The 144179-nt window shown below is 40.1% G+C and overlaps 1 protein-coding gene and 1 non-coding gene across 2 annotated transcripts; one reads left to right on the top strand and one right to left on the bottom strand.

The window, feature by feature from the left end:
• Positions 1-53367: 53367 nt before the first annotated feature.
• Positions 53368-114370, bottom strand: clvs2 (clavesin 2). The gene is made up of 5 exons (XM_069888292.1): positions 113943-114370; positions 102501-102675; positions 63692-63802; positions 61483-61703; positions 53368-53669 (listed from the first exon to the last, which is right to left on the bottom strand). Exons 1-5 carry the CDS (start codon positions 114329-114331, stop codon positions 53585-53587), a joined length of 981 nt encoding a protein of 326 aa, XP_069744393.1. The 5' UTR covers positions 114332-114370; the 3' UTR covers positions 53368-53584.
• A 17691-nt stretch (positions 114371-132061) lies between these two features.
• LOC138737805 (U6 spliceosomal RNA) lies at positions 132062-132168 on the top strand. The gene has a single exon (XR_011341247.1). It is a non-coding gene; the product is annotated as a U6 spliceosomal RNA (small nuclear RNA).
• Positions 132169-144179: the final 12011 nt, after the last annotated feature.

The following is a 144179-nucleotide window of genomic DNA, read 5'->3' as shown; positions in this document are numbered from 1 at the left end:
ACAGATCCCTTTGGAACTCGACTAGTCACTGACTTCCAGGCAGAATAATTTTCGTCCACTACAGCTCTGCTTTCTACAGGCAAGCCAATTCTGAATCTACACAGCCAAGGTTCCATGAATCCCATGCTTCATGACATTTTGAATGAGTCTCTCATGGAGGACCTTGTCAAATGTCTCACTAAAGTACATTTAGACCACATCTACTACCTTGCCTTCATCAATTTATTTTGTTACTTGCTCAAAAAACTAATTAGGCTCATGAGGCATGACCTTATCTTTACAAAGCCATGCTGACTATCCCTGAGAATACTGTACTTCATTAAACCCTCATAAAGCCTATGCTTAAGAATCTTCTCTAATAGTTTGTACATCACTGACATAAGACTCAGTGGTCTATAATTCCATTACCTTTTTTAAACAAGGGGACAATATTTGCCATTCTCCAATCTTCTGGCACCTCCCCCCGGCCAAGGACTCAGTTTATTGCCAACACCTCCACCATTTCTTCCCTTAGTGACCTGAGTATATCTTGTCTGATCCCAGGGATTTATCAATACTAAGGTTTTAAGGAAGATCCAGTACTTCCTCTTTCTTAATCTCAACATGGTCCAGCACATAAGCTTCTTCTATTCTGACCTCAGAAGATCCTTTTCTCTGGTGAATATTGTACTCATTTATACCTCCCCACCTTCTCAGTCTTCAGGCACATGTTGCCTCTTTTATCCTTAAGCGGCCCACCTTTGTTCTCGTCATCCTTCTGTTCTTTACATCACAACCAGTGTAATACAAATATGAATTTGGAATAATTTCTTGTGCAATGTTTTAAAAATATTTGTATTGATTTCAATAAAGAACTTATATAAACAAAAAGGGTACAATTCAATAAGATAGTATCACCAGTTGCATAAACTAAATACAATATTCTGTATATTACTAACATAAATAAATTGTAAATCATATCCATAATTCATGTTCTAAATAGTATATACAGGTACACGATCCTTTATCCGGACACCTAAAATCCAGCAAGTGGGGATTGGTGGTTGGGGGAGGCGGCTGAGGGACCACAGTCGGGCCGGGCGGCCGAGGGATGGGCGGTCGGGGAGGCAGCCGAGGGATGGGCGGTTGGGGGAGGCGGGCAAGTGATGGGCAGTCAGGGGAGGTGGCCGAGGGACGGGCGGTCGGGGGAGGCGGCCGAGGGACGGGCGGTCAGGGGAGGCGGCCGAGGGACGGGCGGTCAGGGGAGGCGGCCGAGGGACGGGCGGTCAGGGGAGGCGGCCGAGGGACGGGCGGTCAGGGGAGGCGGCCGAGGGACGGGCGGTCAGGGGAGGCGGCTGAGGGACGGGCGGTCGGGGGAGGCGGCCGGGGGACTGGCAGCTGGGGGAGGCGGCTGAGGGACTGTCAGTTGGAGGACGCGTCCAAGCGGCCGAGGGACGGGTGGTCAGGGGAGGCAGGCGAGTGATGGGTGGTCAGGGGAGGTGGCCAAGGGACGGACGGTCAGGGGAGGTGGCAGAGGGACCAGCGGTCGGAGGAAGCGTCCGGGCGACCAAGGGACTGGCGGTTGGGGCAGGCGGCCGGGCGACTGGCGGTCAGGGGAGGTGGCCGAGGGACTGCGGTCGGGGGAGGAAGCCAAGGGACCGATGGTCAGGGGAGGCGTCCGGGAGGCTGAGGGACCGGCAGCCAGGGGAGACACCTGAGGGACCGCAGTCAGAGGAGACAGCCATTGGGGGAGACTGCCGGGTGACTGGAAGGGGTTGGGGATGGATACGGCAGCACAATTCAGGTGGGATTTCTGAAATCAGAAAAATTCAAAATTCAGAACACACTGACCCCCAAGGGTTCCAGATAAAGGATCGTGTACCTGTACTTTTTTTTTGAAACTCTAATAATAAAAAAAGGAAAGAATAAACTAGTAGAGAAAACTCAAACCCTTTACCTAACCATGTTTCCATATGCTATATATGACTAATATAAAAAGAAAAACGAAGGTTTAAAAAAAAATAAAGGAATGTGGAAAAGATGCAAGTCAAACAATTTAATTATATTGGAGTAAAATTAGAAAGTAAGATAGTGAGTCATAATTGAACCCCATAACTTTTGGAATCTTGTATATTGTATCTTGTGCAACTTTCAACATGCTGGAAATTACCATTTGTGTTTATTTTTATCTGAAATGAAGTGCCACTGAATCTATTTCCTATTGCATTTGCACACCTGTCTATTTCCTGATCTGTATTTGTGTCGAGGAAAAATTTTCACAGTGGCTGAATGAATGATTGTACCTCCTCCAGTGCTGGGTCTCCTCTGTTGTATCTTTGGCTTGGCTTCGCGGACGAAGATTTATGGAGGGGGTAAAAAAGTCCACGTCAGCTGCAGGCTCGTTTGTGGCTGACCAGTCCGATGCGGGACAGGCAGACACGATTGCAGCGGTTGCAAGGGAAAATTGGTTGGTTGGGGTTGGGTGTTGGGTTTTTCCTCCTTTGCCTTTTGTCAGTGAGGTGGGCTCTGCGGTCTTCTTCAAAGGAGGCTGCTGCCCGCCAAACTGTGAGGCGCCAAGATGCACGGTTTGAGGCGTTATCAGCCCACTGGCGGTGGTCAATGTGGCAGGCACCAAGAGATTTCTTTAGGCAGTCCTTGTACCTTTTCTTTGGTGCACCTCTGTCACGGTGGCCAGTGGAGAGCTCGCCATATAATACGATCTTGGGAAGGCGATGGTCCTCCATTCTGGAGACGTGACCCATCCAGCGCAGCTGGATCTTCAGCAGCGTGGACTCGATGCTGTCAACCTCTGCCATCTCGAGTACCTCGACGTTAGGGGTGTGAGCGCTCCAATGGATGTTGAGGATGGAGCGGAGACAACGCTGGTGGAAGCGTTCTAGGAGCCGTAGGTGGTGCCGGTAGAGGACCCATGATTCGGAGCCGAACAGGAGTGTGGGTATGACAACGGCTCTGTATACGCTTATCTTTGTGAGGTTTTTCAGTTGGTTGTTTTTCCAGACTCTTTTGTGTAGTCTTCCAAAGGCGCTATTTGCCTTGGCGAGTCTGTTGTCTATCTCATTGTCGATCCTTGCATCTGATGAAATGGTGCAGCCGAGATAGGTAAACTGGTTGACCGTTTTGAGTTTTGTGTGCCCGATGGAGATGTGGGGGGGCTGGTAGTCATGGTGGGGAGCTGGCTGATGGAGGACCTCAGTTTTCTTCAGGCTGACTTCCAGGCCAAACATTTTGGCAGTTTCCGCAAAGCAGGATGTCAAGCGCTGAAGAGCTGGCTCTGAATGGGCAACTAAAGCGGCATCATCTGCAAAGAGTAGTTCACGGACAAGTTTCTCTTGTGTCTTGGTGTGAGCTTGCAGGCGCCTCAGATTGAAGAGACTGCCATCCGTGCGGTACCGGATGTAAACAGCGTCTTCATTGTTGGGGTCTTTCATGGCTTGGTTCAGCATCATGCTGAAGAAGATTGAAAAGAGGGTTGGTGCGAGAACACAGCCTTGCTTCACGCCATTGTTAATGGAGAAGGGTTCAGAGAGCTCATTGCTGTATCTGACCCGACCTTGTTGGTTTTCGTGCAGTTGGATAATCTGTTGTATCTGTTGTATACATATAACATTATTGGTCAGCTATTGTTTGGCAAGAGAAATATTTGCTCGGTTAAGAACAGGGCCTTGAAAAAAATAGATTGAATTCAATATAAAACTGCTGAAAATCTAAAGCAAAATAGAAAATCTCAGCAGGTCAGACAGCATATACGGAAAAAAGAAACGGTCAATATTTCGTATCTGCAACCCTTCATCAGAAATGGACAAAATTTCAAACAAATTTTCTAAATATGCTGCGGGGGTAGTAGCCATCAAGTTGGCACAGTAACTTATCCAAAACCTTTCACTTTCTAATTTTCTACAATGTCATCCTTGGCTTAAATATTCCAGGAAAAGTTGCATGGTCCTTATTTCAAATGCTCCATGTACCAAGACCTTTCCTGCTCCCTTAGCTGGATACACGAGGAATGTTATCTTACTTCCACTTTACTCTCCATGTATACATTTCAAATAAAAGACATTAATCATTGATTAATCCAAAGGAAATAATTTTCCTTTGATTTCTCAAACAAAGCTTTGTATATTGGTAAAGGCCCTTTGTTCAGTTCTCTCTTAACTACTATGCCCCTGCAGAGAGTAGCAGACAGATGGAAGAAAAATAAAGTTGTGATAGTAGGAGATAACAACTTCCCACATATTGACTGGGACTCCCATTCTGTAAAAGGCTGGATAACTTGGAATTTGTCAAATGTGTTCAGGAAAAAATTCTAAATCAATATATACAGAAACCAACTAGAGAGAGTGTGATACTGGATCTCCTCTTGGGGAATGAGACAGGACAGGTGACAGAATGATGTGTAGGGGAATATTTTGGGTCCAATGATCATACATTGATGTTCTGAGTGTAGACAATGTTAATTCTTTGAATGTCAAAGGAAATTAGTTGGACTCTGCCTTGGTGGAGATTGTAACTTTTAATAGAATAATTTTCAACTGTTATCCCCATCCCTCCCACTAATAGCTTGAAGGTGGCCAGGTACTTATAAAATGACCCTTTGAAATAATCTCCTTAATTCGAATGTAAAACCCCAGTGCACACTGGAACTACTATTAATATCAAGACCTGTTAGCTGCTTGACTGAATTCACAAGTCACAAAATGTTCTAAAGTATTTGCATTTTGAAAATGTCACTGTGAAGAGATTGGATATGGACTAGGATGCCTTGATTAAAAAAAAATTGGATCTGCAAGCTCTTGTGCAATGCCATTGAGGATATTTTTTTATTTTCCTGAAAGAGGAAGAGACCCATAGAAGAGACTCATTCATGGGCATGAAGACCCATGTTTGTCTCACCACATGTTTTAGCAAGGACATTACTATTTGATTTTGGGAAAGCAAAAGCTGAAGATATTTATATATTTTTTTAAAATTGTCATTCATTGATTGAATGAATTAGAAGAACAACATTTAGGAACAAAAGCTATTCAAGAAGACTGTGTTTCTGTTGCTAACACCCAGAAAGTCTTTAGACTGAGTACATATGTGACGTGCGTAGGAGAAACCATCAATTTTATCGTGAATTTGATGTTCCAACAGTAAGAACATCAGAAAAATATCTAATGGCTTGAAACTAAGATGACACCTGCATGCTGCTCACAATTCCAGCTGGGAGACTTGCTTCCCAGTCATTCTAATTTATTTCCCCATTCCCACAGAGACCTGTTTCTCCTCCGTCTCATCTATTATCAGGATAAGCCCAATGAATATTTGAAGAACAACATATATCATATTCCTCAGCGCCTAAAATACAGTAGCATGAATATTTTTTTTCAATTTTATGTAATTCCACACCCTGTTTCCATCTGACTCTTACCTGTTCCTATTTTTATAAGATTTTCCTTAAATTTAAATTTAAGCCATTCCACCACGCTAGTGATTGCATTTCACTCAGCATCCACTGCCCCCCCCCCCATCCTCCCAAATGGCCTCCTCCATTCCACCTGTCTCCTCTCTCCATCTCACTCACCTTCATTTCGGCAAGAATCCTATTGCCTTTTGACCTCTCCTCAGCCATTCCCCGCCCCCCCCCCCCCCGCTTTTTTTTTAATGCTTGCTATCTTGCCTTCCCACAAAAGGCCCTGGACCAAAATATTGACTAATCATTTCTCTCGTGACCTGCTAAACCCCTCCAGTTTCTGTCCCAAGGTTATTTAAATCACATTGATGAAGACAAAGGGATTTGAATGTTACTTTACCCCCTCAGTCCTAATATTCTAGTTGGATGACGGAGGAGACGAAGAGAGGTGAAGGTAACTGGAAAGCCATGAAAAGTAGGGTGACCTAAGCCATGGCCCATGCAATAAGAAATGCTTTTAAATTCCTGTCAGCATTTATGCAAAGTACCTCTTTACAGCACAGAGCCTATACATTATCACTTACAACCAATTTCTGGTGTGCTAGTGGGAGGTTTTCTTAATCATGGAAATCTAATGTGTGCAGGACATTGGCCCACTGCTGCCTCCCCTTGATCTTGCATCACCTCTCACATTTACAAGTAAGACTTTTCAATTTTGATCACAGTGAGACAAGTTTTAAGGAAAATAACTTTGTGCTTTCCAGCTCATCAAACTGATATGAAAGCACAGGGGCGACCTCGAATTCTAAATCTGGAAAGGTGCATGAGGTCTGGTCTGTCAAGGAGAATAAAACAAAGTGGATGCTGAAATGCTGGATTTAAAAATAATTAGTGGATACAGCGCAGGATATCACAAGCGAAACCTTCCCCACTATCAAGAACATCTATGGGGAACGCTGCTGTAGGAGTGCAGCAGCAATCATCAAGGATCCACACCACCCAGCGCACATTCTCTTCTCACGGCTACCATCAGGAAAGAAGTGAACTGTAGATGTCACAAGAATCGCACCTCCAGTTCAGGAACAGCAGCTACCCCTCAACCATCACACGCCTTCACAGACTCCTCAGCAACAAACTCATTCAGGGATTCATTTAAAGACTCTTATTGATTTTCTTTTTAAATTCTCTCAGTATTGCACAGTCAGTTTGTTTACATTCATTATCTGTTTACAGTTCTTTATCTGTTTAAATGTATACACTGTGTGCAGTTATTTTTTGCACTAGCAATAAGTGGTAATTCTACCACGCCCAGAGAAAAAATGAACCTTAGGGTGGTATCTGATATATGTACTCTGGCAATAAATCTGAAATCTATGGAGGAAAAAAGAATTTTGAGTCAATGATCTTTCATTACAGCAGTTCAGATGGAGAATCATTTATCAGAAGTGTGAACTGTTCTTTTCTCTCCACAGTAACCTCATATTTCAGCTTTTGGTGTTTTTATTCCTGTGAATAGCAGTCTAATTTATATCCTCTTTGTGCAATATAACATTTAATGCTCAAATCAAGTTTATTATCATCTGATTGTACATGCATAACCAGATAAAACAGTATTCTCCAAACCACAAATATACTGCACATAATGATCACATATATACAGAAATATATAATTTAAAATAAATGTATGTCTACATACATACATACGTATTTTGGAATAATATGCTTGGTTAAAGGATACTGTCCAGCAATGTTACAGCCTACATCATGAATTGTAGTAATGGTGTGTTTCCTTCTTGAGCTGCTTATTTCAAGTGCATTGGAGTTTCAACATCTGAGCATCTCATGAATATTCCATAAAATGATGCCTGCTGATCCCTTGATTGCTGACCTTGCCAGAGTTATATAGAGTGAAGGAATCTTCAGTCATCTCATTACTGCTACTGCCCCAAACTTTCTCCACAGGTGTGAATATGATGCATAATTCTGTCCATGTTTGAATGTCTAACAAAAGTTTTTCAATTTTATCTGAGATAGTGTGCAGTGGAATTTCCTTGGAAGGGCAGGAAAATTAGGGTTAGGTGTTGAGACCCTTCTTCCATTGGCTACACTGGTTTTCCAACTGAATTTTAGCTAGAATGTCAGCAAATTCATTGCAACAGTGTTCTCAATATGCATTCTAAATATGGTAACTAGTCACGTTCAATGCTGTTCAATTAACATTGTTTTCCTTCGTTGAAAGGATTTCCCATCTCTAATTTATGGGAATTTCTTCTTGTATAGAGTTAATTAATTGAAGCGATTGTTATTGCAGTAATACCAGCATTTTTGATTCATCTTGTTTATTACATTTTATAATCCCTTTATTGTTTATACATGTGCCTACCATTTTAATATTTTCATCAATATTATTATACTTTTGTGGTGGGATAAAGACCCATGTAGTTTTTAATGCATGTGCAGGAAGGATCCAGAGAACCTTGATAATTAAAGATGTCAAATGCCGCAGAATAGTTCAGAGATTCGGAAATGCATATCTTGAAGATACAGAAGTCAAATATTGCAGAGTCCAGAATATTCATTTGAATAACTGAAAACCAGAAGAACAGGATTAAAAACTTTTGATTTTTCTGTTTACAGGCTCAAAAACTGTTGTTTTCTGCATTTAAGAAATTGAGCATGTGCTGGTTTCAACTAGTGTCCTTTTAATTTGTATAATTGAAATTTTTAAAAAAAGTATTTAAAATTGTAATAATATCTTCATGTACTGTATCTGTAAAAATAGATATTGCATATTGAGGGGTTTCATGGAGAGGTGAGACCCACAGGATGGCGCTATGGAGTCTATTTGTTTCCACATCAGTGTCATTCTGATTTACATGATCAATGACTCCAAAGACGGAGTGAGGAACTATAGGCTTTAATTTACATTAGATTTCAGCTGGCTCAACTCCATGTCCTTGAATGAATGGAAGGGAGTAGGGAGGTTGACCTTCATGGCCAGGTCACAGGGGAGGGGGGTTTACAGGGGGTCGAGTCATCAGTGGGCGGGGCAGCCACTTGTATCAAAGCAGCAATAGTATATACGTATATACATATCACCACATTCACACCCTCTTCAAAAAAAAACAAGACCCAGTCCTTGAGGTTCAGCTGGTCAGGTGGCTTCCTCTGTCTCTGTGACCTGTGCAGCTCTGCCGATGGTGTACTGGTCGGCTCCATTGCCGGTCAGGTGTTTTGAGGTGGGAGGGGCAAAAATGTCACCGTAGGGGGTTGGGTCTAGTTGTCTGTGGAGGGGGAGGGGGCAGTCATGATGGTTGGCTCGGCATGGCGAGGATCCTGGGCATGTGGTGTGGGTGCCTGGGGTGTATCGCTAGCCTGCACTAAGTCCCTGTAGGGACCAATGTGAGTGTGTGAATGTGGCGGCCAAGGGTAGGTGGGTGTCTCCAGCACGCACCAGGTCCTGGACAGGGACATGTGTCCTCATGGTCATCGGGGTACTGGACATAAGCATATTATGGATTTGCGTGCAGGGGCTGCACCTCTTCCTCCAACGAGTCGGTCTTATGGCCTCTCACGTGTTTCCTCAGCAGGACGGGTCTGGAGATGGGAGTCAGGGTGGCAGAGTGGTTCCAATCAGCGACCTCCTGGGGAAGGAAAACATGTGTTCATGTGGGGTCATATTTGTAGCAGTTCATAGAAGAGATCGGATGGCATGGAGTCCCTCTGGCAGGACTTCTTGCCAGTGAGACACTACCAGGCCAGGAGGATTGCCTTCCAAATAGTGGTGTTTTCTCGCTCTACCTGGCTGTTTCCCCTGAGGTTATAACTCATGGTTCTACTAGTGGCTATGCCTCTAGCCAACAAGTACTGCTGCAGCTTGTCGCTCATGAATGAGGACCCCCGAACACTATAAATATAGTCCAGGTACCCAAAGAGGGTGAATATGCTGCGGAGTGCCCTGATAACTGTGGCAGAGGTCATGTTAGGATAAGAGATGGCAAAGGGGATTTTGGAGAACTCATCTATGACATTGTGGAAATTAACGTTCCTATTGGTCGAGGACAGGGTTCCCTTGAAATTGACACTCAGTTGTTCAAAGAGGCGCATGGCCTTGATGAGGTGTGACTTGTTGGGCCTGAAGAATTGCAGTTTACATTCCACGCAGACGCGACAGTGTCTGGTCATGGACCTGAAGTCATCGATAAAGTATTGGAGGTTCCGGGCTTTTATGAAGTGGAACAACCTTGTTACTCTGGGGTGGCAGAGATCATCATGGAGGGACTGGAAGCGGTCAAGATGCAAGCTGGCGCATGTTGTCTGGGATAGGGCATCGAGGAGATAGTTGAGTTTGCCTGGTTGGTACAGGATATCATACTTATAGGTGGGGAGTTCAATTCTCCACCTCAGGATTTTATCATTCTTGCTTTTACCCCGCAGTTCTGTGTAAAATATGAAGGTGAAGGCCCATTGGTCCATCAGCAGGGTAAATCTTTTCCTGGCCAGGTAGTGATTCCGGTGGTGTACTGCTTCAATGATTGCTTGTGTCTCCTTCTTGACTGTGTATCGGGGCCGTGGAGGGTGCAGGGAAAAAATGCTACTGGCCTGCCTGCCGGGTTGAGAGTGGCAGCCGGTGTGAAGTCAGAGGTATCGCTCTCCACCTGGAATGGGATGGGTTCATCTATGGTATGCATTGTGGCTTTAGCAAAGTCTCCTTTGATTTGGTCAAATGCCGCCCGGGCTTCTGCCAATAAAGGGAAGCTTGTGGATCTTTACTAAGGGGTAGGCTTTATTGGCAAGATTGGGCACCCATCAGGCATAGTAAGAAAAAAATCCCAGCCACCATTTCAGCACCTTGAAGTTGTGTGGTATCAGGAGCTCCATAAGGGGACGCATGTGATCGGGATTGGGGGCCTTTTCACCATGTGCCACAATGCATCCAAGGAGGGCCAGACAAGTGGTACTAAACACACACTTCTCCTTGTTATAAGTCAGATTAAGGACTTGGCTGTGCTGAGAAATTTCGCCAGGTTTATGTCATGGTCCTGCTGGTTGTGGCTGCAGATGGTGACATTGTCAAGGTAGGGGAACATTGCTGTCATTTTATGCCTGTCTACCATCCGATCCATCTCCCTTTGGAGCACTGAGAGCCAATTGATGACTCCAAAGGGGACCCTGAGGAAGTGATAAAGTCTCCCATCTGCTTTGAAGGCAGTGTAGTTGCAGTCCCCTGGGCAAAGGGGGAGTTGGTGGTATGCCAAATTCAGGTGAATCATGGAGTACACTTTGTACTGGGCTATTTTATTCACCATATTGGCTATCCGTGTGTAGCATAAATAAAAGCTCACACTTAACTTGAGGGAGAACTAATGCTTTTATTAGCTTACAACACAGGTAGGGTTCATGAACAGGCTTCAGAGGGCTTCAGGGTTAAGGCAGAAAACTAGGGTTATATATGGGCCCCCAGGGGAGGGGACAGGAGGCAGGACCAGTCATCGATACAGGAGACTTCGACTGAACCCCAGTTCACTACATTCACCCCTTCCTTCTGAATTAAGGGTCTGTGGATGAAGAGAGCAAGGATCAGAAGCCGGTAATTGATTTGGAAAGTACCAACCGCTCAGTCCAAGATTCCGTCCTGCTCCAGCTCCCTCAACAGCCCCGAAGGCTAGAGCTGGATGAGGTCCTCACCCAGGATGAGACATATAAGGCAATCGAACAACTGAAAAGTGGCAAAGCAGCAGGTATGGATGGAATCCCCCCAGAGGTCTGGAAGGCTGGCGGCAAAACTCTGCATGTCAAATTGCATGAGTTTTTCAAGCTTTGTTGGGACCAAGGAAAACTGCCTCAGGACTTTCGTGATGCCACCATCATCATCCTGTACAAAAACAAAGGCGAGAAATCAGACTGCTCAAACTACAGGGGAATCACGCTGCTCTCCATTGCAGGCAAAATCTTCGCTAGGATTCTCCTAAATAGAATAATACCTAGTGTCGCCGAGAATATTCTCCCAGAATCACAGTGAGGCTTTCGCGCAAACAGAAGAACTACTGAAATGGTCTTTGCCTTCAGACAGCTCCAAGAAAAGTGCAGAGAACAAAACAAAAGACTCTACATCACCTTTGTTGACCTCACCAAAGCCTTCGACACCGTGAGCAGGAAAGGGCTTTGGCAAATACTAGAGCGCATCGGATACCCCTCAAAGTTCCTCAACATGATTATCCAACTGCACGAAAACCAACAAGGTCGGGTCAGATACAGCAATGAGCTCTCTGAACCCTTCTCCATTAACAATGGCGTGAAGCAAGGCTGTGTTCTCGCACCAACCCTCTTTTCAATCTTCTTCAGCATGATGCTGAACCAAGCCATGAAAGACCTCAACAATGAAGACGCTGTTTACATCCGGTACCGCACGGATGGCAGTCTCTTCAATCTGAGGCGCCTGCAAGCTCACACCAAGACACAAGAGAAACTTGTCCGCGAACTACTTTTTGCAGACGATGCCGCTTTAGTTGCCAATTCAGAGTCAGCTCTTCAGCGCTTGACGTCCTGTTTTGTGGAAACTGCCAAAATGTTTGGCCTGGAAGTCAGCCTGAAGAAAACTGAGGTCCTCCATCAGCCAGCTCCCCACCATGACTACCAGCCCCCCCACATCTCCATCGGGCACACAAAACTCAAAACGGTCAACCAGTTTACCTATCTCGGCTGCACCATTTCATCAGATGCAAGGATCGACAACGAGATAGACAACAGACTCGCCAAGGCAAATAGCGCCTTTGGAAGACTACACAAAAGAGTCTGGAAAAACAACCAACTGAAAAACCTCACAAAGATAAGCGTATACAGAGCCGTTGTCATACCCACACTCCTGTTCGGCTCCGAATCATGGGTCCTCTACCGGCATCACCTACGGCTCCTAGAACGCTTCCACCAGCGTTGTCTCCGCTCCATCCTCAACATTCATTGGAGCGCTTTCATCCCTAACGTCGAAGTACTTGAGATGGCAGAGGTCGACAGCATTGAGTCCATGCTGCTGAAGATCCAGCTGCGCTGGATGGGTCACGTCTCCAGAATGGAGGACCATCGCCTTCCCAAGATCGTGTTATATGGCGAGCTCTCCACTGGCCACCGTGACAGAGGTGCACCAAAGAAAAGGTACAAGGACTGCCTAAAGAAATCTCTTGGTGCCTGCCACATTGACCACCACCAGTGGGCTGATATCGCCTCAAACCGTGCATCTTGGCGCCTCACAGTTTGGCAGGCAGCAACCTCCTTTGAAGAAGACTGCAGAGCCCACCTCACTGACAAAAGGCAAAGGAGGAAAAACCCAACACCCAACCCCAACCAACCAATTTTCCCCTGCAACCGCTGCAACTGTGTCTGCCTGTCCCGCATCGGACTTGTCAGCCACAAACGAGCCTGCAGCTGACGTGGACATTTTACCCCCTCCATAAATCTTCGTCCTCGAAGCCAAGCCAAAGAAAAAAAAAGAAAATTTACAGATTCAGGCAGTCCATGGGTCTCGAGAACCTAGACCGCCTGAATTCTTGAGTCTCCTGGTCCACCTGTGATGGAAGGGTAATGGGCTGGGGCTCCAGTTGGATGATAAAGGGGGCTCACTCTCCTCCTGAACCGTTCCTGATGCCCTGAGCGGTTATGGGTAAAAAATGCTTGGTAGCTCGTGGGGCAACAGATCCTCAGTTCCTGCAGGTGCCAGGTCCCTGATGGAGATCATGTCTTCCCTGCCATCTGGGTACTCCACATAAATGTACATGGGGTTGCATGGAGCAATTTCATCCTTTCCACCAAGGGGTCAGTCTTGCTTCTCCTCACGTGCTTCCTGAGAAAGACCAGACTAGGAATAGTGAGCCAGGCTGGGAGTGTAGTCCCTGATGCTGACCTTCTGTCAAATGCAAACATGATCTCTTGAGGAGTAGGATTGGTCACAGTGCAAAGTAGTGACCAAATTGACTGGAAAGTGATAGGGAGGGCATCCAGCCAGCACGAGTCTGGAAGGCCTTTGCTTCACAGCAAGTTTGATAGTCTTCCAGATCGTGACATTTTCTTTTTCAACCTTCCTGTTCCCCAGGGGTTGTAACTGGTAGTCCTGCTGGATGAGATGCCCCTCACCAGCAGGTACTGATGCAGCTTGTCGCTCATGAAGGCTGAGCTCCAGTCACTATGAATATAGCTAGGGTACCCATACAGGGTGAAAATCTAGGGCTTTCATGACAGATGAGGCAGACATGTCTGAGCACAGGATGGTGAATGGGAAGTGGGAGTGCTCGTCGATGACCGAGAGAAAGTAGGTGTTCCCGTTCATGAGGCGGAAAAGTCCCTCAAAATCAACGCTGAGCCGTTCAAAGGGCCTGCATGATTTTATCAAGTGCACTTTCGTGGGTTGATAAAAGTGCGGCTTGCACTCAGCGCAGACCTGGCATGACCCTGATGCCTTCTATTGAGTAGGGCAAATTGTGGGACTTGACAAAATGAGCCATGTGGGTGACCTCTGGATGGCATGTTCTGCAGTTGACCGGTGTGTGAGAAGGCATAGCATCCCCTGGACAAGACATCTGGAGGATCGTTAAGGGCCCCTGGCCGGTAGGTGATGTCAAAACTGTAAGTGGAGAGTTTGATCCTCCACCTAGCAATTTTGTCATTCTTGATTTGCCGCTCTTGGCATTGCTGAACATGAATACGACAGAGCGCTGATCCATGAGGTGTGTAAATCTTCTACCAGCCAGGTAGAATGGGCTTCTACAATGGCCTGAGCCTTATTTTCCACAGATGGGTTCCAGAGCTCGTGGCCTTGAAGCGTCTGTGAGAAAAAGGCAACTGGCCTGCCCACCTGATTGAGAGTAGTAGTCAGGGCTACGTCCGAAGCATCACTTTCCACTTGGAAAGGTACACTCTCGTCTACCACGTACATGGCGGCTTATGCAATGTAACTTCCGAGGTAATTAAAAGCCATCTGGGTTTTGGCCAAAAGGGGAAAGTGGTGGCCTTTAAGAGGGGATGAACCTTGTCAGCGTATTGAGGAACCCACTAGGCGTAATATGAGAAAAACCCCAGGCATCTCCTCAAAGCCTAACAGGGGGCTTATTCTATCAGGTTCGGGACCAATGATCCCATTCTCTACCACGTAGCCAAGGATAGCCAGTCATGTAGTCCTGAATACACATTTGTCAGAATTGTACGTGAGATTCAGGGCTCTCGCCATGTGGAGAAAACTCTGGAGATTGGCAGAGCTCCCTGTCTGCTGCACTGTACCTCCTGCTTTTGGTGGTGATGGGGATGGGCTTACAGTCGGCAGAGGCGGTGGGGAGGTCGATGTTCAGTGAGGAGAGGCTGCAACTGGGTTCTGGTTTTGAGGGCCTTCCGTTCCGAACCATTACTGGGGGAAAACTCCAAGGCCACACTTTTAAGGTGACACAGGAAAGCCAGACCCAACATTTCTGGAATACACAATTCATCTAAAATGTACATGTGAAATTTACAAAATTCCACCCTCCCCCCTTCAAATGACAGATGAACTATACAATGTTTCTGTACCCGCGCCAAATGGGACTGGGCACTAGGAAGATTTGGCAATTAGAGAGGTACATTTTTAAGTTATATTTTTGTACAGTCTGTGAGTCTATGAAATTTTCCATGGAGCCTGTGTCAATCAGGCACTTGGTCAAATGTCCGTTTACCTTCACTGTCACCATCGAATAGCTAAACTGGAGAGGTCTATTCTGGTAGAGGACCAGTGATGCCAGGTCACCGGAGATGCCATGTTCTTCCCTTGAGAGGCCCCCTCCATCCTGAGTCGACTTGAGCAGGTAAGATGGCGCCGACCTCTTGGTGCGGCAAGATGGATATCCTCCTTCCTCCTCTGATAATGATTATGGCACTAAATTCAAAATCAGGCTGCTGCAAGATGGCTGCCGAGCCTTTTTGTTCCATTTCTGTAGGCGGCGTGCTGCGCAGCAGTTGACCTCGGGTGAGTCTTAGGTAGACGGCTTGGAGCTGGAATTGGATCCAGGAGCGATACAGGCCATGGACTTCCCTGGACCTCCCTTCATGAGGTAGACCCTTGCCCAATGTCCCTTCTTCCTATAGTCGGGCAGCGGGCACAAAGATGTTATCCCTTGCTGCAGAAGAAGCACTCCTGGCATCAGAAAGCAGCAGCTGTTAGAGCAGGGGCTGCCATAGTAGGAGCAGCCAGTCCTTGGAGGTGCTCACCCGAGAAGCGCGAGTTCGCTGGCCTCCAGGTCATCGTTCTCAAGACTGGCCTGTTCCAGCGATTTGTCCAGCTCAATGTGGCTAGCGAAGTCCTTCCTTCTCAACTCAAGAAGTCGCTGCCTTACATACCTCGAGCAGACCTTCCTGCGAGCAGAGTGTCCCAGATCTGTTCATCTTCCCGGACGCAGTCTGAAGTGGCTGCATACTTGCACTTCTTAGCCAGCATCTGGAGATCCAGCAGGTTGTTGTTAATAAACTCTCGGGGCCATTGTCAGTGTAGGGTGAGCCGGTGCCTCGATAGGACCTCGTTCAGGGCCTTCATGTAGTGGGCCTTCAGTGCCTCGATGGCAGCCTCATATGTCGGGCAGTCTTGGATGACTGCCTACACCTTTGTCCCTGCCCTTGAGATGAGCGCCAATCTCCGGAGCTCGTCTGTATGGAAGATGCCCTGGTTGAGTTCAGATAGGCCTGGAAGCAGTCTAGCCAATATGTGAACTCCTCAGTCACATCAGGGGACTGGGGGTCTATTAACAGTATACTGGGCTTGAGTAATGCTTCCATCCTTGTTTGTAAGCTAATAAAATTGTATCATAGATAAAAGCTCACACTCGACTGGAGGGAGAACTAATGATTTTATTAGCTTACAACATAGGTAGGGTTCATGAACAGGCTTCAGAAGGGTTCGGAGTTTAGGTGGGAAACCAAGGTTACAAATGGGCCCCTGGGTGAGGAGCCGGAAGGCAGGATCATTCCTCAGTGCAGCACACTTCTAGTGAATTGCAGTTCACTACACTGGGAGAGGGGAGGTAAGCATCTAGCTGAGTGAAGCCGTTGACTTACTGGCTGTAATCGATCATCATAGGGGGTTTGCTCCTTCCCCTGACCACCACGACTTGGGCTCGCCATGGGCTCGAACTGGGAGCTATGATCCCCTCTGCCAGGAGTTGCTGCACCTTGGACTTTATAAATGCCCGGTCCTCAGCGCTATAGCACCTGCTTTTTGTTGCAATGGGCGTGTAGTCTGGGGTCAGGTTCTCAAATAATGACAGAGGGGATATGTGGAGGGTGGAAAGGTCACAGGCAGGGGCTGGCTGCCGGGGGGAGGGGGCTGTGAGGTGGGGGATATATACAGTTATGGGTGCTTGTATAAATTCAGCCTAACTCATCTATGCTGACCAAGTTGGCGCTCTGGGCTAGTCCCATTTGCTTGCATTTGGCCTTTATCATTCTAATTCCATCTTAATCTGTATATTCATCCAAATGACTTTTGAATATCATAATTGTACTTGCTTCTATAGCCTCCTCTAGAAGCTCATTCCAGAGATGGACCACTCTCAGTGAAAAATGTGTCCCTTAAGTCTCTCCCCACCTCACCCTCTAGCTCTAGAATAAGCTACCCTGGAAAAAGACAGACTATTTACATTACAAGTCACCACTAACAACATCTTATGATCTAGAGAGTAAAGACCCAGCCGATTCAACCTCTCTCTGTAACTCAAGCCATCAAGACCCAGTAACGTCTTAGAATGTTTGTAATTGTTGCTTTTTCTCAACTCTGAGTTTCCACTCCCATGAGAAACTATCAAATGAAGCATTGATCAGAGGTCAGGGTGCAGAATTGCAGCAGACATCTTTCTGGTCAGAAGCCTTGGGGGTAAGGCAGGCAGTAAGGCTTTGGTAAAATTAACTGCTTCTCATTAAATGCTGATGTTAAGAATACTGAATGCTCACAAATAGAACGTATTGTCAGCTTAATATCTGTCATACTTAATATTCTGAGAAGGTTAAGGAATATCTCTGTTATCATTAGTTATACTTAATAGCAAAAAAAAGGAGAGGGGAATTTTTTTTAAAAACCTGAATGGAGTGAAGATCCATGCCAGAAGCACACATTGGGGAATTTAGAGAGGAATCTCTTGGCATGTAAAGGAATGTATGGGTTGCTTGGAAGGGCTTGTATCCTTCCCAATGATCCTTCCTCACTCAGCCTCCAGTTCGGATGTTGAATAGGTTGCCACTTTGCACAAAATGTACACTTGGTGTCAATTTAGAAAGCAACACTTTACTGATACTGAAAGGTTTAAAGCAGTGGTTCTTAAACCTTTTTCTTTCCACTCACATACCACTCTAAGTATTCCCTATGCCATCGGTGCTCTAGGATTAGTAAAGGATTGCTTAAGGTGGTATGTGGGTGGAAAGGGAAGGTTAAGAATCATTGCTCTAGATCCAATTGTTACTGAAATATTTTGCTTGAGAAAAATTGGCATTGGCGTTTGAAACTCCTTTGGAGTTATGAAACTGTACACATAACCAGTCAATTAGGTACGATCAAAACAGTGGTTTTCAAATGTTTTCTTTCCTCTTAAGCAACCCCTTACTAATCTCAGAGCACCGATGGCATAGGGAATACTTAAAGTGGTATGTGAGTGGAAAGAAAAAGGTTGAGAACCACTGTATTTTTTTTGAAAATTTTATTTATAAATTTTCTAGAATACATACAAACAATTTACATTAATAAAAACACTGCTCGAAATAAAATTTGGCGCTGCTTGAAGCGTTTCCAATTATCGGTTAGATTGCTGGTAAACTGCATTGGTGTGAGAGGACTTAACTTATCCATGATGAGAACTGTTGTCTTTTCGTACTTACTCACATATTTCTGACACCATGTAATGTTTGTTCCTTGAAGAAGAACAACCTTCTGTGGATTTAACCTTTTAAAAAAACTTTATTTTTTGAGCTTTGAACCAATAACGCATTCGACCTGTCATAATCTCCATTTTATTCCCATGCCAACCGCACATATTGCCTGCTAGGAAATGTAGTTCCTTATTAAATGCAATAACATTAATTATCTTTTGCCTTCTATGGATGCTTCCTGACCTGTTGAGTTCCTTCAGCATTTTTAGGATTGGTCCAGTTTCTCAGCACCTGCAATATCTCATGTATGACTTTGGGTCACATTGAACATGGGATGCACGCCTCACCATTTTTTTACTAAAGTCACATTAGTGACCTCCATTTTACAGGCCATCTATTTCTGTAATTTAAAACAGTATTTAACAAAAATAAACAACTAAGGTAAGGAAAGCATGTTTGATTTTTCTTTCATAATTGAAAATAAGGCATTTGGAGCATACCATAGATCATTAACATTAATCGGCAAAAGAAATGTAAGTACTGGCTCAACAAATTTTGAGAATAACACCTGATTTTTGTTTTAGTCATTATTCCAAAAGAGTAAATGAACAGAAATTATTTTCATTGGGCAGAATGAAAATAACTAGAAGTGACTGTAAATGACATCAGAACAGAGAAGAGATGGAAATAATATATTTATGGAGTAAGTTATGATCTGCACTCAACTGCTGGTGGAAGCAGATTCAATAATAGTTTTGAAAAGCTAATTGGATAAATACTTGAAAAGGAAAACTTTGGAGAAAAATATGAAATAAACAGAAGAATAAGATTAATTTAAATACTTCTCCGAAATATTGATGTTTCTCTCTGCTCTACCATTTGACAGCCATACTCCATAAATAACTCAGTGTATCTAAATTAGGTGTCTCAAAGGGAAATGCTAATGCTTCTCCGTGCTACTGTGTAAGAATTTAGGACTTCCACACGTAGTCCTCATATACATCCAGTGAAACACTGTGCTTCCTTCAGACATGGTGCTTTGCTAACTGCCCTCTAATAATAGCATTCTCATGGAATCATGGAATCACTAAGTCTAACAATGGGGAGCTTACATCAGCATTAAGATAGGAGCAGGGCGAGGCTATCTGATCATTGAGCCTGATCTGACTTTCAGGAAGGACATGGCTTGTCCAACCATGGACTCAGCTCCACTTGCTACTGTTCCCCATTACCCTTAATTCCCCTATTATTCAGAAATATATCAGAATCAGATTTCTTATTATGAACCTGCGTCACAAATTTGCTGTTTTGTGGCAGCAGTGTGCAATACAAGTGCAAAAAATGCCATAAATTACATTTCTGTAAAAACACTATTTAAAAATAAATAAATTCGTGCAAAAAAAGTGAGTCTGTGTTTCATCGTCCATTCAAAAATCTGATTGTGGAGGGTAAGAAGCTATTTTTGTAGTGTTAATGTTTGTCTTCAAGCTCCTGTACCTCTTTCCTGATGGTAGCAGTAAAAAGAGGTCATGACTGGGTGCTGAAGGTCCTTGATGATGGATGGTGCTTTCCTGAGACATTGCTTCTTATGGATATCTTTAATGAGGTGGACTAATGCCCATGATAACGATGGCTGAGTTCACAACCCTCTGTAGCCTTTTCCTGTTCTGTGCATTGGCACCTCCATACCAGATAATGATGGAACTAGTGAGAATGACCTCCATGGTACACCAGTAGAAATTTTCAAGACTCTTTGGATGACATTGTACCAAATCTCCTCAAACTCCTAATGAAATGTATTTGTTGGTAAGCATGACTCCATCGACAGATCACCCCAGGATAGATCTTCTGAGATGTTGACACCCCAGAATTTGAAGTTTTTTACCCTCTCCGCTGCTGACCTCTTGATGAGGATTGGTTTGTGCTCTCCTGGTTTCTCATTCCTGAAATCCACAATCAGTTCCTTCTTCTTGCTAATGTTGCGGACAAGGTTGTTGTTGTGACACCATTCAACTAGCTGAACTCTCTCACTCTTGTACACTTCCTCATTGCCATCTGTGATCCTACCAACCACCAAGTGTCATCAGCAAATTTGTAGATGGCATTTGAATTGTGTTGGGTTTAGAGAGAGTAAAAAGTAATTCATCTGTGTATTACTCCTGCTCTTGGCTGAATCTGTTGTAGGGCCCACTTTTCCATTCTCTCCAGCAACAGTTTTGAGAAACTTTGGCACTAGTTCTATTTTTTTAAAAAACAAATAATGTTACTTGTAATCGTTTTATAATGAATTATCTTAAATTTTAATTTTGGGACTAGATTAGTTTGGGGGAGACAGGTTTAATAGGGTTTTTTTATAGATTTTTAAATTTTAGATTTTAGTATTTTAGCATATATTTGTGGATATTTTATTATGTACTTATGCTATAATATTCTTAATTTTTGACATTATATATGTTGAATAAAGAAAATATTCAAAAAACAATTTTAACTATTTCTGATTAGTGTATAACATATGATAGGTTTAGTTTGCAGCCATGGGTCAATCTTTGGTCATCTGATTGTTGGAGTCTGTAACCTTTATAAAGTCATTGAGACCCTTCAGCCCTCACGGTCCATGCTGCCTATCATCAACAATAAGTACATTTCCCAACATTTGCCTCATAGCCTCCATGCCTTGGCTATTCAAGTGCTTATCTAGATACTTCTTTTCCTGCTACTTTCTCAAGTAGTACATTCCAGATTCTAATCACCCACATCCTTCCTCACGTCCGATCTAATCCTCTGTTTCTGTCCTTAAACCTGTGTGATCTGGTCCTATACATGATTTTTTTTGTGGACAAAACTTTTTTACTTATGTATCCACCTTATGAATACCCCTTATGATTTTGTACACTTATATCAGGTCCTCTGCTAGCCTTCCTCACTCGAAGGGAAATAAATTCAGTCTTCCCTCCTAACTGAAAAGTTATACCTCAAGCAACATCCTGATGAATCTCCTCTGCACCTTCTGTAGCACAACCATTTCCCCTTTAATAGTGTGACAAATTAATTACGCACACATGACCTTGGTTGTGGATTTACCAAGGTTTCATAACGTTCCACCATAAACTTATGCTCTTCTATGTTCAACCATGAGTAATGCACTCAAGCCTCTCATACACCTTCCTTACCACCTTATCCACCTGTGCTCCCAAATTCATTGCTCAGGGATCTCCAAATCTAATCTGAGATCCTGGAGTCGAATTGGATTTGGAGATCTCTGTGACCACAAAGCAATCCATTATAATCAATTATTAAAATATTCAATATCTTCAGACAATAATGATGAATCAAATCTGTAAATCTGGAAACAAAATAAATCTGAAAGATAAAACTTGTACCTGTTGTCAAAGAGAAAATGCAAGCTTTGGTTAAGAGCAGAAGTAGATGAAGTTTGTAATGTGAAAAGAGAACTGCACACTATATTATCATTCTCTTTTTCCCCCAGTTCTACTTGCTGGCAATAAGAAATTGAACTGCCAAGTGTCTTCAGATAGGAATAAGGTGCTCTGTGGTGGGGAAGTGTTCTGCACACATGAATGATTCTCCAGACTCTGGGATGCTGGAGATTATTTTATCATGTATCTCTTTCCACCATCCCTCAACCTCTTCCTCTCTCAACATTTTTTAAGCTCTTGTATTGCAAAGCCCATTCATTATTACCACATATTTCTGCTCTTAAATCATTTCTCTCTATCCAATCTAGAGATGATAGTGTCCTTGCCTGTGCGGTGTACATGACTGTGTGTGTGCTTGTGTGTTTGTAAGTGTGTGGGTCTGTGAATGTGTGTCTTTCGAGTGTATGGATCTGTGTTTGTGTATTTATACTCTGTATATGCTTGTCTCTGAGTCTGTATATGTGCCTCATGTGTGTGTGTGTGTGTGTGTGTGTGTGTGTGTGTGTGTGTGTGTGTGTGTTTATAATATATATATATGCAACCATGTGTCTGTAAGTGTATATCTGTGTCTGAGCAAGAATGTGTGGATGTGTGTGTGCCAGTGTTTGAGTGTGTGTGTCATTCTTTAAGTGTGTATGTATCTTTGTCTCTGCATTTCTCTGTGTGTGACTGTGCATGTATGTGTGCGTGTGTATGTATCTATACAGTTGTGTATGTTTCTATGTATGCATGTGTCTGCATGTGTGCATTTTCTTATTATTCCTTATTCTTCTTATGCTTTATTTTTCATTTCTGATATGAGTTTTGAGAAAAGGTTTTATACCTGAAATCTCATCAGTTTTAGCACTGCTTATTGAACACAGTCAGACCTTTCTGGCCTTGACTGCTTGTGTTTTAATTCAATGCATGGCTTTGTATTTTCAAGAGCATCTGCAATAAATGTCACATATTAACAGTTCATACATACCTGAATCCCAACATATATAGATCATTTTAATAAAGCAGATCATTCTCGTGATGGCGGTAAAAGAAAAATTCCCAGACCACTGATGGCAACAGCTTCTTTGTATTTCAGTGGTTTCCAAGTTGCTTGCTGTGACCTTCTTTGTTGCATTGCATTCTCACCACCTGTTCTGTTTATTGCCCCATTTTAGCAAATCACGCTGCAGACTTGCCAGATTTAAAGGTCACAAATGAAGCCTCAGCTACTCCTCTATCTTCTCCAGGATTGCCAGTAATATTTGGTCATTTAGATTGCTGACACCTTGGATGATTTGACAGTTGCAGCAGGATGGTCCAAAAACACTGAAACTTCATTATCCAGTGAATTAATTCATGTCCAGCCTGGATTTTCTTTAGTTATTCCATGAAAGATCTTGAATCAAAACTACCCCAAGATTTTACATTCATAGTTTTCCACTTATAAGAATCCAGTTGGTTGTAATCATTTTGGAATTTCTCTGTAGGCTGGGATTATGTGAAGAAATGGCAGTAATTCTGCGAATATGCTGTCGTTGGAGAGCAGTGATGAAAAGTGTGAGTGGGAAAGGAAGCTTGAGAATCACTGCTCTAGACCCAATTGCTACTGAAATATTTTGCTTAAGAAAAATTGTCATTGGCCCATTTCCTTTGGAGTTATGAAACCGTGCACATAACGAGTCAATTAGGTTTTCAAACATTTTCTTTCCACTCATATAGCACCTTTAGCAATCCCTTACTAATCATAGAGCACTTATGGCAGAGGAAATACTTAAAGTGGTATATGAGTGGAAATAAAAAGGTTGAGAACCACTGGTATAGGAGTAGAGATGTTATGGTGAAGTTGTATAAGACATTGGCAAGGCCAAATCTGGAATATATTGTGCATTTTAATGTCACATAACTACAAGAAGGATATTAATAAAGTTGAAAGAGTGCAGAGGAGATTTACATGGGTGTTGCCAGGACTAGAGATTTGAGTAACAGGGAAAGATTAAACAGGTTAGGATGAGGTTTAAAAATTATGAGGGGTATCAATAGAGTAAATGCAATCAAGCTTTTTTCACTGAGGTTAGGTGTGATTAAAAACTAGAGGATATTGGTGAAGGGTGAAATTGGAAAAGTTTAAAGGGAACATGAGGGGGAATCTTCACATAGAGAGTGGAAGGAGTATGGAGTGAGCTGCCTGTTGAATTGGTAAATTCATGCTCAATTTTGACATTTAGGAGAAATTTAGACAAGTGCATGGATAGGAAGGGCATTGAGAGCTATAGACTGGGTGCATGCCAGTGGAACTAGACAGAAAAATAGTTCAACCCAGCCTAAAAGGACCAAAGGGCCAGTGTCTGTGCTGCAGTGTTCTATGGTTCTACATAATGCCACACCATTGATTGCATTTACTTTATTGATACCCCTCATAATTTTTAAACCTCATCCTAACCTGTTTAATCTTTCCCTGTTACTCAAATCTCTAGTCCTGGCAACACCCATGTAAATCTCCTCTGCACTCTTTCAACTTTATTAATATCCTTCTTGTAGTTATGTGACAGAAAATGCACAATATACTCCAGATGGCCTCGCCAATGTCTTATACAACTTCACCATAACATCTCTACTCCTATACCAGTGGTTCTCAACCTTTTTATTTCCACTCATATACCACTTTAAGTATTTCCTCTGCCATAAGTGCTCTATGATTAGTAAGGGATTGCTAAAGGTGCTATATGAGTGGAAAGAAAATGTTTGAAAACCTAATTGACTCGTTATGTGCACGGTTTCATAACTCCAAAGGAAATGGGCCAATGACAATTTTTCTTAAGCAAAATATTTCAGTAGCAATTGGGTCTAGAGCAGTGATTCTCAAGCTTCCTTTCCCACTCACACTTTCCATCACTGCTCTCCAACGACAGCATTCCCTGTAGATGTACTCATTTGTGGGGAGGGTTTTGCCTGTGATGTCCTAGGCTGTGCCCACTACATTTTGAAGGGATTTATGCTCAGGGATATTAGTTTCCCCATACCAGACTGCGACAGAACTGGTCAGCACACTTTCCATCACTCATCTGCATAAATTTGCCTGGGTTTTTGATGTCATACCAAGCCTCCGCAAATTCCTTTCTTCATGATGCCACGTTGGGTCCAGGAAAGATCCTCCAAGATAGTGTCTCCCAAGAACTTAGACTTGCTCACCCTCTCCACCTCTGATTCCCAATGATCACTGGATTATATACCTCTGGTTTTGCTTTCCTGATATCAACAATCAGCTCCTTGGTTTTGGTGACATTGAGTGCAAGGTCATTGTTGCACCATTCAGCCATTTTCATTTTCCCTCCTGTATGCTGATTCATCCCTTTCCTTTATACAACCCACAACCATGGTATCGTCAGAAAATTTGTAGATGGTGTTATTGCTGGACTGAGCTGGAGATGTAAAGTGAATAGAGCAGGGACTAAGAACATAGCCCTGTGGTGCTCCAGTACTGATGGAGATTGTGGAGGAGATGTTCTTACCAATCTTCACTGATTGTGGTCTGGAGATGAGGAAATCCATGATCCTATCACACACTGGGGTTTAACTCCTAGGTCTTGAATTTTGCTGATCAGTTTTGAGGGGATGATGGTGTTAAATGCCAAACTGTAGTCAATAAAGAACATCCTGATGTATGTGTCTTTGGTGTCCAGGTGTTCCAGGGTTATGTGTAGAGCCAGTGAGATGGTATCCACTGTAGACCCTATTACAATGATGGGCAAACTGGAATGGATCCATGTCGCTGCTCAGACAGGAGCTGATGTGCTTCATCATCAGCCTTTCAAAACACTTCATCACTACTGATGTAAGTGCTACTGGTCGATAGTCATTAAGGCAGGTTACTGCACTCTTCTTGCACACCAGTATGATTGATGCCTGTTTGAAACAGCTGGGTATCATGCCCTTCTGGAGTGAGATTGAAGATATCCATGAATACCTTGGTACATAAGTTGGTCAGCACAGATTTTTACTACTCATCCAAGTACTCCATCCAGCCCAGATGCTTTCCTCAGATTCACTCTCCTGAAGGCAGCACACACATCATCCTCAGAAATGGACAGGATGAGGTTATTAGGGGATATGGGGGTGGGGGTGCGGAGGGGTGGTTCTTTGCTCTTACTGTCATTAAATTGGGCATAGAGGACATTGAATGCCATTAGGAGAAAAGCTACTTTACTGGATTTGGTTTTGTAACAGGTTATGGCATTCAGGCCCTGCCACAGCTGTCGGGCATCCTTTGTAGTTTCCATTTTCATCTGGAATCTCCACTTTGCCCGGGAGATAGCTTTCCACAGGTCATACCTGCTCCTACTGTACTGATCTGGATCACCAGACTTAAATGCCTATGATCTGCCTCTCAGCAGGTTACAGATATCGTTTTTCATCCAGGGCTTCTGGTTAAGGAAAACCCTGAATGATTTGGTGGGGATACATTAATCCACAGCTGTTTTGATAAAGTCTGTACAGGCCTGGTGTAATTATTCAGATTCTCAGCAGAGTCCTGTAACTGATCTTCAGTCCCCTGTGACCACCTTCTAGCTATCCTGATCTGGCCAGTCATTAGAAAAAAAAAGAACCACATGCATCTGATTGTAATGAAGGCAGCTGGAAAGCTGAATATTGCAAAGTAGTATGTAACGGGGGTTCTGCAGCCCACAGAAAGTCACTATGGGTTACCAGTGCCATTTTCTTTTGCTTGATGAACATCAATCAAGTCAGGATGATTACAGCTGCAGAACATACTGATCATAATCAGATGGACTAGTTGTTTGACAATGATACATGGGTAACAAGGAACTGAATGCCAGAGCTGTATATTTATTTCCTGCATTCGATTCTTGTGGATTTCAGTTTTAACAATCTACAGAGTTTCTTGTAATAAAATACTGTTCTCCAAACCAGTTTGGTACAGTCTATCTGTTCCATTCAACCCTTTATATGACTTTCACAGGTGCATATCTCCCAGGAAACAAGGAACAATATATCTTTGCTGCTCAGTGTTATGAAAATGGCCTGGCGTGGATTAAGATTGCTTTAGGAATTAGATGTATAATTAAATTATTGTCTATTAGTTAATAGACTAAATTTTCTATGATGCATTCCAGTGAGAGATTTTGGAAAACTGGTAAAGAATTATTGGTATCAGATTAATGAGTAGATAGATAAATTTCATGTGTCCATGGGCAACCTTACTACTGTAGATAAAACCTGAACATATTAAACATGTTAGTAATTTTTTTAATTGAATTTATCTTCCATTTTTGCTCAAAAGCCATTTAATTTACCCTGGTTAATTTGGAAATATTAATCTACCAAATTAATTGTACTGGAGTCTTTGGAATTTGCAGCATTCATTATAAATGTGTACATCCCAATGGGTCTATGCAATGATGGAATTATAGTGCACGATACAGATCAAAGGAGCAGGTGGAGTGGCAAAGTTATGGATGATTATCGACTGGATGCCATGGTTCTGTGAAAAATTAGTCAGGGAAAACCATTATCTAAATGGAGTCTCATGACTTCATTCCATTAATTGAAATGGTTGGAAATTGACTGATATATTCAAGATACACTTTTGAATGATCTATACCTAAGTTCAAATAAAGAAAGTGTTGATATCAAGAGGAAAGGAATAGATATAGACTGAGGTTTTATGTTCAGCAGTGAAGTATTAAATACTCATTTTATTTTGTGTTCTCTTAATAAATATGCAGATCTTTATAGATGGATAGAGGAATAAGCCTTGAAAGTGGGCCTTTTTTTTTATAGAGTTTGTGCATTGATTGCCTCATGTACAAATTGCGAAGACATACATTTTAGTACATTGGTTAACATGGTGGAATCTACATCTTTTAGGTTGACCTAATGCAGACTAGTGGACTATGATATCAATCCTCATGCAATTTTAATTAGATACAACAATGTGGCTTAACAATCAGAACTTATTGTCATGAACATATGTCACAAAATTTATTGTTTTGTGCCAGCATAATTGTGCAAAAATTGCTATAAATTACATTTTTTAAGTAAATAATTTAGTGCAAAACAAAAGAAAGCATAAGGTGGTACCTGTAGTTCATAGTCTGTTCAGAAACCTGATGGCAGAAATGAAGAAGCTGTTTTTTTACCATCGGATGTATGTCTTTGGGTTCCTATAGTCAACTGTAATCCATTCAATTCCATATTTGAAGAATCTAAGGTTTAGCAGCAGGAAGAAATGGTCTCACCACTTCTTTGCACATTTAAAAGGATTTTCAATTACATCATTTATTTGACATTGATATATTTTATTCATTTTTTTAGTGGACAAGGCCAGTATTTATTGTCCATCTCTAATTGTTCAGCAACTCAGATGATTTGATATCAACATTGCCAGACTAAATGAGACATGATAGACGTGAGGTTTAAAGAACTAGTGGTGGGTACATATTTTTCTGGAGGGCGGACCAGAACTTGAATACCTTCAACCCACTCAAAGATGGAAGCAACATGCCACAAAATCAATGTGTATTCTCCAACTCTTAAAGACCTCAGTGCTCGTATGATCTGCTACTTAGTAGGTATCTCTGGCCTCCCATTTGATATTCAAGATTATTTTATTGTCATGTAATAAAACAGAAAATGTGATATTACACAAAATTTCCTTTGTCTTCCATAAGGCAGACAAAGATTTGGTATCAGCAGAAATTGCTCAGCACCCTTAACAACCAGAGAAAGAGAAGCAAAAGAGAGTCTCCTCAGAGTAAAAGAGTGCCCATGGATTCACCTGCAGTGCACCCTCAGCCACACAGCCTTCAGTCCAAACCATCACCAACCTGAGCTTCAGATCCAAACCTCTGACAGGACCCTCTGCACCCTCTCTTATCCTAGTACCCCTACAGGCAGTCTTGAACTTGTCTCCAGAAGTCCGCAACCTGACGTGAGTCTCTTAACCACAGTTGCAAGCAGCCCACTGTTTGCATGGGTTCCTTGCCTCAAATTACAAGCAGCCTGCCGCCTGTGTGTTCTTCATCCTCAGAGCCTGTTGCTGGTCTGCCTCAGAGGTCACCATCCCATGGGTCATCTCCTCTGCTTCTTCTTCTCTCATGGGGAGTGGTCTCCCAATTTTCTGGAGCCTTGTGGCAGTCCTCTGCTTCCCTGGAGTCTGCAACCCCTTGTTGCTGCTGCCGATTGTAGGCGCCACCATCTTGGGTCCAGACCCTGCAGTCACAAGATTTTAAAATAAACCACAGTTGATTTTTTTACAGGGCATTTCAAGCCTGTATAGCACCAAAGAAAGTCGGACTGGCATTTGGTGGACCCCGGGGGAGGTCTCTCCTCGGGTCCGCACCTGCAGCACCACTGCCATTACAGCACCACTAGCAGTGCTGCCCTTTATTTTGACATGCTTCTGATACCTGGAATCCTACATCGAGCAACTCAAAGTACTCAAAAAGCCCATCAATGATGCCTCTATGAAATCCTCTGAATTCACAGGAAGGAATAACGTACTAACATCAGCTCCACCTCCTGGCCAACATCACTAAAACTGATCATGTTTTATGTAAAAACACAATGCTGGAGAACCTCGGCAGTCTTTATTTTTGATATTTTTATCTTGGCTACACAAAATACACTGTTTGACCCGCTGAGGTTCTCCAGCATTGTGTTTTTACTTCAAGATCTAAATCAGGTATTAAATAAAATCACAAAAAGCAACATACCAAAAAATCCTGAGATCTAAGTAATATAAGAAGTAAAGAACTGGGCCTCAATTTGGATGAAGCACAAAAAAGATTTATTATGATAGCCTTAGCTGTAGCAAAAAAATGTATAATGTCAACTTGGAAATCAGAAGAGAGCCTGAGAGTACAGCAATGGTACATAGAAATGAATAAATGTATTCCATTGGAAAAAATAATTTAAAAAATAACATCACAGTATTCGAACAAATTTGGGAACCGTACATGGAACACAACAGAACATTCTTCTCAGAATGAGAAGAAGACGAAATGAACTGACCCAGTGTGTAAAAGTAGATGACACAATTTTCTTGTTTATTTTCATTGTGTGATGACATTGTTTAATGGGTTTATTGTATTGTATATGTTGAACGTTTAGTGGGTAGGGAGGGGGGGTGGGAAGGAGGGAGGGAAGGGAGGGGGGGAAAGGGGAGAAAATGACACTCTGTATATTCAAGAGGGAAATGTTTGTGTGTATTTTGGTTAATATGGTTCATAGTGTGAAAAATTTAAAAAAAAATTTTAAAAACGTGTTGTCTGCAGACTTTTTGCTTGCCCAATAGCAATCTCCCGAAACAGATGATCGGCACAATTATTTTAATAAAGTGAGAATTCCAGGCAGACAAAATTCAAGAAGTAAATCATAAAAATCTGTAGACATCATGGTTGAAATAAAAACACAAAATGCTACACCTGGAGTGTTGAGTGCAGTTCTAGAATTCTAACTTGAGAAAGATACATCGGCTTTGGAGGAGGTTCACTAAGTGGGTTTCAGAGATGAGGAGGTTAGCCTTTGAGGAGAGATTGAGTTTCCCGTGGAATTCAGAAAGATGAGAGAGGGAATATTATAGATTTATAAATTATGAAAGGAATAGATAAATTGAAGGCAGGAAAGTTGTTTTCACTGATAGGTAAATTAAAGGATATAGGCTCAAATTTCAGCGAAGTAAATTGAGAATGGCGATCAGGAGGAATTGCTTTTCCTAGAGAGTAGTGAATATGTGGAATTTTCTGCCCAAAGAAGCAAAACTGAAAGAAAAAATATTATCTTCTCCTGTGCAACCAATTTCCTATTTACTTTATTAATTCAGATTAACTGAAAGAAGGTTCAAAATATGGTGGATTATACTAAATAAAAGTTCTTGCATGGCTTTCTAATTTTTTTTGCCAATGCATGAATTGTGTATTTGTCAACTAAATTATATTAAGGATTCATTTTTATTGAAGAATAAAATAAATGTGTTGGAAGTGCATGCACAAATAAAAACAATTTTCACAATATCTAGGTAGTTATATTTCAATAATATGCGTAATAGATTTCCACTCGTGATTAAAGCAGGATCTGATTTTTCTGTTGCCTGGATACTGCATATATGTTTTCTTTGTAATGTTCATTGTAAAGAGCAAAGCAGTTGATGCCTGGAGCGACTTGAGCAGTCTGCTCCATAATTGCTGCTGTTGGTGAAGGCTCACAGTCCCTATCGACACAGCTGGCTTCATCTGCCCTCGTATATATGTGGATTTTAAAAGGATTATGTACTCAATCATGCTTGACGTGTGGATGTCTGTTGCTCCTGCATGACTAGCCCTGTAGGGACTGTGGGACATCTTTGACTGGTTGTGCTTGTGGTAAATGAAATGAGCATAATGTGCCGCTGCAATGAACATCATCCAATTGTGAGAAAGCTGCTTAATGTCATTTTATAATACAGGCTCAGGTTCAAAAATTAATGCATTGATATATCCTCTCCAACAGCTCATCTTTGCAGCAACTGAAATGATTAAACAATGGTATTTTACATGAACTTTTGCCTGTTTATTTGAAGACAATTCCACAAACAATTGTTTCCCAGTCACATTTCTTCTTTGCTGGTCTAATTTTCGATGTCTTCTGGTAGTTCAGTATCTGCCCAGCCTTTTCATAGGTGATGGGTTTTTTTTTAAAAAATAGAATTACAGCATGGTTACAGGCCATTTCAGCCCACAATCCGTGCTGCCCAATTTACCTACACCCCAGGACTGTTTCGAACAGTGGGAGGAAACTAGAGCCCCTGGGGAAAACCCATGCAGACACGGGGAGAACGTACAAACTCCTTACAGACAGCGTGGAATTTGAACTTCAGTCTCGATTGCTGGCCCTATAAAACCATTGTGCTAACTATTACCCCAAATGTGCCGTCTCTTGTAAAAGCTTGACAATTTGAAATGGTTTAATGCCAAAGATACTGATGATGTTGAATGATAAGAGGAGAATATGAATTTGAATGGGTCTTTCAAACTAGCCATCAGAATGGTAAAATACTCAGCAGTTTTAACTTGGTGAAGTAAGGAATATAGATTGTAGTGAACTGTGGAGCAGATCACTGGAGATGTGTGGGAGCCCATCAGAAGTGCTTTGTGAAAAGGCAAGTGCATGGAAAGTGGGCCTACATCGGGGTTAGACTGAGAGTTATGGTGGAGGACACATCTACCATGCCAGAGACAGGTTTTATGGATGTGATGAGAGGTGAGGATCTGGATGTAATAGCTATCACTAAAGAGGTAATACTGCGAAAACCTGAAGGTCTAAAGATACCCTGGTTCTGATGGAATTCATCCCCCATTACTGAAAGAAATGGCAGAAGTTATAGTAGAGGCTTTGGTGATATTTTACTAAAATTCTCTGGACTCTGGACAGGATCTAGTAGATTGGAAGACAACAAATATCACAACTCTATTTAAATAATGATGTAGCCAAAAGAGTTGGAAAAATGCTTAAACCTATCAACAAAGAAGAAATAGCAAGGCATCTGGAGTGAAATTAATCCATCAGGCAGATGCAACATGGATTCAGGAAAGGCAGGTCCTGTTTGACAAACTTACTGGAGTTCTTTGATGATCTTTGGCTTGGCTTCGCGGACGAAGATTTATGGAGGGGTAAATGTCCACGTCAGCTGCAGGCTCGATGGTGGCTGACAAGTCCTTTGCGGGACAGGCAGACACGGTTGCGGCGGTTGCAGGGGAAAATTGGTTGGTTGGGGTTGGGTGTTGGGTTTTTCCTCCTTTGTCTTTTGTCAGTGAGGTGGGCTCTGCGGTCTTCTTCAAAGGAGGTTGCTGCCCGCCGAACTGTGAGGCGCCAAGATGCACGGTTGGAGGCGATATCAGCCCACTGGCGGTGGTCAATGTGGCAGGCACCAAGAGATTTCTTTAGGCAGTCCTTGTACCTCTTCTTTGGTGCACCTCTGTCACGGTGGCCAGTGGAGAGCTCGCCATAGAGCGTAATAGATAAAGGGGGTGGGGGGGGAAGGGAACACATTGTTTACCTAGATTTCCAGAAGGCATTCAAAAAGTTGCTGCCTAAAAGTCTTGTACATAAGTTAAGGATGCATAGAGTTGGGGGTGATGTATTAGCATGGATAGAAAACTAATAGATAACAGAGTTGGGTTACAGGGGTGTTTTTCTGGCTAGCAATTGGTGGTGGGCGGTGTGCTGTAGGGGTTGGTGCTGGCCTGCAACTATTTGAGATATTCATTGAGGATCTGCAACAGGGAGCAGAGTGTAGTGTATCTAAATTTGTTGATGACACTAAATAAGAGTGGAAAAACAAGTGGATACAAAGAGTCTGCAGAGAGATACAGATAGGTTACTTGAGTGGGCCAGGGTACAATGTTGGTAAATGTGAGGTTGTTCACTTTGGAAGGAAGAATGAAAGATCAGATTATTACTTAAAAGGTAAGCAATTGTAGCATGCTACTGTGCAGGACTTATGAGTGCTTGTGCATGAATCACAAAATTTTGCTTTGCAGGTACAGCAGGCTATCAAGAAAACAAATGGAATGTTGCCCTTCATTGCTAGAGGGATTATATTTAGGAGCAGGGAGGATATACTACAAATGTACAAGGTACAGGTCAGGCTGTGTCTGGTCTCCTTACTTGAGAAAAGGTACTGGCTTTGGAGGTGGTGCATCGGAGGTTCAGCAGGTTGATTAAGAGATGAGGGGATGAGCCTATGAGGAGAGATCAAGTCATCTGGGATTATATTCATTGGAATTTAGAAGAATGAGAAGGGATCTTATTGAAACATAAAATTAAAAGATTTTATAAAAGATAGAGGTAGGTAAGTTGGTTCCATTGGTGAGGGAAACTAGAACTAAGGGACATAACCTTAAGATTCAGGGTAGTAGATTTAGGATGGAGATGAGGAGGAATTGCTATTTCCAGAGGATGGTGAATCTGTGGAATTAGCTGCCCATTGAAGGCGATGTCAGTAAATATATTTAAGACAAGGTTGTATAGACTTTTACATAATAGAGGAATTAAGGGATAAGGGGAAAAGTTGAGTAGGTGGAGATAAGCCTATCATCAGATCAACTGTGATCTCATTGAAAGGCAAAGCAGGCTTGATGGGCCCAACAGTATATTCCTGTTCCTATTTGTTATGTTCTTAACCCATTCAGACCTGTGCTCCTGATTATCTTACTTGCAAATGTAAGATCACTGGAGAAGAAAATGGAATACATGAGGTTGCATCTGAACCAAAAAGAACTGCAGGGTTGCTGTGCTCTGGTGACTGCAGAAACGTGGCTCCAAGATTCCAACCGATACTCAGTGATCCAACTTGATGGCCTTATCTCCTTCTGGCAGACAGAGATGCCGCTGCATCTGGTAAAACTCGAGGAGGGCATCTGTGCATTTACATCAGTGAGAACTGGTATATAAATGTCTCTGTGGTAATTGTAAAGACCTTCTGTTCAGCAGAGATAGAGTACCTGGTGGTGAAATGCAGACATTCTACCTGCCCAGGGAATTCTTGCCCATGCTAATTGCTGTAGTTTATGTTCAGCCTTCAGCTAATGAGGGTTAAGTAATAAAGGAGATTTATGGAGCCATCTGTGAAGCCCAGAGGTCCTACCGTGATGGTGCCATGATTGTAGCTGGTGGCTTCACACTAACCTGAAAACAGTTTACCATGGTTTCAACATGTCAACTGCCACCAGAGAGAACACCTTTGATCATGTGTAACCACCAGAGAGAACACCTTTGATCATGTGTAACCAAGGCTGCCCCTCTCTCCCTCCTTGGATACTCAGATCATATATCCATCCTGTTAAACCCAGCATACTAATGAAGTCAGTTTGCAGGAAGATCAGGATGTGGTTGGAGTGGGGTGAGGGGAAGGGTGCTAAAGCAATGGTACAGGACTCTTTTGAGACCACTGACTGGAGCTCTTTCAAGGAGGTGGTCATGTGAACATCAAAGAGTACACAAGCTCAGTGACTAGGAACATCAGCAACTGCATTGAGGATGTCACCATGATCAAATGCTTCACAATCAGGGATAACCAGATTGGATACAGAGGTCTGGGCACTTCTCAGAACTTGTGGTACTGCCTTCAGGACAGGAGACAAGACAACATGAAAAACAGCCAGGCTGAACTCTCCCTTGCAATCTGGAAGCCAAAGCATGGGAACACACAGAAGATTCATAGACAGCTGTGTGACAATGGTGTCATGAAGTGCATGTGGCAAGGGTCAAAACTGTAACAGACCACAAGAGAACCTTGCAAGTTAAAGATGATGCTGTATCCCTTCTGGACAGACTGGACATTTATGCATGGTTTGATGCCAAAGAAAGTTTTGTGACCCCCTGATGCCTATTATGGCCAAAGTGAAGAGAACCCTATCGAAAGTGAACCCATACAAAGCATCTGGTCCAGAAAACATACCTGTTTCAGTTCTGACCAACTGACGGAGGTCCTTATGGACATCTTCAACACATTTCTGCAGCAATCTATTGTCCCGGCAGGTTTCAAGGCAGCCACTATCATCCCAGTGCCAAAGAAGGTGACAGTGACAGGCCTCAATAATTATTCCCCAGTGGCACTGACCTCCACCATTATGAAATGCTTTGAGGCTTCTGGTGATGGAACACACCAAAGCACGCCTCACTGAGACACTGACTAATTTCAATTTGCATACAGATGGACTGTTCACCTGATAACACTGTTGCCTTATTCTCCACCCTGTTGAAGAATGACACCTCAAACACCAGGCTGCTGATCATTGATTTCAGCTCCACGTTTAATATGATCATTCGCCAGAGATTGGTGGAGAAGCTTAAAACCACTACTCAGCCAGTGGCATCATGGACACTAGTCTTCATTCCATTGAGAACTTCTACAAGAGGCAGTGTCTGAAGAGTGGCCTCAGTCCTCAGACACTCTTCATACTGCTACCATCAGGAAAAAAAGGTACAGGAGCCGGAAGATGAACACCCAGTGACACAGATACCTTTTTAACCCCTCTGCCATTAGATATCTGAATGGACAATAAACCACAGAATCTACTTCAGTTTATCCTATTATCTTGCATTATTTTTCTATTCATTAATTTATTTTAAAATGTGATTTATGACAATATTTCCACTATAACGCTGATGCTGTGGCCTTCTCATTGATAAACAGAGAATGCTATTTTGTCAGGTTGTACTTGTTCAGTCAGATGATAATAAACCTGAACTTGAGACAAGAAACAGGCCAAATAGAAAGGACTTTAAGCCGTTAGTTATTGATTGTACTTGGGCATTGATACTCGTAGATACATCTTGAGACCTTTCAGACATCCTTAATGGATTACTCAGCAAACATCAGATCTAGGGAGAAGCTATGGCCTGTGTCTTGTTAACACCCATAAATGGGATTAAGTAGCAGAGACAAAAAGCAAGAATTCCTCCCTCTCAGCACGAGAGGGACAGAAATCCAGCCATTAGTTTTGCTTCAGGTCTTTGCCACTGGCAGACATTTCACACAAGTTTTCTCCCAACTGAGGAATGTTGGCTTTTAATGAGCACATGGTATTAAATCATGATTCCTGTACTCATCTGATATTATGTTGGGATAACATAATATCAGATAAAATAGGTGATAGTCTTGAATGCACTGTTCCGTTATACCAGATGAATGCCATCTATTTGAGCCCAGATAAAGCAAAGTTAAAAAAACAAATTTCAGTGCTTGAGTCTGGGTTTTAAGGCACTGCTGAAAGAAGGGGCTCAGCCCTGAAACTTCAATTGCATTTTACTTTCCATGGATGTTGCAAGACCTGTTGAGTTTGTCCAGCACTTTTGTGTACTGAAGTAAGCCCATCAGTAGCTCAGGGGTGGCTCTTTAAATGTGGTCCACTAAGAAAACATTAAAATTATCGTTGAAAACTATTCCTTGCCCCTTGGATCTCTTTTGTCTGACTTTACCCCTACCTTAATATTTAAGCACATATCAACATATCACAGAACATTCCATGGTGGCTGGTTGTCGTTTAGGTAAAAAAAAAATGAAACTCTCTCTTGATCTCTGCAAGCACATTTGTCTTGTTTAGGCCCCCTTGCAAGCTGAACCGGATATAGATTTAAAGCCATGGTAGGAAAAAAATGCACAGACACAATAATGGAAACACTTTTTTTTAGTTGCTGGAGAACATCAATGCAATAATGTATTTCAGTTTCTTTGAAGATGCTCATTGAATTTAACGCTTTTGAATGCATAGGAGAAACCCGATAAAGATCTATGGATTAAAACAATTAAACTGAATGTGTTTAGGGGATTTTCGGAATGTATTAGATAACTTGAATTAAGTGATACATGTAAAGAGTAATTTTGTTCATTGACTTTGAAAATATTAGCATTGCTTTCATATTTTTATTGTACCGAATTATATTTCAAAATGTGAATTTTCTGATGCAGCTTTCCTCAAATTAAGTTAACCACACTCCTTTACTTTCCATTTAGAGGAATTAAAATCCTATTTTTTTGATGACACAAATAAAGATCGTCTGCAGCTACTTGCATCCCAGGATCTAGGGTTTATCTTCCAAGGGTGAGATTGAGGGAATTGCCAAAGCCATATATAGAATTCATGATGGTATCATTTCAGGAAATTTGGAATCTCATCTAGTTTGTTATTCAGGTATTATTTGAGCCAATATCACTTTTTGTGCATTCAACATCCTCCATATATGTTGGTTCCACAAACTTTCCCCTTTAGTCAACCTTCCACTTCACTGTGAAACTATGTCTTGCAGTCTTGCCAATCATATCAAACTGCAAGTAATGAAGCTGAGAGACTCCAAGGATTCATGGTTATTCCCACAGTCATTGTATGAGAGCCGCCATTGCATCTGCAGATCAAGCTCAAAACTAATGTCAGTGGCAATGAAGATAAATGTAAAAGTTTGTCCTGACAAAACACATTTATTATAACATATGAAAATGCCATGGCAGAGAGCTTCTTAAGCAAACTACCTGCACACCATTGGTGAATGAGTATCAAATGGTGTAATAAAGCAAGGAATATTCTCAAGTAGACATTACCTAAGGAAATAGATTCAATTTGGAAGATGACATGGCCACTGGAGGATTCAATTATAGGTGGATTGCTTTAAAAATATTGGTCTTGATAAAGGATTGTGGCAATTAGAAGAGTAAGCCAACCAGGACAGCTGAATAAAGAACTGTTCCACTTTGAGCAGTGAGCTACTAAGTATGGATCGATCATGGTTCTTTCTGCACTGCAGCTGTTGCTGTGTAATGTGTAGTTCCCAGTCTGATTGCCACAGCAGGAAGTCTGCTGCACTTGTAAAATGCAAAGGGATACTATTCAGGAGGTAGTCAGCAGGTGAAATCTGGGAGAACATTATGGCTGAGATTCCAGCACAAATATGAATAGAAAAGGGGCAGTGGCATTAGGTTTGAGCTCATACTTTGCAGATACTGTGTTCTCTTTAATGGGCTCTTCTACAATGAGTGCACCATTGTACCAAACACTTTGGCTACCCTCAATTTATTACTTGCAATTTGATTTGTAATTTTTTTCTCATACCATACTGTTGCTTCGTTCCTATTATTTTCTTGCTCTGAGATGCAGACAGATAATTACACAGGGATGTCTTTTTTAAAAAAAAAAGCTTTACCTATCATTTTTAATGGGAAATGTTCTTTTGTTTTTCCAGTAAATATGCTAATTCCTTTGTAAATCAGGAGTACAAAATCTGAATCAGGTAGGATATATAAATTTGCCATAACCACATCAACGTGGCTTACAAGAGATGTGTGGAAGTTTCATCTGGGCAAAATTAGATCCAAACATAAGAGAGGTTTAGTTGGATATTCAGAAAATAGATCCAAGATCTATTGATTGCCTGATGTTTGAACTTCAGAATTGATTTTCAGTGCAACAAAGTTTAAGGACCTCAACTGAGCAGACAAGCTAAGCTATAAATGCCTCACTGACTTTCCTTGCAGTCTCTTTAAATGTGTTTCACTTCATTCATTATCTTCACAGTATCAGAGGAATCGGAAGTGAAAGTCAGATCTAACAGAAAGTGCTGTCAGGAATAGCCTCTGGCATTTTTACTGCTTTGATTCAGATCCCTAGAATTCAGCATTGAAGACAATTTTATAGAAACACATTGAGGGCTCTTGGCAAAGTTCATTGCCGTCAAAAATCTGTGAATGATCAGGGCTAAGAGATCAACTGATTTTCCAAAATGGTTTGATTGCTGAAATCAGGCCAGAAGTGAACAATAGAAAAAAGAGATTTCAAGTGCCATGGGGTATTAGCTCCACAAATGTTCCCATCTTATAATATCTAATGGTTACATTAAGATTTATATGTTGTTTCACTAGAGATCATCTTCAAGGTGCCATCCTCTTTTTGCAAGACAGCTCATAAGATCTTTCTGGCCAGTTATTTTTCTAATTGGAGACACACATACTTTAGGTTCCAATATACCAAGAGGCTTATGAATCTCAGTAACCTGTTGAATAATATTTTAGATTAAATTTGAGATGTTGTAATACCACTTTTTACTTGTGGAACCTCTTGAGTAACACCTAAGTCCAACTCAGCCGAGAGTTGTGTGAAGTGGTAGTAAAAATAAGAAAAGGAACAAATGTAAATATGTAGAATTAAACCACTTTATCATGGGAGATCCAGCATTTAGAAGTGTATCTATAATTTGCTTGCTCTGTGTTTCAGGGCCTCTTTCAAAGTTGCTCCTTCTGCACTCTGCCTGAACAAGAAACCACCTGAAAAAAAAATCAGAATAAAGTAGGGACAGCAAACATGTCATCCCTTTAACAGCATCTGTCGCCCCAACTGCTGGCTGCCTGTTCAGGTCATGGGCCCTTTTTTAATAAGTGTATCATTATCCTATCTTACTAAGTCAATCATTATCCTATGTTCCTGTGATAGCTATTAGAGAATAAAATTGGGTCAGAGAAATTAAGTTTTGCATTATTTTTATCATGTCAAGAGAGATCTTCTCCAGGCAATGCTAAAATTATGCCATGTTCTGCGCAGAACACACTAAAAGGCAGATTGCTTGATTGAGCAGTTCAACTCATATGGCACTCTCAGATTTGAGAATTATGTGGCCGAAGTAGGGGATACTTTTTATAAAAGGAGTAATTATGTCTGTAGATATTTGATTTCCACAGAAATACACACACATATATATTGATCCTTACACGTTGCCCAAATATTGGGTATCATTAATTCTTTTCATCTCCACATCAAGGTCTTAAACTCTTTAGTTCTCCCAACTCTGCCATCTCCCACCTTTAATGAAAAGACAGAAATGCTTGAGGAACTCAGCAGGTCTTGCAGCCTCCATAGGAGGTAAAGATGTTTGAGGTCTGAGCCTTTCCTCAATGTATGAGTAAAAGCCAATATTAAAAGGCCTATATAGCAGAAGCCTATATTAAAAGGCTGGTGAAAAGGGAAGATTGGGAAGGAGAGTACTGAACAACAGACAAAAGGTGTTAATGGGATGAGAGGGAAAAGGTGAGAATTGGTTGAGAGAGGGGAGTAATTTTTTTTTTGCTTCACTTGGAAGGACTGTTTGGGGCTGTGGGCACAAGTGGAGCATATGCTGCAGCTCAGGGGTAGGCGCCAAGAGGGTGATTGCGGGAAGAGTGAATGAGAGAAATCTGTAAGGATCATCTACTGTATCCAGTGCTCCTTTTGTGGTTTCCTCTACATCAGAGAAACTGGATGCAGACTGGGAGATCACTTCATTGAGCACTTCGACTCTGTCTGCCGCAATAGCCAGTGGTAACTCATTTCAATTCTCACCCCATTCCCTTGCTGACATGTCCATCCATGGTATCATGCAAGGCTTGGCTGAGATCACTTTACAAATTGGAGTAACAGCATCTTATATTCATCCAACAAGATGGCATTAATATCGACCTCTGATTTCCATTCCCCCCGACCAATTTTTCCCTGTCTCCTTTTCTCTACCTTGTGCTCTCTCTCTCCCCCCTTTTTTCTCTATCTCCTTTCACCTAGCCAAGAACTGCAGTCCCTCCCACAATCAATTCTCACCACTCCTCTTATCATATCCGATTAACACCTTTTGTCTGTTTGTCTGTACTCATCACCTTCCCATTCTTTCCTTTTCACCAGCCTTTCAATGAAGGCCCCTGCCTGCCTTTTGCTCATGAGTTGAGGAAGGCCTCAGACCCAAAACCTTGGTAATATATCTTTATCTCCAATGGATGCTACAAGACCTGCCAAACTTCTCCAGTATTTGTGTTTTTACTACAATCACAATGTTAGCATCCTTTTGTGTTTTACTCCCACCTAACTGAATCCCTGTTGCATTTCTCTGATCCTCTCCTTTACCAGACCCGAATATTTTTTTCCCCAAGGAGCTGATTGTTATCTCCCATAAAGACTGATCACACATCCCCAGTTTGATTCCTTGCCTCCCCATTCACCATGACATTTCCTCAAAACTTATAGAGACCCAAGTCTACGACACATTGAGAACTCATTACTTACCAGAGGCCCAGGCTTCCAATTTGTATCCTCATAACATTCCCCACCTAATGATGCTTGAAACTGAATTTGCAGGACTTGCAGGATTTCAGAATTTATTCATAGGGGATGGGATGGAGGTACTGTTCTTGTTTTCGCATTTTATGAATATTTATCTTATTTATTATAGAAACATTTTGCTCAGCATTCCAGGTTTAGGGAGCTACATGTCATTGCCATATGTCAGCTGTCATACTGGATCCCTCTACTCAACTCTATTTGTCCTTCTGGAGTTGTTGAGAATTTCTTTACAGTCTTCTGGTTTGAAGCAGCCATTTCCAATCCTTCTCACTTTCTCTCAGCATCAGGCAGTTGAATACTCAGGAAAAACCATACGTTAAGTACTGAGTCAAAACATCCATATTACTATCTCTGATAACTTTAGGAGGGAACACCAACCAAGGAATAATAAGTGAACTTATCATCAAGCAATACTACCTGGTGAGTAATGAGGCTATTTACATATATAGAGATGCATTTATTTTCAAAGAGCCGGACTTACAGAAACAGTCTACATTTTCCAGCCAAAAAATAGTATTACTTCAAAAAGGTTGAAACTTGACAAATTGGACCTCCAATTTGAAGGTCAACATCATTATACAAAGAGATAATACATAACATGGCATTTTAATTAAAGCTGTTACAGAAGATCAGAGTACCATTTTTGCAGATAGATGAAAAAAATTGCATAACAATAAATTACAGTTGCCTTTCCCATAATTTCATGAAAATAATTTATTGTGCAAATTTAAATGTCCCAGATACAGATAAGATAATTATGGGAAGGTACATGCTTGCAGCAAGCTGATCAGTACAGTTTATCTACAGGTAGCAAATACAATATGCTGACAAATTTTTTTCAAGCTTGAGCAAGAGGTGAGATAAAACTAACTACAGTATATTGGAGTGCTGCGGGATTCAGAGATGGGGTTACTCACCAACAGTGCAGAATCTCCTCATGGTTGCAGAGATTCTTTACACACATCACCCATCTAGATATGGCAGTGAGGCTGACTCTGCCAGGGTAGCTGGGGTTGGGAGAACTATTTGATATTATAATTTCCAGCTGCTGTCCACAGCAAATTGGGCATAACAGGGAGCACCCAATGCGAGGTCAGGAGAAGGCCCTGTTGGTAAGTTGCTCGGAAAGAATTAGCTGTTGTCACTGGATCAAAACTTGTACAATACTTAAGTTTGTCCATCAGCCTCCTTTACCATGAAAGCATTCTAGCCCTTTCAGATGGAACCCACTTCTCCCTCTATGATAACATGGTGAAGTGGTGTTCAGATCACCATGTGGAAGTGAAACAGGAGTTGTGGAAATTTTGGTGGGAGAAGTCACACTGGTCACCCTGCCTCATCACCCAACCGGAAATCTTGCTGACTTCTCGGGAGAGCAGTGTTATGACCCCTTTGTACTAGGTCAAACTATCTCATTAGATTCTGCGAGTTGAGGATATTTGAACCAGTAAATGCTTGACTTAAAACTGCTTGACTTAATCAACATTTGAAAGGTAGCATCTCAGTGTGAACAAAAGAAATAGGTATGGCTTTCTGCAAGTGAACTTCGTAAGGTAGTATTAATTGGGGTTATAAATTTAGAATAAACAGTACCTTCTGTTAAATATGAACAATTTGGTTCTAAATAGCTTGGATGAAAATTTGAGCATTTCTGATAAATTATATGCATTATATTAAATAACTAAATAAATAAATAGATAAATAAATATAAACATGGATTCAATTAGGTATTTGCATCACTTTCTATTTCATAAAATGCAAGTAAAATTTACTTCAATCTTGAATAAAATATTCAGCACAGATCTCCAGTAGCAGTTTCTGCTTCCGATTTGAATATTAGTTTCTAATACAGATCACCAAAATGGAGAGAGGATAAAAAATGGTACAGCTTCAATCATTGATAGGTTTTTTTGTATTATTGTCACATCATTTGAAAACACAAGAAATGGATTTTATATAACAAGAAATCATGCATTGGCAGAGGGGAGAAGCAACTGTTTTCCAGTTACCGTAACAACAAGCTCATTTTCATAACTCAGGTTATGAAAGAAAACTATGCTCAAAGAGAGCTGAAGGAAAGTTTAATATTTTGCAGAAGAAGATTTGGAAAATATCTTTCCTTCAATAAGGTTTATTTGAATTTTTTTTAAAAAAAGAACATTGTAACATCTTTTCAGTAAAGAGTGAGCCACATGACTGGTACTTCTTTAAATGAGTTAATGAGCTAAGAAGCAGCATATGTTAATTTCAAGCTTTACTGCTGCCTGGGTCATTTGTATTTTACTTACATTTACTCTAGGGCTTAAAGCAGATTAATTGATCCAATGAAAATTATTTTGATTTATCAATCCTCAGAAGGAAAAAAAATTTCTTAATTTTAAATGTTTATGTAACCAATCACAGTTTTTGATGTTCAGGGTATTATGGATGGCTAATCTACTTAATTCCAGAACTTTTTTAAGTTAGGGAATCTATTATACAGGAAAAGAGGAATAATGCCTTTAATTTAATGAAGAATACTATCCTTTCTGCATTTAATATGGATTCACACTAAGATTTTACTTTAAAATTGTTATCTATTTGACATTTGCACAGTGATGGATGCAATTACAGTATAACACTGATGATCCACAATCTGATTATTTAGGATATCTTCTTTTATCTGAAATCCTCACTTTTCTCATTTATTTTCGGAGCCCAAATGATCTCACAGAAAATAACTCACCCAACGTGAAATTACGTCGACAAATATCCTCATTTCAGGTAATTCCCTCCCCTCTTTCTATTTCTTCTTTAGTTTCCCCTATTGACTTTTTTCTCCAACTCCCTTTCAAATTGTGTGCCACTGTCTCCCAGCCACAAGCAGTCAGAAGAATCCCTTGAACCAGCGTCATCAAGGAGAGTGGGCTCCCTTGCAGGACTGGGACCTCGGTGTTAGCGGCATCCCCTTCCCTCCCTCCCTCCCTCCTCAGCACACCGCTCTCAACGGCGACTTCAAATTCTCCCGTCAGCCTAGTACCGCACTCCTTGGTGTGCATGTGCAGTAAGCCTAGGGGAGGATTTGGAGTTGGGATTTGGGTGTCAGGAGCTCCAGTGATCAGGGAGGCACGAGCCCCCTCACTCACCAGTGAGTGTTCTGCTGGCCCGGGAAGCCTCCCTGGGGATCAGCAGCAGTGGTGAGGATGTGTCAGGGATTGGCAGCAGCGGTTGGAGAGTCTTGGTGATTAGCAGAGGTGGGGACATGTCAGGAATCAGCAGCGATGTTGTGGCTAGCATTTTTTTGGTAAGAATTAAGCATTATTTTAATACTTTAAAAGCCTTCCCTTGTTGTTTAAACATCCATACAAGTGAGTTGCTGTTGCTACTGGGTTGGTTTTTTTTAAATGACTAGTTCTCCGAAAAAAATCATTTATCTGACATAGGCCCGATCCGGACCATTTTGGATTATCGGAGTTGCACTGAAATTATAAATACTCATACTGATGTACAATGGCATTTCTTGCAAGCTTTCAAATGTAAGCTGGTATATTAATTTCCAGTTAGTGTCCAGTTAGTTTCAGCCCTTCAGAAAGCATAAGATCACTGCATAGCAACTGTATCCACAAGTGCCTTTCTCCTATGTACAAATCACATTTAAAAATGATTTAACTCTGGTTACATTTCACTTGCAATTACTCATGATGAAATTACACCAATTGGGAAATTGATCCATGCAAGTTGGTGCACAATTCTCCTTAATTTATCTGACATTTTCAGTCATAAACATCATGATGTCACATGTCATACCATGTTCTCTCCTCTACTAAAGTTTTGGCAGAAGCCTAAGACTTTTGTTGAACATTCAAAAGAAAAGGAAGACATTGTACTGAGATAGTCAATGAGATATAAATTAAGTTGTCTCCATTCTGACACTGATGTCCAACACACAGCATCTGGCAGTCTCAGTTTTCAATGCTTCAGATTGTTTCGCATTAATTGGAGCTTTGATATACTGTGCCTACGCTTTGCCATCTCTACCACAATGATCATTCCACATTTCACAATCCCATTGGACCAGACTCAGCACAGGATCTGAGCAGTGCAGATGGTCACGTGATGGGTTTTCATCCTCAAAAGATTCCTATATTTTCCCTTGTACTCAGGGGAGCCTTTTCTGCAACAGTTCCATATCGGGAGGTAGTTAATTTTAGGTCGGCTGCCTTTCCCAGTGATTAGTGCAGAAAAGATGTGGCTTTGATAACTTTTCATGCCTCATCCATCATGATTCATACAGCCTAATATTGGTGTACTGCATTCCAGGTCTATACTACCACTGTTTTAAACATTGTTCTTTGCTCAAATCTGCTCTTCCTTGGGAGTGACCCAATTCAGTATTAATGTTGATGCTTTTAACACAAAACTGGATCAAATCAAATTTCTAGGGATATAAATCATAATGTAGGGGACAAAAGTCCACAGATTTTGATGAACTATGTCACTTTGACAAGAGGACCTGAAATGTTTATTTTAAAAAATCCTACAGAATGAGGAAGGATATTTTTGTTCACCTAAACCTTTAAAATATTTTAAGCACAATGAATGAATATAGTTCACGACGCACTTCAAGTGGTATGATTTTACTCTTGATATTTCAGTATGCTAATTATTTTTAAATCCAAAAATTATCAAGGATAATATGGATGACCATAGAACACAAGTTCAAAATCGTAGAATGTGCATTTTAGCTGTGCAAAGCATCAAGACCAGGATCCAATTATTGGTTAGAAGTAGCTTTGACCCGCTGAGGTTTACAAGGAGCTTTGGCTATTTAAAATTACACTGAAAACATAACAGCAAATTTGTAAGTATATATAAATCTTAGCCCAAACATTCAAATTCCAAATCATTTCCCACTCCTGTGAACAATGCACTGTGGCTTTGTGCCAACACAATTTGATAGCAGATATTTACGGTGCTGTTAGATATTTGCCCTGACTCATCATTCAAATAAAGATTGCCCCCTAGAAAGTTTATGTCTTGGTCAAAGATTGATGGTAATGAGTACCATTAGCACCCCCCCACCGCGCCAAAAGTCATAATCTCTACCACAAAACGGACAAGGACTGTAATTGCAAGAGAACACCACCACCTCTCAAAGGAGCACACCATCCTTTGTTGGAAGTATTTCTGCATTGTTTCTAGTATAGATCTTGGAGCTCCAGGAAATCTGTGGAAGTATTTCTTATTTGGTTCAAGAAATCAGCTCATTATTGCCCTCTCAAGGGCTATTGAGGATGGAAAATTAGGGCTGATAAGTCATGATACTCATATCCTATAAATTAAAAACAGAATAAATCTTGTTGTATATGGATTATTGGCCCAAAACAACAGCTTAAGGGATCAATGTTCAGTCTATGCAGTGCCACTATGTTGGAAATGCACATATTTTCCTGAGAGATTCTCAGGAGGCAACTGAAGTCTCTGCTTGAAGCTTGCATTTTCAAATTGATGAACTTTTCATCAGTTTCAGGTCCCCAAGTGAAATTAATATAGTTCATCAAAAACAGTGGTCTCATGTCAACTGCAATACATTAGTTACATCCTCTCTTCACTTGCCTGGGACCCTCCTGAAGATCTGAGCCAATGGCAGAGGTAAATGGTTTTTATCCATTCTTCCCCCCAAAACTTCCACTGGCAAGCTGCCTGTACAATCACATGGTGGTTGTTGCATATTATTAGGAGACCCATTGAATACTTTGGCATAATTCTGCTGCCCAATTATAGTGGACACCATGTGATCAAATGGACTATTCAATTTTCTACGTAAATGTGGGGTTTTTTAATGACCTCTGTTTAATATGACTACAGCCACCAAAAAGCCAAAAAAAAAATCTTGTTAAGATTTAGGTTAAATACCATATTTATAGATTTTGATGTCTTAAAGAAACAAGTCAAATAAACAATTATGGATAGTTTTTGATTTATATTATATGTTTAATATGTGATATGTTATTAGTAGACTTTGTATGTAGGATTTATAAATTAAACTCAAAATGTTTTTTTTTAAGTGAGATTTAGGTCAGACAGCATCTGTTGGGAGAAAAACACATTTCTTGTTGGTGACCTTTCCTCAGTTCTTATAAAAATTCTGATGAAATATCTACTTGAATTGTTAATTTTGCTTCTTTCCACAGGCAGTCTCAAAAATTACAATACAGAACAGCCCCTTCAGCTTAGGATCTTGTGCCAGCCTATAGAAACACACTAAAATATCTGAACCTTCGCTACCTCATATCAATAATCCTCTATTTTGCATCCATCTGACTGTCTAAGAGTCTTTTAAATGACCCCATTATACCAGCCTCCTCCACCACCGTAATGCATTCCAGGCACCCATTACTCTCTGTGTGAAAATTTACCCCTGACGTCACCCCTAAATTTCCCTCCCCTCACCTTGTAAAGATGTCTTCTAGTTTTTGCTACTGTCGCGTTGGGCCTTCCAAAATACATCACTTCATACTTGTTTATATTAAATTCTATCTGCCGCTTTTCCACCCAACTCTGCATCCTATCAATATCTTGTTGTAAACTATGATGTCCTTCTACACTAGCGACATCATCTCCAACCTTCCTGTCATCTGCAAACTTAATCACCCATCTCTGTACTTGTACTTTTACAGGTAGTTTATAAAAATTACAAAAAAAGCAGGGGTCGCAGAATAAATCCCACCAGTCGCTGACCTCCAGGCCGAATATATTCCATCTACTACTACCTTCTGCTTTCTGCAGGCAAGCCAATTCTGAATCCACACAGCCAAGTTTCCATGGATCCTTTGCCTCATGACTTTCTGAAGAGTCTACTATGGGGATCCTTACAAGTTTTTCTAGCATTTTCCATTTACAAACACCAAAAGGTGCCAAGGATGAAATGTAGTTTTTCATCTGTCACATAATTCTAGTTATAAAAGCACATGTTCCCGTCCATATGTTTATTTTAGTACAAAAAAGTAGATACAAACAGAAAGTATTTTTTACATGCTTCTATATTATTCTTGGATGCATATCATTAGATTTAATGGTCAAAGAAAATTATTTAGAAAGGGAGTACTTACCCTGTTTTTCTCCTTTTCACTGTTTAACCATGCTTTTGTGACCTTTCTAGAAGCAGCCCACAAAAATATTCTCATAAAGAATATTTCTGTCACATGACAGAATGTATTAGTAATTTAATAAAGTGGATTCAGTCTTCCACAAACTCCAAAAGACTTTAGCCTACTTAACATTTTGGTTGATGGAGTATAAGTTAAAGGTAGTTTACAATTTTTATGCAGCAAAAAGTGTTGTAAGTGATCGTTCAGATTTGAAGTAGGCCCAATTCTCCGACTGTCATTCATGATTTGCCTTCAAGTCACATTGAATTTGTATTAAATTTCAACTAGAGGTAACAGAGAATGTATTTTATTGTATGATTACTTAAAAATCAAGACAAACTAGCCTAATTTAATTTTGTCTCAAATCGTAACATGTATCCTAGATTTGGTTTTATTTCAAACACTATGACTGTATTTTTGTTTGTGCCACACACGGCTCTTCGGCAAAAATGGCAAATGTAAATAAAGCAAAATATACTTTTGAACATAAATGCAGTCTAAGTGCATTGAAAGTTGCTGGCATGGCATCTTTCTAAAATCAATACATGCTATTTGCCCAAATGTTATGTTTCTTAAAGTATTATCTACAATGCTTGTAGAGAGACACCTAAGGATCACAATAAATCCCAAAGTATTATACATGCCAAAGGAGGTGGCTACAAATAAAACAAAACTTGAATAAAGCATTCATAACATTTCCTTTAGCTATTACTTAGAAACAACAAATTAAAAATGTGCACCACTTTGAATGAGATTCATATCATATTTTCTTTGCATCAGATGCTACACATGAATGATTGTGAATCCACACTATGAATCATGGATGAGAAAATGATTCTTCTGAATTTTGCATAAGTATTCGTAAAAGTAGAGATTGGAATGCATAAGAAATGGAGAAACCTTTTGGGTACTCCATAATCTTTAAAATGTTATAATAAAATGCAGCTCATGTCTTGAAACACATACAGCAGCTTTAACACAAATCATTTAGATCAGAATTTTGTTCATGATAATATCCCTATGCTTCCATTTTGTTCTACATGGCTTTTATTCATGATATTTACCAAATAAATTCTTTTGATTACAGCATGAGAAGTCTGCTGAATTCAACAATAATGTGCAATATTTATGTTAATAATGTTGCCTAATGAATTAATTTTTGCAAATGATCAATTATTCAATAACAATCCTACACTTATCCTAGCAAATCCTACCTGTAAATGATAAACTTTGTGATCTTACAGTTATTGTATTCTCGGGAAAGGACAATTCTGCTTCTACTCACTTTGTACTTCACATTCCAGTAGCTCTGGAATATAAATGGTATCAAAACATGGAAGACATAAAAATAATAGTGTAAAAGCAAAATGCCAATGGACATTTTTAAAATTCAAATAACTGGTTCTGTTATGGAAGTATGAAAATGTCTTGGACCCATCCAAAGATCTGGTTTATCAGGAAGAGATAAATTCTTCATTGGAAGACTGAACTTTTTTTTTTCTTCAGCTGAATAATGTAAAAAAATATTTCTAATTAGCACCAAAAAATTAAATCAGGGATTCTCAATCAGAGATATGTTGAGTGCTGTGGGATTGCAATAAGGTTTCATTCAATCTTCCAAAAGCATTGGCTGTCAGGATGTTAATTATTTTACATGCTTCCTGGAGTCACCTTTGTCTATTGTAACTGTAGCAGGAGTGCCTGGAGAGTGTAAATTAGCATGCACTGCTTTGCAGAAGGAGGGTGGACTGTGTTATCTTTGTTGCTTTGTTATTATACACATAACTCGTTGAAGATGGTGCCATATCTTGTTGTTCAAGTAATTAAAGAAAACATAATAATAAATGTTTAATTTTATACCAATGATTTGTTGATGTGTTATTTATGTTTCTCTTTATATATAACATGGATGAGAAGCTTTAGATGCAAAAAGGTTAGGCACCCATTAATTAAATTACATAAAAACATTATAGACTTTAAAAACCATAATATTTTTATATTTTTTTCATTTTAAATTTTAATTTAGACAGACAGCACAGTAACAGATCCTTCTGGCCCACGAGCCCATGCTGCTCAAATATCCTAATTAACTGACAATCCCCCATACGTTTTGAAAGGTGGGAGGAAACCAGAGCACCCGGAGTAAACCTCAAGATATGGGGAGAACGTGCAAACTCCTTACAGACAGTGCTGCATTCGAACCTGGATAGCTGGCCCAGTAATATCATTACGGTAACAACTACGCTAACCATACTGCCCTGTACCTTATTAAAGTTATCTATTGGTTGAAAGTTCTTTTTGGCCTTTAAGCATTTAAATAAGGGTTTAACACACCCACGTTTTTAAATTTCAATGGAACATAATACAGGCAATAGCCAATCAGCCATCAATTTATCCTGCCAAAACATCCTTTGCACTCTAACTGAAGTTGAATGTTCTACCTGATGTGTTTCCTGCAATCGATCTGGTTCTTATTTGGCTTTGTGCATTCTACATTTGATCTCCAATTTGGCTTAATGACAAAGAATAAAGGCTCAAGCACGACTTCAGTCAAACCTCAACTTCAGCTTTCTTTTTAAATTCAGTATCTAATTTCTGAGATAAAACATCTTCCTTTAGTTTGCATTTCAGATTGCCAGGGCTTAGAAAATGTTCTTTTAAATCAAAATGATTAATTTTTTGTCCAAATTCAAGTAGATGCTTCCTTACATGGTCTACGTCATTTTATATTTCAAATCCCCTGCTTCCTCAGTATTTTGCATTTAGGTTTGTTTGAATCCTGTTCTTGATGTGTGTCTTTATTTACTAAATGCAGTAGAAATTTACAATTAATTTCATAATCCCATATTAAACAGCATTTGAAACATTGTCTCTGTGATAGCCCTCTTGCCTAGAATATGGAGATTGTGGGTTCAGGCCCCCTTATCAGAATCCAGGCTGAGAGATCAATACTGCTCAGTCAAGGAGTCTCTGCTCTGAATGAAGCAATCAGATTGATGACCAGCCTGTCCCTTCAGATTCAAATGACACATTCCATAGTACAGAATTATTCTTGGTATCTTAGACATTATCTTTTAACGAATAAGCGTACCAAACCTTTTATCTGGCTGTTCTTTGTAGGCATTTACTGGGTTCAAATTAGGTGTCAAATTGGCAGATAAATATCTTAATTCATTTTTAGATATGAGTATTGCTGGCAATGTTGTCATTTACTTTCATCACTAATTGCCCCTGAACTGAACGGAAGACCATATAGGACACCCAAATGGGGTAATTTTCTTCTCTGAAGGACATTAATAAATCAGAAATGGTTTATGACAATCCAGTATTTCTATGGTTACATTTATACTTACTAAATTTCAGATTTATTTTCATTGACCTTGCATTTTTGAAATGATAATCCAGAACTCCAGCCACCATTTTTGTAACTTAAACTTAACACAGCAAGGATAATTCTCAAAAGAAGTTAAAAAGTTTTGAAATCCTTTGGGATGTATTGAGTTATAAATGTCGTGCATAAATGCAGGTTCCTTCTCTCATTTCTTATATATTTCAATAACAATTGCATAAAGTCCAGTATCCCTGATAAGAGAGTGTGTGCAATGGTAAATACATAGACTTGATTTACATTCACATAAATTCCATTATTTCTTACAATGCACTGCATTCTCTACCCATTTGTCATGTTAAAAAAAAAGTAATGGAAAAAAGTCCTGGAAGAGATCACTTTAAAAGAGTGGCCCTTGACCAATATTGTTATGCTTATTTTATGTGTCCATACCACAGGAGGGAGGTCCTGACCTTATAATAGCGAGAGTACAAATAAGATTGAGAAACTGTATGCAATACCTGTGGTAGAGTAAAAGTCTTGATTATTCAGGTAACAAAATAAGATGATTCAGAGGTGAACTTATTAAATAAATAGGATCCCAACAAAATAAATAAACTGGAACCCACAACAATATTTACACAAAATACAGGACAAATAATACAATATACATTGAGATGAGTAAATAGCGCTTAAATATAGTTTATGTATGCAGAAGGAGATCAATATTAGGAACAGCCTACCCAGAGAAAAATAGAGAAGGTGGTCAATAATTAAAAAAAATACTTTGAGAGAGGTGGAAATACTGAAGAATGTAAGCCAGAGTGTTAGAAATGTGTGTGATTTTTTTGAGCCTCCCCAATGTTTTGCAACTTACTCTCTGTGGTGGAGTCCAAAACAAATCCAAATCGAAAATATATGCGTAATACAGAAGTCAGGTGAAATGTGATTGACAACCACAGATGCATTTAAATGGAAGCTAGATTAAAAATGAAGGAGAAAACTAGCTTGCTATGAGATAAAGGGGATAAGACTTAGATGGAATATAAAGAGTGGCATCAACTTGTTAGATTGAACAGCAATTTTTTTGAGTTTCAAAATTCATTATAATTATCTGTAAAGAAAGGAGAGGACAATATTATTGTTAACAGTGCAAATATTTTCTTAAAACACTGCAAAAGGAAAATCTGAAGTGAAAATATCAGAATAAGGGTCATCAGCTTTATCTCTTCCCCCTGGTCATATTTAACCATATACATTTTTTTTTGGAAAGAAATGTTCATTGTGAATTGTTTTGAAGTGTGTCATTGCAAAAGAAGCACTATACAAATGCAAACATTAATTATAGTATTACCACATTAAACAATCAAACTGACAAGAAATACTGAACCCCAAACTTGGGCCAAAGCTTCTAAAATATAACCTTTCTTAAAGGAAAAGGCTGTTGGTGAGAGTAAAAGATTAACCAGACAGCTTTTGGTACAGGCTGCACAACTGATAAACTTGGCTCAGAAAATATTCCTACTATTATTTTATACTGAATCCTGCTGAATGGATTTTGAATACTTTCCAATGATAAGAAAATGTATTTACATTAAATTTTGGCACTTCCACTTTTTGAATAAAGATGTTATTTACCAACCGTTACCATCCAAACAGGCAGGCAAGGATGCATCTGGAAATATTAGAGCCTATTTCTAGTTTGCAATGTCCATACCAAGAGACACGTTACCACAGTAGTTTACTCGGTGTCCTCTATGTATGTGCAGAACCCCTCTCGAAGTCGTGCTTTACTCTTTCTTAATTATTCTGTTGCCTGGAAAATGCTAATCCAGGGAAAGCAAAGGTTGGGTATTCTCATCATCTTTATCTATGTGTTTCAGAACTCCAGCTTCAACCACTGACTGGGACCTACAAAATCAAAGCAGAGTACAGAGCGATGGCTAAGGTTGCAATTATAATTTTCATTTAAATTTTAAATTTAAATTTAGACATACAGCATGGAAACAGGCCCTTTCGGCCCATGAGCCCCTGCTGCCCAATTACACCCAACTGACCTCAAGCCTGTAGGCTTTGAAGAGAGGGAGGAAACCAGAGCACGTGGAGGAAACCCGCACGGACCTGGGGAGAATGTTCAAACTCCTTACACGCTTTACTTTTATCCATGTTATTCAAGATAGCCTGCCTGAGTTAATGCTTGTCTCAGGGCTGATGCTCCAAGATGCACAATAGTCATTTAGCCAATGTCTGAGAGGACAGCGGGTGTCTGTGCAGCTTCACCCAGGTTGTCAAATATCCAGAGGAGAGTAGGGGAGAGTCAAAAATTTAATGTGGCTAAAACTCAACACCCTAAAGGTAAATCTAGCACATAAAATGAAAGTTTTAAAACTATGCTCTTCTCAAATAGAGAATGTTACAAGTTTCCTTCTCAGATTTAGAAAGTAATTTCACTGTCTTAAGAGTTAAAGATTCCATTATTGTCATGTAATGAAATACAAAACCATAAGAGGAATAGGTTGGGTGTGCTTTCCCAAATTAGGGGAATCAGTAACCAGAGGTCATTGGTTTAAGGTGAGGGGGAGAGATTTAACAAAAGCCCGTGGGATAACTTTTTTGGCACAGAAGTTGATTGGTATATGGAATGTGCTGCTAGAGAAAGTGGTTGATGCAGGTACTATTGCAATATTTAAGTAAGAAAATAAATACGTGGATAGGATGGGTTTAGATGGATATTAGCCAAATGCAGGCAAGCTGGACTAGAATCGGAGGGATATTTTGGTTGGCATGGGCAAATTAGGCTGAAAATATTGTATTATTTTATGACACAAATAAAAATATAAACAGAATAATATGAGCTAGATAATATAGAAAAGTACTGGAGAAGCTCAGCAGGTCACGAAGTATCCATAGAAGGCAAAGGTATATCAGGAATCTTGCTATATTACGCGATCCCATTGATTTCAATGGAGATTCCTGGCCTGAAGGTAAAGCAGCTAAGGGAAAGGTAAGTTTTTGCTAAGTCCTTTAGTTTAATGATTTTGACTATTTCTGTGTTTAAAATATTTTTTTTTAATTTGAAAAGCTTAATCATTTGAATATTTATTTCATTGTTTATGGTTTTATATGACTCAGAATGACTAAAATATTAAAATCAATGGTGCAATGGTAACCAAAGCTGTTCCCAGCTTTGTTTTTGGCCAAATGTAAACCCTGGGCATTTCATTGATGAGGAAATTGTGTGGTGAGGCACAATAGCCATGAACAGTTCACCTCAAGATTTAGATGAAGCCCAAGGATAAGTTTCAAGTGACACCTGATCCTTCACATTCAGGCAATGGGATTTTCCCCTACATCCATTTAGAGTTATACAAGTGACTGGGAACTTGCAGGACCAGTCCCACAGTGTTAAGCCAAAGCCAACATAACACAAACAACAAAGCTGAGAAAAGAGTTCTGGAGGAAATCCTTAACCTTTAACAAAATAAATCGAGCTGTATTTATTCTAAGTTTCCATAATTAATAGACATGAACTTCCAATTAGCAAAGTTTGCACATGTATACAGAATTAGTTCATGCTACATTCCCTTTACACACATTTTAACATGGGTTAAGGATTCACCCATTTGAACTAATAATGCAATCCAATTTGATGGTGTCAATGTCCCATGAGACCAACAACACAGAATTGGTTAATGTTCAAAACTTGTACCATGAATATATTGAATGTCAACTATGGCCTACTCTAGTGATAGAGTGCTAGTGATACTTTTCACCACTAGAGGAAGTCAGAGACTAGTTTGTTGCAGCTTGAGTTGATTCAAGATGGATGCCTCCACACGGTATTGAGTTCTATAGCTAATAAAGTATAGTTGCTTTAAAAGAAAGCAAATTTATTTATTACAATAAAAGAAACATCACAGACTACTACTCTTAATTGTGTTAACTTTTCTGAAATAACTAGTGCAGAATTACTTCAATCAATGACTAAACCAATGGGGTATTGCCAAACAAGGTCTGAGAGGAAAGAGAATGCACTAAATTTGAGGAGGATTTTAACTGGGTTATTTTGTGCTATTACATTCATTATTTAACTTTGGGGAATTAATCAGCGATTGTTATCAATTTTGTTTAAAAGCACAACTCTTCTACTCTTCTACTTTCTACTGGAATGAGAGTAATGATATTATTACATCTCTCTGATTACTTGAATTCTGCCTGGGGTTTATCGATTAATAGTTCAGTCCATCAGATAATGCCCAGCACAGTGGCATAGCTAGTAGGCCTGCTGTCTCACAGCTGCTGTGACCCAGGTTCAGACTTAGCCTCTAGGGCTGTCTGCGTAGAGTTTGCACAATCTCCCTGTGATCAAATGAGTTTTTTTTTTCTAAATCAGGGTGACCAAATTGCAGCTGACGAGCCAAATCAGGCTCTTTGGCATGTAATGTGGGGCTCGCAGAAATATGTTGGCTGAGACAGGAATCATACAGAATGGCATGGCTTGTGATTGAGTGATTTTTAAAAATTATTTATAAATATAAAACTACAAAAATTCAGATAAATTACATTACTATAAATCAACTTATATATAAGAATTTGAAAAAGATAGAGAATTAAGAAGAACCCCCCCTCCAATATCCCTCCCCCCACTAATCCCCTACTAAAAAGAAATAAAGTATAGGACAAGAGATTCACAGCAGGAGTACTCCATGTTATAAAACTTCTTCGAATGTAAATAGACTTTTGGTAGAAAGGGAATGTCTGAGTTTCATTTAAATATTCATACCAGCCCTTTATAAATATGGCACCATATTTTCCAAAATATATAGAATTTATCTCTAAGTTGCAAGTAATTTTTTCAAGTGGTCTGCAACTCCAAACTTCTGCATGCTATCTTTGCATTCCCAAATCTGTATCTGATTTCCAAGTTATAGTAATACATTTTCTAGCTATTGTTAAAGCAGTTGGTACAAATTTCACTGATATATATTCAATTATAATTTAGGTTTAACTCTTTTAATATCCCCCCAATAAAAATAACATTATATCCTGTGGGAATTTAACCCCCATTATTCATTCTAACTAATTACCTATTTCCATCCAAAAAGGTTTAGCCTTAGAAAATTGCTAAGTAAAATGTAAAAATGTACCAACTTCCTGTCCACATCTAACACATAAATCCAAAAAGGTCTGGTTCAATCTATTTAATTTTTAAGGTGTCAAATATAACTGATAGATAAAATTATATTGTACCAACCTATAAAATCACAATTTTTGTACTTTTCATTCTTTACACAACTCAATCCAACTATATTCATCTATTTGCCTATTCAAATCTATCTCCCATCTTTGTCTTGACTTATAAACCCCCACTTTTCTTTTTTGTAACAAATTATACATTACCAAAATAAATGTCTTATAATCTCCATTAAATAGCAATGACTCCACCTCAGACCCTGCTAGTAATAACAAATCATGACCAAAATTCATCACTTGATAATAACAAAATCTAGTATTCTCAGATATCTGAAAATTTTCCTTAATTTTACTGAAAGTCATAAATTTCCCCTCTTTAAAACAATTCTCAACCATCTTAATACCATGATGTTGCCAAATCCTTAAAAATTTGCTCCCCATAGAAAATGGAATATATCTATTTTGAAATAATGGCATATTCCGTGACACCAAACTCCTCCCCCAATTTCTTTATCAACCTTATTCCAAAGCTCAATTCAATGCTTCAAAATAGGAGTTTCTCTATTTGTTATCAATAATCTTCAATTCCATTTATAAATAAAACTTTGAGGATGTGATTCTTCTATTTTACTGAGTTCTATATTCACCCAAGCTGGAATTAAAATTGCAACTTGGCTGCTTTATAATAATTCATAAAATTGGGGAGTTGCAAACCTCCCAAATCATACTTCCCTGTTAATCTCCAAAGAAACCCTCACCATTTTTACCTTTCCATTAAAATATCCTAACATAAGCATTTTAATTCCTTAAAAAATGAGGAATTGCACTTGGAATCGATTGAAAAAATATACTGTATTCTAGGAAAGATATTCATCTTAACACAATTAACTCTGCCTATTAAAGCAGTGGTTCTGAACCTTTTTCTTTCCACTCACATTCCACTTTAAGTATTCTCTATGCCATCGGTGCTCTGTGATTAGTAAGGGATTAATTAAGGTGGTCTGTGAGTGGGAAGGGAAGGTTGAAAATCACTGCTCCGGACCCAATTGTTACTGAAATATTTTGCTTGAGAAAAATGATCATTGGCCAATTTCCTTTGGAGTTATGAAACCGTGCATGTAATGAGTCAATCAGGTACAATTAAAACAGTGGTTTTCAAACATTTTCTTTACAAACTGCTTTAACAATCCCTTACTAATCACAGAGCTCCTATGGCATATGGAATACTTAAAGTCGTATGTGAGTGGAAAGAAAAAGGTTGAGAGCCACTGTATTAAAGTTACAGGTAACATATTCCATTTTTCCAAGTCCTCTTTTATTTTCTTCAATAATGGTGAGTAATTTAATTTAAATAATTTTTTAATCTCTGCATCCACCCACATACCCAAATATTTTATTCCAGTATTTAGCCATCTAAAATCAATAACACTCTTACATTGTATATAATACCCATTTACTAAAGGAGTAATTTTGCTTTTATCCCAATCAATTTTATAACCTGAAATTTCTCCATATTCTATTAATCTTAATTTGAGTTGCAACAAAGAATTTAAAGGATTTGTTAACTAAATCAAAACATCGTCTGCAAATAAATTTATTTTATATTCTGTTTTATTAATTCAGCCAAAGGTTCAATTACTAAAATAAACAAACCGGATGACAATGGACAAATTTGCCTACATGTCCTAGTTAACTGAAACGTTTCTGAAACTTGACCATTAGTCGCCACCTTTGCACCAGGATTCATATATAACATTTTAACCCAATTTATGAATATCGAGGCTAACTCATATTTTCTCAAAACTTTGAAGAGGAAATCCCATTCTAATCTATCAAATGCCTTATCCGCATCTAAAGCTACTGCCACATTCAGACTTTCCCTCTTTTCAGCTAAATGTATTAAACTAATCAATCTTTCCACATTATTTGCAGATTTACTATTTTTAACAAATCCAGTTTGATCCATATGTATTAACTTAGGTAAGTACTTTGCCAATCTATTTGGTAATACTTTAGCAACTATCTTGTAATCAGCATTTAATAACATGATTGTACAATTATGGCATGCGTGGATGTGTTAAGGGAAGTGAAATTAGAAGAGAGTTAGTGTGATCCAGGCCACCCACCCACCGGAGTTCCCAAATTCCAAACTCTCACCTAGACCATGGCTGCCTTTCTGTCTGAGTTCCCAACACCTTCAACACAGATTTACCAGTATAAACAAAATATTTGGAATGTATATATATACTTTTTGATTATTGAAACTAATACAAATTAACAGTTTAAAAACTACATATATGAATAAGTATTATTATGTACAGGCATCCCCAGGTTACAAACAAGATCTGTTCCTAATCTGTCTTTAAGTCGAATTTGTAGATATGTCGGAACTTATGCATCAACAGCACGTGCATCAGATTCACACTTTGGATGCATGGTTACAAAGGTAAATTAGAGAAAAATTCAAGCCAAGTTACACACTCAACAAAGTGTAATGGAAACATGATCGGACATAAAATAGTGGATGGCATTCTCCTTCCTCAAGCTGATGAACCACTGAAGCTGCGTGTAGCCTGTTTGTAAGTACGAGTTGTTCATATGTCCTACGTTCTTAATCCTGGGACTGAATGTACATGTATTTCTTAAAATTTATATACAATATTTGTAACAAAATATGCGTGTAAGAGTAAAAATGTGTATGTAATATTTTTTTCTTATGGCGTTTAAACATCTGTTTGCCCATCCCTGTTCTATGTGCTCTAGTTTCTAACAAGCAAGAATTTGGGATGTGGGTGGAAGGTTAATTGGCTATTATAAATTGCCCCTAATATATAGGAGAGTCGTAAAATCTTGGAGGAAGTTGATCAGAATGGGGGAAAAATAAAATGGGATTTGTGGTATATCAGTGTAAATGGGAGCTTAACGACCTATGCAAGGCCAAAGGGCTTATTTCTGTGTTGCATGATACTATAGATCTAATCTATAGAACTGTTTTAGGTGCCACATGAAAGCCTCAACTTAACTTTCCTTAATTGTACCAAATAACTACTTGAAAATTGAGTCTCTTTTTAAACTCAACTTTGGCTCGAATAAATTGCAGGAAACAGAAATTCAACACAAATGTTTAATATATTCCTCAAAAATTAAAATGCTTGAAAACTTTCTCTCTGATTATGTTCCTGTTGTTCTGCAGCAGCCCGTTTTGAGAGGTGCAGGTAAAATGATCAATTTCTCTGGTCTTAGATTAAAATTTAGTTACACTAATTGGTAAAATGGTAATTTACCAAAGCATTATTTCATTCTAGGAACAATAAAATTGTCCTATGTTGCATTTGACATTTTTTTTTAAATGAACCCTACATTTTAATCTTCATACAAATTAAGTGTTTTCCAATAACAAATATTTTCTTGAAGCTGACTCTCTAATGGATTGGAATAAATCAAGAATTTGGGCACAAAGGTTAAGAAAACTCTCAATTGGTTAAATTTTTGGCAGGTGCAATGGTCACATGAAGAAAGCATAAAGCGTGGGTGATTGGGAGCATTTGGGGAAAGCGAATGGAGAAATTTTTAAACAGGTGAAATTATATAGTATTAGTGTAAATACCACATGGGATCTAGTTAAGATGAATGGAGGAAAGTTTAGGCGAGATGTCCGAGGTAAGATATTTTTTTACTCTGAGAATGGTGCGTGCTTGGAGTGCAATACTAGAGATGGTGGTGGAGGCTGATGCAAAAAGAACAATTAAAAGATTCTCAGAGAGGCACATGGATGTAAGAAAATTAGACGGTTATTGGTGTGAGGTAGGAAAGGGTTAGATTGTTGTGGAGAAGGTCTATATTGGCCAGCACATCCCGGCTGAAGGGTCTGTACTGTGTTGTGATGTTCTAGATCAGTGATTCTCAACCTTTTTCTTTCCACTCACAGACCACTTACAGTAATTCTCAGGTTGAGAATCACTGCTCTAGACCCAACTGTTACCGAAATATTTTGCTTGAGAAAAATTGTCATTGGCCCATTTCCTTTGGAGTTATGAAACCATGCACATAACAAGTCAATTAGGTACAATTAAAACAGTGGTTTTCAACCTTTTTCTTCCCACCCACATCCCACCTTAAGCAATTCCTTACTAATCACAGAGCACCGATGGCATAGGGATTACTTAAAGTGGGATGTGGGTGGGAAGAGAAAGGTTGAGACCCACTGGTCTAGATTTATGTTCTATGTAAATGGTTGCTTCATGATTGTTATAGGTTTGGTGAGTCCAAGAGTCTGTTCTCATGCTGTATGACATGACAATTATAAATAGTACAGATTAAGAGCAGTTTTCTATATCATCCCACTCAGACTCAAAGTCCACAATTTAAAAACGATGTACTTCTCAAGAACAAAAATCCATACAATGCTTTTTTTTAATGTATGTATAGGCAGAGTGGTTCATTTCTTCTTGGCAGATTTTCTACATTGATATAAATTTATCAGAGATGTAAAAAGTAGTGTTGCAAATTTGATAAATAGAAGAGAACATACCTCTTCATAGATTTTGGAGACAGGGTCTTTTCTACATCTTTGAAAGACATGTTATAGGAATCACTAACATATTCATTATCGTCATCATACTCGTGACCCAGAAGAGTTCTTGCCCATGTTCCCATGTCATAAGGTGGCAACATCCCTCCAAATTCTGAAGGCAGGATTTCGGGATGTATGAGCTGATGAAGGCTGTTTAAATTATTTCCATGCATAAATATCTAGAAAGATAATGATGCAATAGCACATACATATTAATATAAGAATAATAAAACTGTTATGTTTTTCAAAAGCATTTTTCAAATTTAAATGTTGAGATGAGATGAGATCAGAGTTTATTGTCAAATGCATAATTTCACCATACATTCTCACTTGGTGCAGCCATGCAGGTCTGCAAGATATACCCACTTAAATTACCACAATATGCCAAGCAGAAAAAAGATTTGACAAATATAAAAGGATAGGTAAATAAATATTAACAGTTGCAGTTAATGGAAAAAAAGAAAGTGAAGTTTCCATAGTACAGACAAATCTTTTGCTGGTCCTGGAGTAGTTTATGCTTAAGGTAATATGGGGTGGTTCAACAACCTGATAGCTGTTCTTGAATCTCGAGGTGCTGGACTTCAAACTTTAGTACCTTCTGTGAGACATGGTTCTTAATGGTGCTAATATTCAGCGGAATCCAAAGTACTCCTTAATCTTTTGGAAATATATTTGGTGCATTTTTTTCCACACATGAAATTCTACTTTACATTCAGTGAGGGGTCAGGACAAAGGCTACAATTTTTGACCAAAGATGTGAGTTGCAAATTAGTAAGCAAAGGGCCAACTGTAAAGAACAAGTAAGCTCTAAAGGACTTTATGACATCTGTAACTTCCTGGTAATCTCTATTATATTTATATATATTTATAACAATTATATTTTGTTACTTGAAAGGCCCATGGAAGATCCTGTTTCTGTCAATTTTCTGTGAACTTTCTATTCTAATTCGCATTAAATCTGGTTAAAGTTATTATTGGTAGGGACAAAGTTCTCTCTGCTTAGACTTAGCATGAAGAATAATCAAACTAAGTGGCATGATCTCATCATGAATTTAAAATGAGAGTGTCACCTAAAAGGGCGAAATAATGAATGTGGAATAATATTCGTCGAGTTTACTTCTGGGATGGAACTGTAAGTATGATCATTCACTTATAATCATAACTCCCCCTTCAAGTGCTTCAATGATTCTAGTAATATAGATTTATGGAAAAAATGTTGTATTTAAAGCAATACGAATGTGGAAATGAGATAGCTCTGAGTAAGCCAAAATTTCATGTAAGGCTACATTTTCAGGAAATCAATTCTTATAAATATTTGATTTTCCAACATTTAAATCAGTCGGAGAGACCTTTGTGTGGGAGTATGTATTGTAACATGTACAATATTTCAGTGGACAAGACTCCCTGTTGAGACAACAGTTGTAAAATCATCTTCAGCAGATGAATGATTTGTCAGATAATAATTATTCTTGGGACAATTTGTTGTTAACTATAGAACACAATGAAATAAACCTGATCTAAATTCATTGCAGTGTCTCTTGCAAGTCAATTAACTGTTCCTGTCTTCTCAGTGGGGTTGTATACTTAAAACAGAATCTTCATTAAGACCATCAGTTTTAAACAAAAACACAGATAGTCCCCAGGTTACGAATGAGATCTGTTTCTAAGTCCGTCTTTAAGTCGAATTTGCAGATAAGTCAGAATTTAAGCATTATCATCTCTTGCAATGGACGTTCATTTTGGAGGCATGGTTACAAGGGTAAATAAGAGAACAATTTAAGCCATATACAAGTTATACACTCAACACAGTGTTAATGGCAATGTGATCAGACTTAAAATGGCAGATGGCCTTCTCCTTCCTCGAGCTGACAAACCGCTGAAGCTGTGCGTAGTCCATTCATAAGTATGAGTTGTCCGTAAGTTGAACATTCTTAACCAGGGGACTTACTGTATTACACTATTGTCATTAAATCTTATTATAGTCCGTAATACATAATAGATTCATTATAAGGATTACAGCAGAGATATGCCCAGTGCAAAATGCTGATACAAAATTAGTCTGTATCTTATCTGTGCAGCTGCTGTTGGAAGAATTTCAGTGCATCTGTGAATTGTACTTAGATATATGACAATAAACTCTAATATCATATCATATTATTTATCTCACCCGTTTCCTGGTCTTCTCTTTCAGAAATGGCCTAATGACAGTATAAAGAGCATGAATATACCAGGGCTGGTTGACAAAATGAATTCCTCCAAAACGAGAAGGAAAGCTGTCCTGTAATGAGAAAAGTACACAGTGAATCTTCCAGCTGTTGTATGACAGAGTATATAGAAATATTTTTTGGGAGATAAATTGTGAAAGGTTTGTTAGAGTAGGTTGCATTACAGATACTTTAAAATAGATCTTATTTGAAATACTGGAGACATAGTGGCTTCTCACACCTTTTTGCAAGAGCTTTGAAGAGTGCTCAAGAAATGTCACTAATGGATTATTGTTTACTAAGGCAACAGATGAAAGAGCAGGCTGGAGCCGCCGTTGTCTGAAAGGAGAATTTGCTGTTGCAAGAGGGTCATGTGGTTTTGTAAGCAGCAAGAGTCAAACAGGCTTTCTCTCAGTCTCGGAGTGTGTGAGAGAGAGACACACACAAACAGAGATCACTTGACAGTGTTGCAGCCAGCAGAGCAGCTGGGACTGGAACAGGACAAGCTGGCAAAAAGCCCAAGTGTGGAAGATGGCCTAGTCACAGCCCTTGTGGTTCATGCAGGAGGAGAGGTCTGGCTGTCTAATGTTTCACTTGGAATAAGTGAAACAAAAAGGAACTCTGTGCTGACCTGAAAGAAAGAGGTTATCATCTGGAGAACCCTGAAGGGGCAAGATTCATCAGCAAGACACTGAGGTGACTGATGGAAGTACATCAGTTGTGGATGTCCTGGAACATCACATCTCTCTCTGAAACCCAACAAAAACCTTCCTGAGTGCTAGCCATTTACCTTTCGAGTAACTAAAGCCTGGTGAACTTTATAAATGTTAAATTCTGTGCACAGTATAAGAATTGCCTGCAACCAGTGAACTCGGAGGAATGAGAAGTGAGATTGGACTGTGAGCCAAATAACTTTTCTGAACTTACACACACATTACACACACGTGCACTTAGAATTAGAAGAGGGTTAAGTTAGGTTAAGTAAGTTAGTGATAAGTTAAAGTTTGATTCTATTTTCATGTTTAAAGATAATTAAAAGCAACTTTTGTTTAAGTAACCATTTATCTTGGTGAATATCTATTGCTGCTGGGTTTATGGGTCCTCTGGGCTTGTAACAGTTGTAAAGGTGTTTAATTCCAATGGATTTCATTATTTTTCATTTCCTTGTTAAAGGAAGCAACATACAGGGTTTGCACAATTGATATAAATGGACTGTTTTAAATTCAGTATAGAGCTCTTTATGCAACAAACATATTTAATTAGTGTTTCCTTGAGGAACAGCAGCCCAAATCCCTTTTAACAAAATATTCAGTGAAGTTTACCTTTGCTCATTAATTACAACACGTGAGATTTTGTAATTGTGATAGCTGTAACAAAAATGATCACATAATCATTTTTTTCTGAATTACTTTTAGCAAATATGAAGCATTTATGTTTAAATCTCAAACTGAAGTGACAATTATCAGAACAAATGGCTGACTGGCGGAAGAAAAAAAATCAGTAACAAAGGACGGAATGTACTGTTGCATGCTGTAATAGACTCATGCATCTTGAGGTCAAGGAAAGGTCACAAATACAGTAAAAAAGAAAGCACAATAACTAGAGCAGTTTTTAGTATGAGCAGTTCAAAGAGGGGAAAAAAGTGAAAGTTAAAGGAAAGGCTTCACTTTATTACTAAACACTGGCATATAACCATCTACAGCACAGAAACAGGCCAGTTTTTCCCTACTAGTCCATGCCAAACATCATCTCCCACCTAGTCCCACTGACCCACATTTGGCCCATAACCCTCCACACCTCTCCCGTCCATATACCTATCCAACCTTTCCTTGAATACTAACATCGATCTCGTTTCTACCATCACTGCCAGAAGTTCATTCCACAACCCCACCACCCTCTGCGTGAAGAAATTCCTCCTCATGTTTCCCTTAAACCTTTCCCCTTTTACTCTCAATCCGTGCCTTCTTGTTTGAATCTCCCCCACTCTCAGTGGAAAAAGCCAATCCACATTGACTCTATCCGTTCCCCTTATAGTTCTGAATACCTCTATCAAATCACTCCTCAACCTTCTACGCTCCAGAGAACAGAGTTCCAGCCTGTCCAATTGTTCCTGAAAAAAATAAGGAACCAAAATGGTACCTGGTTAAAAATGAGCTACCAATTATGATAATTTTATTGTGTAATTTATTTATTATTGCCTATATAGTCAACCCATATGTTTAAAAGTCCATGCCTATAATCATTTCTTGAAAGAAATTAGATCATTTGCAAGACTCTTTCAATGTTGGGAACAGTAATCTTTAGTTGTAACATTGTTGCAATATCAAGATCACATAAACATTATTAAACATTTCATCTTGGGAGAATTTGAACTTGAAGGAGCGTTCCTGTTGCTCATCATCTAGAATCTCAATCCCTATAACTTTTAGGCCATATAGTCACATAACAGTGTGTGCCACAGCAGGCATTAGCAACTACAGGAGAAATCACATAACATCACTTCAAGGAAGCTTCAATTCATGTGTTTAAGAAAGGAATGTGGAAGAAATAAATCAGTGAGTGGAAGAATTTTTGGCTCTGTTTTGTCATTTACATTCAAACATCCAGAATTTTCTCCACATCCATCTCTTGCCAAATTGTACTGTTGCCTTAAATGTGGAAGAAACAGGATTTGAGGGGTCATATAGCATGGAAACGGGTCTTACAGCTCTCCAAAAATACACCCACCATCTGGCACTAATCCCATACTTTTTTTTTACCAAAATAGAATTTATTCACAATAAATTATTTACAAAAGAAAACCGTTCAAAGTCTCTTCCCATCCTTCATTTTGTAACCATACATTTCTATCACTAAACATTGTTATATGCATTCGTATTCACATCATTACCACTCTTGTGGCACCTTGTCGATTCTCCTCTTACTGCAATTTGAGGGGCTCAGCCCCTTAATACCCAGTAATGGAAGGACTCTAGTCTGTGATTCTTCCCCACAGCACCGTCACATTGGCGAGCCAAGCCTCAATGTGTCCCTCAGCATGTAATCCTGCACTATTCTGATTCAAGCACTCTCCTACACATTATGGGCAATTTCCAGTAACGTATTTATCTACCAACCTGCACGTATTTGCACACCTTTGGAATGTGGAATAAACAGTAATACCTGAGGGGAACTCATTTAGTCACCGGGAGAATGTGTAAATCAGTGGTTGTCAAACTTTTTTTTTCCACTTTAAGTAATCCCTACGCTGTGTCCTCTGTGATTAGTAAGGGATTGCTTAGGGTAGTATGTGAGTGGGAAGGGAAGACTGAGAATCACTGCTCTAGACCCATTGTTACTGAAATAATTTGCTAGAGAAAAACTGTCATTGGCCTGTTTCCTTTGGAGTTATGAAACCGTGCACATAACAAGTCAATTAGGTACAATTAAAATAGTGGTTTTCAACCTTTTTCTTTCCACCCATGTACCACCTTAAGCAATCCCTTACTAATTACAGAGCACCGATGGCATAGGGAATACTTAAAGGGGTATGTGAGTGGAAAGAAAAAGGTTGAGAACCACTGCTCTACACACATGCCATCAGAAGTCAGGACTGAATTCAGGTCACTGGAGCTGTGAGTCAGTAGCTTTACTAGCTATGCCACTGTGCCAACCGAAATTTCTGTAAGACTTCTTATTAAGTTGTGTTGATAAAAGAGGAGGAACTTGAAAAAATAAAATGATAAATAAGGAACCAAGTTTATCATAGACTCACATACTTAAGTGAACTTTGGAGCATTCTTTGATAACATTGCTTCCCTGTAGAGCATTATAAAAACAATTCCTTTAGTTATACATTTCTTATTGCCAGTGTTCATAACTTCAATGTCCATGCTGATTCTTTGACTAGCTTAAATGTTTAACTTATCAGGATAAATTAGTTAGACCAGTCATTCTCAACCCATTTTTCTTTTTGGAAATGGCCCTTTTAGGTTTGTGGGCCCACTTCCCTGTGAAGCAGTCAAGTTTAGTTGGTTTCTTCCATTCTTCTCTCTTACCAATTACTGATACATAAAGTCATTAAAAAAATTTTTGATTTCAGTCTGTGGCTCTCTTTAAATGTGCTGTGGCCCCCGTTGAGAATGACTGAGATAGGCTATGGATAATTTAACATCCGGATGAGTTTGTATTTCTGGTCATGACAGGAATAGTATAGAGGCTTTGGAAAGGGATGAATTTATCAAGATGCTGCCTAGATTAAAGGGTTTGAGTTGTGTGATAGCATGGGATCCTATCATCTCTGTATATATTTGTATTTAGTGCTAATGAATGGCTGAGAGCCGTAACCACACCTATTGGTCAGGTCATAAGGTGCTGCACCTAAACAGATCCAGGTCAGTTTGGACTGGTCGACCTCGATGTACTACACTCCAGTCTTTTAGTAATAAAAGCCTTGGTTTGAATCTACAAGTCTTTGAGTCATTCGACGTGCTACAAGTTGTAAGGAGAAGTTTGACCTTCCAGAGAAAAATCTAAATCAATCAAAGGCTGAGGAGAGACCTGATAGAAGTTTATTAAATTATGAGAGTCATAGGCAAGGTAAACAGTCAGAATCTTTTTATCGGGTTAAAACTGTCAAACACCAAAGATCATGCATTTAAGGTGAGGCGAGGAAAAATGAATGAGATATGTGGAGCATTTTTTTTTTACATAGAGAATGCAAAGTGCCTTAAATGGACATGATTAAAGCTTCTAGATAAACATATGCAGAAAATGGAGGCATGAACAAGCAGGAGAGTTTTTATTTATTTTGTAATCATGTTCTGTGCTGTATAACTTCAATTACTCTAAAAGATGGAAGGATCATTTCAAGACTGTATCCATGTAAAAATTCCAACATGGTAAGGGTAAGTTTAGGTGGAGAGGAATCTACAATTGAAGAGATAATTCACAGGCCTTTCGCCTCACACATATTGTGGGAATATGATGGCATTGCCATTTTGCAATGTTGGTACCATCTCTAAGTACATCCCAGAGGTAATGCCCAATTGTAGCAGAACCCCACATTGTTTCATACCACTGATGTCCAAGTCACAGAAAAATAAACAAGCTATCTGAAGCATTGCAGCTTTTAACTATGAGCAACAAATAAAGCATTCACCTTCAGACATGTTGCCTTAGCAACTTCTAAGTTGAAAAACTCTCTGGGATTTACTGTAACAGAATAACAATTATGAACACTGCATGAAAGCAGAACATTCAGTTTTCATTTCAATGCATTTAGGATTGGAAACCAAGAAGGGTAAAATAAAAAGAGAAATAACTGTCGACAAAATTTGGATTTTCAATAATCATGACTCTATAGTACTATTGGATCGAAATCTAAATATGCAGAGTTGTATTTTACAACGGAGTATTTCAGAACTTGCAAACACAGTGCCATATTTTAAAATTGGTAAAACTCAACTAGTTGTCAGTAATGCAGCATAAATTACCTCATCATCATACCCACAAGTGACTTTGAAACAAGTGCTCATTTTTTGTTATAACATAGGAAGCCATTTAATAAGCCAATGCCAAGTCAAAGAGCAATCACATCAATCTCATTTCCTCCAATTATTTCTTCATGACCATCACACATGCCAATCAGTTTCTCCTGATTTTCACCCATCCAAGGTCTAATTTACAATGGCCAATTGAACTAAGAAGTAGAACTTCTTTGGGATATGGGAAGAATCTGGAGCATGAAGGAGAAACCCACAGGATCATAATCCCACACAGGCAGCAACGGCGATCAGGATTGAACTTGGGCTATTCAAAGTGTGAGGTAGCTGCACCTCTGCGAGTCTCCAATTAGTTCTGGGATATTTTGGGACTATTGCCTAGTTATCAGAAACATTGAGGTGATTGTGCTCCTAATGATGCAAAGGTTGCCTGTAAATCAAGGTCAGGTAGACTCATAAACATAAACATTCAGATAATATCTGAGATTATGGAGAGGGGAGAGGCCATCAACAGCCATTAAGATTCTCACTCCTTATTAGATAACCCATGCTCTAAATGCTAGGGAAGGCATCCAAAAAAATTGAGAATATTTGTTCAGAAGTTTTGAAGATTTTATAACTCCAATGAGCCGGCAGCCTCTTTTTTACATTTTCATCTTCATCACTCCCAATCTTCTTTCATTGGGCTAAAATGCTAAGCCACATATCACAATTATCCATCGAGTTACCACCCATTTCCAAACAATTATAAAGTTCTAACCTCTAGAAATATTTATCAGTCAATAATGTAGGTAAAATGAACCCTTTTCCAGTTGGACCTATTTTCCCACTGAACACTCAGCCAACACACCTCCAGTATAGGGCAGCACAGTTGATGTAGCAGTTAGTGCAACACCTTTACAGCACCAGCAATTGGGCCCGGGGTTCGAATCCCGCGCTGTCTGTAAGGAGTTTGTATTGTTATGAGCCCAGATGACCCCAAAACCCGGCAGCAATAGAAATTCACCAAGACAAATGGTTACTTAAACTTTAAAATGGTTGCTTTTAATTATCTTTAAACATGAAAACAGGATCAAACTTTAACTTATTACTACTTAACTTAACCTAACTTAACCCCTTTCTAATTCTCAGCACATGTGTATGTAATGTGTGTGTAAGTTCAGAAAAGTTCTTTAATTCACAGTCCAATCTCACTTCTCACTCCTCCAAATTCACTGGTTGCAGGCAATTCTTATACTGTGCATAGAAATTAACATTTATGAATCTTCACCAGGCTTTGGGGCTTGAATGGTAAATGGTTTCCACTCAGGTAGGTTCTTGTCAGTTTACAGAGAGAGATTTGTTGCTCATTTGACACAAACTTATTCCTTCTGATCAGCCACGTCAGTGTCTTGCCGAAGAAACTTGCTCCATCAGGATTTTCCAGATGATAACCTCTTTCTTTCAGGTCACTACAGAGTTCTATTCTGTTTCCCTTATTTCAAGTAAAATATTATACAGCCAGCCATCTCCTCTTGTATGGACCACAAGCGCTTTGACCAGGCTGAACTAAGCACTCACAACCCGTCTTCATAATGGGTTTTTTCCACAAACTTGCCAGCTTGTCCTGTTCCAGTCCCAGCTGCTGCTGCTGAACTGTAGAACTGAATTCTCTCTCTCTCACTCTCTCTCTCTCACACACACACACACACACACACACACACACACACACACACACACACACACACACACACACACACAGACACATACACACACACACAGAAAACCACATGACCCTCTTAGAAAGCAAAGTTCACTCAGACTGCGGCACCAGACCCAATCTTCTGAGTTCATTCAACTGTTGCTTTCCAAAACAATAATCCATTACTCCACAGCAGGTCCAATTAACACCTACTTGTGAAGTCCTTATAGGCATTCTACAAATTTTTTGCAAAGGCACTCGGAGCCTGGACTGTGTGGCTTGAGCAGCGCTCCAGCATTTTAAATCAGATCTGTTTTGAATTGTTTGTATCTGTGTGTGACTTACACTAAAACCCCTTTAAAACAGTATGTTCTACTCATAGTTATATGGGTTTTCCATGGGGGCTCCTGTTTCCTCCCACTGTTCAAAATGTACTGGGGGTGTAGGTTAATTGGATGTAAATTAGATAGCATGGACTTGTGGGCTGAAATGACCAATTACTGTGTTGTATATCTTATTGTTGTTTTTCTTTTAATATTAAATAAATAAATAGATAGACAGCTCTGTTCAAGTTGGTGCAACCAATCATCCAGCTCCATTTCCCAAAATTTAATTCCAGGTTTTACCCTAATGAATTCTACCAGCAAGTAGGTAGAGGTTAGGTCATAGATGAGTATATCTGAGGCAAACACTACAGTTCTAATGAAATGTTAATTTATGGCCAAATATCCTTTTTAATTCTGTAGTCCTCAAAATTCTGCTAAGATGTTTGCTGCCTTACTTAGTTTGCTCTTAGATCAGATAAGTCTAAAAAATCTTAAGTTGTAAACGAATAATGCACTTACCATTTTTCTATAATTAAATTTTGAATACCTTTATTCCACATAATAAAAAAACACATTAACACTCAAAGGTGAAAGCACACTGGGCATGAGGAATTTCTGAAGCACTGAACTAAAATTAATTGCTGGACAGTGAGGATGGTGGTGATGTTAAAGTGACAAGGTCATCAATTTTACTCATCAAAGCGTCTGTGACCGTGGTTGAGTCAGTATTGCGAGAGAGTAAGCTGTACAATACTCTCGTGTGATGCTGCCATCACCCAGCATCGCAAAAGAGTAGTGCACTGCATATTGAAAGCGCAGGAACAGATCGGAATTCAAAACAAAAAATATAGATTTGAACTTCAAAAAAATCATAAATCGAACCATCATAAGCAGGGGAGCACCTGTACAAAGATTTTGGTACTCAGAATTCCCAATGGAAACCCCTCTTTTTCTCTGATAAGAAGGTTGTGCTTCTTACTGCAGTCTCCAGATGCATCAACTGATGAAAAATGATCTTCCTTCTCTTTAACCGACATCCATGTTTTTATTGGTCAAAGTTAATACTCAGTTGAATGTATTATCACAAATGGTGGCCTTTGTCACCTTAAACAAGCAGCTAGTTAATCAACCCTGCATGAAGAACTTTATTTCAGACATATAATTTCTACCCCAACCTAAATGGTACAAACAAGGTTGATCCATTTCTACAAATAGATGAGTTCTCAAAGATAGAAGTAAATTACAAAACACACCTGGAAAAGATTGTTTTAAAACTTTTTCAGTTTCATGAAATGCAGGTTTTATGGTATTAATACATACTTAATAGGCAAAGAAGAAAAACAATTGCCTGCCTAGTTAGGAGTCCATATTAGCAATCCCATTAGGTAGCCTATCAACATATTGACTGAAAGCAAAGCAACTGCAGCCATCCCAACAGTCATGACTTACAGTATATATATAGTGAGTTTTTGGAGATATTGTGAGTTCATTTGAACTTTGCCAGATTTCATCATGTCCTTAGTCCAAAGTGGACCAAAGAGCTGAATCCAGAGGAGAGATGAGGGCTCCTGCCCGTAATATCAAGGCACCATTTGGCAATTGCAAGATCAGGGCGCCCTGATAAAACTGAAATCATAACCAAGGGGAAACAATCTGCTGGTTGGAATCACACCTCACTGGAAGGAAGATGGTGTGATATATGATAGACAATCATCCTTGAAAAATGGACAACTTTGAAGGAGATTCTCAAGGCAGTTTCCTGGGTTCAACCATGTTAGATGAATTCATCATTGATCCTCCTTCCAACACAAAGTCAGAAGTGGGAATGCTTGCTGATCATTGAACAATGTTCAATTCCATTCTCAAGTCTTCAAAAAATGAAGCAGTCCGTGACTACAGGCAACAAGATCTGGACCAAATCAGGTATGGAATGACAAACAATATTAGTGCCACATAGATGCCCAGTAATGACCAACTCCAAAAACAGATTAAAACTGCCCATCTTTGACATTTAATGTTGAGTTACCCAGTGAAAACATCCTGAGGATCATCGTTAACCAGAACCTCAGCAAGATCAGCTTCAAAATGCAGTGCTTATGAAAGCAGGTGAGAGGGTGGGTAACTCCACACATTCCAAATCCTTATCATTACAAATTTTTAGAAGTATGTTGAAATATTTTACCTTTGCCAGGATTAATGCAGCTTTTGCACCATTCAGGACACAGCAGTCCATTTGATTTGGACTCCACCAACCACTCTTATGTACTCAGTGCACTATCTACAAAAGACACTGCCATTACTTGGCCATGCTACTTGGACATCATCTCCCAGTCCCATGAGCTCTACTACCAAGAAGGACATGGAGAACAAGTGCATGGAGATACCATCACCTGCAGGTTCCCCTCAAATACATAATGAATCCTGACATGGAAATATATGATTGATCTTTTGCTGTCACTGGATCTAAATAAAGGACATGTTTTTGCCAACATCTCTGATGGTGTACCTTTAGCAAAATGACTAAAACAGTTCAATATTTCTTCTGCAAAGCAGTTAGAGATGGACAACAAATCTGTATGTGCCAACAATGCTCACATCCTCAAAGATGTGTTGGAAATAAAAAATGCCATGCTAGGATCACACACACACACACACATGCTAAAGGTTTGTCTTCCAATTCAACTGCTAAAAGCTTCCAATGCAGCCTAGTGAAAGACTACAAAAGTATTGTCACTTATTTTTATATCACAGTAAAATAACATTGGTCTTTATTGGAATGTAATTAAAAGACTCCACAGAATTAGGAGTGAGTGCAGGGACGGATGGCCATCAAATAGGTCATCAAAGAAAGGTGGACAGAACTGAAAGGCTGTTAATTCAAGGAACAGAAGCTAACCTAAGAAAGAACATGATGTAATTTAAGTCATCTCCCACTTTTTTCCATCTGTCTCACACGTACATCCTCCCACCACTCCATGCACATGTCTCTTGAAAGACCTCTACTCGTCCACCCTCCAGTGCAATATAATGACCTGCAACTACAATTTCAAAAATTGAGCTATGAATCAAGACTAAGACATTTATCCACCCTCCTTCCCCTGATAACCTTCACGATCATCTTTCTGATCCCCGCCAGGTCTTTACTGTCTTGTCTGACTTTCCTCTTTCGGAGATGGAATGCTCTTCCTCAGTAGAGCCCTCACTTTTTTCCCTCTTCGCCCACACCTTAATGAGTTTCACAAATGCCACAATGCCAAACTCTTCTTCCATCATCTCCATCTCAGTGCCTATTTCTTCTACCAGCAATCTCCATACCCCACTGAAGATCCCTTTTCCTGCCTTAAGCCTTCTTCCTCCTCTTGGACACTTCATTCTGGCCTGCTGACTGCTCTAGACCTTTATATTTCCAACCACCACTAACACAACAACTGTCTTGACCACCACTCCCCTCATTATTCTAAACTCACCCCCCACTTTTCTGCACCAATCTCAACCTCACTATAAAACCTGCAGACAAGATTGGTGCTGTTATGGTCAGGCACACTGACCTCTACCTTGTTGAGGCCAGGTGACAGCTCTCACACACCTCCTCTTACTTAGCATTTGATCAGGACTCCACCAAGAAACATCAAACCACTGTATCATACACCCTCTGTGACCTCATCACTTCCTGCCCACATCCTCCAATCTCAATGTTTCCTAACCTGTACTGCCCAGTTCTATCTCCTACCCAAGATCCACAGGCCCAATTGTCCCAGTAGACCCATTATTTCCACACGATCCTGCTTCTCCAAACTTGTATAATTTTATCTCAACTACATTTTGCTTCCCCCTCCCCATCAAGTCCCTTTGTTTCTACATCCACAATACTTCACATACCTTCCATCAATCCCTGAACTCGACCACCTCATTTTCATCATGGACATCCAATCAATATACACCTCCATTCCACACAATGAAGATCTCAAAGCTCTTTGTTTCTTTCTCACAATAGACTCAACCAGTCCCCCTCCACCACTACTCTCCCCCACCTGGAAGAATATTCCGAGTCAAATGGGTAGCCATGGGTACATACATGAATCCCAGCTGTGCCTGCCATTTTGGTGGCTATATGGAGCAATCCATGCTACAAGCCTGCACGAGCAAGGCTCCTCAAACTTCCTCTGATACTTTGGGTGAGCTTAGCAACTTTATCCAATTTGCTGCTAAATTGCAACCCAACTCAAATTTATGTGGTTCATCTCCAACAACATTCTCCCCTTTCCCGATCTCTAGACGTATGACATTTTCAACAAATCTACTAACTCCCACAGTTATCTCAACTACTCCTCTTCACACTCTGTAACCTGCAAGGATTATATTCCTTTCTATCCATCACACCTGCTCCCAGGATGAGGTCTTCAACTCCAGAACATCCAAAAGTCTGAAATTCCCTACTTCTTCACAAAACACATCTTTCCCTTTACTGCCATCAACTCACTTACCCACATCTCTATTTCCTGCACATCTGCCCTGGGCCCCTCCACCCTCAGACACAACAAGGACAGGATTCCCCTTGTCCTCACCTACCACTCAAAAACCTCCACATTCTTCATATTACCTTCTGCAATTTCTGCCGCCTACAACATGATCCCACCACAAGACACATCTTCTCCCACTCCCACTTTCTGCAGGGACTGCTCTCCCTGGGACTCCCTCATCCACTCATCCCTTCCCACTAATCATCTCCTTGGTACATACCCGAGTAACTGCACACATACCTCCTCCCTCACTACCATTAGGGCCCCAAAACTGTCCTTCCAAGTGAAGCAACACTTCACTTGTGAATCTGTAGGGGTCATCTACTGCATCTGATGCTCCCATTGTGGCCTCTACATCAGAGAGACTGGATGCAGACAGGGAGATCATTTTGTTGAGCATCTTTGCTGTGTCCATTGTAATAAGGCAGACTTTACAGAGGCCATCTATTTCAATTCCAAACCTAATTCCAACACTAACATGCTTGTCCATGGCCTCACGCACACCTAAACTGAGGCTAACTGCAAATTATCGGAATAACACCTAATATTCTGCTGGGCACTCTGTAACTATATAGTATTAAGATTGACTTCACCAGCTTCTATTGGGTCCCTCCCCTATCTCTTGCTCTCTCTTTCTCTATCCCTCTGTCTCCTTTCCTCCAGGTACCCACCCCTTTCCACTCCATTCAGAGAGCTAGCCCCTCCCCATCACCTCAATTTTTTTTCTCCTGCCCTCCCATCCATAACCACCTATGACCTCATGCCTGTTGGCTTGCGCTCTTCACCCTGCCCCTTCTTCCCTCATCTCCTCTCCTTCCCCCACCTTTCTCCTTTATCCAGGCTCCTCTTTGCTTTTTGCTCATACTTAGACAAAGGGCTCAGGCCCAAAACATTGGTTATATCCCTTTGCTTCCTCTAGACATGACGTGACCTGCTGAGTTTCTCCAATGCTTTTGTGTATTGCATTCCCATCACAGCATCTGCAGACTTTCCTCCTTATCTAAGGTCATACAATATTTCACTATTTGTCCTATTGTTAATCCATTTTATCCTATCAACATCTTTGTTGCCATCCATGTAATAGCCTCCCTTATATTCTTCCAGCCTCACTCCTACCCCCAACTCTGAAAGTACACACTCCAGTGAGGAGATGTCCAGTAATGGAGTTCAGAGGATTTGGAAAGGTCAATCAGATGTGCAATTTTGAGCACACACACACACACACACACACACACACACACACACACACACACACACACACACACACACACACACACACACACACACACACACACACACACACACACTAGTGGCTTCAATTCCCTGGGAGAGGTTTATCTCAAACTGGTGAGACCCCCAATGGAATATAAATCTGTTGATGCTATAAACTCATATTCTGTGGCTTCACAGAATAGATGCCTGCCTTAAATTTGAATTTTTAAAAAAATTCTCAATGTAGATTGCTAATTTAGATAGAGTTTAAGATTTTAATTGATAGTACGTGAGGAAAAGGGTTCCTTTTGAGAAGATAGCAATGATTTATACCAGCCTTTTCTTTGTTCATTGGCTGTTTCACAGAATAACAATTGCCCTGACAAAGCAAAACAGACAAGAAAGATGGTAACTTTTGGGAGTTGGACTTCTATAACAGTGATTGATGAGATTAAAAGTTTCCATCCTGTTATAAATTTGAAACAATCTCAAAGCCAGTCTGATTAGGTGTTAATTCGAAGCCAATAATTTGGATCTAATTAGCTCTGATCTCCAGAGAAGAAGAGTAAAATAATGAGCAATAAAACCATGTAATAGATTTCCATGTAAGCGATAATATTTGCTACACAATTTGGCAAATACAATAGCTTTGCAAAATGTTCTATACAAGCATAACATCCCATTGCATTGCAGAATAATTCACATGGATAGCTCAAATGGGAAATTAAATAGATTGACAATGCTACTGTATTATTGAGAAAGAACCCTGGACTCTTCTAAATTTAAGTGGCACAAATTCTGGCTAAGGAATGCATCTTATCTGTACACCAAACAGAAAAAGGTCAGAATATTTCATTGTCTAACAAAAGAAATTTGTCACATTCTTCCTGCAACTGCACTTCCGGAGAAGAATGAATCGGGCAAGGCTATTGGGCCACTATCATGTTAAACTTCTACAGGAGCTGTATCGAGAATGTCCTGGACAGATGCATCACAGCGTGGTATTGTTGCTGCAGAAAAATTGATCAAAGGTCAATCCTTAGGACCATGAGTGACAGAGAGGATCACTGGAGTCTCCCTCTCCCACCCACATTGACGTGATCTACCGAGATCATTGTTTGAAAAGGGCACACAAAACCATTGAGGACCCCTTCCACTCTGCACATAGCATCTTTCAGCTGTTCCCATCAGGAAAGAGATACAGGAGTATCAGAGCCAGCACCATTTGGCTGAGGAACAGTTTATTTTTCCATGGGCAGTGAGAATGCTGAATGACCAAGGAACGGCTCGCACTAACCATTCAAGACTTTCATATTTAGGAAACAGTATTCATCCATTTATTTACTTATCAATTGACTTATTTCTCTTTCTCTCTATTTATGTATGTTTGTATGTTTATATACATGATCTTGGGAAGGCGATGGTTCTCCATTCTGGAGATGTGACCCACCCAGCGCAGTTGGGTCTTCAGCAGCATGGATTCGATGCTTGCGGACTCTGCCAGCTCGAGTACTTTGATGTTGGTGATGAAGTCATTCCAATGAATGTTGAGGATGGAGCGGAGACAGCGCTGATGGAAGTGTTCTAGGAGCCGTAGGTGATGCCGGTAGAGAACCCATGATTCGGAGTCAAACGTCTCCAGAATGGAGGACCATCGCCTTCCCAAGATCGTGTTCTATGGCGAGTTCTCCACTGGCCACCGAGACAGAGGTGCACCAAAGAAGAGGTACAAGGACTGCTTAAAGAAATCTCTTGGTGCCTGCCACATTGATCACCGCCAGTGGGCTGATCACGCCTCCAACCGTGCATCTTGGCGCCTCACAGTTTGGCGGGCAGCAACCTCCTTTGAAGAAGACTGCAGAGCTAACCTCACTGACAAAAGACAAAGGAGGAAAAACCCAACACCCAACTCCAACCAACCAATTTTTCCTTGCAACCGCTGCAACTGTGCCTGCCTGTCCCGCATCGGACTTGTCAGTCACCAACGAGCCTGCAACAGACGTGGACACACCCCTCCAATAATCTTCGTCTGCGAAGCCAAGCCAAAGAAAGAATGTTTATATATGTACTGTTTACATGTGTGTTATATCTAGTTGTGCATCTGGTGTTTTGCACTAAGGGCTGGAGAGCACGATTTCATCATATTGTATTCGTGCAATCAGATGACAATAAACTTGACTTGACTAAGAGAGCTTTCTCTGGGTGGTCAAATTTCCTTCCACATTCCAATTATGTGGAATAATTGGTGATTGTAAATTGCCCCTAGTATTTATGATGAGTAGCAGAATTTGAGAGGTTTTTAATAAGAACAATAAAATGGATTATGGGTAGGATATATGTTAAAAATGGGTTAGTGTAAAAATTGACGTGGCCAAGTGGTCTGATTCCATGCTGTACATCTCTATGATTTTGCATCCGGGTAAATAAAGAAGCATTGCGTCGGACTGTAATTTTCTGTCTCCAAATCTCAAAGTCCTAGATTTCCAATCATCACTTTTCTTACTGTGTTAATGGTTTACTGTAAAAAATAAATGGTAAATAATCACTTTCTCATGCAATAAGATGACATATAAAATTTTCTCAAAACAAAGACGTACAAATCTTACACATATATATTTATACATAACAATTCTTTATAAATCACTTGTTAATAATGCCATTAACCATTCAGATAAGGTTGGTCAATAGAGTGCATTTCATGTACATTTTACTTAACAACAGTCCTACTCAAACTTGGTGATAAATTAACATATGTATAACACAGTACAGACCCTTTGGCCCATATTGTTGTACCAACCCATATAAACCTATTCAACAAAATAAACCTTCCCTAATGCACAACCATAACCCTCTATTTTTCTTGCATCCATGAAAATGCCCCTAAGGTATCAGCCTCTACCACCACTCCTGGAAATGGATTCTAGGCGCTAATCTCAGTGTAAAAAAACACCGCTGATGTCTCCCATAAATTTTTCTTCTCTCACTTGTCCTCTTGTGTTTGTTATTCTCACCCCAGGAAAAAGGTGCTGGCTGTCCACCCTATCTATGCTTCTCATAATCTTCTTCAGTCCAAAGAGAAAAGCCATAGCTCTGTTAACCTCACCTCATAAGATATGTTCTCCAATCCAGGCAAAGTCCTGGTAAATCTCCTCTACACCCTCTCCATAGTTTCTACATCCTTCCTGTAGTGAGGCAACTAAAACTAGACACAATATTCCAAGTTCAACCAGAAGTTTATAGATCTGTAACATTACTCATGACTCTTGAACTCAATTCCTCGACTAATGATGGCCAGCATACCATAAGCCTTCTTAGCTACCCTGTCAATCTGCATGGCAACCTTGAGAGATCTTATGATTTGGACCTCAAGGTCCCCATGTTCTTCCGCACTTTTAAGGATCCTGCCATTAACCAAGTACTCTGCCTTCAATTTTGACTTCAAAAATGTCTAATTTCATACTTATAATCTGTGCAAATTATAATTTGTCTCTTTTTATTGGAAATATTGAGATCAAGATTCAACTTCCATTCAGATTGCAGTCTGGCTCTACTCACAGAACCTCTGCAATAACATTAAACTAGAAAGTGCCCAACAGGTGCTGTCACTATATTCATCCAAATCTCATTCTATTTTGTACTGAGTGCTTCTGCTATTCCAATTTCAGGAAAAGTGCCATATCACTCAAGTTGCATTTCTATCTCTGCAGACCATTAAAAAAGTTATATTTGTAATTTTCTGTATGATTCTATTTCAACATGAATCTTAGGTTGGGGATTCCTTCCTACTAAAAAAGTAGCAGTTGCAGGCAGTTTGCATTTTTACTGCTATGCACATTGCTGTAAAATGATTCACTTAGTTGCACTTTTGCCTGAGTTGTGCTCTTCCAACATTTGTTCTAATGTCCTGAATACATTATCTGGGATGCTACATCAATGCAATAATGATAGAATTCCACAATGTACGAGATCCCATTTTTCAAGCAAGCTTTAAAATGAGACCTTCTCTACTCTTTCAAATAGATGCACAAGATCCAGTGATAGTAAGCCTGGTGTCCTGACAAAAAAAAGTTATTTCTTAATTAGTAGCATAAAAATAGAGGATCTACCCACAGTTACATTGTAACTCAATCTTCTGGGCTTCCATTGCTTTAGGTGTGATGGGGGGGTGGGGGAGGTGGGGGAAAGGGGAGGAGTGGTATTAGGGAAAATATTGCAGCAGTATTTATGCAGGACAGACCAAAGGGCTCATCTACTGAAGCTATATGGGTGGAGGTGAGGAACAGGAAAGGTATGCCCATACTCATGGGGTTGTATTATAGACTACCTAATAGTCAGTGAGAATTGGAGGAGCAAATTCGTAGAGAGAGAGCAGATACCTGCAGAAAATGAGTGGCCTCAAAATCCTGATAAATTAAAAGGAATTTATACCTGAAAACCCTGAAATCAAAAGAGAAGACCCTGAAATCAGGGGTAAAACTGCAAATGCTGTTCAGATAACGTCTGAAAAAAAATGGATTTAGTTACCCGCTTAATCCATTACTTTTCATCCTGGAATAGTTTTTGAAGAGCATGGATGCTCAGATTTAAAAGATAGTATCTAAATCATTACAAATGAACAAGCAATATTCCTGAGATACAAGAAAGAGGGCTTCTCACAGTTAAAGAATTAATTAATACTAAAATGCATGGAGAAAATGAGGCACTTGAGAAATATAAAATATGCAAGAAAAATCTCAAGAAAGAAATCAGGAAGACTAAAGGAAGACATGAAGTTGCTTTAGCAGACAATGTGAAGGAAATTCCTAAGGGTTTTTAAGAGCCAAAGGATAATAAGGGATAAAATTGGTCGCCTTGAAGATCAGAGTGGTCAACATTGTATGGAGCCAAAAGAGATGGGGGAGATCTTAAATGATGTTTTTTCCCCTCAGTATTTACTTAAGAAATGCACGTAGAATCGTGGGAAATAAGGAAAACAAGCAGTGAGGTCATTGAACCCATACAGATTAAAGAGGAGAAAGTGCTTGCTATCTTAAAGCAAATAAGGGGGGAATCCCCAGGGCCTGACAAGATATTACCTCAGACCTTAACGGAGGCTAGTGTAGAAATTGCAGGGGCTCTGAAAGAAATATTTAAAATGTCCCTAGCCACAAGTGTTGTGCCGGAGGATTGGAGTGTAGCTGATGTTGTTCCATTGTTTTAAAAGGATCCAAAAGTAATCCTGGAAATTATAGGCCAGTGAGCCTAAAGTCAGTAGTTGTTAAATTATTGGAAGGTGTTCTAAGAGATTGGACATACAATTATTTGGATAGCCAGGGACAGATCAGGGATAGTCAACATGGCTTTATGCGTGGTAGATTGTGTTTAACCAATCTTATAGAGTTTTTCGAGGAGGTTACCAGGAAAGTTGATGAAGGAAAGGCTGTGAATGTTATTTATGTAAGGCCTTCGACAAGGTCGTGTATGGGTGGTTAGTCAGGAAGGTTCAAACATTAGGCATTCATGGTGAAGTAGAGAACTGAATTCAACAATGGCTGGATGGAGAAGCCGGAGAGTAGTGGTGGATGATTGCTTATCAGATTGGAGGCTTGTGACTAGTGGTGTGCCTCAGGGGTCAGTCTGAGACTATTGTTGTTTGTCATCAATATCAATGATCTTGATGAAAATGTGGTCAATTGGATTAGTAAATTTGCAGATGGCAGTAAGATTAGAGGTGTTGTGAACAGCGAAGTTTTCAAAGCTTGCAGAGAGATCTGGACCAGATGGTAAAGTGAGTTGAAAAATGGCAGATGGAATTTAAAGCAGACACATGTGAGGTGTTGGATTTTGGAACGACAAACCAAGAAAGGATGTACACGGTAAATGGTTGGGCACTGAGGAGTGAGGTAGAACAGAGTAATCTAGGAATACAGATACATAATTCGCTGAAAGTGGCTTCACTTTTGGATAGGGATGTAAAGAAAGCTTTTGGCATATTGGACTTCATAAATCAAAGTATTGAGTATAGGTGTAGGGATGTTATGTTAAAGTTGTATAAGACATTGGTGAAGCCAATTTTGGAGTATTGTGTGCAGTTTTGGTCACCTAACTAGAGGAAAGATATCAATAAGATTGGAAAAAGTACAGAGAAGATTTACTAGGATGTTGCTTGGACCAGGGACTGAATTACAGGGAAAGATTAAACAGTTTAAGACTTTATTCCCTGGAACATAGAAGAATGGGGGGTGATTTGTTAGAGCTAGGGTGGCCATTTCAAAGGTGGGCATAGCCATAGGTTACCATGTGGTAATATATGGTAACCTATGACCATGTCTTCCTTTGGAATGGCCACCCTAGATAGAGGTGCTTAAAATTATGAGGGGGATAGACAGAGTAGACGTAGATAGGCTTTTTACCATTGAGGGTGGGTGAGATTCAAACAAGGACATGGGTTAAAGTGAAAGGGGAAAAGTTTAGGGGGAACATGAGGGGAACTTTTTCACTCAGAGAGTGGTGGGAGTGTCGAACAAGCTTCCAGCTGAAGTCATAGATGCAGGCTTGATGTTAACACTTAAGGGAAATTTGGATAGGTATATGGATGGGAGATGTATGGAGGGTTATGGGTTGAGTGCAGGTCAGTGGGACTAGGCAAGAACAATTGGTTCAGCACAGAGTAGAGGGGCCAAAGTGGCCTGCTTGTGTGCTGTAATTGATCCACGCATTTTCATTTGAGCCTGCAGGCAGCAGTCCCACTAGATACCAGCAGTAGAATTAAGTCAAAAATCATGCTTATGTACTCAGTCATCCTGGCTCATTTTTTGTCAGCTCATCCATCTGTTGTTTTAAGGTCAGTTTTCTTCCTGAGGCTCATCACTTTTGTTTTCCCAGCTGCTGCAGTCAGTGGTGTCAGTGCAATGTGTAGCAACTAAACAGCTATGACAGAGGATTAACTAGCCATGATAATTGCACCTTAATGATGAGCTAATAGACGAATGAGCGGAACTAGGCTGAAATAGCCAGAAAACATCATAAGTGGTGATCCTTAAAATATGATCATTGTGACTATCTCATTATACAAAATGTCTAATTGTAGAAGCAGGTTACTGGAATAAGATGTAGACATTTTACTGTATTATTACTACTTGGATTTAAATATAATGCAAAGAAATCTAAAATATGAACAATTACATAAACAATTTAAAAGGAAGAGTTTTGGATGCCTAATATTGATTTTAACAATTTCACTCTCTTTTCTTCTCTTCCCTCAGATCTAACTGTACCTTCTGTTCCATTCTGTCTATTCCTGAAAGTTTTTAGAGTAATTGGTCATCTCGACAACTTCAACCTCAATCTACTTGAATACATATTTTTCTTATGTTTTTAGTTCTGGTGAAGAGTTCTTGGGTCAGAAACATGACTACTTTTTTCCCACCCTCCACCTTGAATGCTGTTTGATCTGTTGAGAGCGTTCCAAGCATTTTTTTTTTGTTTTGGATTGAATATTCTCATCTTTAGTTTGTTTCATTACCTGAAACATGTTAAATAATGAACATGAGAGTCTTACAAATAAAACCAATAGATTATCCATTGAATTTGCTCAAGCTTTATCGTTTTAAGTTAAGAAGAGGATGATACCACCTCATGGACAAAAAGAGCAAGATTTGTCCACCCACCCACCTATTAGCCAACTTCCTGCAGAGGAATCGACAATGACATTTTTTAGTGAAATGATGCAAGTTCTGAAATGATTCCAACTGGAACTGAATATCTGTCTTTCATTTACTCAAAAAGTACTGGAATTTAACAAATTAAACATTTTAGGAAAAAAATCTTGTTGGAAGCCAAGATATAATTTCTATACTATACTGCCAACTTCTGGCAAGTTCAATGCTAAATTATTACCAAAGGCACAAAGAAATTGGTTGAATTTTAAAATTGGTGCCAACTAATACCACATGGGTTATATATTCATTTAAGGAAGAAAAATCTTCAGCCAACCCCCAGCAGTTTTGCTGGAACTTGTGCCTGAGCAACCTGCACCAGGAAGAGAATTTCCATTCATTTGAATGGACAGGAACATCTATGAAGAACACATTTATGGAAGAGTGATCATGTTTTTCTGGAATTTTAATTTATGATTTAAAATGATTCACTTCCATTCAAAATGAGGGGGCTTATTACCTAAACAAGTATCAAGGTAAGAGTTAAAACACAATACTGGAAGAAACTCAGCAGGTCAAGCAATGTACTTTAGAGAGCAAAGATAAAGATATATATACTGTATTAACAATAGTTTGGCTGGTGATCTTCATTTAATGTATCATATATGTTGAACATTGAGTGGGTGGGGAGGGGGGGTGAAGGAGGGAGGGAAGGGAGGGGGGAAAGGGGAGAAAATGACTGAGGGAAATGTTTATGTGTATTTTGGTCAATATGGTTCATCGTGTGAAAAATTTTAAAAAAATAAAGATATGATAGCAGAAATGCTAACATGTATATAATTAATGTATCAAATATACATCCCTTTAAGCACATAAATCCAACAGGAAATATAATACAAGCATTGGTAACAAGATGGTTTACAGACAGCATTAATATTGGATCAAGGGAAAAGGAATATAAAGTTTCTAAGAATAGTAAACTTGAGGATTAGGAAGGTTTCGTAATTCATCAAAGGAGGATTCAAAAATCGAAAAGAACAAAAATAGAATATGGGTTATATGGTGAAAAGCACACAAATAAAAACTGTAAAAACTTTTTGACATGTATCAAAATTAATGTAAATGTTATGTTGCAGGCTGAGACAGAATGAATTTGATTGGGAAATAAGAAAATGACAAATAAAACTGAAAATAGATTAGATTCAAGAATCAAGATTCCTTAATTGCCATATAATAGCACAGAACATGTAATAATTCACAAAACTGCCTTCTTCCTGATGTAAGGCAAATGTTGCCATTAGTACTGCCCAGCACCCCTTACAGTATGAGAGAAAGAGAAGCAAATAAGAGTCCCTTCAGAGTCACTGATAGTCTGTGAATTCACCTCCAGCACTCCCACAGCCTTTATAGCTGCACCAACTCCTGTTCCATTCATTAGCTGTCCAAGCTCCAGATCCAAATCTCTAATACAATCAGAAACACTTCAGTGCCCGAGGCCCTTCAGGAGCCTTCTTGCTCTCAACATCCTCTCGAATCCCAGCTCCAATACCTGGTTCCATGAGCCCGTCTCCAGCAGTTTGCAGCCCTTGCAAGTCCTTCAATGGAAATTCGACAGCAGTCTGTGTGGGTCCCTCAGCGGCTGAGCCCCTTGCTGGTCCTCCATTCTGCTTCTCCTTTTCAACAGTGGGTGTTCTCCCAGTTTCTGACTCCCTATGTTTGTTCGGTGCTCCACAGAGTCTGCAACCCCTCGTGGCCACTGCCGAGTACAGGCATCGCCATCTTGGGAGCAGACCTGAAGTTGCAGGATTTTAATTTAAATACAACATCAAGCTACTCTAACAGGCCAGTTAATGCCTGCACAGAGCCATTGGCATTAGGACTGCACGGTTGGATCCTTCAGAGCGGTGCTCTGTCTCCACTCTCCCAACTTCACAACACTGGTATTTTGCCATTAATTTCCAAGATTTAATTATTTGATTGCCAAGATGGTAGAAAAGATAATGATTAAATAATGGATATAGCAGGCACCTATCTTTCATTGAAAGGTAGCAAATTCTTTTTAGACACACATGATAAAGGCCATTCCAGCCCATGAGCCCATGCCACTTAATTACATCCAACTGACCTACAACCCCTGTACTTTTGGAAAGATGGGAGGAAATTGGAGCACCAAGAGAAAACCCAAGCATTCAAGGGGAGGATGTACAAACTCATTACAGACAGCGCCAGATTTAAACCTGGGTAACTGGTGCTGTAACAACATGGCACTAATCATGTCACCCCAAAAGTAAACTTTCAATTGTATTAAAGGAAGGAGGAAGGCCAGGCAGCCTGACATTGGGGTTAGTGTAAAAAAATGTTGGGTCTATTATTAAGAAAGAGGTAACAAGAAAAATCACATTTAACAACTCTGTTTGGATTATTCTTCGTTATTTAACAAAAAAGAATAGATATGAATAAAGTGATGCATATGCTGTATTTGGACTTCCAAAAAAAGCCACAAGATTTTTAAATTTAAATTGATTTAAATTTAGACATGCAGCACGTTAACAGGCTGTTTTGGCCCATACGCCTGGACTGCCCAATTGCACACAATTGACCTACGCCTCCAATGCGTTTTTTGAATGATGGGAGGAAACCGGAGCACCTCCAGGAAACCCATGCAAACACAGGGAGAACGTACAAACTCCTTAGACAGCACGGGATTTGATCTCTAGTCCCAGTTGCTGGCATTGTAATAGCGTTGTGCTGACCATAATGCCAACTATGTCACGACAATATTGTGTATTTTTGTCCAATTTATTACTAAGTTATAACATAAAAATGTCCAAAAAAATGAGATAATTCACACTTTTATTACAACATCCTTGCATCACCAGTAAAGGCACTATTGAACCACTTCAGGAGGAATGTATAATTAATTAATATTCATGCAGATCATTAAAGGATAAATAATTACAGATAAATAATGTTAATGCAATGTTGTAGCAGCCCGCTGCCCATTCCACGGGACGACACAGCAAAGTCATCAAACACCATGATTGGGCAGACAGCATGCGGGATGAGACACCCACTCCCATAGGCTGCAGGAATGGCGGTCGAATCAGCCAATCACAGCCAGGAGACTTCAGGAGGTCCAATCCGGGCCAGCACATCCGAGACAACCAATCAGCAGCCAGCCTTGCTCAAGCCACGCCCCAGTGATGACACGGCCGGCTGGCTATAAAAAGCAGAGCTGCAGCCCAATAAAGTCAGTGTTGATCACATTCCCTTGGGGTGCAAGTCTTCTCTCTACCTCGAGCTATAATCCAAGCTATAACTGTAGCGACCCTGCTACCAACTGGTCAAAATGATGCTTTGGACCCAACAATGGAGGAAGAGCCTACAATTAATGCCATAGCATTGAAACGCCAGGGTTTTGGATATCGCAACCAAGAGTGTGGTTCCAACAGGCCGAGGCGCAGTTCGCTATTCACCGATCTCCACCAACGACACGTGCTACTACCACATGGTCAGTGCCCTCGAGCAAGACACCACAGCCCACATCATTGACTTCCTCCAGAAGCCCCCAGAGCAAGGGAAGTATGTGGCCATCAAGGAGTAATAAACCTGTATTTTGTGTGCAATTGGACTGCACATCGACGGTTTGTGGTACAGGGCCCCTTCCACTCTCATGAGCAACATGCTCGCTCTCAACGTTGGCCACACCTCTTACCCGCTGTTCTAGCAGAGGTTCCTGGAGTGGCTGCCTGAAGAGAACCAGTTGCTCAATGTGAAAGAGAACTTTGATGATCACAGGAGGGTGGCTGCCTGAGCAGACGTGCTCTGGGCAGTGAAGAGGGATGTCTGCATTTCACTTGAATAGGTGACGGAACCTCGTCAGCAATGCTCAGCCAGGAAGCCTGGCGACTGACCGTCTGTCCAACCGACCACCCAATCGATGCAACCCACTGGTGAACAGTACCCTTTCTATCATCAACAGTGGAGTACCGAGGCCCGTCGATGCAACTCCCTCTGCACGTTCCAGGGAAACGCCAAGGATAGCTGTCGTTGATGGCTGAGACAACCTCCTCCACATCCAAGACTCCAATCGGGCCGACATTTCTTGGTGGACACTGGGGCACAGTACAGCATCCTTCCCCCATCCAGCCTAGAAGCCCACAGTGGCAAGGTGGGCCAAGTGCTTAGAGCAGCAATTGGCTCTAATATTCAGACATTTGGCACCCATACAATTCCCCTCTGCTTTGGGGACAGACAATTCACCTGGAAGTTTACGGGGGCAGCCATACAACAACCGTTACTGGGTGCTGATTTCCTGACAGCCAACTCACTACTGGTGGACATTAAGGGGCGTTGGCTGGTGCATGCCCAGACATTTCAGACACTCTTGCTCAAGGGCACCAAACTTACTAACCCCCATCTACATTCGGTGAGTACAGCCGACAATGAATTTACTCGCATCTTAGTGGAATTCCCCTCCCCATTTCAACTTGGCAGAACTCAAAACATGGGGTAAGACACCAAATTATTATGAAGGGCCCTCTGCTCCATGCCTGGGTGTGGCATCTCTCCACCCCAAACTGCCAAGAAGCTCAACCTGGCTAGAGGAGAGTTTCAAAAGATGGAGGAACTCGGCATTGTGTGGCGCTCCGATAACCCATGCCCCCCCCCTCCCATATGGTACCTAAGGCAGCTGGGGGTTGGAGGTCATGCAGAGACTACCGCCACCTTAGCGAGGCCACCATGCCTGACAGGTATCCTGTGACCCATATCCAGGACTTCATCGCTAATCTGCAAGGGGCACAGATATTCTCTAAGATAGATTTCATCAGGGGTTATCATCAGATCCCAGTCCACCCCGGTGACATTCCCAAAACTGCCATTATAACCCCTTTTGGATTATATGAATTCCTCTGCATGCCATTCAGGATGAAAAATGTGGCTCAGACTTTCCAAAGGTTCATGGATGCAGTGGGCCGGGATCTGCACTTCGCCTTCATCTACCTCAATGACTTTTTAATACTCAGTCACACCCGAACCAAGCACGAGTAAGTTCAGTTTAACAATCTATCCAGCCACGTGCCAGTTTGGCCAAGCGGCAATTGATTTTCTGGGCCATTGCATTGACCAACATGGGGCCAAGCTGTTACCCACCAAAGTGGATGCTTCCCCAGGCCATCAACCATGAAGGGACTACAAGAGTTTGCAGGTATGATCAATTTTTATCATCGCTTCATACCTGCAGTGGCCTGCATCATGAGTCTACTATTTCCTCCTCATGGCAGGACTCAGTAAAGACATTCAATGGACACAGGAGGGGACCGAGACTTTCCAAGCAACCAAAGACACCCTAGCCAAAACCACCCTCCTTGTGCATCTGAGGACAGATGCCCCGACCGCCCTCACGTTAGATGTCTCCAGCAGAGCAGTCGGGGGTATATTTGATCAACTGGTTAATGGACAGTGGCAGCTGCTGGCCTTTTTCAGTAAACATCTCAAGTACAGTGCCTTTGATAGGGAGCTGTTAGCGTTATACCTGGCAATTCGGCATTTCTGTTACTTCCCGGAGAGCAGGAAGTTCAAAATTTACACAGACCATAAGCCACTTACCTTTGCTTTCAGCAAGGTGTCAGACCTGTGATCAGCCAGGCAACAGCTGCACCTGTCCTACATATCTGAATTTTCAATGGACATTGAACATATCACTGCCAAGTCCAATGTGGTAGCCAATGCCCTATCCCATCTGGCTATACTAGCAGTGCATGACCCTGCCCCAGGTATCAACTATGCAGCCCTGGCAGATGTGCAGCAAGGAAATCCTGACATACCGGAGTACTGGACAGCACTTACCAGACTTCAACTAGAGGTCATCCAGATTGCCCCAGGTAACCGCACGCTGCTCTACAACACCTCAACTGGTAAACCAAACCCTGTCATTCCGGACGCATGGAGGAGGTGAGTTTTTTGATTTGGTCCACAATTTGGCTCACCCTGCTATCAGGACTACAGTTAGAATGGTGGCCAACAGGTATGTCTGGCATGGCCTCCATAAAGAAGTCACTCAGTGGGCCAAAACGTACTCAGGGCCAGGCATCCAAGGTGCAGACACACAATAAAGCCTCTCCGCAGCCTTTTGAACCAGCAAGCCATCGTTTCAGCCACATGCACGTAGACATTGTGGGGTCTCAGAGGTGCATGTTATCTATTGACCATGGTTGACCTGATGACTAGATTGCCAGAGGCCAGAGGTGGTGCCACAACCTGAAATCTCTACAAAGATATGTGTAGGGGCATTACTGAACACATGGGTGGCATGTTTCAGTGTCCCTGCCAAGGGGGCCCAAATCACTTCCAGCCTGTGGACCGCCTTGGCAAATTGCCTGTGGACTCAAGTCCACCACAGCACAGCATTCCACTCGCAGGCCAACAGGCTGGTGGAAAAGTTCCATAGGCACCTGAAGTCAGCTCTGATGGCCAGACTCACTGGACCGAACTGGGGAGATGAATTCCCTTGGGTCCTGCTAGGCATCCACACAGCCCCAAAAGAGGATCTCAAGGCATCCTCTGCCGAGTTGGTCTATGGCGCGCCCCTAGTTATCCCAGGCGAACTTGTGGCGGCTTCCGAGAACTTGGAGGAGCTCTGGTGGCTACATTGTCACAACTGTGCAAGTGCCTGGGCTCACTAGCCACAGTTAAGTCCAGAGCTCATAGATAACCCAGCACCCTTGTCCCTAAAAACTTTGCAGACTGTCACTATGTTTTTGTCCGATGCAGGACCCACCAGGAACCCATTCAACTGCCTTATGATGGGCCAAACCACGTTGTCAGACACAACGGCTCCACCTGTGTGTTGGACATTGGTGGCAGGGAGGAGACCTTTATGCTCGACTGGGTGAAAACGGCCCATTTGGATGTTAACCAGCCAGTGGTGCAGGGGTCGGCCGCCAAAAGACAGTGTCCTGATTGCCAGTTTGGGGGGGGGGGGGTGGGGTCATGTAGCAGACTGACACAGCAAACAGTCGTCCAACGCAATGATTGGGCAGACAGCATGTGGGATGAGGCACCCGCTCCTATAGGCCGCAGGAATAGTGGTCGAATCGGCCAATCATAGTCAGCAGATCACAGGAGGTCCAATCCAGGCCCATTTATCCAGGACAACCAATGAGCAGTAGACCCTCCAAATTGTAGTTGTTGGCTCCCCTGTTTCTAATCCTGATGTTAATCCATCTATCATTTTCATTCTGTCTTTCCAGCTGTAACTAAATGTTGTAATGTATCTCTTCACATGTGTCCAAAGAATTTTGATTGCTGTTTTCTGATTCTTTTAAGTAAGGTACATTTTATTTTCATTCTTTATAGAACTTCTTCATTATATGAAGAAGTCCTTATATGACATGCATAAAGATTCTTCTGAGAAACCACATGTCTGTTGCATTGATTCTTCATTCCATTGCATTTGTGATGGTCCATGACTTGCAGCCAAACATCAATATAGGAAGAAGGTAGCAGCTGAGAATTCTAAGGCAGATGTCAATTTCTATTTTGTTGTTCCTCAGGATGTTTCTCATTTCTATAAATGCTGTTCTTGCCATTGCTATTCTTGCTTTTATGTCTATTTCACATTTGCCATCAGATATTACCCATGATCCAAGGTACTTGAAGTTGGAACCTGTTTCTGGATTTAATTTCCCAATACGATCCTAAAATTTGGAATATGAGGTTTCTATGATATTCCCATTACTTCAGTTTTCTTCTTGTTTAAAGTTCGGTCACTTCTTTTACTCTCCATGTTGATGGTAGATACTAATTTCTGTAAATTTACTTCACTGTTTGCTATCAGTACTGTATCATCTGCATACCGGAGGTTGTTGACATTGTGTTCTCCAATACTTATTCTGTGTATGGTTATCACTATACAGGGAGAATAGGCCTGGTGGTAGAATATAACCCTGTCCATTTTATTGGCTGATATTCACCAATCTTTTTGTCTATCCATACGGTTGCACTTTGTTTAAATATATCTGTGCTTAAAAATCTGCTCTAACCACCAAACTGTCATTTAAAAAAAAAACAAATGTAATCTGTCATCGTATCTCTCTTTGGCTCATACATTGACTCACAACTCAGTCAGGATCAATTAGGATGGCAATCAATGAAGGTTTCTAACGCATATCCCATTGAATATTTTGCAAAAAGCCATCCCATGACATGGTTATTGGTCAGTTGGAGATTATGTTGTCTCTCGTATTTGATTCTGCTATCCTTGTATTCTGTCTCTCTCGGATTTTCTTCTGTTCTCTCATTTCTTTGCCTTCTTTATACGTAAATTTACCTACTTTCCATTTATTTAAACTTACAGTATTTACATTTAAGAGATACGGCCCAGGCCCTTCTGGCCCATGAGCGCACACTGCCATAAACACTCATGCGATCAATGGAGCACTCGGAAGAAACCAATGCATGACATGGGGAGAACGTACAAATTCCTTACAGACAGAGTCAGATTATTCCTCACCTCCATTTATGTGAGATGTACAGGAGAAATTTTCAGTACTGTTGAAGATCATGAGGAAAATTGATCCTCAGCTACTTCCTTTCCACAGATGACTTCTCCCACTTAACTTTTCCCATAATGTGCTCTGCCCTTCACCTTTGAGCTCATACACTATGGGCAACATGGTTGAAGAACCATTTGCTTTTATTGATCAGAAAAATACATAGCCATGTTGCTTCAAACTGAAGTTGAAGTATAAAGGCAGCAGGTCATTAATTGCTTGAAAGACAAAAGAGCTTCATAAGTGAAAGCCATCCAATTAAAATGACTGAAAACACAACCAATACATAACAAAATTACCTTTACTTCCCTCATGAAGTTAAATTGCCTTGGGATTCCTCCCTCAACTGCAGTGCAGGTGATGCATATTATAATGCACACTGAAGGATGCAATTATTCCATGCAGGCAAAATAGGCAAAACTGTAAATTTCAACAATAATGGCAATAGTTAACATTTCACAATATTTATCTTAGCATTTACCTCTTTTGTTTATCCTTTTGTTTAAAATATTCCTTATAATAATTTTGCGGTTTCTATTTTTTTCGTGTGGTTTCTTGGCCTAATTATTTTAATCATTCTCTTTTCGTATTCTTTTTTCTGGTGTTTTTTTTCCTTAGCTGGGCAGGCTCTGGGCAACCGATGATTGATAACTGGGATGCATTACAACAGAGCTAAAAGAAAAGAGAGCGACTGCAGAAATTGTGATGAGAACAGTGGGAAAAACACAAAATAAGGATGGAAGAGAGAAAAATGCAAATCAAATCATTACCTGTAAATTAAGCAATATTTCCTTACCATTCTTGGCTTCCCTTCATCATTAGGCAAATGTACAAAATTAATTTGCTTTATGCTAAGCATATATCAGATTTTAGACACCAAAATCAGCTCATCCTGCCTGACTTCCTGTCCCTTCAATTTTTTTTTCTAATGTACATTTTTGTTCTCTATTATGTTCACCTATCTCTCTGGTTCTGTTATCCCTGTTTCTCAAATGCTCTTCTTCCCCTTCATTCTTAATCCTCTCCTCCTTCCATTTGTCTAGCACAATTCACAGCTTTCCCTTTTTCCTAAATGCTCCACCATCATGACCCAAGGAGATGACCCCAGCACCACGAGGGAAACAGCAGCACTCTGAATTTCTCAGCATGCCTACTTCATGACTGTGCAGCCTGCAAAATCATAAAATGCAGTCTCTTTCTAAATCTGTCAACATAACAATCCTGGAAATAAGCATATAGGTTTGACCTTAAGGAACAACTCAATATCTGTGAAATAATGACAAAATCATATGAAATTATTTGCTGAATTTTTATAATATTATACCATATTAACTCAATCTGTCTTATGGTTATGGCTCATGAGTATATTATCTCAGGAAACTGGTACTAAAAATTGCACAAACCAATTACTGAGGAATTTCATCGTGGACATAAATTATATTGCCCTCCAGCTACTGTTCCTGCATTACATAAAGACATTTGTCAAACAGTGTTTTGTAATATTATGGTATTGATCAGATTTGCCACTTTGTGATCGTAATCAAATCAGTGCACATTTATGACTCAGGAAAAGCTTCCATAGATCACACAGTAGTATCAGTGTCTTGATTTTATGTCCCTAACTTCAATGGGCTCATCCTTTTGCTGCTTCGCCAAAGACAATAAAACAAAATGATCCATTAGCTATAAATCCACAACTATCATTGTTTGTCAGAAAATATGAAGCAAACTTCCAGCAGTTGAAAGCACTAACCTGTACTCCATTAATCACAAAAGAAGGGAAGGAAATCTAAACATGAGGGAGTTTGCCAAGGCAGATGACAAAGTACATGATGTTAAAACATACACACCTCTGTTATATGTGGATTGTGGAGGAACATGTGGCCTCCCTGTCTGTAACATTATGGATTGTGGAGGGTCATGCGACCTCCCTGTCTGAAACTTATTTGGAAGTCACATCACCTGCCAATCAAGGTTGGACTCCAGCCACCCATTAATGGACACCCTACCAATGGCTCATTTAAATAACTCTGTGTCATCACTAGCCAGACTCAGAACAGTATAAAACATCAAGTCATACCACATTTCTCTCTCCCTGCCTCTTGGTCAAAGTTTGGGACATTACTCCATGCCAGGTCACTACTGTAGCTATCGCTGGAGGAGTTGTGGGTAAGGTGTGCACTGCACTTAAATTGAACCATAGTACTGCAATAGATCAGTGCTAGCAGAGAGCCACACCCCTGTTGGTATAGGGAACCTGTGTTTGAAAGTCCATCTGTGAAGTCTGTACGTGTGCGGGAGCGTGTAGAAGATAGGCGGCCATTGGTATTTGAGTCCAACCTGGGTCCAAGGTAAATGTCTATATAGTTGTTTAGTATCATTTGACATCTTCCCATTTGTCTCCTGTGCGTTTAACACTTGTGTCCGGACTAGTCTCTCTGTGAACCCACTGAACCTGATACTTTCCAAACACAACACCAAGTTTCAGAATCTTATCTGTGTGACATCTTTAAAAAGAACTGATTATAAAAGGTGAAGTAATTCTCAAAGATAGTAATGTCTCATCTGTGCATTCCAGGTGCCACACACAGCTCTCTACATGATTGATCTTCAAAATTACCTCCCATACCCTGGAGTAAGTCATCAAATTAGCTAAAATAGTGAATATAATAAATGCAACAGATGTAGGCAGTGGGCAGTCTTTTCTGTTCTTGAGCTGCTTAAGTGCTAATTAAAAAATTGGATGGGGTGACTGGACCATGACTTGTTCCAAATGTCTAGCATCTGTGACCTGATAATCCAGCAGGTGCTGGAACATGAAGATCTGCCTCATTGAGACTAGGATAAATAGAGCATTAGTACACAAATAGTGGTTAAAATGAAAGCATAGACATTTGGGAAATGGATGATAATAATATGGGCCTTATTTTAACAAAAGTCTAAACAATACATGGATAATTGGCTTATGAATTGCTTTGCGTTTTTGCAGACAATAGATTTCGAGCATTTGACATCAATCTGAGATTACGACAAAGGATGGAACTAAAGGAATCAGAACCAAAAAGACACGTATTGGGAAATGGGGTAGAAAAAGTTCAGACAGGATTTTGTTAATTGGCAGAAGATTCAACGAGCCTCACTTTACTCCTATTTGCTGTTGTGTAATGTGGCATTGACTTATTTTGAGGATTAACCTTAAATCTACAGGATAGCGATACCGAAGACCTACCATATACAAATTAGTTCCAAGTTCTTCTTGATATTTGCAGTCACATGAAATGAAAGCAACGTGCAGATGGCGATGGTGCAGAAAGTTACAATAATGCCTATAACAGTTCTACAGCTGTCACCATACACCACCCAACCCCCCCCCCCCCCCACCCCACCACCACACTCAAGTGCCTTTCCATAAGGTGTAAGTGAATCAAGTAATCAGAAAAGGGCACAACACAAAGACATAGAAATTGCACAAATCAGGACACCTTATAATATAACATGACCGGAAGTGGAACCACAATAAACTAGCTATGAGACTGTATTGTCAATTTTCTTTCTGATTTTTAGGCTCTAATGCATTTTGCTACAGTTGAAAACAGATATATAAATACAAAATAGTCACTAGCAAGTTCAGTGAGCAGTTCAGTGTAACTCTTTTCAGTAAGTGGTTAAATTTTACAACATGTAATGGCTGAGGTGTACATCTTAGGGCAAGACTAACAGGAGAAAGAAATCTGAAGCAATCTGCATAAAACAATCCTCCACTTATACCTTACACAATGACCTTAAATGTTTAGCTTCCAATTACTCAATCCCTGGCCAGAAGAAAGGGTATGCTGATAGGGTGATAGAAAGCATGGTTAGATAAATCCCACATAGAGCATAAATATTGGCAAATCAGCTGAAGGAGCTGCAATGTCCAGACAATTCTGTTTCATATCTGGTTAAAAAAAAAAGAAAAGGTATTCATTTCTTTTAAAATGTGAATGACACAAACTGTACATGAAAAAAAGAATGAATGTATAAAATCATGATACAGAAGGTACACATTTGTCCTACTATATCCACATCTCCCCACTAAGAAAACATATGAATGGGTGCAGAAGTAAAACATCTCGCCCCTCAACCCCACTTTGCCATTCACCTCTTATCAAAAGGCTCCCAACCCAGGTATCAAGTTTGCAGTCACTGCATGAGATCTGGCACATGGCTTGTTCCTCAGCCCTCTTGGTCCAAGAAGGTCAGGAGCTCACTTCCTCAAGAAAGTTTTTGGCTTCTGAACTGTTGATGTTTGCTGTTCAATTTTTTCAAATACCTCTGTCCTGCCCAAAGATCTGTAAATTAATATTGATTGAGATTGACTTGATTTGAATGAGAGGAGATCTTATAGAAACATATAAAATGATGAAAGGGATGGATAAGATAGAGGCAGGAAAATTACTTTCACTAGTAGGTGAGACCAGAACTAGGGGATACAGCCTCAAGATTCAGGGGAGTAGATTTAAGATGGAGATTAGGAAAAACTGTTTTTCCCAGAGAGTAGTGAATCTATGGAATTCTCTACCAAGGAAAGCGGCTGAGACTACTTCATTAAACATATTTAATGTTCAGTTAGATAGATTTTTACATAAAAAAAGGAATTAAGGGATATGGGGGAGAAGGCAGGTAGGTGGAGTTGAATCAATGATCAAATCAGCCATGATCTTATCTTATCTTATTGGAGCAGGCTCGACAGGCCTATTTCCTTATGTTCTTATTTCACTCCCCCATCCCCAATGCCAGTGAGACTACCAAAATCTATGGCCTCTTACATTATTATAATCAGGACAAATGCAAATCTGTGGGGAAAAAAACATCCATTTGGGAATACTACAATCTTTTGGACAATGATAAATTCAACGATTTCTGGTTATTCTCTCTCTCTGTCTGCATGACAACTGATAGTTTGACTGTGACTATCTTTATTTAAACAATAGGATGTAAATGCACTGAAAGCTATTCAGAGAGGGTTTACTAGAATGGGATAACCTGGAATGGGTGGGATTGCTTCATGGGGGAGAAGTTGGACAAGGTGAGCTTGCATTTGTGCAACACACAAAATCAAGGGAATACATGTGGAAAAGATGTTTCCTCTCAACAGAGAACTCTGTGACTACTTAAAAGCACTTCAGCACGAACATAAAATAGATACGGCAACATTTTTTTCTCTCAGAGTGGTCATATGTCCTTGGAACACCCTCCCTCAAATGGAAGTAGAGGAGGTATTGGAACATTCTGAGGCAGAGGAAGACAGCGATTTGATAAACAGAGATACGAAAGGTTATTTCAAATAAGAGGAATAGAGAGCTGCTATTCCATTCAGATCACCATGATCTTATTGAACTATGGGCAAGATTCAGACTGATGCTTACATTTTGTTTTCTATGAAGTATCTCCCCAGCAGTGAATAGAATTAAAGAATAAAATTACCAGCACCTGCTACAATATCCATAACTGAACAACACTGAATGCATCAAGACCAGATCATTCACATGATTTCAATTTAAAGGATAATGCAACACACAGGACAGGAGATGTGCTTACAGTACAGAGGGTGGTGAAGGAGGCACTGAAGCTAAAGCAATGTGCAAGTGAGTGACCACACTAATGAACTCACATGAACATTCCCCCAGTATCTCCATTGGATGAAATAAGGTCCAAACATGAGAATATTGGAGTAAAAGAAAATAGACTTCCCTCATTGCTGTATTTCTTCTTCATTGATTTGAAATGGTACCATTCCTTTCAAAAAAATTATTTCACTTCTGCAGAGCTTCAGAATATCATTAAATTGTCATTAATCACCTTAAAAAGTCAACTGGTTTGTACATTCAAGGAGAAATGAGCCTGTAAAACATTTCCAGTTTCCTCCCAAAGCTCTGACCAACCACTCATTATTAAAATTCACCATTACAAACCCTGCACTGCTGGTCTTTTTCGACATAGGCGTATGGATATATACCCACCAGAGTTCAGGTTAGATGGTCTCAACTGGATATTTTAATCATTATGGTAGCATCTTGGAAAGAAATGACTGGCGAATGAAGGACATGAAATTAAAGCCACTAAAAATGATTGATCATATATTATCAACTGAAATAGAAAGAAAGCCATGTGTGGAGACTGGAAAACTGCTAATCATTTCAACTACCAAAGTTTTACCTTCTGCTGGAGAATCCCTTCGGTAGTTCTTTAAAAATATAGCCTTTAACTGTAGTCTGGCTCCACACAGCTCATTTCTGACCAACAGAAATGGTTTCAGAGTTGAGGGTTTGGGCAGTGGATGAGAAACCCCTTGAGAAGTGGATTTTCCACTATAATATTTATGAGAGGGTATATGCATCTATTTAAATTAAAGCTTCGTTTTCAACACCCTGAGGAATTTTTATTATGCTTGCTAAAGCCCATGATTTAAAGAGAAAACAGAGGGGAACTTCTCCATCTATTGTTTACGGCACTTTTGGTAAGCTAGGAGGAGAAGGAGAACTTCCTCCAGAGCATCAGTACTAATGACCACAGATACGATCATGATCACAAATGCATATACACATTTGCCCATGTCTAACTACATTCCTGCATTCCGTCTGCCTCTGAGATCGTAGCAAAGACTACAGAAAGATGAAAAATAGTGGAAACACTCAGCAGTTCAGGCAGCATCTGTGGAAAGAGAAACAGAGTAAATATTTCTTTCTTTCTTTTCTTTCTTTTTGTTGTTCTCTTTCTGCAAATTCTACCTGAACTGTTGAGTGTTTCCAGCATTTTCTGTGTCTTTATTTCAGATTTCCAGCATTTGCAGGTTTTTAAAAAATTTTTAAGCAGAATCAATATGCCTCTGTGTTCAGGACCTCATTTTCACAGCCTTATGTCAGTGCAACACTTCTTGTTTTTTCTTTCATGATGACACCTAAGGGCCTGATCCGCTCATTCTCTATAACATTATTCAATCCCTTCAGCCCCCGTTTTATCTCTGGAAAATTGCTCCCACAGTGCTTCTTCCTGTTTATTGAACTAATGCTAATATGACTCCTTCTTCTCAAACAATGTCCTTTTATTTTACAATTATCTGGACATAAATATTGTTGTTAAATCAATTTACTTTCATGAACCTTGCAATACACAAATGTGCTGGAGAAACTCAGTAGTTCAAGATGCATACATATCGTCAGGTACCTGACGAAGGGCCCAAACCTGAAATGTTGGATACCCTTTACTTCCTATGGACGCTGCATGACCTGCTGAGTTTCTCCAGTGCATTGTGTTTTGCACTTGACCCCAGCGTCTGCAAACTTCTGTTTTTAACTTAAGTGGCACATTAGCTGATTGTGAAGGACTAAAGATTTAGCTGCAACAAAAAATCTTTTTTTCACCATACCACATAAATCCCTTTTGTAGAAACCCTATATTTCAAGAAAATTCTCCACAACCAGGTCTTGAATCAAAATGAAAATTCCTGTACTTCAAAACCAAAATGGCAATATTAATTTAAAAAAATGATTGTAAGTCATCTAGAATTTTTAGGTTGTTTATATCTTTGTTTGCTGGATCATGTCTAGAGATGATTACTGTTGTCCCATGTACTTTGTTAAAACTTAATTTTATAATATTAAGGTGTTCTGGGAATGTCAAGAGATGCAAATTCTCAAATTCAAAGAGGGTTCTATATTAGATAAAAATAGAATCAAAGAATCAGTAGTTATGACGTGATAAGAGACCATTCATGCCAGACAAAAGATGAGCTGCTTCCACCACTTTGCTTTCCATCTATTGAGATTGTGGTTTATGGCTCTTCAAGCATTCACCCAAATACTCTAAATATTAAAATCTTCTACATTGGTGAGACCAGATGTAGTTAGTTTGGGAGACCGCTTCACCAAAAGTCTATGCTCAGTGAGTGAGTTAAATATAAGCTTCCTGTAGCCAGCCATTTTAACTCCCCCACCCATTCCTGCAGTGACTGGCCTCATCCATTGTTTGGGCGAAGATCAATGTAAACTTAAAGAAGAACACATCATATTCCTCCTGTACAGCCTAAAAACTCACAGCATGACCATTGATTTCTCTAATTTTAGGTAACCCTACTCCATCTGATTCCACAGTTGCCATCTCTTGTTTACCTGCTCCTGTACTTATATTTCTCTCTCTCTAACTTATTTTTCCCTAGCTCTCTTCCTCATGGTTTCTCCCTCTACCTGTCTACCCACATCTCACACTATCTTTTATCTACTCTATCTCCTTTGGACCCCTCTCCATTTATTTATGTAATTTAATATTTTATATTAGACTTAATAAAGGTTTCACACCCAAAACGTTGATTATTTCTATCCATCGATGCTGACTAGCCTGCTGAGTTCCTACAGCAATTATTTGTTTTCTCAAGATTCCAGCATCAGTAGCTTTTGCATTACTCTTTAAATATGTTGGCAGTTTCAGTCTCTGCCATTTTGCAGGAAGATTTACAGCGTCATGTGGAAAAAATATTTTCCTCAGTCCTCCTTTTATGCTTCTACTAACTGATTTAAATTTATGACCCTCATTATCAATTGCTGACCAGGGAAATAGACCTTTTCTGGGTCACTCATGCCTTTTCTCTCCAACGTCTGCCTTGTTTCCAACTGATTGCTTCCACATTCTTACCTCCTGTTTCTTGAATCACAGCAACAAGATTCCTTCTCCTCAAACAACGCTACTCAATGCAAGTTCATTTCAAATTTACGGGGCAGAACAGTTGGCGTAGAAGTTAGCGCAATGTCTTTCAATGACACCAGTAATCAGGACCGGGGTTTGAATCCTGCGCTGTCTGAAAGGTATGTTATCCCCGTGTCTGCGTGGGTTTTCCCCAGAGGCTCCAGTTTCTTCCCGGCATTCGAAACATATGTGGTGTCAGTTAATTAGGTATAAATTGTGCAGCACAGACCCTTGGGCCGAAATGGCCTGTTCAGAAATGTAAATATACTGAGTGATAGCCTGGAATAATCGTTATTTTATGTATTAGGAATTTGTTGAAAAATTGGAAATAAAAGTATAGTCTAAACAACCCTTTATCAAAACTACAGGCTATTTATTCCGTACACAAAAAAACACATTCAAGACAAATCATTTGGCTTTGCAAAAGCAGTGACTTCTCGAACTGAGCAGCCATGCATTTCCTGCACATTATCCATTAATGCTATGCTATTTTGGCATTGAAATATAATTATCACATAAAAAAGAATTACAATCGAAGACAGTATAACATTTTCTACAAATTGCAGTCACTCCATTTTTTTCCAAATTCTCTCCACATCAATTAAATATTTCCATTACAAACAGGAAACATTTGTACCTGTAGTCCCTCTATGGCCAATCGGAGCATGCTTGGTGTTAATTTGGAGGCTTGTTTGAACGTAAAGTTGCTCCAATCTATTATCAAAATAAATCCATTCACTTGAAGTTCTGGGTCTTCAATCATTGTTTCCAATGATAGCAGTATAGCACGCAAGATATCTATTAACGTGTACCTGGAAATAGAGACATGGTTAATGGTATTTGGGAACTTTTAGAACTGGCAACAAAGGCTTTAATATAGTAATTAAAGGAATGGAAACAATTGGTTAAATTTACATCAGTGGGTTTAAACATCATTATAATTAGAATGAACATTTACAAGAATTGGACGAAATCCTTCAACTAAAGTCCTGTACCCATTAGTTTTATCCAGAAACCAACAACTTACAGTGCAGTACAACTCCGTTTATTCAAAATCGGATTCTCCAAAATCCTCATTCATCCAAATGTACCATGATGAGCTCGTTGACTTCATCCACTTTGCTGTCAACTTCCACCCCAAACTCAAATTCACTTAGTCCATCTCTAGCCACACTCTTCCCTTCCTCGATCTCTGTCTCCAGCTCAGAAGACAAATTCTCGACAGACTTCTTCTATAAACATATCAACTCCTCCAGCTTACTTGACTACCCTGTCCCCTGTAAGAATTCCATTCCATTCTTTCAATTCCTCCATCTCCACCATATCTGGACCCAGGATGAGGCCTTCAATGCCAGATCATCAAAGATGTCCTCCTTCTTCAAACAAGATGGCTTTTCTTCTACCACTCTCAACTTGGCCCTCACCAACATATCCTCCATTACCTGCACATCTGCCCTGGCCCTTTCCACCTCCACGCGCAACAAGGACAGGATTCCTCTTGTCCTCATCTACCATCCCACCAGCTTCCTCATCCAACACATCCTCCTCCACCATTTCCGCCACTTAATATGCGACCCCAACAAAAGACACATACTCCCCTCTCCTCCCATGTCCGCCTTGCGCAGGATCTGTCCCCTCCGTGACTCTCTCGTCCACTTCTCCCTCCCCTGCCTTCTTTCACCGTCGCATTTCCATATGTCTTTCTCTCCATTCCGTCTCCTTTTGCACAAACATGATAAATTCTTACCTTGCCCCCTATCATCTCCAATTAACACCTTCTGTTGGTCTGGATTCCTCCCCCAGCCAGTTATTGTCTGAACTCTGAGACTTTCTGAGATTTTCTGTTTCTGGCATTCCTTGAAGAAGAGCTCGGGCCTAAAATGTTGACAATACATCTTTGTCTTCTTTATATGTTGAAAAGACTGGATGAGTTCCTCCAGTTTTTTGGTGTGCTTTTACTACAATCACAGCATCTGCAGAATTTTGAGCTTCACCCAGCCTTTTCCTCATTACCTTAAATTTATCAAACTGTGTCTTAAGTCTATTTAATGAGGCAGCGTCTACTGGTGATCAAGCTATAAAATATTGTAAAACCTAACTTCCATTAACATCCTTTAAAAGAAATTTGCTCTTGATAATCTTGTCTGGTGTATACATGATTCCAAGCCTGCAGGGATGTAGCTGAGTCTTGCTGAAAAGAGTCAATTAAACAGCTACAAAGAAATATAATAGGAATATAACCAGATCACTCACAAAGTTCAACCTACACATCAAAAACAAATATTTTGAATGAAGATCTTCCACAAAACCTTGCAATTCCCTTTCATTATCTGTCTGACATGCTGAAGGTTTCTAATACATTGATTTATTTCAGCCTTCTTGCATCTGCAATGTTTTTTGCATGATGGTTAAAAACTAACAAGGGGAAAATGCTCCAAAATACATGGTTGCAAAATCCAATGTCTGAATGCAAAAGGCAAGATGAAACATTCACAAATATCTGGAGCCAGAACAATCAAGTGAATAATCTATTTTGGCCTCCTCACTAAGTATGGACCATCACATACTTACCCACCAGATGTTGGACAGAGCAAGTAGGCACACAAATGTGTGTGCATGCATCTTGATTCTTTTAGGGTATTAATACAATGTAGTTCAACAAGGCCAGATATGAACACTATGCTGATTTCAGTTGTATTTCTCTCCTAGTTTTGCAAAGGATATTGCTATTTTAAAATTAGTTAACTCCTGTTTCAGACACCAAGGGGTTGATTTTAATTTGTGCAATAATGTAAAATGGTAATACACATTAAAAGGGAAACAAAAGGCTGTAACTTACTATGAATACTTTACCAGATCTCGTAAAATCAACCCTTAACTTCAGAAGCAGAATGAACATTTACTATTCAATCTGCTTTAATTACTCATGTGATGTTTATGTTACTAATCAGACCAGCATTTACTGCCCATCCTGTAATGATCTTCCTGACAGGGATAAAATGGGCATTGTTGAGCGTTTGTGGAATGAATCAAACAGCACAGTAGATGTTCAGCAAACTGCACACAGGTCAGATTGACTTTTCAACATTTTAGGAAATTTCTAATTTCCCATATGTTTAAACTCCTATCTTTAGGGATTAAAATACACTAATCATTCTTCAATAGCAGCTTGAATTTAAGTCGGAAGCACTGAAATTTTTTTAATAATTGTTTGCATTATTACCAACGAAGCAATTTTTTATTGGCAAAAGTAAGGGCAAGATGTAAAGAAATAATTCACCCTTAATTTCCAAAAACAGAACTGTGATATGCATCAGCTGTAAACACTGGATGTAAATTAACCACACACTTAGAAATGCAACCCATGCTTTTTTGGTATCTTAATTACATTTTGAATTTTTTAAATTGTCATCCTTCAGAATGTTGATTTATATAAATGACTGATGAATGATGCATGGTCAAAGAGGAACGTCTGGAGAACATTTTTGAAAGGAAGGGTTGAGGTCAAATTAAATTGTGGGTTTTAGGAAGAAAATGTCCATGGAAGGTGGTCAGGGTGCCAGCAGGTTCTGCCATGAACAGTAGAAGAGAAGGAAGAGGTTTACACAAAATTTAGTCAGCAGATGTTGAAATATTGGGAGTAGGGGTGGGGATGAAGGCGGGGAAACAATTCAAGGACAGGTAATCGAGAAGAATTCTGAGATCAATGCAATGAAGGTTAGGACACCATGGTATTTAACAAAGACACAGGATATAGATCAACAGAGTTTAATTAAGAATAGAAAGTAGTAATAAATGAGTTGGAGTTCAAATTGTCTGAACAGTCTAAACAGGTCATCACAGGAAAAACTCTCCCCACTATTGAGTACATCTACAGGGAACATTGCCATTGGAGAGCAGAAGCAATCATCAAAGACCCACATCACCCATTCTTGCTGCTGCCATCTAGAAAGAGGTATAGATGCCACAAGACTCATACCACCACATTCAGGAACAGCTGCTACCCCTTCACCATCAGACTCTTCAACAACAAACTCAATCAGAGACTCATTTAAGGGACTCGTTTAAGAGACTTATTTGTGCATTTTATTGATTTTCTCTGCATTGCAGTTTGTTTACATTCGTTATCTGTTTACAGTTCTTTGTTTGTTTACGTGCTTTACACAATGTAAAGTTTAATTTTGCACTACCAGTTAGTGGTAATTCTGCCTCGCCTGCAGGAAAAAGAATCTCAGAGTTGTATGTGACGTCATATGTGTACTCTGACAATAAATCTGGAATCTGAAAAATCTGAATCTAAACAGGCTGACTGAGATTGTTAGAGCACTGAAATTTGAAGTCAAATTTAAAATGAGAAAGGTTGAGATCTGGGCTTTAAAACTCACCTTGCTTTTTTAAATAATTCAGAACCATAGAATGCTATAGCACTGAAAACAGGCCATTTGCCCCTTCTAGTCTGTTCCAACCACTATTTTGCTAGTCACACTGACCTGCTCCCACTCCATAAACCTCCAGACCTCTCCCATCCATGTATCTATTCAATCTATTTTTAAAACTCAACATCAAGCCCACATTCACTACATCAGATAGCAGCCCATTTCATACTCCTACCACTCTGAGAGAAGAACTTTCCCCTAATATTCCCCTAAACCTTTCCCCTTTCAGCTTAAAATTATGACCCCTCATATTTATCTCCCCCTATCTAAGTGGAAAAAGCCTACCCACATCCATTCTGTCTATACCAGTGGTACTCAAACTTTTTCTTTCCATTCACATACCACTTTAATTATTCCTTATGCCACAGGTGCTCTATGATTAGTAAGAGATTGCTGAAGGTGGTATGTGGGTGGAAAGAAAAAGTTTGAAAACCACTGTTTTAATCGTACCTAATTGACTCATTATGTGCACAGTTTCTAACTCCAAAGGAAATGGGCCAATGACAATTTTTCTCTAGCAAAATGTTTCAGTAACTATTGGGCCTAGAGCAGTGATTCTCAACCTTCCCTTCCCACTCACATACCACCTTAAGCAATCCCTTACCAATCACAGAGTACCTATGGCATAGGGATTACTTAAAGTGGTATGCGAGTGGAAAAGGGTTGAGAACCACTGTTCTATACCTCGCATAATCTTGTAAACCTCTATCAAATCTCCCCTCATTCTTCTTCATACCAAGGAATAAGTTCTAACCTGCTTAATCATTCCCTGTAAATCAACTCCTGAAGACCCAGCAACATACTAGTAAATCTTCACTGCACTCTCTCAATCATATTGATATCCTTGCTGTAGCTAGGTGACCAGAACTGCACACAATATTCCAAATTTGGCCTCACTAATGTCTAAAACAACCTCAACAAAACATCCCAACTCCTATACTCAATACATTGATTTTGAAGGCTAAGATCCAAAAGCTTTCTTTACAATTCCATCCACCTATGATGCCACTTTCATGGAACAATGTATCTGTATTCCCAGATCTCTTTGCTCCTCTGCACTCTTCAATGCCCTACCATTTACTGTGTATGTCCTAGCTTGGCTTGGTCTTCCAAAATCAAACACCTCGCACTTGTCTGCATTAAACTCCATCTGCCACTTACTGACCCATTCTCCCAGTTAGTCTAGATCCAAGCTTTGAAAATCCTCCTCACTGTCCACAACGCCTCCAATCTTTGTGTCATCAGCAAACTTGCTGAACCAATTTGTCACATTATCATCCAGATCATTGATATAGACAACAAACAACAATGGTCCCAACACAGATCCCTGAGGTGCACGACAAGTTACAGGCCAGTCTGAGAAGCAACCATCAAATACTACTCTGTTTATTCAATTTAAAATCTAGTTCACAACCTCTTCAACGATTTCTAATGTCTTAACCTTTAAAACTAACCTCTAACTAACCTCTAACCTTTAACTAACGTCAAAGCCATTACTAAAGAACATATAGACAACATCCACAGCCATTCCTTCATCTACATTCTTGGTATCCTCCTCAAAAAACTCTACATGATTCGTTGAACACTGCCTACCATGCACAAAGCCATGCAGACTCTCTTTAATTAGCACATGGCTGTCCAAATAGCTATATATCCTATCTCTCAGAACTCCTACCAATAATTTATCTACTACCGACATCAGGCTCACTGGCCTATAATTACCTGGTTTATTTCTGCAGGCTTTTTTAAACAATGGGACAAAATGAGCTACCCTCCAATCCTCTGCACCTCACTATTGGCTAAAGACATTTTGAATATATCTGCCAGGCTCCCTGCAATTTTTACACTAGTCTCCCTCAAGTTCTGATGGAATATCATATCCAGCCTGTGGGACTTTATTTGCTGGAAGGCAGCAAGCCCTTCCACCTCTTTAATCTCCATATATTCCATGACACTTATATTTGTTTCCCTTCCTTCCTTGTGCACTATGCCCGTTTCCTGAGTAATACTGATGCAAAACCCTCATTACTTGAGGCTCCACACATAGTTGGCCACTCTGATCCTCTGGGGGACCAATTTTGTCCCTTACTATCCTTTTACTCAATATGAATTATTATATAAATTAGGTTTGAATGATTCAACCTCAATGTGTTTTATCTAATTAATCCATGTCAATATTTATGCATCAGTTGTGCCTTCCCACCACTCAATCTTCCCCATCAATATTGTATATCTTATTCTTTTTTTCTGGTTCGCCCTTAAAGGTATCTATACTTTATTGCTCAACTACTCCCTGTAATTGTGACTTTTATAACATTTGCCAAGCTCAGGTAATATTAGAGTTTATTCTTAATTTCTTATTAGAACTCTTGCTGACTGCACTGCACTGGTTTTGTGGTTGCCCTTCAGTTGGAAGTATCTTTTCTACCTCTACAGTTGCAAACATTTCTTCAATTTTAACAATCTTTAACAGATTTACTGCCAACATTTTATTCCTGATTCTTGGAGGGAGGGGTGGGGGGTGGGGAAACCATATACTCCCGTAATCAATTTTGTAACTTCTCCAATCACTCTGTATCTTTTTTTAATGGCATGCAGATCACACCATTCCATTGCAATTCAGTTTGATCAAATCAAATTTCAATATAAATTTAACTTAATCTCAGTGTGCTTTTATTAATAATTTATAGGATAAAAATAAATAAGTCAGCCAAATATAAACTGACAGCAATGGGGTGCTACACCAGTGCAATGTGAAGAACAGAAATGCAAGATGATGAGTCTGTGGGAGGTGAAAACATCTCAATAATATTACATATGTAATTTAGGAAAGACTGCAAGAATACTGTTGGATATTGCAGAATTATAAAAATATGAAATAACTGCAGTGGAGGAGGCCATTGAGCATCAGCTTCCCAATAGAGCAAGTTTCCTGTTTCAGCCACCAACTCTTTACACCTGTCCCCATGCATTTCTTTTCTTTCTTCTCAGCCTTTTTGAAGGCTACAATGGAAGCTGTCTCCAACACATCTGCAGGCAATGCATCCTAGAGTGTTACAACAAACTCTTCCCTTTTTTTAACTTGTGATCTCATTAATTCAAGACATCCAACCAAAGAGAACACTTTCCACTCTGTCCAGACCGTTCAGCATTTTTTCACCTTATCAAATCTCACCTCAGCCTTCTTTTTTCTCCAAAGAAAAATGCCTTAATTTTTTTTAATCTATCTTTGTAAATGTCAATGTGTTTTCTAGATTCTCTCTAATGCACCGGCATCTTTCCAATAATGCAGCAATCAGACTTGAACACTCCAATTCAGGCTGAACAAATGCTTAATAATGATTTATGAAACCATCATCACAGAGTACTGCAACAGCAAAAACAGTAATTAGATGCTTGCATATGCATACAGCCAAAGTGGGTGCAGCAAACTGATTGATCTAAAGACCTGAGACTATATCTTACCTATGCACCTTGTGAAATTCCATGAACCTAAGCAAATAAATTTGGACTAAATGTCTAATATTAATAAAGGTAACCACAAAATTAATTCATTGTTTAAAAAAAAAATGCACTCATGTCCTACTAGTAATTTGCCATTCTAATGGGCTAGTCTATATATGGTCTTAGATCCACCAATATGAATGACATATAGCTACTTTGAAAATGCCTAGCTAGTCAATCAGGCCAAGGACAAATAGAGGTAGACAATAAATGTCAGCCTTGTCAGCAACACCCACTTCCCAAAAATGTATAATAAAAAGAGCTCAAGATCCTGAAGTTGAGCTGGGTAGAATAATGACTTGGCTCCATCTGCAGCAGTATAAATAATTCCTGGTATTATGCTAAAAAAAGAAAATAGAACAGATGCTCAGATTTAACTGTCCAACTATACAATAGAGATAAATAAGCATTGAAAAACTGGACTTTTTTGATAGCCAAAGCATTTGAATGATGTAGTATTATTGTAAGGTATAACATTCTCTGCATTCTGGAACCAATTCTTTTTTTTCTTTGGCTTGGCTTCGCGGACGAAGATTTATGGAGGGGTATGTCCACGTCTGCTGCAGGCTCGTTGGTGACTGACAAGTCCGATGCGGGACAGGCAGGCACGGTTGCAGCGGTTGCAAGGGAAAATTGGTTGGTTGGGGTTGGATGTTGGGTTTTTCCTCCATTGTCTTTTGTCAGTGAGATGGGCTCTGCGGTCTTCTTCAAAGGAGGTTGCTGCCCGCCGAAGTGTGAGGCGCCAAGATGCACAGTTGGAAGCGATATCAGCCCACTGGCGGTGGTCAATGTGGCAGGCACCAAGAGATTTCTTTAAGCAGTCCTTGTACCTCTTCTTTGGTGCACCTCTGTTTCGGTGGCCAGTGGAAAGCTCGCCATAGAACACGATCTTGGGAAGGCGATGGTCCTCCATTCTGGATGCTAGTATATTTCAATGTATTTTTTTCATGTAACTTACTACAGTATTTAGCTTGCAACCATTGTACTTTCTTAATAGTCTTTATCTTCAATTGAGATTACACTGCTGTTAATAATATTCACTTTCAATTGTCATCAGACAGACTGTCACAATAAATTACTTAAAACAAAACATTGCAATCTATATTTTCACTTGTCTGCATAATTATCACAAGATCCTGCAAATCAGAACAGAATTTGCAAGATGATACTACTGGTTCATGACACACATAAAACTCTTATTCCAACCAAACCATCAAAACCATCTTAAAAACTGGCAAATTTAAGGCATTAATTGCCAGATTGTTTAGGTATAATAATGTTCCAGCTTATCACAAAAATGGCATTGCAAACAATCATTTTGGAAATGGGAATGCAACATGATTTTTGTTGCATTTAATATGAAAATAATTGTCCTCATTTGCTGATTTCCAATGCAAAATGTAAAATCATGGAAGTTCCTATTAACACTAAATGGTTGGGTAAAAATGGAATTGAATTTCTCTAAAAATTCATCTACATTGGCAATTTTAGATTCCTTTTTACCCCTTACCTTTTTTAAATCAACACATAATCTGATAATGAGAAATAGATTGAGAATGTGGACACAATTTAGGAAATTTCTTGGCTATAATAGTTTCTCTCTTGCCAGTCCTATTATAGATAACCATCTTTGTTAGATTCAGGTTTTAAGAAATGGTATAGATTAGGTACCAAAATTTATAAAGATCTTTTTATTCAAATTTAAACTTACTAATAGACAGTTTTTTAAAGATATTTACAAGTAAGGCATTTTGTTGAGTCTAAGCTTTTTAATTTTATTCGAATTTCAGAAAAAAAATCCTGATTTACTTTTTAATTTGCTGTTCTCCCAGCATGGATTAATATCAATTATTTATAATAACTTATTTGATTTAAGAATGACTGGGATAAAGAATGATTGAGAGCACAATTTGAATATATAATTTTCAGACCAAGATTTGATTTTCACTCTTAACTTGATTAATGACTCCTCATTTTGTGCATAACATTGTTCGTTAAAATTTCAGGTGGTGCTTAGGATACACATGTCCAAAGTCAAATTATCTCATTTTAATGCAGATGTTGATCCACTATGTGATAAGTGTAAAAATCTTCGAAGCCTCATTGAGCTTCATTCATATGTTTTGGGAGGGCCCTAAATTAGAAAAATTTTGGTGGGATATTTTTCAAACTTTATCAATGAATCTAAAGATCAAATTTGAACCATAACCTTTCATTGCTTTGTATTTTTTTTTATGAAGATATATTCCTGACTTCAATCCATGAGAGAATTTTAGCTTTGACCTCATTGATAGCTAGACAAGCAATTTTAATGGAACAGAAAGATAACTCTCCACCCACTCATGCCCAGTGGTGACATGATGTTAAGCTTTGAGAAAATTAAATACAACATTAAAGATAGAAAGTTTAATTTTGACAACATGAGGAGCCAATTCATGGATTACTATCATAATTGGAAGTTTTAAGAAGTCTGGATGATCTGGAGACTCTCTGTCTAGTGTCTGAATGTTGCTATTTGATTCATATCTTCACAAATTTACAAGTTTGGAGGGAGGAGTTAGATGAGTCAGAGGACTTTTGCTTTATTTTTTTTAAGATTAATTAATGTTGAAATATGGTTTACAATGGATCATATCATTAATTAAGGTAGAATTTACCCTTTGTTTATATAAAGGGATTGTTTAATTTTGTCTTATCTATTTCTATCCAGAATTAGCCTGAGAAAGGGATAAACTGTTAAATACCATATCCATAGAATTTGACATCTTAAAGAAACAAGCCAAATAAACAATTATGGAAAGGTTTTTGATTTATATTATATGCTTAATATGTGATATGTATATGATATGACCTGTAGTTTGTAATATTTCATGACTTTGTATGTAGAATTTATATATTTTAAGCTCAATAAAAAATATTTTAAAAGGAAAACAGTGAAAGCTACAATCAATTGCACCAATAAAATCAACATATGGCTCCATTGAAGATTGATGGCTAGCATGAAGCATGCAGCCTCATTATATTTAATATGATTAAATTATGTAGGCTTCATTTTTATATTTTCTTAAATTCAGAAATATAAAAATTAGTTATATTAAAAGTTTTACACACACACACACAACACACACACACACACACACACACACATGCATTAAAAAATCTTGATTTTAATTTAAGCTTCCTTATACCCTGCAAAGTAGGGACCTTTTGTAACTGTCATTCCTGCCAAATTACATTGTGTCATTAGTATGTGAAATAATCCAACATCCACGTTTCATGCAAGACAATGGAATAGGAGAAACGAGAGCATAATACTTGCTTCTTCCAAGTCCTACAAAAGAACTAAAGTAAATCGATTGAAAGTCTGCAGACCTATTCTGAATTGCTATATATTAATTTATCACATATGCCCCCCTCTCCTTAGTCCTTGACTAATTTGATAGCACCTTGTGTCCATTCTATATTGTTGTAGAAATGTTTAATCAAATATTGTCAAATTAAAAATCTTTGGGGTTTAATGCATCAATATTAATATCCAGATCAGCACTCGTATCAAATAAATATGTTTAGTCATTGAACCCCTTGCCTTCTTCTCTGTCCCTATTGCCATGCCCCATTTTTCTTCCTCTCCCCTCATTTCCAATTTATGTAGAGCAAACTCCTGATTTGGATTTATCACCAGTGATTATTCGATAGGAATAAATTTTGCCTTGGGGGGGGGGGGGGGGGGATCACGTCACGATCATTGGAACTGCCCTGATTATAGATTTTGCGTTTGATTTAAAAATCAGTCACCACTTAATTGGCAAATAAGTGTTGTACCTTGTCTATTAGGCAAGCATGTTCAATATATAGGTTAAGGCCTATAGTTTGTTTAGTCATAGCTACATAATTCTCCTCTCGAATTCCAAACCAAATGTTTCCCCACCTATCTGTGGATCCATGGCTTTAACTATGTGCACTTGCTCTTTTCCCCATAATGAACACCTTGGGTCCTCATAGCTCGGAGATTTCTAAAAATAGCTTAATCCCCGAGGTTAGAGTGTTCCCTGGTATTTGAACTGATGAGAGGTTCCAGTTGAGGGAGGGAAGAGCGGGGGGGGGTGACGCTTTTCGGGTGATTTCATGCAGCTTTGTACCTGCTCTGGTCCCAGTTGGAAGCGAAGAGGACCAAGATCTTCCTGCCATAATGGTCCAGGTTGGAGAGCACACCCGGGAAGCCATCTTTCAGCGCCTGCTTGATTCCTGGATCGGTGGCTTTGAAGTTCTTGAACATGTCCAGGTTCTGCTGACGATACTCGAAGTACTGAGCCAGCAGGCGAAACGCCTCGAAGTGGTTAAACTTTCGGGCTCGGAGAAACTTTAAGATGAAAGCGTCGTCAGTCCGAAGGAAGCCGATGTCCGGCCGGGTGATGATCATATCTCTCACTTCCTGGATGTCCTGGTGTAGAGTCTCTGGATTCTCGTTCAGTTCCAGTTTAGCTTTCTCGAGAGTTTCTGGCGAAAGCCCTGCCTGCAAGTGAGTCATTGTTCCGCGGCTCCCTTTGGGGGAGAGAGGTCCAGGGTCGGGCTCTGCAGATCCGTGCCTGTTCAGCTGACGGTCCTCATTCCCCGCTGTGGTCCTTCCTCTCCCACAATCGAGCCAATTCGGTCACTCGATCGAAAGCCACGCTTCCAAGTCACCCGCATCCACAGCGCCCATTGAGCAGGTCCGTGTGCACCTCAGCTCAAGGGAGCAGCCGCCACCGTGCACAAGGCGATCCCTCCCATCATCCAGGCAAGGCGGAACCCTGCAGCAAGATGTGCTTCAATTCTCATCCACGACTCCTCTTGCGGCTCATGCCGGGTGTTGGGGGGGAGGAAAAGAAAATCCACGTTGACCTGAAGCCGTTCCCCTCGTGCCCTGTCACCCGTGGCATGTGCACGGTGTGCGCTTCCTCGGCTCTGCTCCCCTCCGCCGCCGCCGCCGCCGCGGTCAGGTTGACGTCAGCGCTGGAGCTGGTGGGGAAAGGGACTCGATGTCATTTCGGCAGAAACCTGGGCGGACGCGGACAATGCGCGGAGAGAGGGGCCGAAGAGAGCACCACCTGCCCCCGCCCAACCCAGCCCAGGACCAACCTCATCCCTTCCTGAAAACATATGCTCCTTTCACCCTTTTAGTTCTCTCCAGAAAGGAACGACCCGTTCACATTGCGAGATGCAATCGCGGCGTCATGACTCAGAGGGATTTCATGTGCATTCAACCCGTTATTGACGTGGTCTTCCCAAACCAATTTAAACAAAAAATGCTTCCTTTCCAATCCTGCCTTGATGTTCATTCGTTTGTTTAAGCACCAGGGTGGCAAACACAGAATTGTTTTAAAATTCATTTACAGGTACAAGCATTTGACATTATTTCCCTTCTCAGGGGAATAAAACGGCAAGCATTTCAGTGAAGTTGATCCAGGCTCAAGACCTTCCTGCTCTGTTTGTTCCACGTTGGAATGGATGAACCTTCAGCCTCGGTTTCAATGAGAAAATGATCTATTTCGTATCTGAGCACAAAGTAACAATTTAATATTGGGCTCTGTCCTGGCTACCAACTGGTTTTCTTGTCAGAAAATCTATTGTGATGTTGGTACTAGAAATAGCATTTTTTGTTTAAGCTGAATGTTCAAATATTCAGAAATCCAAGACATTTATGGATGAGAAATGCTGTGCAGCCAATTTTTGTTTGTCATTCCAGACAGATTTTACTTAATTTTTTGCTTGTCCTCTTCAACTAGAGGCGAATAAAATACAAATTATTTTAAAAGATGGTGAAAAGCATATCTGTGGAACACCATCTGTAAAACAGAGGAAACATCAGCTGTGTATTTTATAGATAAATTAGGTCTTAATAGGAAATCCAAAGCAAGCCTCAAAATAAATCATGCTTTATGATGGAAACTAAACAATTTTGACCATCTGGATTTTCAGAAAGGTTTTGCAATCAAATTTCACAAGAGACTCCCCTACAAAATCACACTCTGAACATTAACAATGAACCTGCATGGATAATTTAAGAATCAGATGTATATATCTCCTGCATACTGTAGCAGTAAATGAAACAGGATCTGCTCAGAGAATGGTTGCCACAATAACCTATGTTAGAGGTTTTGCTCCATTTGTGTTGACTTCCTGGAAAAAAATGAGGGAGTAAAGGTTTATGGTCTGATTACTCTTCTTTGGTAATGCTGAAACATTAGTAATGTGGTGATGTTGTCCAAAATGGGAGGAGTCAGTACAGTCAATCTGACATCGCTAGTGGGTATATAATTGTTGGGGACATTTCTAAGGGATCACAAAGAATGAATTTGTTAGGGGAAGGTTATGACTGATCAACTTTATTATTGTAAGCAAAACCAGGATTACAGTGGAGGTAAAATTTTTGTTAAGATTCAGCAATGTAAATTTTAGCAATATTTTTGACAAAGTCCCACATGGAAGGTTGATCAAGTAAGAAGAAGTCCATGACATGCAAGGAAAATGCAATTTGAATTAAAATTGACTCAATGGCAAAAAAAAAGCAAAGGATAAAAGCTGACTTACCTTTGTTACTGGAGGATTTTTACAATACAGATCATACTTAGCTGAATGTCTTACTTAACCCCAAGCACGAGTGGCAGGTCTGATGCTTTTCCATTCATGTGAAAATGAAGTTTCCAAGTAATGTTTCTTTTTAATATTTTTTTTTACTGATAAGAATGGAGAAGAGAGTATGGCTTTGGTAGGATGTTTTTTAATATGTTGGCTGTTTTCCCACAACAAAAGGACATGTAGATAGAGTCGATGGCCAGGAGGTGGTTTGCTCAATGGCCTGAACTGCATTCATTACTGTCTGCATTTTCGTGCAGTCTTGTTCAATATCAAGCTGTGATGCATTTGGATTGGATACTTTCTATGGTACATGTCCAAAAATTAGTGAGAAATATTCAGAATATATCGAACTTCCTTAGACTTCCGAGGAAGCAGAGATGTTTGTGTGGTTTCTTGGCCAGAGTGACAATATTGTTGGACCAGGACAGATTATTGGTGATATTTGCATCTTAAAATTAAAATTCTCCAACGCCTCCATCTCAGAAACGTTGACACAGATTGTTGTGTGTGATATCTGGGAAGAAAGATATTAAAGCTTGAAGGACGGTTTGCAGAGGAGATTGATGAGGATACTGCTAAGGCTAGAGAATTTATAGTCATGAGGGGACATGGTTTTCTTTGGAAAAAGGGAGACTGAATGGAACTGAAAAAAATTTGAGAGCCTTTGATAGGGTAAACAGGAAGGTCAATAGCTATGAGAGTGTATATTTCAATGAGATGTAAAAAGAATGGGTAGAGATTTGAGAATATTTCTATCAATATTTGTGGGATTGAACTCACAACCATGAAGGATGGAAGAGACAAAAACATTTATCCCATTTTGTAAGAAGCTATTTGAAGACACAAAGATTTATTCCCTAACATCTATTCCAGACAGCTGCAGAAGCCTGGGTATTAATTTTATTCAAAGGAGAGATGGATTTATGGCATTAAGGGGATAAGAGATATTGGGGATAGAGCTGGACAGTGGAAGGGAGGTGGAAGATCATCCATGGCCTTAATGAATAACAGAGTTTTTCAAAAGGCAGTATGTCATCTCCTGCTCCTATTTTTTGTGTATCATGTACTTCTGTTCTTTTGGTTCATGAGCTAGGTAATGAGCTTAACCTAAAGTGTATCTTTGGCTGGCATATACATGTTAGATTGAGGGGCCTTCCTCCACATCAGCATTTCCATGGAAAGTAATAATCTAGATAAAATATTGTGAGAACAACCCACAGGTTTCAGACAATACCAAATTATGTGAAAGGATATAAGATACTGAGCTATTACAACCACAGAACTTGATGTCCACTTCTTCACCCCCCCAAAAAAAAAGAAAATGAAGGTGGATAAATCCCCAGGGCCTGACAAGGTTTTTCCTCAGACATTGAGGGAGGCTAGTGTAAAAATTTCAGGGGCCCTGACAGATAGATTTAAAATGTCCGTAGCCATGGGTGAGGTGCCAGAGGATTGGAGAGTAACACGTTCATTGTTTAAAAAATACTCCAAAAATAACCCAGGAAGTTATAGACCATTGAGCATGAAGTCAGTAGTAGGTAGGATTTTGGAAGATGATCTAAGAGATTGCATATACAAGTATTTGATAATCAGGGACTGATTAAAGATAGTCAACATGGCTTTGTATGTAGTAGATTGGGTTTACCTAGTCTTTTGAATTTTTTGAGAAAGTTATCAGGAAAGTTGCTAGAGGAAACGCTGTGGGTTTCACATGGGAGGTTAGTCAGGAAGGTTCAGTCACTTGGAATAAATAAGGAATTAATCTGGATTTGACATTGGCTTTATGGAAGAAGCCAGAAAGTGGTAATGGATGATTGCCTTTGACCAGTGGTGTGCCTCAGGTATCAATGCTGGGACCATTATTGTTTGTCCTCCATATCAATGATCTGGATGATAATGTAGTAAATTGGATCAGCATGTTTGCAGATAATACAAGTTTGGAGGTGGAGTGGACAGTGAGGAAGGCTTTCAAATCTTATGAGGAATCTGGACCAGCTAGAAAAATGAACTGAAAAATGGAAGAGTTGCATTTTAGAAGTACAAACCATGATAGAACATACACAGTAAATGTTAGGCCACTGAGCAGTGCGGTAGAACACAAGATCTGGGATACAGATACACCATTCCCCAAAAGTGGTGACACAGATGGATTAGATCTAAAAAAGACCTGTTGGCACAGTGGCCTTCATTAATAAAAGTATTGAATATAGGAATTGGTAAAGTTGTATGAGACCAAATTTAAAGTATTGTGTGCAGTTTTGGTCACCTGACTACAGAAAAAAATATCAATAAGATTTAAAGAGTGCAGAGAAGTTTACTAGGGTGTTTCCAGAATTTGAGGAGCTGAATTACAAGGAAAGGTTAAACAGGTTAGGACTTTATTCCCTAGAACGTAGAAGAATGAGGAGAAATTTCATAAAGGTATCTAAAAATAATGAGGGGTATAAATAGAGTAAATGCAGCGTGGAATTGTTCTCCAGCAAACAAACAGCTGCCTCGTGGGGGACACAGGCGCTGCCATCTTTGGAGGTGGCATTGCAAACCCCCTCCCACCCCAAACTGACCTTCGCAGCAGTTAGCGACCACCTGAAGTGCCATTTCTGCCAGCAGATCAAGCATCCGAGGAAACACTGCCCTGCCAAGGAATCCGTCTTCTCCAAATGTGAGAAAAAGGGACACTTTGTGAAGGTCTATAAGTCTAAGCAAACCACCCCCCCACCCCAAAGCCCAGCACCGCTGCATGCAAACGGGGGCACCATCTTTGATGCGTTCACTTTCACTGACACATCTGAGGACCTGAAACGCCCATGTGTCCATGCTGCGGTGATCACCGATCGCGATGACGTCACTTCCATCTTCTCCCTCTTCCCTTCTGGCAAATGATGACTGGGCCGCATACGTGCCTTGGAGGCTGCCATCTTACCAGACCACCGGCAGCCAATGGAACTCCTCAGAAAATGAGCTGACACTGGCATCAGTTACCCTGGATCAATGCAGACCACACCAACTCTCCAGAGCCATGATGAACATCCAGGTAAACAGCCGGCCCACTGCCTGCCTATTCGACTGTGGAAGCATGGTGAGCTTCATTCACTTGAACACTGAACAGCACTTTCTTTGGGGTGCAGTCCAAGAGGAAAAGTGTCTCCCTAGCCTCCAAATCCAAATCGGCAAAAGTTTGTCGCAGTTGTACTGTGACACTGACTATCCAAGGCACGATATACCATGACATTAAGCTCCTAGTACTGCCAAAGCTCTGTGCACCTCTGCTATTGGGGTTATAGTGCCAGGGACAGGGCATTTATTAAGTTCGAGGTGAGAAGCCTCCTCGCTGAGGGGGTGATAGAGAAGAATACAAGCCTCTGGAGACCGCAGGTTGTGGTAAAGAAGAGTGGGGAGAAACACCGGATGCACCCAGACCATCAACAGGTTCACCAAGCTAGAAGCATACACCCTACCCTGCATATCCGACATGGTGAACCGGATCACTCAATACAGGGTGTTCTTGACCATAGACCTTCTCTGCTTATCACCAGCACCCCATCCACCCCGAAGACCAGCAGTATACTGACTTTGAGGTGGATGATCGACTGTACCACTTCCTGAGAGTTCCTTCAAAAGGGAGACCGATCGGACAGTCGATGAACATGGACTGTGGGCCATTTTCTCATACTTTGATAACGCTTCGATTTGTGACCATGATGAGAACCTCCAAAAATTCCTCCACACTGCGAAGCACCTCAACCTGGCGTATTACATGGGGAAGTTTGTCTTCTGCTGCGTGGTGGAGAATGGAGACATCAGCCCCGTCCCTGACCACATGCATCCACTGTTAGAACTTTCACTCCCCCACTACCTCAAGGCTCTGAAAAGGTGCCTGGGGTTCATCTCCTATTATGCCCAGTGAGTCCCCAGCTATGCGGTGAAGGCCCGTCTCCTCATCAGGGCCACCATTTTCTCCCTGTCAGCAGAGGCCTGCGAGGCATTCGACTGTATCAAAGCCAACATCGCAAAGGCCACGATGCACTCAGTGGATGAATCTATCCCATTCCAGGTGGAGAGAGATGCGTCCGACTTTGCCCTGGCTGCCACACTTAACCAGGCAGGCAGGCCTGTGGTATTTTTTCACACACCCTCCAGGGCCTCGAGATCTGGCGCTCCTCCATCGAGAAAAAGGCCCAGTTCAAGTGGTACGGCAATAGAGGTATTACCTCACTAGTAAGCATTTTACCCTGCTGACAGACCAACAGGCAGTCGCCTTCATGTTGAACAACTAGCAGCGGGGTAAAATCAAAATCGACAAAATCCTGGGATGGAGAATCAAGCTCTCTACCTGCAATTATAACATAATGTGATGGCCCGGAAAGCTCAACGAGCTGCCTGACTCCCTTTCTCTTGAGGGAAGTGTGCCAGTGCATAGATGGACCGATTGCACAATGGCCTCTGCCACCCCAGGATCACCTGTTTTTTTCACTTTGTCAAGGCTCGTAATCTCATCAACTCCATTGAGGACATCAAGACACTGACCAAAAATTGCCAATTCTGCGCAGAGTGCAAACCGTGCTTCTACCAGCCCAACAGGTCACCCCTGATCAAGACCATTCACCCCTTTGAACATCTGAGTGTGGACTTCAAAGGACCCCTACCCTCCATGAACTGCAACGTGTTCTTCATCAATGCCATCATTGAGTTCTCCCAGTTCCGCTTTGCCACCCCCTGCCCAGTCATGACTGCAGCCACCGTCATAAAAGCTCTGAACAATCTGTTCACCATTTTCAGATATCCCTGCTACGTCCACATCGATAGGGGTTTGTCCTTCATGAGCAATGAACTGCATCAATATTTGCTGTCCAAGGCATTGCCTCTAGCCAGACTACCAGCTATAACCCCAAAGAGTGGAGTGGAAAAATGTCACAGTCTGGAAGACAGTACTACTGGCCTTAAAATTCAAGTGCCTCCCCGTCCCCCACTGGCAAGAAGTCCTCCCAGATCCCTCCATGCTATCTGGTCCCTCCTGTGTATGGCCACGAACAAGACACTTCACAAGAGACTCTATGCATTCCCCAGGAGATCAGCGTCAGGAACCACCTTACCCACTTGGCTGACATTCCCCGGGCTTGTCCTACTTTGCAAGCACGCGAGGACCCATAAGTCCGAGCCTCTGGTCAAGAGGGTGCAGCTGCTCTGTGCTAACCAACAGTATGCCTATGTGGCATTCCCGGACGGACGCGAGGACACAGTATCCATCTGGGACCTGACTTGCGCAGAAGCATGTGGACCCCACCCACCCACCCCCCCAGTTCTCCAGGGCCTCAGTTTCCTACCTGGCCAATCCAGCAGCTTCCACCCTCCCAATTCAACCAAAAACCCCAGCCGGGCTAACCGAGATGGAGCAGGCAGAGCCGACGGAGACCCTGGACAGGGACACGTGGTCACAATGCCAAAGGAGGCCGCCGGGCAGACTGAACCTATGAGGACTTCTTTTTAAAAAGAGTGGGTGTATGTGAAACCACTATTGAATATGTAAATGACATGACCTTTTATGTTTGACCCCAATCTCACTGGCCAGCTTGTGACTTCTCCCCTTTATCCCCCATAAAGGCTGCAATGCCACAAGCCTGCCCCCAGTTCGAACCCAGGTCAGGGAGAGCCGGCAACACAAAGGATGCTGTCCATCTTTTGCTAATAAAAGCCTTCAGTTCCAGTAACTTCAGTGTTTGTGTAACTGATCATGCATCATCTCCTTTCTTGTTCATTGATTTTTGAAGTCAGTATACACAGTGAATAAGTTGTTTGAATACGAGTTGTTTTCAGATCTGAATTCCCTATACTACAAAAGTTCCTTACTTTCACCATGGTGTCTCTGCTCTTACTCAAACCATCTAATGTGGAGAGCCTAATTTGTTACCTCCCTTTTATTTTTTGTGTTCAGATCCTTGGACATCTCTCCCCGGGTCTGTAATGTCTCCTCGATTTCACTTGCTTTGGCTTCATAGCGATCTTCCAGGTTCTTTGCTCCACCTTTGATGGTCTAGGGCCTTTTAGACAATGTCTAAATCATTCATAGTTCTTTACTGATAATATCTAGTTCTACTTGTACTGTTTACTTATGTAGAAACTTTTTAAAATAATTCTTACCTTGGTTGCATGGCAAATTTCACAATTTAGGATTTCTAACACAAAATCTGCATCGGGAATTTAATCATGAGAGACTAATCCTGATCTATTATTTTCCATTAAATTTTATTATTTTCCTATCAAATTTATTTTACAATGTTGTGATATACAAGAATTAAATTGAGATTTTAGTGTTGTTTTTGCTAGAAAAAATAAACAAGGATGTAAACCCAATTACCATATTGTGCTTTCTTATTAGTGTTTATATGAACCAATGGGCAGGGGTCTGAGGGGGGATAATAAAAGAACATGTTTGTTTCCCATTTCCACTGATGTAGAAAAATGCATATAGAATAGATGCATGCATTTGATACTCAGAGGAAACTTTCAACAGATGAGGACAGAGCAGAACTTGGCAGTTGCAACTTGCTGAAAGATCATGGCTAAATTTGCAAAAGGCCATAAATCTATGTCCTTTAGGAGGAAAAGCAGGAAGAGACAATTTGGTTCATTGATCCTGTTCTGACATTCATTATCATGGCTGACCTGACATCATTCAAATCCACTTCAGGTTGTTTCAACCGTTCCAACCATAAAAAATGCATCATCAAGAATTGAAAACTGAGGGTGGAGATGGTCGACTACTTAATGCCCAACGCTGATGTGATTTATGTTTCAAGAAGGCTGCCAATAACTATCTCAAACTAACAGATGGTTGCTTGGATATATGCATCAAGCTTTATTATCAGGTATGTTTAGTGACTTTCTAGTGAATTTAATAATTTTCTGGGGTTTTATTATGTTGGAACTATTCTTCCTTCTTTGGCTTGGCTTCGCGGATGAAGATTTATGGAGAGGGTAAATGTCCACGTCAGCTGCAGGCTCGTTTGTGGCTGACAAGTCCGATGCGGGACAGGCAGACACGGTTGCAGCGGTTGCAGGGGAAAATTGGTTGGTTGGGGTTGGGTGTTGGGTTTTTCCTCCTTTGTCTTTTGTCAGTGAGGTGGGCTCTGCGGTCTTCTTCAAAGGAGGTTGCTGCCCGCCAAACTGTGAGGTGCCAAGATGCACGGTTTGAGGCGATATCAGCCCACTGGCGGTGGTCAATGTGGCAGGCACCAAGAGATTTCTTTAGGCAGTCCTTGTACCTCTTCTTTGGTGCACCTCTGTCACGGTGGCCAGTGGAGAGCTCGCCATATAACACGATCTTGGGAAGGCGATGGTCTTCCATTCTGGAGACGTGATCTACCCAGCGTAGTTGGATCTTCAGCAGCGTGGATTCGATGCTGTCGGCCTCTGCCATCTCGAGTACTTCGATGTTAGGGATGAAGTCGCTCCAATGAATGTTGAGGATGGAGCAGAGACAACGCTGGTGGAAGCGTTCTAGGAGCCATAGGTGATGCCGATAGAGGACCCATGATTCGGAGCCGAACAGGAGTGTGGGTATGAGAACGGCTCTGTATACGCTTATCTTTGTGAGGTTTTTCAGTTGGTTGTTTTTCCAGACTCTTTTGTGTAGTCTTCCAAAGGCGCTATTTGCCTTGGCGAGTCTGTTGTCTACCTCGTTGACGATCCTTGCATCTGATGAAATGGTGCAGCCGAGATAAGTAAACTGGTTGACCGTTTTGAGTTTTGTGTGCCCGATGGAGATGTGGGGGGGCTGGTAGTCATGGTGGGAGCTGGCTGATGGAGGACCTCAGTTTTCTTCAGGCTGACTTCCAGGCCAAACATTTTGGCAGTTGGATTACATATTATTAAAACCAAGTTAAGGAAATAAAAATAATGGGAATTTCAAAACTGAATGACTGTGATTTTATTAGGTAAAATTAAGCTGCAGAATGCTTTTAAATTGACAGCATCAACATGAAATAATGGACTTTTTGGAGATCCTCATTCTGGTCATATTGAGCCCAGTGGACCCCAAAACCCAGCAACACCAGAAATTCACCACAACAAATGGTTACTTAAACAAAAGTTGCTTTTAATTATCTTTAAACATGAGAACAGGATCAAATTTTATCTTATTACTATTAACCCCCTTCTAATTCTAAGCTCATGTATATGTAATGTGTATGAACGTTCAGAAAAGTTCTTTGGTTCACAGTCCAATCTTACTTCTCACTCCTCCAAGTTCACTGGTTGCAGGCAATTCTTATAGGGTGCACAGAATTTAACATTTATGAATCTTCACCAGGCTTTGGTGCTTGAAAGATAAATGGTTACCGCTCAGGAAGGTTTTTGTCGGTTTTTAGAGAGAGATTTGTTGTTCACTGAACACAATCAGCCATGTCAGTGTCTTGCCGAAGAAATCAGGGTTTTGCAGATGATAGCCTCTTTCTTTCAATCATCACAGGGTTCCTTTTTGTTTCTCTTATTTCAAGTGAAGTATTAGACAGCCAGTCCTCTCCTCTTGCGTGAACCATGAGGGCTTTGACTAGGCTGAACTAAGAACTCACAAACCATCTTCAAAATGGGGTATTTCCACAAGCTTGTCCAGTTCCAGTCCCAGCTGCTGCTGCTGAACTGTAGAACTGAATCCACCCCCCCCCCCTCTCTCTCAGAGAAAAGTCTGTTCGGCTCCCTCTGCTTGCAAAACCACATGACCCTCTTAGAACAGCAAACTGCACTCAGCCTGCGGCTCTGGATCTAATCCTCCGAGTTCTTTCATCTGTTGCTTTCCAAAACAACAGTCCATTTGTAAAGTTTCTCTAGGCACTCCCCAAAGCTTTTGCAAAGGCACTCGGAGCCAGCCAGTCTGGCTTGAGCAGAGCTCCAGTGTTTAAAATGAGATATGTTTTGAAGCGTTTGTATGTGACCTACACTTAAAAAAACTGCTACAATTTATCTCCTTTAAAACATACAATATAAAATACAACATAATCTGTCACATAATTAAAACTGAAATAGAAAACACAAACACCCGCTAAATTGAGTGCAGAACAGAAAGCTTTATATTTTTCTACCAATAAAATAATAAGTAAGTCATGATACTGCAGACACAACAATTTTAAATCTTTGGAGTAATCTATACATTGATTTATCCACCTCCTGAAGCAATAATTACACTGAAGTTCTTTGTAATATTCACAAATAATCAGAACTCAATCTTTCTATATATTTTCTATCTCCTTCAAAGGTATATTTACAAATATTAATTAATGAATGAAAAGACACCTAAAGCACAAATATTTACAAGTAGAACAACCTGTCAAAAACCATGTATTGCCCTGTCTTTTGTCTTTTTACTATATGTTATCATTTCTTATATTTAATCCTGACCTCTTATACTTCATCATTTTCAATAGTTCGATAGCTGAGTCAGTACTGATAGACCATTCAAGATTTTAGGTTGCACTCATCGCAATAACACTGGTGCCCCACATTCTCCTTCACTACAGAGACTAGACCTCTGCACATTTTCTGGATTCAATCTTACTTCAATCCACATGCATTAGACCAAAATATCTTCTTAATTTTGTGCTCAAATGCTATTCCAATAAAGGCCAACATACACCTTGCATTAAATAAAATATAAAAGTGCTGGAATAATTCAGCAGATTTGTTAAACATTATTCATTTTTTATAAATCCATGGTGACTCTGAAATAAACATTATTAATTTTGAAGAACTTTGTTTTATTGCCTAGTCTTGCCTTTCATCAGACTGGATCTTGCTGGCAAAATCAGCTACCACCTTGGTTTACAAAATAAAAACTCTGCTACTTGGAGAGAACATCCTGACTTGATGTTCAGACTCAGTAATAAGACCTATTCCATGGAGGGGTTTGTTTGATGCAAAATGCAACTCTGATCTGTAGCTTTTTGAAACTTGTGAAAAATGACCAGTTGTTAGTTTCAGAGCAGATGGTTAAATCTTTCAATGCTGACCATCATGTTAATCAATTTAACATCAGTGATTGTATTTCAAGGTAATTAATTGGACACAAAACCTATTGCATGTGCTGAGGTGTTGCAACTAATACAAAGTTTATTCTTCCTCCAAATGTGTAACCTTTCATGATTCTTCCCTCCAGGACCTTGCACATTGAATTCCATTGGCCATTTATGCCCATTGACTTGATACTTAGTTAATTTGTCATTTTCCTTGTCTAAAAACATCCCCATAGTTAGTGATCATTTATAAAGTTGATCATTTTATGAATAATCAATTTTAAAAATCTGGAGAGAACTACATTCAGGACCAAACAGATGGGGCCATCCATTTAGTTCATCTTCCCAATATGGCAACTTCTTTTACCAGTTTCTAATTTCTTTAGTTCAGCTACCCAATTGCTGCCCAATTATTCCTTATAACCTCTGTGATTCAAGCTAGTATAACAGCATTTTCTATGGTGTAGATTGTAGAAGGAATTAGGGCTTTCTGGTATCTAATATGGATATCAAGAACTTGGTTATTTATAGCAGATTTCAAATTTGTTTTCAAAATCAGAATTTATTGTCATGAACATGATACAAAGTTTGTCATTTTGCAGCAGCGTCGCAGGGCAAATATGTTATAAATAAAAATAAATTAATAGTGCAAGAAAATAGGAGAATGTGAGGCAGTGTCTGTGGTTCATTGTCCATTCAGGAATCTGATGACAGAGGGGAAGAAGCTGTTCTTGTGTCTCTGAGTGCTTGTCTTCAAGCTCGTGTACCTTTTTCTCGACTGTAGCAGAGTGAAGAGGGCATGGCCTGGGTGGTGGTGGGTCCTTGAGGATAGAAGCTGCTTTCTTAAGACACTGCCTCTTGTAGATGTCCTTGATGGAGTGAAGACTAGTGCCTGTGATGTCACTTTCTGAGTTAACAATTCTTTGGATGGGGCCTCAGGATAGCCGCATCACTTCATAGCTAATGGTGTAATGTTGAAATATAGTCATTGTTTTGGCACTTGAAATTTCTTCAAACAGCAAAGAGATGATGATGAGGTTATGCTTCTTGCTGACATCAACTGAAGAATTATCTCTATTTTTAAATAATGTAATTAGATCTTTAACCATTCACCTCAGAGGGCAGACATAGCCTTGGTCACTTGTCTGAACCAAAATTGTGGGACTCCCACAGAGTACACTGGTGTGTCAGTTTAAATTTTTGTGTTCCTATGTCTGTAGTGAGACTTCTGGATTAGAAGTAAAGGTGCTATCAATATAACCAAGGCTCCCAGAAGAACAACATAAATGACAAGAAAATCAAAAAGATTGAAAGGACAAGTACTTCCTATTTACAAATATTTATGAGTTTGGAGGATGAAAATGAGACTCTGTTCCAACTTCGCTCTGAAACATCTACAAAATGAGGATGAGGAACAGATAAACTCACCAGAGCTTGGCAAAACATAATTACTTAAAAAAGAGTTTATTCAGATACTGTAATTCAGAAAAAATAAACCATCGGAGCTCTTTGAAAATGAAAATAAAATAAAATAGTCGAGGAATGCTACTCTTTTATTCTTTTACTTCTGGAAATGTAAAAAAAAATAAAGAGCTTCTGTCTCATTGTCAATAAGGAAACATTAAATACTCCTATCTATTTTAACCAGATATATGTACAACTAAATTCAGTAGTCAATGAGTACATATGCTGTGAGGATGATAGCAGAGCAAGATGCTCCTGTCTTATGTAACATGACAATAAAGTACGTGACAATAAACTGAACTAATTCCAGCTTTATTAATATATGGCACTAAAATAACTAATGTCTATATGTTGCTTCTATTCCCATTTGAAGACAATAGGAAATAATGGCACAATTATAACAATTTTACTTTTTAATTTGTTTTAATAATTATTCTTTTGTGAATATCATTGAAGAGACTCACAGTTATTGTTCAATCCTGATTGTCCCCGTGAAGGTGATGGATTATAGAGAGAAAAAAAATTATCACTGCAGAGGAGTTAATTTGTTTTCTTATGAACTCAAAGTGTAGTAATAATTTTGGGTTAATTTTAAGACCTCATGAAGGCCTTAGGAATTGGTACTGTACATTGTCTTTACACAAACCTCGATGACTTCCATAAAAAAAATTATATTATAGCTTCAACTTGGTTCAAAATACTGATAAAGGCTCACACCAGAAATTGTTATTGAAAGTCACTTAGGGGTAATTTTCTTGCCATTTTGTTGCTAATTACCAGTTCAATAACCTCTTAATTATGCTGGTGTTAAACTCTATCACCAGTCATTCATGGCAAGTACAATTCAAAATGATGATAAATACTAGGTTTAACACTGGAAAAACATGTTACTGTTTACATCAAATTTTACATCTATAAGCAGTTGGCTGATGCCTTTCACATCTATAAGCAGAGATTTTTTAGGCAGATAATCATAAATCAAGTTGTTACAATTTTCTTATTACATTTTTGTTGAAGTATGCTTTTCTCCTCAATGCTGTCAGTTCAAGCTTATTCAAATTTCAAATTCAGTGTAATAATCCTTCAAGTTTCAAGTTTATTATCATCTGATTGCATGAGTACAACCCAATGAAATAGCTCTCTGTTCCTCAGTGCAAAACATGCAGGCACACAACCAGACATAACACACATACAGACAATCAATATGGGACAAACAGGACAAATATGCATATAAGTAAATACATACTATTTAGTAAATATTAGATTCTTGAATGATGTGTGAGCAGTTCCTTTGGTCATTCAGCAATCTCACGGCAGAAGAAGCTGTTTCTCAGCCTTGTGTGCTAGCTCTAATACTCCTGTATCTCTTTCCTGAATCGTAATGTTACATTATTTTCTTCCATTCTGCATTATTCTACAAACAATACAAGAAATATATTAATTTCGGATTCAGAATCTCTGAACAATAAAGACATAAAGGAATATGTTCGAGGGTTGCTATGACCAGTGGGAATGCTACCAACTCACTACCGTTTAACTCTTTAAATTGCCTTTGCTTTTATGTTTAATTGCTTTATCAGTTGTACCCCTCAAATAAGTGAAACTTTGGTTTGGCTATTGATTGATGACACTGGGGCCCAACAGAGATATTATTTTGGTTATTTTCAGAAAGGCTCTGTGGAAGTAACAGATAAAGTTGGTGTTGCCCTCAGAAGCACATGTGGTGTCACTACCTAAACCAGGTGCTAAACAGACAAAATGTTTGAACATATTTTGCATTACATCAGCAATCATCCTCAATACTTCATCAGCGTGCAGAACAATAAAGCATTTCTATACATATTAATTGATATTAGATAGAGATTTTGTTATAACTATTACTGACAGAGCATTCAATAGTGATGGGAACAGTAAAATATCTATAAGGTAGAAACAGCTCAGTAACCAAACTGTGTATCTGCTTTATCTTCCCTGAAGATTAATGATGCATTTTTGGCAAATGATTTTAGATTTATTGAGTTTGAACCTTAACATGAAACAAATCGCAATGTGTGCGACTAAAGTGCAGTGTCCATTGCAGGGGATTGTGGCATTGAAGAGTCTGAGAGCACTTTATAATATTAGCATAGCAGGAAATGTGACTGACATCTGTATATACCAGTAAAAATACACAATAAATGCTGGAAGAACTCAGCCAGTCTCCCAGCAATCTCTAGGAGGTAAATATATATTACCAACATTTTGGGCCTGAGCCTTTCTTCAACAAAAATCCAAATAAGCATTCCAATAAAGACAGAGAAAAAAGTGGAAGAATGGGAGGGGAGGAGTCCAGACCAACAAACAAAAGGTGTTACGACAATCACAGCATCTGCAAACTTCAGTGTTTAACTCTGATATACCTGTGACAACTGATATAACATTACTCAAGGCTAATATTAATAGTTTTTTTGGTCAGCAAGGAAATCAGAAGATAAAATTAGGTGAAAAAAGTGGTTCTGTATCTACCAAGATCTTATAGAATGGCAAAGTAATTTCAAAGGACATAGGCCAACATGTAAATGATAAAGAATGTTACACTGGCAGTAATTCAATGCCATGACATGTAATGCCATGTAATGTCAACCATTATTAGTCTCAATGGGAGAATTCTGTGTTCTGATCTCTATTCTGGACCAAGCCAGAATCTCAGTCGTAAGTTCAACAGCTGTGGCTGGGCTTGAGATGCCCACCTGCTTCAAAAGGACATTCATTATAGTGGTGTACAAGAACAGCAAGGTGACCTGTCTCAATAACAATTAATCAGTGGCACCTATATACTCTGTAGAAGTGGTTTGAGTCATTGATTATGCAGCAAATCAATTTCTGTCTCAAAAAGGACCAGAACCCACTTTCATTTGCCTATTGTCATGAGATCAATGGTACCAGGATCTTGGCTGATGCATCCCTGAAATGGCCTTGGAGCAGTACTACTGCAGCAACATGAAGACTCGTGGCAATCTGTAGTCTACGCATCAAAGGCTTTAACAAGTGCTGAAGCCAACTATGTGTATCTTCTGGAGCATTTCCTTGTGTAGCAGCACTAGAATCTGTTCCCTTTGAACACTATATCTTTCACAACTGACTGTTCATCTCTGCATGCCTAGTAATTCCAAATACCCATTGGATAGTGATTCTTAGCTGCTGGCCATCCTTTCTGTACTGTATCTTTGAGCACTTTCATTGTTTCATATTTCTCTGTTGCTTTCCTGATCTGCTGTTTTATCCCAAGATTCTGGAAATGAGGTGATAATAATGTCATCATAATCTTGTATCTCTGCATTAACCTCTTGGTTGCCCTTTTCTTTCTTGTCAACTGCTTGAGACAGTGCAACAGCTGTAAACATGTATTTCCCTGGGGTGTAGATCATTTTCACATTGTGTTTCTGCAACTTTATCAACATGCACTGTACACTCATGTGACAGTTATTCAGTGGTTTGGGCATAATTGAGACAAATGGTTTATGGTCTGTCTCCATTTCAAGAGCTTGTCAATAAAGGTATTGATGGAACCTTTTGCATGTATAAGTGACGGCAAGAAGCTCTGTCTCTATCTGTGCATAGTTGGCTTCTGCACTCATTAAAACCCAGGTTGTCATGTGTCCTCATGCTGCTGCAGTAGTACTGCTCAAAGACCAAGTTGGGATGCATCAGCCAAAATCCTAGTGCGCCTATCCGGATGATAAAATTTTAGTACAGGCTCTTCTATTATGATTTTTTTTGAGTGTCTGGAAGCACTCTTCTTACTTGTGTGACCAGATCTACTCATATTTCTGCTCAAAGGGTGATGTAAGTGGTGCTAACACAATCGAGACATGAAGGATGAATTTAGCCATGTATGTCATCATCCCCAAGAAATGTTTCACCTTCTCTTAGTTTTGGGGCCTCAAAAAATTCTTAGTGGCTGATGTCTTTCCTGGATCAAGCTTCATTCCCTGTTCAGATATGACATCTCCTATGAAGATAAATGTCTTTACGTTAAACTCATATTTTTCTTTGTTTAATTTCAAATTGACATTCCGTGTCATGTGAAGCATTTGTCTTAGTCATGTATTACGTTCCTTCCTTGTGGACCCCCAGACAATTATGTCATCCATCATGGTCTCAAATCCAGGTATACATTAAAAGATTATGTGGTGCTCGCTTTGGCAGCACATATACTAAAATTGGAACGATACAGAGAAACTTAGCATAGCCCCTGTGCAAGGATGGCAAGCAAATTTGTGAAGTGTTCCATATTTTTATATAAAAAAAGATCATGTGGATAGTTTTATGGTAGATTTCTGGTGCATACAAGATCCTACATGGTAGCCGAGGAAAGTGGTATCATCCTTGGGGAGTATAGACAGTGCATAGATTCAAACTTACCTCATTGATCTTAATCTTCCAAAATCCTGATGACACATCGAGCTTGCTAAACCACTTGACATCTAAAAACGAGGATGATTCAAAACCCCACCCCTGTGTCGGCAATTTAAAATGATCTCCCTTGATGACTTTATTGAGATCTCTTAGGTCCTGACGTATACTCAGTTCTCCATTTTTATTTGGTACGATGACCAGTGAGCTGATCCAATCGGTAGGTTCTTCAATTTTCTGGATGACTTTCATCTGTTCCATGCATGCTGGTTCAAAGTGGAAACAGAAATTTCCTGCATGCATGGACAAAAGGAGACACTGTCTCATCTATGTAGATCTTGTGTGCGCCAAGTTAACCTCCAAGCCCCTCAGACATCTCTATACTCTTCAATGAGGATTGTGAGTTTATCTTCAGTCTTTGAAGCCACTATGAAAATTCTTTTCATCAGGTCGAGCTCTTCACATGCCCTCAGACCTAATATTGGCTGTACTCTCCTTTATACAATCAGTAGCTGTGACTTTAGATGCCACCCTTTGTATTTGAAGGTCACCACACAGCCCCCTTCTACTGGAATGTCTCTCCAGTGTAACCTATCACATTTAATTTCACAGAATAAATATTTCTCTTTACGGTGAGGGTCTTGTAATTGTCCATAGATAGCTAATTCACCTGGGCTCCAGGTATTGATCTTAGATGGAATTATTGTCTCATTCAGTCACTGGAACAATCCATTCCTTTTTGCCAGCAATAGTCTGTAATGAATCCACAATGAATTCCTCCATTTCTTCATTCACTGTGTGCATCTTTCTCTTGATATCCCCTGCTTTGCTTCCCTTTTCAAAATAATTCTTCTTCCACATTTATAGCAGGACTTTCCACAGGAAGGATGCATCTTTGGACTATGTCTACCCCCACACCTGCTGCATTTGGTGTTTGAGCTTTGTTTTGATGTTGCTTTGGGAAACTCCTGGTGCTCTGCTTATCTGTTTTCATCACATGCACTGTTGTGTCTATCTTATGTAGCTCATATGGTCTCTGTTCCCCTACACATATTCACAGCTTTTTTCCAGAGTCAAAGCTTTTTCACATAACAGTCTTTCTCTAACTCCATTATCTGGGATTCTGCAAACTATTCTGTTTTTAAGGAGTGAATTTTTCATATCTCCATATTCACAGGGCTTACTCCATATGTGAAGCTTGGCTAAGTATTGGTCAAAGCTCTAACTTGTTTCTGATCACAGGAGAAAAAGTTGAATCTTTCAAACATTACATTTCTACTTAGAACAAAAAGTTCCTCAGATACTTCTAACACCATGTTATGGTGGTTCTTTCAAGAAGAACCACTTTACATGGGTTTAACATCTAACCAACTTTATTTTTCCTTGAGATGCTTCAGTCCACCTTCAATGACAACCTGTGTCATATGTCACTTCCGGTTTCTGGTCAACCATGTGCATTACATGCTGGGAAATGTAGTTCTTATTTACACGCATAATGACACAATCACCTCCTCAATGCTCACCATCAACACAGGGGGACCCCAAAGCTGCACACTTAGTCCTCTATTCTATTCCTTCTACACTTATGACTGTAACCAATTTTAATTCCAATGCAATCCTAACTTTACTGATGACACCACTTCTGTTCATTGGAAATGATGAGTCAGAATACTGGATGGAGATTGAAAATCTGGTTACATGGTAGCAGAACAACAACCTGTCTCTCAACGTCAACAAGACCTAGGAGCCTATTGTGAATGTTAGGAAGGGGAGGGTGATTGAACATGCACCTCCACATGAATGGAATTAAGGCAGAGAGGACTGGTACCTTCAAATCCATGGGAATCCACTATCAGAGGAACTCTCCTGGAGCCAGGCCCATTAAGGTAACCATGAGGAAGGCATACCAATGCCTCTACTTTCTAAAGAGTCTGAGGAAATTTGACATGCTGTTGAATACACTACCAAACTTCGACAGGTGTATTGTGGAAAGTATACTGAATAGTTGCATCACATCCTGGTTTGGGAATTCCAGTACCCAGGAACACAGAAGGCTTCAGAAGATAGCAAGTATAACCAGGTTAATTCAAGGCTCTGACCTCTCATCTATTGAATCTTGAGGCACTGCCTCAAGAAGGCAGCGAACATCATAAACGACCCCCATCACCAGGGTCATTATTTCTTCTCACTGTTACCTTCAGAAGAAGGTATAGAAGTCTAAAGTCCAGTAGATCGTGGTACAAGAACAGTATTTTTTCCCAATAGCTGTCAGACTCTTGATCTTCTCCTTACTACTCTAATCATAAACTACTCCAGAACCTCAAAATGACATCTACATGACTGTATTTGGGAATATTTATTATATACCTTCTATATATTTATTATTTATTTCTGTACTGTAATTTAATGTCCACTACTTGAGTTGTTTATTGCATAAGTAGTTTTTTGGCTGCAGTCAGCAAGAATTTCAGGCATATATACACTGTACTAATGTGTATGATAATAAATTCATTATCATTATTTTAATTGTTAATCAGGCAAAAGCCATTCAACAATTCCCAGATGGAATTTGAGGCATTGATCCTCCAATTTGCAGGCAGCCTTCTCATCCAACATATCAACCTCCACTATTTCTATTGTCTACTGCATGCTCCCACTGCTAGCCCTTCCTTGGTCCTCCCTTCTCTGCTTTCCGCAGGGACCATACCTCTGTGGCTCCCTCGTCTACTCCTCCCTTGCCATCAGTCATCCCCTTGGCACCTGCCCCTGTGACCACAGGAAGTGCTCCACTTGCACCCACACCTCCACTCTCACCATCGTTCGGGCCCCAGGTAGCCTTCGCAGGTGAAGCAATAGTTCACTTGTGGGTCTACAGGTGTCATTTGCTGCATCCAGTGCTCCTGTTTTGGTCTCTTTTATATAGGAGTGACCAGAAGCACCCTCCAACTGGATGGTATTACCATCATCTTCTCTGGTTTCTCTCTGTCAGGGCTCCCTCCACCCCCCACCACCCCCCAGTCTTTATCTTTATCCCCTTTCCTTTTGCCCTGTCTCTTTCTCTCTCTCTTCCCTTTTTCCTCTGTTTCCTTTACGCCAACTCTACATTTACAGAGCAAACTCCTCCCCTCCCCAATCAATTCTCACCTTTCCTCTCTCCTGGCCTCCTCTCCATATCAAATTTACACCTTTTGTCTGTTGCTCTTTACTCCTTCCCCTGCCCTTGCTTTTAATTCAGGCATCTGTTTACTTTTTACTCACATCTTGAAGAAGTACTCAGGCCAGAAACATTGGTTGTATATCTTTATCTCCTATGGATACGGTGAGACCTGCTGAGTTCCTCCAGCATTCTTGTGTGTTTACTAATCCTGAAGGAAGCCTGGCGTGTTGGAAGAACACTGCAGCCAGTGGATATCACTCATTAAACATTTTTTCACGTTGAAATGCATGTGTCAGACCCCAATGACCTGACCAGCCCCCTTTAAGAATGCATTAAAAATATCTGGTCACAATATATCCAATAAAGTGTCCTCAGTTATTCTGCTGCATTAATGTCTGTCTTTTTTGTACTGCATTAGTAAAGACATGAATCAGAATAAAATTCATCGATTGAATTAAGGATACACGAATGGTGACAATATATTCACAACAACACTTCTTCTTCAGCACTAATGGCTGGGATTTAGGAGCTCAGAGAGATTCCCAAGTGGAAGGAGTACATGCACAGGCCATCTGTTGGTCTGTGTTACAGCTGCAATGATTGCAATGGCTGTTGGTTTCTGGGCTGCACATTATGAGGGTACTGTATGTTAACCAAGTTCAGAACTTATGTAACTGCTTCCAAATATGCAATTTGCCAGGATCTCATAATACTTAAACTGTTTAATTATCTTTTAATTCTGCAGCAATACTTATTTCTATAACAATATTGTAGAGGGAACAACTGGCTTAATCTTCTGTCTGGCATTTCAGTTTATTTACTGTTTCCCAATTGTTCATATCAGGCCACCAGATGCAATAATCCTGCTGTTGATGAACTGGCCAACTGTAACGGAATCTAGTACCCAGATGCTGAAAGTAGTCATATTGTCAGAAGATCATCAGAAATCAGCAATTCTGAGAAAAAGAGATCCACATTTTACTCATCGAGACAATGTCTTAGTTGTAATTAATTAAAATAAAAGTGGCTCCTCTTTGGATGCGGCTAGAAATTTCATTCTGAATTCAGCTTCGAATTTTATCCATTCTACATCATGAATTTCTTCTCTATTTTTATCTTTCCTAATCAGTTTTCCATATTGCTTTGCATAACTATCTAAATAACAAATTTGTTTCCTTTACATGAATGGGCTAATGGTAAATTTTGCATTTGATAAAATAGAAAAATGGAATACTCTGTGATTGAGGGATAATTATGTCAGCAGGTTAGTTATTTACAGAAGGATTGATTACATGCCCCAAGAGGGTTCACTAAAATGCTTTTGAATATTTTATATGCAGCATAACATGCCTATCAGCAATAGTTGAAGGAAATACAACTTAACCCAACAGGATGGCTTTGCACTAGAAGCTTTACCAGATTTATTCACATACAATAAATTTATTTTAAATAATAAAAGCTGAAGCAACAGCCTGTCCCACATTCTTCAAGCAGACTAAAGGATTGACAGTTTCTTGGGGGAAGAAAAACAGGTAGGGCTCATGAAATATATCTTAAATCTCAATGTTCATACAAGTGAATTAGACGCAAGTGAGAGTTATTATAGATTAAACTAACAAAAGAAATCCATGCACATCTAAGGACAAATGAAGAGTAATCTCTCCCAAATAAGAAATAGGCCACCATGACACTTGTGTTTGCACTCCATTTAGAAGCAAATCACGCATAGTGGTGTTCATTAAAGGCAACAGGCTCTGTACTCAGCAAACTGTAATAAATGTTCATGCTTTCATCCTTCAGTAGGCATTAAGAAGAATATCTAACAAAGAAAGAAAATTGAGAGCAATGGTCATTGATTATAAACTGTCATAACTTTATTCTTATTGTACTTGGATATGGAAGGTTTCATTCTGATGGCATGTGGAAGAAAATAACACCCCTTTATATATATTCTCAGCGTTTTGTCTCTGATATCTCCTCTGTGTGTATGTTTCCTTGCCCTTTGTACTGGTCTACTATGCTCTTAAATGATGCTGCTCCATAGTGTGTTTCAGCTGCAAACATATATATCGAAAAAAAATTTAAAAGGCTTTATCAACAAACATTGCCTGACATGTTGACAGACTCCATTTTTTTTCTGCTTAATTCTGATCACAGATACCTTTCAAAAGCTCATAAACTCCGTTTTCACTGTGTATTGTTCAAATACTCAGTCTGCTTCTGTAAAGAAAAGTAATGAAAATAAAGAGCACGTGCATTGGCAAATCAGAAACGTGCTACCTAAATAAACAGTGAATAAAATAATGAATTTGTGAAGGATGTAAATAAAAATGTAAAAAGAACATGTGAGGGAAAGTATCTATACTAGTTCATGATGATGTTGCAGATAAATAATATCATAGCTTCAGATGAAAGCAGCAAAGAAGTCACAGACTTGCACCATCTGACTGATGGGAGCATGTTTGCTCATGGAATATTGTTTCCAGCAGTGGCTTTTTGTGTCTTTTGGGTGAAATAGTAACAGCTGTTGAGTTTAAAGATTCAGCAGCTTGCCATATGTCCATATGGGGAATTAAATCCTGTAAAGATCATCAATGGTATTATCTCAAGGGCAAACTGAAATGCAAACCCAATTCCCACTTGCATAACTGCATAATAAAGTGAACTTTAATCTGGTTGAAATGGCTGATTTGATACTACCAAGCAATTGTTATTATGATGGTCATTCATCCAAATCTTAAACTTTTTAAAATAAACATCTAATGCATCTTTCAAGTAGCATGGAGGAATGTCATTTGAGCATGGTAAGATGTTGCAAATTCTATACACAATTATTAGACTTGACCAAAGGGTGTATTTGGTAATCCGCATATTTCTCACAAGTTGAACACAGAAAAATCAAGTCATGTACATGAATGTTTGTGTTGTGTTGGGTAATGTATTTATTCATTTAAGATGCAAGCTTTATGTGAAATGCCATGCATCATCTATAGCCACCCTTATGTTCCTTCAGAAATATGGAGGTAAGCTATCTTCTTGAATGGTTCTGTTGTCCTCCTGTTAAAGTCAGTCCATGTTGTAATAAGCAAACAGCAGAAAACAGCAGAACCAATTAACCATATAACCATATAACCATTTACGGAGCCAAACAAGCCATGTCAGCCTTTCGAGTCCGCACCGGTTCACTAGAACAACTCCACTAGCTCAAACCTCCCGCTCACTGCCAATAACCCTCCGACCCCCTCACCTCTATGTACCCATCCAACCTTGTCTTAAATGACAGAAGCGACCCTGACGCAACTATCTCATTTGGAAGTTCATTCCATTCTGCCACCACTCGCTGAGTGAAAAAGCCACCTCTAATATTTCTCCTGAAGTGTTGCCCCCTTACCCTTAACTCATGGCCTCTTGTTCCAACCTCCCCTGCCCTCAGGGGAAAGAGTCTGTTTATGTCTAGTCTATCTATCCCTTTCATAATTTTAAATACCTCTATCAAGTCCCCTCTCAGTCGTCTACGTTCCAATTAATAAAGTGTCAGTCTCCTTAATCTCTCCCTGTAATCCAGATACTGTAAGCCAGGCAACATCCTTGTAAACCTTCTCTGCACCCTCTCCACCTTATCTATATACTTTCTATAATTTGGAGATCAGAACTGAGCACAGTACTCCAAACCTGGCCTCACCAATGCCTTAAACAGCTGCAGCAACACCTCCCAGCTCCTATACCATATGCCTTCTTAACCACCCTGTCTACATGGAAATTCACCTTCAGTGAACTCAATGCCCTCCCCTTAACTGTATATGTCCTATTCTGGTTATTTTTACTGAAATGCAACACCTCACACTTGTCTACATTGAATTCCATCTGCCATCTTTCAGCCCACTCTTCCAAACAAAGCAAATCCTTCTGTAATCCAAGAAAATCTACCTCACTATCCACCACTCCCCCTATTTTCATATCATCCGCATATTTGCTTACTCAGCTAACCACACCCTCCTCTAAATCATTAATATAAATGATAAACAACAAGGGACCCAGCACCGATTCCTGAGGCACCCGCTTGTCACAGGTTTCAACCTGACATACAGTTGTCCACCATGACTCTCTGCTGTCTATCTCCCAGCCACGTCTGAACCCATGTCACAATCTCTCTACTACTTCCTAGTGACTGAACCTTCTTTATTAAACTTCCATGCGGAACCTTATCAAAAGTCTTACTAAAATCCAAATAGATCACATCTACCGCTCTACCTTCAGCCACCTTTCTTGTCACTTCCTCAAAAAACTCAACAAGGTTCGTCAAACATGACTTTCCTTTTACAAACCCATGCTGGGTGCCCCTAATCAATCCCTGCCTATCCAGATATGCGTATATACTATCTCAAAGAATACCCTCCATAACCTTCCCCACCACCGAAGTCAAACTTAATGGCTAATAATTATTTGGCCTACACCTACTGCCTTTTTTGAACAATGGAACAACATTTGCAACCCTCCAATCCTGCGGTACCACCCCCTCCTCCAGTGATCTTTGAAAAATCACTGTCAGTGCCCCGCTATATGTTCCCTGACCTCCCTTAAAGTCCTGGGAAAAATCCCATCAGGACTAGGAGACTTATCCACCTTAATAGACCCTAGAAACTCCAAAACTCTCACTTTACTAATCCCTATCCTTTTCATAACTAAGCCCTTTGCCTCTCTTATCTCGTATAGCCCACTGTCCCTTTCCCTCATGAATACAGACAAGAAAATATTGATCAATATTTCTCCCATCTCATACAGTTCCTGACATAGTTCACCGGTCCCATCATCCAGTGGACGTATTCTATCCTTAACCTTCCTTTTACTGTTCACATGTCTGTAAAAACCCTTAGGATTCACCTTCGCCTTATTAGCTATGGACTCCTCATACCTTCTTTTTGCCTTTCTAATTTCCCTCTTAAGGTTTTTCCTGCAATCTAAGTAACAACCATACATCTCCTCAATCCCTTGTTTTTTATATTTGGTACAGGCCTCCCTCTTGTCCCGAACCAACTTTTAATTTCACCAGAAAACCATGGCTCCCTTGAACCTTTAGTCTTCCCTTTTAGCCTGACTGGAACATAAAGATCCTGTACTCTCAAAATCTCACCCCTAAATGCCCCCCAAATTTCCTCAACATCCTTTCCGGCAAAAAGATCAGCCCACACAACTCTCTGCAAATCCCTTCTCATTTCTCCAAATCTGGCCTTATCCCACTTGAAGACCTTCAACTTCGGACCCAACCTATCCCTTTCCATCATTAAGCTAAAGCTAATGGACCCATGATCACTGGATCCGATGTTCTCTCCAACACTTACCTCCGTCACCTGCCCCATTGCATTCCCAAACAATAGATCTAACACCACTCCCCCTCTAGTTGGTGTCTCAACATATTGCTGCAAAAAGCAATCCTGAACACAATGCATAAATACTAAGCCATCCTGCACTTCTCAATCTATGTTTGGAAAATTGAAATCCCCAACCAACTCCACCCTATTTCTCCTGCACCTCTCACCTATTTCCTTGCACATTTGCTCTTCTAGTTCCCTTTCCCCATTTGGAGGCCTATAATATACCCCCATAATAATAACCTCACCCTTCTTATTTTTCAGCTCTACCCACACTGCCTCCCTCGATGAACCCTCCAGTCGACCTTGCCTCAGCATTGCTGTAATATTGTCCTTGACAAGTAATGCCACACCTCCCTCTCTTAATCCACCAACTCTGTCACATCTAAAGCAGCGAAATCCTGGAACATTCAACTTCCAGTTACAACCTTCCTTCAACCATGTCTTGCTAATGGCCACAATGTCATAATGCCACATGTCACTCCTCACCTTTAGCTCATCCAGCTTCCTTACTACGCTCCTCACATTAAAATAAATACATCTCAGAGATCTCCTACATCCTACCTTCTGCATATCTTCCTCTCTTCCATTCTCATAATTTTCACTACAACATCTTTTTACTACTTCCTGCTTTTCCTCCCTCAAATTATTCAGATGTCTCTTTCCTTAGCCTCACCCTGCTGTCCTGCCTAACTTGAAACCCTGTCCCCAACCATAATAGTTTAAACACCCCCTGACAGCCCTAGCAAATGCCCCTGCCAGAAGACTGGTCCCTCTGGGATTAAGATGTAACCCATCATTACGGTATAGGTCCCATCTTCCCCAAAAAAGGTCCCAGTGGTCCAAGAACTTGAAACCCTGTCTCTTACTCCACCCCGTTAGGCACGCGTTTAACCTCCACCTAATTCTATTTCTGACCTCTGTCACATGGCACAGGAAGCAATCCAGAGATTACCCCCTTAGTGGTCCTCCTTTTAAGCACCCTACCCAACTCCCTATACTCTTTCTGCAGGACAACTTCCTCCTTCCTTCCAACATCATTGGTACCAACATGTACCACAACCTCAGGCTCCTCACCCTCCCCTTTTAGGATGTTCTGAATGCGCATAGTCACATCCCGGACCCTGGCACCAGGGAGGCAAACCACCATCTGGTTTTCCTTATCACGACCACAAAAACCTCTCTCTGTCCTCCTAACCATTGAATCCCCTATAACTATTGCCCTTTTCCTTTTATCCCTACCTTTCTGAGTCACAGAAAGTCACACCACACCTCTGCCCACCATATTATGACTATCCCCCTCCTCAGTACTCAAGGTGGAGTACCAATTTCTGATAATTACAGACTCGGGTGCTTGCACATGAACCTGACCCCTCCCTTTCCTCCTCCTAACGATAATCTACTGCCCATCCTCTCATGGCCCCTGCCTGTAGCTCTTGTCTACGATAGCTTCATTCTCCCTAATCAGAGAGAGGTCATCGAGCTGCAGTTCAAGTTCCTTGACCCGGTCCTTCAGGCCACACTCCTTGTCCGTGATGGCCTCACTCTCCCTAACCAGAGAGAGGTCAATGAGCTGCAGCTCAAGTTCCCTGACTCGGTCCCTTAGATGCTACAGCTCAGCACACTTTGTGCACACATGGACATCAGGGAGACGTGAAGACTCCATGACTTCCCACATGTGACACTGAGAGCAGGAAACTGCCCTCACACTCATCCTTCCTCCTTCTCCTCACACCTAACAAAGTAAAAAATAAACAGATATATATTAAATTAAATGTGTGTCTTACCTTTAATCCAGCACACTCGTACTCAGCCTCTGCTCGCCTAAGGCTCTCAAGCCAAAGCCTCAAGGACCCACTCCTTCACTGTGCCACTCACTCACTGGGCCGCTCCTCACTGGCCGCTTCCTTATACTTACCCTCCTTTTATTGGCCCTTTGACCAATTAACACCCTCACTCTCTCCAAGCTCCTCCTCCTCCACATAGTCGCCTGAACTCAAGTCGCTGCCTCCTCCGACTCACAGCCCAAATTAAGTAGGCCCAAGCCCCAGTAAGCCTTGGAATTTAACAGCTTACCTGCCCATCACTCTCTCCAAGCTCCTCCTCCTCCAGATAGTCGCCCGAACTCCAGTCGTCGCTTCCTCCAACTTACAGCCCGAACCAAGTAGCAATTAAATGTACAACAGTTTCTTTATTCAACCTTGATAATGCTAGCAGGAGAAGGGGTACAAAAAAAGAGTTCAGTAACTCATTCTCTATACTGAGCCCCAACTCAAAGCATATGGAGTGTTCATGGCACTTTTATACACCTTTGGGCAGGAGTCTGCGTGAGACCCTACAAGTTTCACACAGCTGGTGTTTTCTTGCTTTTTACATATGTTCCTTTGTGGTATCTACAGGTGGCTGGGAAATGCCAGGATGTCCTTTACTCAAGGTGTATTTACATTCTTCTGGTGTTAATTACTATCTCACTATTAGCACAGAGAAGGTCATGTTAGAAGGCAATTATATTCCCACCATTTTACAGGCAAATACTGTTTTCTCACCTAATCCATTAACCCTTTGTTAAACATATTCATTAAATTTATTCCTTTCATTCCTTTCATACCCTTACACCACTGTTGGGGGGGGGGGGGTCGGTTTCAGGATTTATAGGATATGTGTTGATGCAACAGGAGTTGACTCTGCCTCAGTGCTGCAGGAACTTGAGTTTTTTTCTGTTCTCCCTCTGACTGTGTTTCCCTGGGTACTCCAGCCTCTCATATCCCACCAAAATGTGCTATTTAATCAGCTACTGTAAATCACGCTTTTTGTGGTTAGGCGATAGGAGAACCAGGGTGGAGTGAATGAGAAGGAGAGGGAATAAGTTACCAGGAAAGAAGCCACACAAGATGTTTGAGAGCCAGAATAGACACAATGGGCAGAATGGCCTTTTTCTATGTCTTAAAGTGATGACAAGAATTTAAACAGCAAAGGTTTAAAAAAAGTGCAACTTCATTGAGAACCCACAGGTGGTGCTGTTTTCATTCACCTGCGGCTCTTATGGTTCTTGGTGGAAAACTTTGCAAGGTTTGGGGGGAGCCTAAATGAAGAACCATATTGTACCTTGAAAGTGGTATTCTAAAGCCAATATGGCCTGGTGTTAGGAGCAATGAATACTTTCGGAAATGAATGAAGTTCTAGTTATGCAGGTTGCTTTAATCTGAAAGGTTGTGAGCAATGAATGTTGTTGTTGCACTCATCCTGGTAAGTAGAAGAGTATCCATTCTCCTAAAGTATGCATCCTAAATGCAGGAAGGACTTTGAGTAGCAAGAAGTTAATTATTCACCCAGAGAGCACCCAGCTTGTGACCCATTCTTCTGATTACA

Source organism: Narcine bancroftii, chromosome 6 (assembly GCF_036971445.1).
Source record: "Narcine bancroftii isolate sNarBan1 chromosome 6, sNarBan1.hap1, whole genome shotgun sequence".
NCBI classification, from domain to species: Eukaryota; Metazoa; Chordata; class Chondrichthyes; order Torpediniformes; family Narcinidae; genus Narcine; species Narcine bancroftii.
This window is presented reverse-complemented; position numbering and strand designations above follow the sequence as displayed.

Bases quoted from the DNA above. Each gene is read 5' to 3' on its own strand.
- clvs2 (XM_069888292.1), bottom strand. From the start codon at position 114,331: ATGACTCACTTGCAGGCAGGGCTTTCGCCAGAAACTCTCGAGAAAGCT. The intron at 61,704-63,691 runs GTGAGATAAATA...TTATCTTTCTAG, and splicing joins AAGAGAAGACCAGGAAACGG to ATATTTATGCATGGAAATAA. The intron at 53,670-61,482 runs GTATGTTCTCTT...TTGATTTTGTAG, and splicing joins TCTCCAAAATCTATGAAGAG to GTCCCAGTCAGTGGTTGAAG.